Raw genomic sequence first — 136,691 nt, forward strand, 5'->3', positions numbered from 1 at the left:
TTGCTAAGCATGCTGGGAATTGTGGCTTTGTGAGGGGTAAAATACAGTCCCCCTGTTGTAAGGATTGCTGAGATAATGTAAGCAAAGCACCTGTAAACATTCGATTTTTATTTTGTTCTTTATTTATTTGCAATAGTTATATACTGAAGTCTAAGGAAAAAAATAGTAGATTATATTAAGAAACCTGTTAAAGAGGATGAAACTTGATATGAGGGAGTTTTAAAATGCAATCATATGTAATTACATTTATAAACATCGAGCATGGGTGAGCGGGAAGTTATTAATATTGTAGAATAGGATTATAATTATTGATTGTTAAAATGTAATTTTGAATCTTGAAACCACTGTCATCAGGATCGCTTCTTTGGACTTCTGAAGGGGCTTATATCAATTTAATTTTAGATGGAAGAACTGATAATTATTGCATTGTATCATGTATTCTCAATAACCTCTGAAGGCCAAAATTGGAAGCCTTCCTGTTCCATAAACTCAAAAAGCAGTGCAATGTAAGGCGCTCTTTCTCAGCTCTTTCGCAAACACAAAATATTGACCTACTTACTGTATAAGATTTATATTCTTTTCAGAATTACAGAGCTAACCAAACCTCTGTGTGGGAGATGCACAGGAGGAGTAAAAAGAAATGCTTCGCTCGTGGCTATCTTGCACTAAGCAGGGAGACAGTCTAGATGGCTTTCTAGGTCCCTGACAACTCAATTATTCTTTGTGAATGGTATTGGTTGCCCATGGAGTCTGTTAAGGGCTGTTAATGACACACCCTTAGCAGTAGTAATTTCCCAGCATTAAAAAAAAAATAATTCCCAGCATTTTTGAACTCGAGTGAACATGGAAATCTTTCAGCATAACATATAACAAAAGGGGTTTTGTTAATTGAGTGTGTGTGTGTGTGTGTGTGTGTGTGTGGAGTTGAATATACATTTTGAATTAACAAAAACACGCTCGTTTACGTATTTTTAACAGACTTTTTTTGAGTAATCAAAACAATTTACAACACAGCAAAACGAAGAACCAAGTGACGAATGGCCATTGTAAATCTGTAACGCATGGTTAGATATTTACATGTTGTATTAAGAGATTTCCATGTTCGCTCAAGCTCAAAAATGCTGAGAAATCACTACGGTCAAAGGTGCGTTTATGGGCCGCAACAATAAATGCTATTCTGAGTCTGATTCCATTGAATTGACACAGAGCTAGTTATATAAATTAAAAAAACCCCATTGCAGCCGCTTATTGAAGCCAACAGGAAGAAATAGATGGCGGACGACAAAAGGGTTTATTTTATTTTTATTTTTTGCAGCCTGATAACTATTTCATAAATATTTCTGGTAGTGTGAATCCTTTTGGAAGGATGTTGGCGCTTGTATGTTCTGCAAGATGCATCAAGTTTCTCAGCACGAGAGGAGAGAACGTGTCCCTGCACAGCTCAAGTGGCTACTCAATTAGTTTTAGAGCTCAGCCAGCTGTGAAGAAAAATCGCATTGGGAAATATATGACAGTTTGAAATAAAGCAAATTAACTTTGCCATAAGGCTGAAGGATATGGAGGACTGTGGCCTCTTCACATTATCAAAGTACCGAACTAATCAGGAGATAAAGCAAAGCGCAGCAGGCATTAGGAGCTACATTAAGCAGCCATTTTGGAACCGGGCCCTGACAACAGCTGACATTTTCTGCCCAGTTACAATCGACCAGGGATCAATTTCCTTGGGAACACAGAATGACCTGTAATATACTCTTTGCATTTTTAACTCTCTTATCTTCAGATGCACAGTTATTGGCGCAAGCTTTTAACTTTTTTTCCCTACCAGATTGACTTCCTTTATCAGCTTTTAGAAAGTTCCTTCCTCATGAATTAATCATACTGATGGAATACCATCACTGCAATGGATCCCTGTTGCCCCACTGAAGCTACTCCTGCTGGCATGCTGATTGCAATAGCTTGTGTTCTTTGTGTTTATATTGATTTAAAAACAACACCATGGTGTATTTGGGCTATGAATACAGAGGCATACAGGTTTTAAATGTTCTGTTATGAATTTTCATCCACGAATCCTCCATCTTGAACAGCCTGGCTTTCAGGCTATTGCCCCTGACTACATTTCTGCCCCTCTTATGACCCCTTTTTCAGACACTGATGAGAGTGATCTTCTTCGGGAGAAATCCAAACCTGATATCCACTGGGATGGGCAGAGTTTAGAATAGGTGGCATGCTGGTGAAGACCTAAATCCTGGCTTAGCTGGAGATACGCTGATCAAAATTCTCTACACCAGCTCAGCCAAAGGCAGCTGACCCAAGGCTGGGGTTAGTCTTAGAAGAGAGGTGTGGTGGTGGAAGGAGGAAAGGGAGACTTTCAAGTATTCCAAACTCCTTTCGACTCAGTTATGTGACCTACCAAGTCAGCACGAGCAAAAAGGGAGGGTGTAAGCCGAGAAGAGTTTGGATTTGGATTTGATATCCCGCTTTATCACTACCCAAAGGAGTCTCAAAGCGGCTAACATTCTCCTTTCCCTTCCTCCCCCACAACAAACACTCTGTGAGGTGAGTGGGGCTGAGAGACTTCAGAGAAGTGTGACTAGCACCAAGTCACCCAGCAAATCCATGTGGAGGAGCGGAGACGCGAACCCGGTTCCTCAGATTACAAGTCTACCGCTCTTAACCACTACACCACACTGGCTCTCTAGTCAGCACTATTTTAAAGGCTTGTATTCGCTCTTTGAGACTGGGCCAGATCTGCAACCAGACCCTGCAACTGATTTAGTACTTTTGTATAAAATTGTGCAGTGCGGGGAGAAAGTGGATAAGAGAGAACTTTTTCTCCCTCTCCCATAGTGAGCACTCACACGTTACACTGTGGGTGCACTTTGTGGGATTGCGCGCGACACTTCGGACCCTGGGGAACTTTCCAGTTTGTATGGGCTGGCCTGCCTCTCCATGTTATTCTGTGGAGACTCACGCCCAGCCTCAGGTTACACAGGTTACGCAGGTTATATGCTGGGAGGTGGGGCCAGTCATATAAATAGGGGGTGGAGCCAGCAGCAGCCAGGCAGTCGGCTCAGGAGCTTCACCCACCCATCCCTCCCTTTGTTTAATGTTTCTTGTTTACAGGTTAACCTTTTTCTTCCTGTTTAGCGGGCGCTGCTGCAGTCTTTTGTCTTGTTGCTGTTGAAGAGCCGGGAAGAAATTTTCCTGCACTGGCAGGCTTTGTCCTTCCCGTAGCAATTCATCACAACTTTGACGGTATAAGGCTTGGGCTTTAGTCTTTTCTTCTTCCTTTTCCAAATAATTTTTTATTATTTTCTTTACATTATCTTTTTTTCAACAATCCATACATCCATCAAAATATAAACCCTTTTGCTCTGCTGAGCTATGACTTCCCTCCATCCCTTCAGTTGCTATCCCTTATCACATTTTTTCGCATATTTTATTCTCACATCTTATCTATTTTACATTGTAGGAGTTACTTCAGTCCTGCTAGTGTTTTTAAATTTTTACAGCTGTCTTTTAAATACTCAATAAATTTACTCCAATTGTCCTGGAATCGCTGGTCGTCCTGGTCCCGGATCCTTCCTGTCAATTTGGCTAATTCCGCATAGTCTGTCATCTTCACCTGCCACTCTGCAATGGTAGGAACTTCTTGTGATTTCCAATTTTGGCCCAGCAATGTCCTTGCAAAAGCTGTGGCATACATGAATAGTTTCTGGTCCTTTATCTTAATTTCCTTTAGTCTTTTCTTCCCTAAAATGGGGCATGAAGTGGTGACTCACCCACCCCCCCGCGCCTGTGGCGGTGATTCCAGGGTCACCTCTTAAAGGGGTTGTAATATAGGTGTCACTGGCCATACACTGAAAGGTTGCCAGTGAACTACCTTGCATGCGGGGATATGAGGTGGGCTGCCTGCGTACACATACGTCTTGCAGAGCACCCCCATATCCCATTTACCCTTAGAAGCCCCAGTCCCCCCAGCTGGGGGGCTGGGAGGGATACACGCCAAATGCCTAAGCCAAGGTCTTCTACATTTTAAAGTTTAATAAAGTTGTGGCCAATTTTTAATCCATAACACGTGGTCATGTGTCATTATTACTTACTGGTGATCCCTGGGGGCCGAGGTGGTTGCCTTATCTTTGCCACAAAGTGTGAGGAACTTCTTGTTTTCATCACACTTTCTTCCGAAGGACCTCAAGGGAACACTGCTCTACGTACTGACCAGAGACAGATCTGTTTAGCTGTAGAAAATGAAGCTGTGTCAGGTGAGTTCAGATGAGTCACTGGAGCAGGACAGATGAACACCTCCTTTCCATTTTAGGCACATTGGGTTAATGCAAAGTGTCAGAGCTGCTGCCTTTGAAGGATGCTGTCTCTGTACAGAAATAGGTGCCCTTCAGACCTGTCCTTTCAAATATTTGCATGAAGCTTAGACTGGTACCCTATTTGGAAAGTTACATTGGTCCTCTGTAAGAAGCAGCTCAACTCCAAGGGCATTAGCATAATGTTAAAGCACTAATTATCAAATACAATGAGCTACATTCCCATTAATTTAAAACAAGACTTAATTCTCTACTAAGATCTTAAATTCAACCACACAATGGACAGAGGGCCAGAATCCAGCTAATAGGTAAGCATAGAGTAAGTTGGTTAGTAGAGTGTGGAACTCAGAGCTTAAGAGTGTGGTAGATTGGGAAGATCTTTTCAGCTATGAATCTTGCTTACTGACCTTGGGCCAACTGATTTATATCAGTCTTGCCCACCTTACAGACTTTTTTTGAAGGGCAAGACTGGAAAATTCCACATTTGAAATATAATATTCTGGGCTTCTTGGAGGAAGGACAAGTTATAAGTATAGTAATTATAATCACAGTTTAAAAAATAGATGATGTTGTATGTCCACTATCAGTTTATAAAGTGGGGAGAGGATTGTAGAGAACCAGCGGGATGGGAACAACTCCTCACTTTTCCCTATGCTTGTTATGGCCTATGATGTTTGACATTTAGACCATGGAAGCATGGGAACTGTGATCTGAAGGAACATGAGACATGCTGAAGTAAAGCAAGTCTCTGTCTGCTCAATGACTGAATGGGAACCCAGTTTATGCTGCCTCACATTTAATGGACGACAGACAGAATGCATAAAGTCAGGACTGCCCATCAGTCAACACTAGGAACTGTACGGTTGCCATGGACAATTCATTGCAGGAGAAAAGGAGGAGAACTTCTGCCTTTAATTTCCCTCACAGTTCATTGTCCAGGGTCCAGTTAGTAAAATTCATTATCAAAATGTGAACACCCTATAATCTAGTGGCAACTTGAATTACTCCCCTCTCCCTCAGTTTTCCCTAAGAGTTGCTACTGTATGCAGAGAGGTCTGACGAGGTAGCAAGGAAATGTGTTCTTCATTGTCTTGTCAGAGGACATTATATTCTGGCTGTCAGCACCACGGAGAACTCCTACAAGGGCATATCAAAATTGTTACCTTGCAAATAATTGATGACAGCTCTGTTTGCAGAAAACCCTTTCCCTCTCCTCTGCCAGACAAATTTTAGAAATTCTGGGATGAGCTTCCTAAGATTCACAGTGGTGTTGGGGGCAGACCTCCTCCTTAGTTCTGATACCATTCCTCCATTTAGAGTTTTATATCTTGTTCTATGCATCTTGCTGGCCATGTTGGATTCACACACCCCAGTCCACAAATAGGCCTTCTGTGTACAGTACAGAATGACTGCATTCATGATATAGAACAGTTGACCAGCAGAGGCTTTGGCAAAAGATGAGCCAAGCACAGACTAGGTGGTGATGTCTTATTGCACTGACTTGTCAGAGAATGTCTTGCAAGGTTCATTATCAGAGCAACAAAGAGAACAGGATATGTGTTTGAATAAGCAACCAAGTCTGGAGATAAAACCAAAATTTGCTCCCTGCTCTCAGACCCTGATAAAGAACATCCAGTCGTTTGAAGATGGATCCAGGGATATTCAGGGTCTGTCCCCCGCTCCACCCCAAAACACCACTGCCTTTTTGGAGTGTTAGAAGGGAGCCTACTAACTTAAAAAGTTCAACACAAAATTCAGTGTATGCAATGGAAGCTAACTCTCATATGTTGGGATTTTTATTTCTATTTCTGAACAATTGAGTTTCAGTAAGGAGATGAGGGTCAAACTAGGTGTCACATTATTCACATATTTATAAATTGGCATGAACTGGTGTTAATAGCAGACACAGCTCCCACTTCTCCTACCACCTGTGTCAGGAAGGCAATGGAAGATTTATTCTTCATGCAAATAGCAGGTGTGGGATGGACAAGTTCAGGACCAGAGCAGAGGGCAAAGAGCCTGACGGCCTGCCACAGTCCCTATCCCTGTCAGGATTGGATCTGGTCCTCCCACCTGCAATTTCACTGTAACAACAATGGCTGATAGTCAACTAAATTGGAGTACAGTGATACCTTGGTTCTCAAATTTAATCCGTTCCAAAAGTCTGTTCCAAAACCAAAGCGTTCCAAAACCAAGGTGTGCTTTCCTATAGAATGTAATGCAAAATGGATTAATCCATTCTAGACTTTAAAAAACCCCTAAAACAGCAATTGAACATGAATTTTACTATCTAACGAGACCATTGATCCATAAAATGAAAGCAATAAACAATGCACTGCAGTCACACAATCCATCAGTAGCTGAACTGGGTTCCACACAGTTACAAAAAACAAAACAAAAAAGAGCTGCAAAAACAAAAATGCCAAATAAATAGCAAAAACAGACAGACCTCAGTGTAATACTCAAAACAGAAGTGTAGCACTCAAATCGTCAGCATAACACTCAAATCGGAAGCGTTATACTCAAAACGGAAGTGTGGCACTCAAAACAGAAATGTAACGCTCAAAACGGAGCACGTTCGGCTTCTGAAAAAAGTTCGCAAACCAGAACACTTCCGGGTTTGCAGTGTTTGGGTTCCAAGTTGTTTGAGTACCAAGGCATTTGAGAACCAAGGAACCACTGTAGTCCTATTGTAATGAATGAGCCTGACCAAGTTAGGGCCATTACTTTTAGTAGGTCTAGAATCATAGAGTTGGAAGGGACGCAAGAGTCATCTAATCCAACCCCCTGAAAGCAGGAATACTTGGTTGAATGCCACTCTATAAATTCGGTGGCTAATTGTGCAAACGAATGGTGTAGCATCCTATTTGCTCCTGATTTTAGGTAATAGTGTAAGTGGGTGATGTCAGCTTAGGGTTGACATAATGAAATAATGATCAATATTACGAAGAAGAATCTTTATATTCTGATTTGGGGCAGAAAGAGGAGCAATGCGGCTATAACTTCCATAATATTATAAAATCCTGCAACCACTGGGTGTCAAACTGAGAGAACTGCCTGCTTCTCCACACTTGGCTGGGCTTTTGATACCCATCCCCAAAGCATTTTGAACTGTGTTTAAACTTCAGGAGGATTTCCAGCTCCCACACCCTCAGAAGAGTTTCAGTACAGTGGAACCTCAACTTATGTATGACTCTACTTACATACGATTCGAGTTACGACCTTCAGTAGGTGCTTCAACTTAGGAACTTTCCTCTAGATATGAACAGAGGCCTTGCTGACAGCCTGGAGCTCGCCCGGCCAGCTGCAGAGCAGCACTGAGGCCTCTGCTGCCAGGGAGAGGGCCCCCATCCCACCCCCGAAGCTGTGGAAGAGGTGTCGCCTGCAAGAGGCACAGCAGGGAGCACTGCAGCCCCATACCCCACTGAGGAACTAACCTGAGGAAGTCCAGAGAAGAACCTGGCCTGGAAAGAAAAAAAAGTGACCCTGGCTGAAGTGAATCAGCTCTTTACTGACCCTTGCCCCACCCCCAGCTTGAAGCCAGGTAAGCCCACCCACCCTCAGTGCATGTAAGAAAAAAAAATGTTGATTTTTTTCCATCTACAATACTGTCTTATTTATTTTATAGTACAGTACATTGATTATTGCCTTCATTTTATGGATCTATGGTCTCATTAGACAGTAAATTCTGTGTTAAATTTCTGTTTTAGGGGACGTTTTTCATCATCTAGAACGGATCAATTCACTTTTCCATTACTTTCTATGGAAAAGTGAGCCTCTACTTATGTGCGTTTCTAGTTATGACCAGACCTCCGGAACAGATTATGGTTGTAAGTAGAGGTTCCACTGTAGTAGGTTGTGATAGATGTGGGAGGGGGAGGGAAGAAGAGAGGAATATTGATGTTGAGATGCCAGGAGGAACAGATGTCCCATTGAGGGTATCGATCCTTGGCCAAGCCTCAAGTAGTTGACTGGATTGTGGCCTGGGACTCCTACGTTAAACTTCCATGTTCACAAGACTAGCCCACATCTCTTAAGAAGAATATAGAACAGGAGTTACAGATAGGTAGCCGTGTTGGTCTGCCATAGTCAAAACAAAAAAAATTCCTTCCAGTAGCACCTTAAAGACCAACTAAGTCAGTTCTTGGTATGAGCTTTCGTGTGCATGCACACTTCTTCAGATACACTGAAACAGAAGTTTCAGGAACAGGAGTGTGCAGCATATAATGAGACACTGTTCTCTCAGAAAATTAGCAGACCCTCTGTGAGAGTTAAGTGATGAAAGCTAATGAAGAAAGGAGGAAAAAGCAAAAATTATATAGATATACAACCTGGTACCACAGTGGCTACAAGGGTTGATGACTCAGGGGGCTGTTGGAATCTGATTTTTTGTATGTTTATATCATCATCATTTTTTAAGAAAGAAGAAGTTTGAACAGACCTGCGGTGGGGGAAATTAAGGGTCTCTTTGTGTTATGAGAACAGGAATTTTATATACCAGGCAGAAAAGAAAAATGTCGGGCCAAAAAAGTAACAAAACCTCCACTGAATGTTGCAGAATGTTAAGTGGACCTGAGAGTGATCTGAATTGTGTACCTCTGATAATTTTGAGAGGTTGATCTTTTTTTTTTATGCAGACATAATTTTTTATTGAACGCCATGAAGCCATACTGCGCATATTAATCACAACACAGCACATTATGCCTAGTTTGTCTCAGTTCAAACTACCATGGCTTCTTCTCCTGAAGAATTCTGGAAATTATAGTTTGGAGATGGTGTGGAAAATTCTCTACCTCCCAAAACACCCTTAAGCTCCCCCATTTCCCAGAAAGATGGTAAATGTTATGCATAGCAATACTTTATTTTTTATTTCCTTGGGATATTCGTGTGTGTGTGTGTTGTGGGGAAAAGATACACAAAACTTCCTTAAAATAGAACTTGCAAAAAAAGCTCAACAACCTTTTTTGAAATACGGACTTAAACTCTTATTGCCCCATCTGCAACAGGATGTAATAAGGAGAAATCAAACTGATTTTGCTCGGTTTTGCACATCAAAAGTTGTAAAATGGGTGCAACTGAAACTCTATCATGTGCTAAATTATTCCCTTGAATTAGAATTTGTGGATAAATACCCAACAGCGCCTGCTACTGTGTAAGGGGGGGGGGATGTGATTCATATTCTAGGTCTCCTGTAAAAGATGCAAACCATGGTCTAGTTTGCTGCGCAAAAGTAGCCCAAGTGAAGCTTTGAACTCATGCAATTCTTCTCTCTGTTCTGGCCTTTTGCAGACTTTAGTTTTATTTTAAGAGGATCTCTGCTTAGAGCTTGTCTACACCAGAGGTCAGAAACACGGGTGGCGCTGTGGGTTAAACCACAGAGCCTAGGGCTTGCCGATCAGACGGTTGGAGGTTCGAATCCCCACGACAGAGTGAGCTCCCGTTGCTCAGTCCCTGCTCCTGCCAACCTAGCAGTTCAAAAGCACGTCAAAGTGCAAGTAGATAAATAGGTACCGCTCCAGCGGGAAGAAGAAGAAGAAGAGTTTGGATTTGATATCCCGCTTTATCACTACCCTAAGGAGTCTCAAAGCGGCTAACATTCTCCTTTCCCTTCCTCCCCCACAACAAACACTCTGTGAGGTGAGTGGGGCTGAGAGACTTCAGAGAAGTGTGACTGGCCCAAGGTCACCCAGCAGCTGCATGTGGAGGAGCGGAGACGCGAACCCGGTTCACCAGATTACGAGACCACCGCTCTTAACCACTACACCACACTGGCCAGATAATGCTGGCCACATGACCCGGAAGCTGTACACCAGCTCCCTCGGCCAATAAAGCGAGATGAGCGCCGCAACCCCAGAGTCGGCCACGACTGGACCTAATGGTCAGGGGTCCCTTTACCTTTACCCCAGAGGTTACTGTGTGTTTGCAGCTATTTGCATTCCTATTTAATTTATATAGTCCACATGACCTTACCTTAGGCACTCCCAAACTTGGCCCTCCAGCTGTTTTGGGACTACAATTCCCATCATCCCTGACCACTGGTCCTGTTAGGTAGGGATGATGGGAGTTGTAGTCCCAAAACAGCTGGAGAGCCGAGTTTGGGGATGCCTGCCTTACCCTCAAACAACACCAGTCCCAATGGTTTCCCCCTGTAAATTTGCATTTACCTGATACAGAGATAATCCAGTAAACTGGGGAGAATTAGGCTCTAAACTGGTCCTCTTGAAGTCGCAGGTTATTTGTTTGATTTGTCTGTTTTGGGGTGAGTGGATTAATTGTCACTTTCCGCTACTCCACTTTCCATGCCCACTACTTCCCCAATGCTTTCTTTTCTTTTCTTGCATGCTCCTGAATGAAGGATTTTTTTCTCCATTTTGAACTTTCATATTTGCACAAAACCAGAAAACTGCACATGCACATCTACAACTTCCTGCTTGTGTGGTCTAGCACTCTTCTTGCCTGGGGATTTCTTTTTTTAATGATGCATGCACAGCTATCTGCACTATTATAGTCACTACTGAGTTAGTGTAACAGAATCAACAAATTAGGAGGCAGAGACAAATACAAAATGGGACACCTACTGGTATGAACGAGAAAGACCCAAGTTCCTCCTCATCTATATGTGCAGGTGTGGACTACTTTGGTATAATTCGAAAGGGGGGGGGGGCAACAACTAAATAATGATCAAATGTGGACAATCCCGTAATGTTACGTACAAACGAGGAATCCTGATTTATAAAAAGCAGTGGCTGGTTTCTAAACAAGGCAACTTCAAACCCAAACATTATGAAGCTGGCTTGTTTAACTAACCATTGTTTTGTACATTATACTTAGCGGGATGCGGGTGGTGCTGTGGTCTAAACCACAGCCTCTTGGGCTTGCCAGTCAGAAGGTCGGCGCTTCGAATCCCTGTGAAAGCGTGAGCTCCTGTTGTTCAGTCCCAGCTCCTGCCAGCCTAGCAGTTTGAAAGCACAACAGTGCGAGCAGATAAATAGGTACCCCTGTGGCAGGAAGGTAAACGGTGTTTCCGTACACTCTGGCTTCCGTCACGGTGTTCCGTCGCACCAGAAGCTGTTTAGTCATGCTGGCCACATGACCCGGAAAGCTGTCCGTGGACAAACGTCGGCTCCCTCGGCCTGAAAGTGAGATGAGCGCAGCAACCCCATAGTCGTCTTTGACTGGACTTAACTGTCCAGGGGTTCTTTACCTTTTTTTTTTTTACCTTAATACTTATGCAAAACTAAACTTAGGTAAATTACTTATCCAAGCCTTGTGGCAGAAGAGACTACATGAGCCCAGTGTTTATAGGCTCATGCAGGTCACCCACGTAACACTAAGCCATGGTTTAGTGGTCAGTTGATGGCTTCATTTGCACATAACAGAACTGTTTCACTTCCACGGCAAAGCTTCTCAAATCCACTAAGATGCCACTGTATTAAAACGCAGGCACAGGTACTCAATAACAATTTAATGATTAAAAACACAAAATGTTGACAATGTCGATATTTCAGACAAGCTAGTTTTTTTATTTTTAGCACACATGTTTAGACAGCATATTTTGAATGATGAAGCTGCTGTATGAAATATGTAAAGACTTTGCAAATCAGTACCTAGAAACCAAGGACACATATATACACACAAGCTTTGAGAACATAAAGCAGACAAACATAAACTGGTTCTGCCTCTCATTTCAAAAACAAGCAAAAAATAAAAAATAAAAATAATATGCGAGCCCATTAGGGAAAACACATTAGTTCCCCCAATATCAGCTGTGCAAAAACATGGTAAAACTGATATTTGTATAAATATCAAATTATAATTAATATATAAACTTGGGGGATGGAAGCAATAGGATGGCTTGAGACAAATGAATTTCAATGACCAACAAGTTAGTAGGCTAAAACTCCACCAAATTACATAGTATATCCATTAAAGGTGCCTGCTTTATGACATTGCAAGTGTGTGTGGGGGGGGCGGGGAAGTTTCCAACACACTTTATACAAGTTTCTTAATAAACTTTTAACAGGCTGAGGAAGTACAGGTGAAATACACAACACACACTAAGAAACAGACATTCATCACCAACCTATTTCCAAGGGTTTTTCGCAAGACAACAATAAAAGTCTGGCATGGCCCAATTTGCACACTTTCCAGCACACACACACACACACACACACACACACACCCCTTTGCTATAGGCACATTTTTTAAGTCAATGGTTTGGATCCAAAGGCTGACTCCATATGAGTGAAGAGTATCTCTGCTTGCTCTGAGGGAGCTCCCCATTTCCCCTCAGCTGTAGCCCCCCTTGCCACAAGCCAAACCCCATCTTCATCATTCTCAAGGATCCTCTGAACTCCGGGTCAGCTTTCTGAGAAAAAGGGAAGTGATGGAAACCCTGTTCTGCCAGTGGGATTCCACCTGTGGCTGTTGGAATCCGACTCAAAGCTTGCAAGCAAGCAAGAAAAACACCAGCTAAGAATTGCAAGCTGAGTTTTGTCAAACAATGGAGAATGTGGACATGTCACAACTTCTGCAACAGTCAGAAAACTGCTTTGCAGTTAAATTGCAGGTAGGTCAATGGTTGGCTGGCCAGGATGCAACCTGGAGATTCACTTTTACATCTTTTAAACTTTTAACGAACTGGGGGGATGAACCAGCTGTGGCTTCTACACAGTTCCTGGTCAGAAGGATAGGGAAGAAAAATGCCGCAGGTGGTTCATCTCACACTTCTGTGGCAATTTTAAAAGGGACAGGCTACAACTTGGGAATGTCGATTTTTAAAGGGAGTAAGATGTCTCCCCCCCCCCATTGCATTCTCTAATGCTGAAAGAAGGGAAGAGAGTCAGCATTCAGGTACGGATGCTGCTTAAGTGCCAATTAACTTCCCCATCACTTGTGCAAATTAAAACCTAGTTGACAAAATCAAACTGAACCACCAAACTGCTGCAGACTTGTGATAATGGAATTAAAAAGACAGTAAGCACAATCAAATGTCTTTCTCCTGCACAAGTCGTGACTGAAATGAAGAGTCCAGCTTTTCCAGTGAATCTTTCATTTCAAAAAGATCACGTGTGGGAGAATTACTCCAACTTCAGTGCAACACAGAGCAGACTTCTAGTTGACTCACAAAAGGAGCCCAACTCATCTAGGATGGCTTCTCAATAGTCCATTTTGTTCTTGGGACCCTCAAATACAGGGGCACACGCAGGCTGCATCATTGATCAAGAGTGCACATGAGCATGTGCAAGCTGTCTTATCCCAGCTGCCACCCAACAAGCATTTTGAAGGGGGAAAGCTATTATTTCTACACATGTGCACCGTTCACAACAGACACTATAGCATGTCTATTTGGTAACTGGGTCTCAGCCCCGTGAGAAGTCGCTCCCAGAGTCAAAACATTTCCATACATTTTCAAACCAGTATTAAGTTTTGGGCCCTGCTTTACTTCAAATTTAAGGCATGTGTGTTTTAAACTACTGGGGAAGGAAAAACACCTTAACACAGACAAAAAAACCTTTGTTGTACAAATCACAATCACATGCATTATCTACAGTTAAAAAATGTGAGTTTGGATTACAGTCTTGAAATTGTGAATCATAATTCAGCACCTATCATATTGACTAGTAAGGCAACTGCAGTGACGAATATATCTATGTATTTATATATAGATATATGCACACATACTACAATAATACTCCCTTCCACAGTTTACACTCGTGTCTGTGACCACCCAGTATGATCAACACCATCAACTTGAGCCTATGGATAGTTTCTAGGATGTTTTGCACTTGTTAAGTCCTACATAAATCAACACTATTCTAGGCAGGAATAGCTACAGTAGCTGTCAAGAATTATATCAGTGCACAACACATATTGTGCTTACAATCAGATGATTTTTGTTGTTGTTGTTGTTGCCCGGAATATCAAAATGGCTTCTCAGTTTGGTCTTCAATCCTTCCTTTGTTTTCTTTGCTTCACATTGTTCTCAAGGGAAGAAAAGCTATTTGTATACCCGTTCACAGCAGCCATGGAACCATTCTGATACTCTTTCCTTCTGGACGCTGCCTTTTTGTTGTAAGTCTAAAAAATAATAATCACATAGGTCAGTAGTGAGCTTTCGTCCCACACAGCAACAAAGCAGCAAACTTACCAATTTCATTTTGTTATTTAACAAGCATCTTGCCCCTTCATATGGACGTAAGACTAGGAAGCATACACCCTATTCAGATTCAATGACAAAACATAACATCCCTGTTTGATATCTTGGTATGGGAGCAAAGTATGGTTTGTACAAACCACAACTTCCCATATAAAATGGAACAGGAAACTACAGTTTGTTGGCAAACTAGTGGGAGGAAGAGTGGCCAAAGGAAAGGCAAGAATGAAACCAAGGCTCTTGCTTATGTGCCCCTAAACTATGGTTAATGTCAACTACAGTTTGTTGAAACAAGCCAGTTTCTTAACCTATAATTTGAAGTTGGCTTGGTTTCAAAGCTACCATAGTTAAGATTAACCAGTCTGCTGAGTTCAGACGACACAGAAAGCTGTGGTTAATCTAAAACTGAGGTGGAAGTTTCCCAGCTCCCCATGCTTGGGCAGTGCATGAGCTCATTTCTGCAACACTAAACTATGGTTTCATTTCATATGGCCAATGTCACGGATGAAGGCACTTGTAGTCCAGCAACATATGGAGAACATCAGTTTGGGGAAGGCTTGTTTAGCATTACAGCAAAACAAAACAAATATATATAGTATCTCTATCCACTACTTATAGCTACTCTTTTCCTATTAGAACAGAAGGCCATCGAATATGTCTTCAAGTTGTTTCTTCTCCAAAATAGCTCAGAAAAAAGTAGTTTCCTTCATTAAACAAGTTGCTTTAAGTTATACCTGACTTGATACCACAGCAGCTGGTCCCAATCCTGTTTAAGTCAGTTGTGCCTATGTTCCATTGAAATCATTGGGAAAAGTTAGTTGCAACTAACACCAATGGGATTTAAATGCAAATGGATTTCTCTAAACAGGGACCAGCTACTGCAAAGTAGCTGCAGCCACTAGGCCAAGCACATTTCCATGTCAGAAAAGTCCATTTCATTCATTTGAAATGCTTTTTGGACCAACACTGGGGGGGCTGGGGGGGTTAGTCAAGTCAATAGGAACTGACTGCCCCTTGTATCTGTTACATAAGATTCTAATGGCAGCAGAGAAGGCCAATCCTCTCACATAGCGGCAAGTGCATAAGAGAGAGTGCAAGTTCCCGTCTCCATTTGTTGCCTACGGTTGGCAGGGAATGCTTCCTGTTGCTGCGTTACGGCACCAAAGTAATTATAAAATTGACTATTGGTGGTCCTCCTGTTAACCAACAGTCCAGTAATTTTTAGAAGTGCATTCTGATACACAAACTTTCTAGTTGTTATTTTCTTTATCAACATTTGCAAAAAACAAAAAAAGGAATAAATCTTAATTTACCTGAATATAGAAATTTGTGAAAAGGATAATTAAGGAGATCATGTAGCCTATCTGGAAGTACAGCCATCCCAGGGGAAATGGACAAGGATAAACCACCCCACAGCTTGTCTGGAAGATTGTCAGGACAAATTGAGTCTGTTAAAGGTAAAAAAAAGAAAAGAAAAATGAAAGGATGAACAAGAAAACAGACAAACAAAGGAGTACATTGAAGCCATTTGCTATGTAGTAGTATAGCTGGGTATGAATGTGGAGATTTTAAATTGCCTTTTGTACCTGGCTGTAAGAGATTGGTGGTTGTGCCCCTTGGAAGACCCCATTGCTCTCCAAGTGGGAGATGGGTAGGTACCACACACCCTGTACAAGTTTAGCCCCTTAGCTGTGCCATTCAATTAAGCTCAGGTATTCGCAAGCAGCATGGCGATATTATGAAAGGGGGAGGAAAGACTACAAGTTTACTTATGTATCTCAAAATCTATCACCTTCCCAAGGCAGCTCACATTGAAAACAAAGGAAGCTACTGCAATCTCTACTGTAGGGTCACTGCTTAAAAATATATCATGTGGCTGGTCTTAGGTTCACAAGGGTTGAGTTAGACAGTGAAAAGAGCTGAGTATTGCTCCCATTCCTCCATGGTTAGCAAAGCATAGTAAAGCTCGACTTACAAGTGACTTGGTGTACAAGTGAGAGGTTTGTAAGCAGTAGCTAGGGCATAAACGGTTCTCCACTTCTGTTATATGCAGCTTTGTCATCTTAAAAAGATTCTGACCTCCAGTCTGAAGGGGGCATTATATAACTAAATGTCCCCCATTAGAGTAACACACTGTAACAGCCACCATAAGCACATGGGCATATGAGGGGAAAAGAATGTACAGAGGCACCATTTACTCACCAGCTGCCCCTGCGTGATATACTTCTTCCACCAGAGATATGGACGCATGGATGGAACAGCCGATAACCCATAATAGGAATACATGAGGACATGGATAAAGCTGTTAAGGGTGGCACCAAAATAGGCTGGAAACAATACAAAGAGATGCTAGTTGATTTTTCTTTATTTTTTGCAAAAAACACACACACAAAAAACATGCTTAAACTGTTGTTCTATGCAAGTTTAAACCACTAAACTGACCCGGTGAACTTTCCTTTTCTTTTTTTGCCAATTAATTTTTTAGTGAATTTAACTTCAAAATTAAAACAAATTTAATTAATTAATAAATAATAATAATAATAATAATAATAATAATAAGAAGTTGACTTCCCGTCCTCCCTCCCTGGTGTTTCCATTCTTGCCCTCTCCTTCTGTAATATATAACATACTTTTATCTATTACATATTCCCTTTATTACAGTTAATTATTCATTTATTTCCCGCCCCCCCATTTCAATTCCTATGACCTGCTGAACTTTTCAAAAACTAAATGCAAAATTGCAAATGCAATGATATAGAGAGAGAAAGAGAGAGAGAGAGAGAGACAATCACAGATGTCGAAAGCCAATCTGCCATGCACATTGGGTTTAACTGCCTTAAGAGCAATGTCTCTCCCCTCCTAAGACTGGCTTGAACTGTGTTTTTAAGAGGTGGGCTATGAATGGTAATCCCCTTCATGGATCACTGCCTTGTCATGGCGAAGGGGCTTGAATAATTCAGAGAAGCTATGAGCTATGCCGTGCAGGTCATAGCGGAGAGTTTAGACTAAATGTGATCCACCAGGAGAAGGAACTGGCAAACCACTCCAGTATTTTGCCAAGAAAACTCCATGGACATAAAAAAGGAGAAGCTTAAAGAAGAAAGTGAGAGTTTTCAAGGCATGCTCTGGTTCATGGGGTCACGGAGAGTCGAACACGACTAGGACGACTAAATAACAACATGAATGGTAATAAGATTGCCAGCTCCTTCACAGGCTCTGGTCCTGAATCCAGTTGCATGTGACAACAAGCTTTCAGCCTTTAGGTTAGGGACATTCACTCCATCTGCATAGTAAGGCAGAGATGGAAAAGGAAGCCCTATCTGTACCAGGTCGTATATGCAGAAGCTTTGCAGCTGAATGGGTACCCCAATGTGAATTCACACCCAGATGTGCATCATCAAAGAACTGATGCCACCAAGGGCATCAAAGTGCAGCAAGAAGCAAATGTTTCCTCATCCTTTCTTTCAGTGGGCTGGTACAGCAGCTACAAACACTGGATTGCCAGCTCTGAATATTCTCCGTACAGTTTGCAAGTGTCGTTGTTCATTCAAATTTGTTTTCTCCTGCCTTTCCTTTAAAAGAAATGCTCAAATGTGGCTTACAATTTAACCAGCACATTTTTTAAAAATGCAAAGATTAATTACAATAAAAAAGAGAGCAGGCTGAGTGTGCGTTTGTTAAAAAACCAGAAGCGTTCCTATTGGGTATACAATGGACCCTCTGGATACGAACTTAGTTCGTTCCGGGGGTCCATCCGCAACCTGAAAAGTCCATATCTGGAGGTGCTGCTTCTGCGCATACATTCATGGGGGTGAAACAACCTGCGTTCACAACCCGAAGTTTACGTATCCAGTGGGATACATAAGTAGAGGTCCGACTGTAGTAGGTGAAGAAATGCCAAAGAGAGATCAAAAACTGTTGATGTATGCAACTACAGCAGCAAGGACTCTTTTAGCCCCCAAATGGAAAGAGTGGCAGACGAAGATGATGGAATATGCAGAATTGGCGAAGCTGACCGGGAAAATTAGAAACAAGCATGATCAAGCTTTCCAAAAGGACTGGGGTAAATTTGTACAATGTTTGAAGGACAATTGCAAACAACACTAGCAGGATTGATCTAAAAGTCTTGTAACGATTATGATTCATAACTTCTTATATTTATTTAAAAATGTGCCAATTGAAATGATGAAAGATAAGTAGGAAAAAATACAAATATGGAAATATGGAAACCATGAGGTGGGTGGGAGGGAAGTTGAATAGCTCATAAGAGCAAAAAAATTACTGTGGAAAAATAAGGATGTATTTAAATGTTACAAAATGGAAAATTAATAAATATTATATTTAAGAGAGAGAGAGAGAGAGAGAGCGCGCGCGCGCAGGCTGGCAGCAGGTAAAACAGTTCTACTGAGGTTGGTTATGATCACGTAGAATCATGGCAGTTCACATGCACTGTTCTTTGAAGACTTTTGGAGTGCCAGTTTCCCACTGTACTTAAACAAATCCAGCTTGCCAGCCAACCACAGAGCAAGCTTGCAAGTAATATTTGACCAGGGAACAAATTAAAAGGCCATGTCAAAGACGAGGAGCTTCATGGATGAAAGCTTTGGCTTCAAGTTATTAGAAATTGTGTATGCAAAGTCGATGGCTTGCTAAGAAAACCCTAAGAGCAGTTGGATAAAAGTGGAAAGAACAGAGGGAGATGTACAGAACTGAAACAGCTTTGAGGAGGAGGTTGCTGTTAAGCCTTTCCTCCATACAGAGGGGAGGAGTTGTGAGCAGGAGCCGTTTCCTGCATTGGCAGGGGGTGTTTCAGCCCCTGCCTAGCTGGCCTGGTTGCCGCACCATGCACCCAGGTAGCCAACCAACCAGGTGGAGGCTTGAGGACAGGGTTTTGTCGCTCACATGTGGCCGCGGCAGCACTTCCCTTTCATTCCGCTGCTGGTTTTTGTCGGGATCACCCACCCTCCCTTTAGTTCACTGCTTGGTTCTTGACATTGCTATGGACCTGTGGTTGGTTGCCTTGGTTGTCCAAGGGGCCTGGTAAGAATTTTTATCCAACTGGCAAATTGGCACCAGCCACTTGGTTTTTTGCCTACCCTGTAGCAAATCGTCACAACTTTTAGGTATTGGCGGTTAGGCATTGGAATATGTTTGTGTATTGAAGGGCAGGGTGTGGCCATTGCCTACTCCTCCACTTTATGGGTATTCCGATAAAGGAATCCGGCGGTCGTGGATCCTGTCCGATGCCCTTGCTGGTGGCTAGGGCCATGGCACGACCCCCGGTAACATCAGGGGGAACTTTCAGTTGTATTTGCATCAACAGGCTCCTCCCACTGGTGGTTAACCCTTTTTAGACTCACCCCTCCCTGAGGGGGTGGAGTCATGCTCTGTTGTTTTAGCCAATGCTGTAATCAATAAAGTTGTGGCCTTTTTAAACCCATTAACCTAATATACTGTGTCCATGTGTCTTTCTTATCCCCAAGTGGGTGGCGGGTCCTTGAATCACAACAAGCTGCTGGCAAACAGCACAACCCTACCCATTTCCAACCAAGGAGACTTTTTCCCCAAAAAGTGAAGGTATGCATTAACACACCCTCTTCAAACAGAAGGAGTCTTTCAGGAAATGCACACACGCACAGGTCTCTAGTCACGAATTACAAGAATACTTACAGTGGCCACAAGGCACCCAGTTCATAACAAACCACCAGATGTTAAGCATTGTTGCATGGTGATAGACGTGAAGAACGGTGATCTGGTGGTTATTTTTCCGTAATATAAAGAAGAAAGTATCCATGAACTCGATGAGCTTTGAGAAGTAGTACCACCAAAGGACACGTATGATCTAAAAGGAGAGGGAAAGAGGTCAGGCATTTGTTCCACTGAGGCAAATGAAATAAGACAGCTCATGGCAAATTCTACTGACCCAGCAAATAATCTCTCCCCGCCCCTCAGATCCTGGTGATCAATAATCATTGCAATATAGGCCTAGTTCAAACAGAATGCTGTGTCATTCATTTGAATCCAGCCTAGCATACTAACCATGGTTATTTTGTAGCAACAAACCACTATTTAAAGCCATAGCTTGGCCGATGCATGTGAAACCATGGCTTGCATTAAGTGCAGTGGAACACGCCAAGCTACACAGGCATGAGGCAAGAGCAGGAGGTGGGAAACAAAGCTTTGTCTGGTCTCTGAGGTTCTTTTAACCATGGTTTGTTCAACAAGTCATGAGCAAACGATGGCTTAGTGTTACATAATATGCTTTGCCAATAACAGCACTATGGTTCAGAAATGATGATCTCAGGAAGCAAGCCAGCAAAATGGTTTAGCCATGTTTGGTTGATGGTCTTCAACAACCATGGGGGTAACTGAAAATTGGGTTATTGGGTGCTCAGCCATACAGTGTGATAGTCATGATCTATCACCTATCTATCACCTATCACCTATCATCTATCTCTCTCTATCTATCTATCTATCTATCATCTATCTATCTATCTATCTATCTATCTATCTATCTATCATCTAGCTAGCTAGCTATCTAGCTATCTATCTAGCTATCTATCATCTATATCTATCATCTATCTATCATAATCATCTATCAAAATGAATAAGCCACTTATTTATTTTTTAAAAAAAACCACCTCTAAGCAGTTCACATACAGTAGTCATAAGAAAATAGCAGTAAAGTCTACAGACTTTGAACCAAGAAGACATAATAAAACATAGATCAAAGAATTGTAGAGTCAAAAGGGACCATGGGAGGGGTCTAATCTAACCCCCTGCAATGAAGGGATCTTTTGCCCAAAGTGACCCTCAAAACCCACGACCCTGAGCTTAAGAGCCTCATGCTCAACAGACTGAGCTATCCCCAGGACCACTTTAAAAAACAGACTTAAAAGATACTTGAAGGCACAAATACTTAGTGGCAGCTCCAGCCCTGTGTACCAGCGCTGCCTTCTTTCTGACCTGATGCAACAAGTAGGCTATCATGCTGTTACAGGCAGATGAGGAAGGTGGGAGTTGCATGAGGCAATGCTGACTGAGTGGCAGAGGAGGCCTCTCCCTTCTTATCTCTAGGTACTGAACATGGCCCCTTAGATGCTGACTCATGTGCTAGTCATGTCTGAGAGAAGGCCTTGTCCACAAAGATGTACAGCACCTCCTGACTGGGGTACCCTGACCAGGGTTTAATGTGCCCACATCCAATGATGTGCTGGGCCATTGTACACAGCAGATGTATGGGTTGGTGAATGGGATTTGTGGCTTTCTGACACCCTTCCCGGAAGCCTCTTTGTGCATTAGTTACCAGAACAGGGTAACTTGCTCCATGTTCTCTGCAGGGCTTTGGTCTTGACCTGAGAGTTGTTGATTTTGCTAGGTCGAAAGCAGCTTGCTATGTTGTCCCAAAGACAGGGAAGTTTCAAAAACAGCCGGCAATGCATGTGTGCTGTTCAAAATAAAGTAAGGTGCTTTCTGGGAGGACCTAAGTCCCCGGGCATGCTCTGGATTGTAGTCATAAAACCAAAACAGTGAATAAAGCAAAAGAGGCAGTGATTTAGAAGCCTATTCAAGTGTACCTCAGGTGCACCAAGACACTCAGGGGAGAGGTTTTAATCTCTACACTGCTACTGTGATCTCCAAAGAACAATCTGAGCAACAAACAGAGGATTGTGCTACTGTATTCCCTAAAAGGAAATGGCTTTCCTCCAGGCTGGGGAGAATGAGGCGCAGAAGATTGGGCTGATGTGGAAGGAGAGAAAAACTGCTGCAAGCAAGCAACCGTAATGTGAAATCACGAAGAATTCTTGTTCCACAAACATGCCAAAACCTGTGTGAAGATGATGTTACAGGACACGGAACGGTTCAACCTCATGCCTGACACTGAGAACTTGAAAACCAAACTGGAGTTCAGAAAGGTGAGCAGACAGTTATCCACACTGTTATATGGAGAAGAGCCGATTTTGGAAAAATTAGGACTTTTATTTGTCGTGAAATCTTTCCCACATTTCTCTCTACAGGAAGTTTATTTTCAGTCCAATGCACATAAACCTGATGATGATAATGATGATACTGTCCCCCATTTTGTGGAATCCCTCTCAACGTATAACATCATCTCTTCCCTAACATATTAATCTTATTTCTATAATGTCAATGAAAAGAAGAAGAAAGAAGAGTGTGTAGACTCCAGCTAACCTGCTGGTTGGAAGATGAAGACAACAGCTAAGTCTACTTTCAATAAATTGAAAGAACACTACTGTCCATTTTAAGCCCATACACTTCACACACAAATCCAAGACACCTCATGCTTATTATTGTTTGGTGCTATGTCTCCTGGTTTGGTAAGAGCCTACCTATCTGGTTCTTTGGTAAGAGCCAATCACCCTTTCTGGTTTGGATGATACAGAGAACTCTGGTATAAAAAACCCAGACATCTGTTCTGAAGAGAATCACCCAAGCAGGTGAGAGAAAGTATACAGGGGATGGCTCCTTCCCATTTGAACAAGACATGGTTTATCAGGCCAAGATTGTGACATCTGAACTGGCCCCAAATTTCATAATAGAGAGATTCTGAAAATTAGAAAGGAAACTCATTGGCATGATTACATGGCCTGACCTTTCAGTGATGTTTCAAAAGCTCTAGGCATGAGAACCCAAAAGGCATGTCACGATGAACTTCTGGGACTGTACCAGTCCAAAAAGTCCTAAAGAAACTTGAAGGGCCACAATTGGCCCCTGGTCCTGCAGTCCCGTCCCCCCGGCCTACTGGGTTTTGGCACCACTGACTAAATTAGCCGTCCAAAATTTAGCTGAGTCGAGTTGGTGTCACCCATAACAGCGTCCTAAAGAAACCTGGGTTGATACTGCTCATGCTTTTAACATCTACACATCTGAAATATCTTTCATTCTTTTCTTTTTTTAAAAGGTAACTTGTAAAAGCATAAGCTTATCGATTTGCGTCAGCTAAAGCAAACTAACATGGAAAACAGAAGAAGACAGCTGATTTTCCCGGGATGCCGCAAAACAACACAGAAGTGGAATCGTCTTGTAGCCTTCATTAAAGAAGTTACTCGCTGCTTTTGAAATGTAGACACTTGTAACAGGGTCATTTCTTTTCATGTTTTAAAACACTGCTTCTGTCTGTGATCTAATTTTATCATTTTATATAATGAGTTGTGCACTACATCTGTCTCACAGTGTCCTCTCGAAGGATATGAGATACTTCATTCTTTGTCGCTAGTTATTACTGTTTCTCCATTCAAACTGTCACATGCAAATGTCAGAAAGTGTTTCCTTAGAAGTGTTCAGTACTATAAGAAACAAAGGAACTGAAAATGAGGGAATTAGGCAATTATGATTCTTATTTGTTCACTGGCTATAATGGGAGATGTAATTTTCAGGCACTATGTTCTGAGGGAGAGACAAGTTAAAAATAGTTTCATGGTTTTCCAGTTCTTTTGACTGCAGGCCAATTTCAGATTTGCTTTTATAAGAATATTTTGCTTGCTGGACACTGACAGGTAAAGAAATCTATCTGAGATATCCTGGCAGGATACAGAAATGTTCTAATAGGGTTAACACTAAGACTTCAACATCTAACACCCCAGGACAGAAAGAGTGTGGAGCTCTTCCAGGATTCTCAATTTAGCCATGAACTTCACTCACTAATCTTGGGAAAGCTATTACTTCTCAGCCTATCCTACACAACATGAGCTTTTTTTATTTGAATGGCGGCTAATGGATTGAAGTTGAATCCTGACAAGACAGAAGTACTGTTTTGGGGGGACAGGGAGCGGGCTGGTGTGGAGGACTCCCTGGTCCTGAATAGGGTAACTGTGCCCCTGAATGACCAGGTGCGCAGCCTGGGAGTCATTTTGGACTCACAGCTGTCCATGGAGGCGCAGGTCAGCTGTCCTGGGCATGTGTCCAGGGCAGCTGTCTACCAACTCCACCTGGTACGCAGGCTGAGACCCTACCTGCCCGCAGACTGTCTCACCAAAGTGGTGCATGCTCTGGTTATCTCCCGCTTGGACTACTGCAATGTGCTCTATGTGGGGCTACCTTTGAAGGTGACTCGGAAACTACAACTAATCCAGAATGCGGCAGCTAAACTAGGGATTGGGAGCAGCTGCCGGGACCACATAACACTGGTCTTGAAAGATCTACATTGGCTCGCAGTACATTTCTGAGCACAATTCAAAGTGTTGGTGCTGACATTTAAAGCCCTAAACGCCCTAGGCCCAGTATACCTGAAGGAGTGTCTCCACCCCCATCGTTCTGCCCGGACGCTGAGGTCCAGCTCTGAGGGCCTTCTGGCGGTTCGCTCATTGCGAGAAGCAAAGCTACAGGGAACCAGGCAGAGGGCCTTCTCGGTAGTGGCGCCCGCCCTGTGGAATGCCCTCCCATCAGATGTCAAACCGATAAATAATTACCTGACATTCAGAAGAATTCTTAAGGCAGCCCTGTTCAGGGAAGTTTTTTAATCTGTGATATTTTACTGTATTTTTGGTTTCTATGGAAGCCGCCCAGAGTGGCTGGGGAAACCCAGCCAGATGGGCGGGGTACAAATAAATTATTATTATTATTATTATTATTATTATTATTATTATTATTATTATTATCTTTTTATTTAAGAGCACCTCTAAACTGCTCAGTATTTAAAAACATCTAAGTGGTGTCCAATAATGCAACATAAAAACAATAAAACAGTATCCTAAAAACAGAGATACAAATATAGACAGTCATATAAAAACAAAAATTCAATAATGACAAGGTCTAACCTTATTGGTCCAGAAAAGTCTGCACAAATTTGTATGTATTTATAAGACACCAGAGGGAACCAATGGATGATGCTTCATATATTGAGGTTGAATCCTGACAAGACAGAAGTACTGTTTGGGGGGGACAGGGGGCGGATGGGTGTGGGGGGCACCCTGGTCCTGAAGGACCAGGTGCGCAGCCTGGGAATCATTTTGGTCAATTCTGTGTCCAGGGCAGCTGTCTACCAGCTTCATCTGGTACACCTACCTGCCCTCAGACTGTCTCATCAGAGTGGTGCATGCTCTATCTCCTGCTTGGACTACTGCAATGTGCTCTACGTGGGGCTACCTTTTAAGGTAACCCGGAAACTACAAATAATCCAGAATGCGGCAGCTAAACTAGTGATTGGGAGCAGCTGCCGGGACCACATAACACTGGTCTTGAAAGATCTACATTGGCTCGCAGTACATTTCTGAGCACAATTCAAAGTGTTGGTGCTGACATTTAAAGCCCTAAACGCCCTTGGCCCAGTATACCTGAAGGAGTGTCTCCACCCCCATCATTCAACCCAGACACTGAGGTCTAGCACTAAGGGCCTTCTGGCAGTTCCTTCACTGTGAGAAGCAAAGTTACAGGGAACTAGGCAGAGGGCCTTCTTGGTAGTGGCGCCCGCCCTGTGGAACGCCCTCCCATCAGATGTCAAAGAAATAAACAACTATCTGACGTTTAGATGACATCTGAAGGCAGCCCTGTTTAGGGAAGTTTTTAAGGACTGGTATTTTAATGTATAGTTAATCTTTTGTTGGAAGCCGCCCAGAGTGGCTGGGGAAACCCAGCCAGATGGGCGGGGTATAAATAATAAATAATAAATTATTATTATTATATTATATTGTAGAAAAAAGGGTGGGAAAAGTTCATAGTGATATTCCATAGGGTGCAGTGCTAGAAGCAACATTTCCTCTCGTATGTGCTCTACCCTGAGCTCCTTAGAGGAGAATTGTCCTAGGTAGATTAGAATTTCTATGGGCATAGTGGCTTCTATGCCACATTGCATTAACCACAAGCTTATGTTTCTAGCAACCATCTCCTAAGTTCCCATTCAGCTACTGCATAACGCAAACCAAGTCCCAGAAGTTCTCATGCTCAGCTGGAGAACAATGAACCCAGACTGCCTCTTGACCACACTACAATGCTAGGAGTGACAGCCTGCTGCTGGGAACAATGGTTACAGGAAACGGATCTCTTTCAGGAGGAACTGAGTCATTAAGAGAGCCAAGGATTGGATGAAGAACGACTCAACTCTCATACAGGGGGGTGGGTTGTGTTTTGAATGGTTGCCCTTTCTCTCCCCACTACCCATGACAATGCCATTTGGCTGATTTTACTAGTATAGCATCTCCTTCACCCTGTGGCAAAGTGGGGCAAGGGGAGGGGAAGTGATGGCCAATAGCTGTGTTGGTCCATAGTGGGTGTGGTTGGAAATCCAAAAACCTACATCAGGCAGTACCTTTATTAGGTCCAACCAATATCTTACAAAACAGTGAGCAAGTTTTGCAATTCAAGCTAGTGAAAAGCTTTCTTTCTTTCTTTCTTTCTTTCTTTCTTTCTTTCTTTCTTTCTTTCAATTGTCACTTCATTTGCAAAAGTTTCTATACCTCCAGTATCAAGAGCTCAAAATGGAAAACTGCAGAATGCCCAGAAATGTACACATTTCCTACAAAAGAGACACAAAACTTTTGATTCTTGAGTATTGTATGCTAAAGCTATCCAATGTTAGAAGCGGTGTCCCCAGTTTTAGCCTCGCAACAACCTTGTGCAGTAGGGCTAAGCCTATAGATAGTGACTAACCCAAAGCATTTAACCACCCTTCACTTGGCTCTATGCGCAAGACGGAGTTAAGCAAGAGATTCATGGCTGGCCAAGTTGGGACAGAGATTTCTATGTCTTGTCTAGCATCCTTTAATGCTAGAAATGAAAGCAGCTGACAGAACATGTTCAATTGCCTCCTGAATATTTATCTGCATGGCTCCTAATCCAATGAAAGCACTGCCGTCTTCATCTCCTTGTTAACGTCAGAAGGGATGTGCACCAGTTTTTAAGTGTACCAAATCACCCGTGGCACTGCCAAATGATGAATTCAACCAACTAAAGCACAATTTTATTCCAGGAAAGTATCTTTATTTAGTGCCAATAAGCCAAATTACATGTATTTCCCACACACCCTACAGAGTCAGGTTTCTCATAAAACGAGGGAGTTTCCAGCTAGGAATTTTAGAGAGGTCCACTGAAAACATATGTAAGTAGCAATACACAGAACAGTGGGCTGCACTTCTTACAAGCCTTGAGTTATCAACATTGGGTGCTTGCATTACTGCTTTATGTTCAGATATGTCTAGATCAGGGTTTCTCAAACTTGGGCCTTCAGCTGTGTTTGGACTACAACTCCCATCATCCCTAGCTAGCAGATCAGGGATGGATGCGGGTTGTAGTCCAAAACCAACTGGAGACCCAAGTTTGGGAAACTCTGGATGGACTAGATGGATTTAGTGATGATGCACTAACTTTCCTTTCAAGGCACTATCAAAGCATGCAAATTACAGCAAAGCCTTTCCTTTGGCAATAACAGAGAAGGGAACACGTCTTTCCCAAATATGTAAGAATTGTACTGACCTTCGCTCCAAATGCAAGAAGCAAAGCAAAAGAGTAGAGTCAGCTTATAATGTTACCTTCATATCAGCTTCACCTCCACTGTGCGTATCCTGACAGAAGAAATTGTATCCGCCTTCCCATACTCCTGTCACCAGCTAAATGAAGAAAGAAAAAGAAAGAAGGCCATTGACAACATTGCACATTTTTACTCTCTCTCTCTCTCTCTCTCTCTCTCTATATATATATATATATATATATATAAACTTAAAAGAATCAAAGTCATATTCACAAGACCTTAGGGTAAAAGTCCACCAAAAGCAGTTTCATTAGATGCTGGAGGCAAACGACAGCTTTTAAAAGAGTGGAGAGTGAGAGGGGGATTTTTCTATTCTGGCTTGGTCAGACCACGCCTGGAATATTGTGTCCAATTCTGGGTGCCACAATTTACCGTATTTTTCATCCTATAGGGCGCACCGGACCATAGGACGCACCTCGTTTTTTGGGGGGGGAATGAATAAAAAAAATTTATTCCCCCCCAGCCCCCGGAACAGGCTGCTATCTGAAAGCCTTGAGAGCCCGGCGGCAACTCCTGCTGGACGCGCAAGGCTTGCGGACACCTGCGTGAAGCTTCGGGCTGCAGGCTGCTGCCCGCAAGGCTTGCGAGCCCGGCGGCAACTCCCTCCGGGTTCGCAAGGCTTGTGGATAGCTTCCTGAAGCCTGGAGAGAGAGAGGGGTCGGTGCGCACCGACCCCTCTCGCTCTCCAGGCTTCAGCGAAAGCCTGCATTCGCCCCATAGGACGCACACACATTTCCCCTTCATTTTTGGAGGGGAAAAAGTGCGTCCTATATGGCAAAAAATACGGTAAGCAGGATGTTGACAAGCCAGATTGTGAGCAGAGGAGGGTGATCGAGTGTCTGGAAGTCAAGTGCTATGAGGGAATTTGGAATGTTTAGTTTGGTAAAGAGGAGACTGAGAGGAGATATGATAGCCAACTTCATATATCTAAAGGGCTGTGTGGTGTTTGCCCTCCTAGGTGTGTGACATCATACTGGGTTCATAAGGAAAGGGTTAACTAATTGTAAAATGACTAACCAATGGGAACCCAAAGGGAGAAGTCAGGAGTTAGAGTTGTTGAAGAGACAGTCTGGAGTTAGGAGAGACAGAGAAGATAAGTCTGTGGGTTGGGCTAGTCTGGTGTGAGAGAGGGAGAGAATTTGTTAAGAGGAGTCAGTCAAACAGTTGAGATAATCAGTCAGAAGGTATTAGGAAGGTATAGGCCGGTAAAGAAACTAAAGTTAAGATACTGACAGGAATATTATCTGAGAAACCATAAATTTGTTAATGCTTGTAAAATAAACTTGGTTTTTTTGGTTCACTTTTAACAACTGACTGGACTCAGTGTTTTACCCGAGAGTAACGGGTTGGTGGCAGTGGGGAAGCGAGCACAGTGGTGGCACAGGGATCAATAGACCGTTAAACGTCCGGGGACCCTGTGTGATCACCACAGGCTGCCACATGGAAGATAGAACGAGCTTGTTTTCTCCTGCTCCAGAGGGTAGGAGCTTCAAGTTACAAGAAAGTAGATTCCAACTAAACATCAGTAAGAGCTCTTCGACAGCAGAACAGATTCTCTCGGAAGGTGGTGGACTTGCCTTCCTTGGAGGTTTTTAAGCAGAGACTGGAAGGCCATATATCATGGATGCTTTAGTTGAGATTCCTGCATTGCAGTGGGGGTCATCTTGTCCAGCCTGCTGCAATGCAGGAATCTTTTGTCAAACCCATGGCCCTGAGATTAAGATTATGACCCTCCTGGTCCCTTACAACTCTATGATTCTAAGAGTTCACTGAAGGAGAGTGCAGAGTAGGGCTGCTGATGGGTATTGCCTCCCAAGGGCTGGACAGAGGAGCCTTTGGGATTGAGATTCCCTATCATGCACTACTCAGTCAGGTTTTGGAAATGTCTGCTATCCAATAGCCTAGAGGTAAAAGTGAGATACAGTGGTACCTGGGGTTACATACGCTTCAGGTTACAGACGCTTCAGGTTACAGACTCCGCTAACCCAGAAATATTACCTCAGGTTAAGAACTTTGCTTCAGGATGAGAACAGAAATTGTGCTCCGGCGGCGCAGCAGCAGGAGGCCTCATTAGCTAAAGTGGTGCTTCAGGTTAAGAACGGACCTCCGGAACGAATTAAGTACTTAACCCGAGGTACCACTGTATGTACACATCACAATGCTGAAATAGCCTGCAACTCTTGGGGGAGGGATTGATAATCTTTAAGAGGGGCTTCTATAAAAGCAGGATGAGAGTAGAGTCTGATTCCGAAACAGTCTTCTTTTACACTTTCCATCAGACTTCTATTTCAAGTCTTCTTGACTTGACCACAAGAAGCTTCCTTACAAGAAAACATGAAAATATAATTTTAGATTTGACAAAAATACTGGTCAAATCTCATGAGTATTGACTTGGCTGGGCCAGCAAGCAAAACAAAACAAAACTCAACTCAAGGCAAGAGGCCAGGATTTATAATTTAGATAACGTCTTCTGAAAAATGTTTATTTAGAACTTCATGTAATATATCTTCCTTGACCCCCCCCCCAAAAATAAAACCACACACAGCATTTTAAAATCAAAGGACTAACCTCAACATTTAGAGTGCGTATATAGTGAATGTCAACTGGTTTCCATAAACAGTTCTAAATGTGCAAGACTCATTGCTTTAGCATGCCTGAGATTTCTCCAGCTGAGATTTCTGCATTTTTATGAAATCAGATATAGCTTTTGTGGCTGATCCAGGACTTGGCCAGTTCATATACACAAAGCTTAGTTGGTGGCCTAGAGGCAGTCACTTTCTATTGGCCTGGACTACCTAACAGGGCTGTTGGGTGAATAAAACTGCGGGGGGGGGGGCGGGCAGGAAAGATAAAATTAAATATGCTTTCCAAACTGTTTGGATGAAGAGGGTGGAACAAAAATATAAATGCAATGTAATAAGCAGCTCTCTTTTGGCATTCCCCCCCCCCACCTAACCTCACTATAAAACTACTGCTTTATTTCCAGTACAAAAATAAAAACATGCATTTTGAAAACAAGGTACTCTAACTTTTTGTTGGGGGGTGGGGGTGGGAGTACTACCCAATGATAGCATAATCATTATCTGCAGAATTTCCATTCAAACTATCTCAAGAAACTCTGGCTTGGGAATACCACAAACAATATGTTCTCCATTTATAGTTTGCAAGTTCCCCATAGTAACCTGCTGCCCATTCCTGCTGCCACTGCATTCAGTCTCTGTAGTTATCTCATCTTACATATGAAATGACAAATAGGCTTGAGCACACATGGGAAGGAGGACTTGACCATTAATTGTTCCCTACAGGATTTCCCACAAGCTCTACAGCAGCAGCAATTTGGTGTATTTGTGCTTTGTCTTTGCTGTCAAACAAAACAAAAGAAAACCCTTCTATACATAATGCAGATTTGTGCCCACCATTTAGAAAGCCCCTTACTACTACAGCATCCTAAATTATTATCTGTTCACAGAAGTCAAGATTTCCCCACCTTTTCCATTCTTGCAGATCACTGGCATTATTAACTAGTCTACTATATTCTGTTGAGCCTTGGCTACTGATTGAAGGGTCTAACCACACATTAGGTTAACAATGTGATTAGCAATGACACAAGGGATTTTAAAAAATAAAATACCAGGTGGGTTAGTGTCACAGAGGGAGGAGCAGGTAACAGATTTTTATTTTTATTTTGCTTTCAAAAAACACACAAAAGGTACATTTTAAAATGTACCGTTTCTATTAAGGCAACATGACCCTGAAATCCAAACGCAGTATCTGAAGTTATTTGTTTGGCCAGATATTTCCCTTCAAATTAAAAATCAGAAGGGGGGAAAATGCATTCCTGTGAGGTTCTAAAGGAGAAAGGATTGCGTAGATGTGTTCATTGTGGGTAATCCTGGTGCCAAAATATTTGCTCCGGAACACATGCCACAGATGCCACTATCTCACTTGAACACCTACTTTGACACAGCAAGTATGTTCAAGTGGAAAAGGAAATGAAGACTAATGATCTCTAAACCAGTGTTTCCCAACCTTGTGCCTCCAGCTGTTTTTGGACTACAATTCCCATCATCCCTTGCCACTGGTCTTGCTAGTCAGGGATGATGGGAGTTGTAGTTCAAAAACAGCTGGAGGCACAAGGTTGGGAAACACTGCTCTAAACAAATAAACTGCTCCTGTCGTATCTGCAATAATTAGGTGTTTCCCAAGCAATATAAAAAGTTAGGTATCTAACTCTCCGAGAGAAGTTCTGTTTGTTGTGAGGTTTTTCTGCAGGGAAAAGGCGTGGGGACAAACTGTTTAAGACTGTCATGCCACTTTTGTAGAAGATTCTGAACTCCTATTCTAGCACATTTGCTCCTGTTCCCATTTTAGCCGGGATCTTTTAGAACACTTCGCATGAACATCCTACTCAGGTACCAACCAAAGCCAGAATAACTAGGCTACAGAGCCTCCAGACCTTTATAGAATGGGAAAACAAACCTTGTCTCCCCAGGTAAGGAAAGGCCATTCTGTGCAAACCAAGAACACGCCATGCCCCCCCCCCCAAGCAACTGATAAATGAGCTGGAAAAACAAAATATAGCAAGGGGAGGAATAATTGAATAACCTAGATTCAACAAGAAATATTGTATACACAACCGACAGATAGGTAGCTGGAGGTCCTTTTATCTATTTCTTTCTTCTTTTTCCTCTTTTTACTTTTATCTCCCTTGGTGGTTTATTCTTATTCTCATATTCTTACTGTACTTTGGTAAGAACTGTATCCCCTTCATGTATCACTGCCTTGTTGTGGTGAAGGGGCTTGAATAACTCAAGAGAAGCTGTGAGCTATGGCATGCAGGGCCACCCAAGACAGACAGGTCATAGCCGAGAGTTTAGACTAAATGTGATACACCTGCAGAAGGAACTGGCAAACCACTCCAGTATTTTGCCAAGAAAACTCCATGGACATAAAAAAAAGAAGAGAAGCTTTGAGAAGTGAGAGTTTCCAAGTCATGCTCTGGTTCATGGGGTCACGGAGAGTCGAACACGACTAAGACGACTAAACAACAACAAGAACAGTATACAGATAAGGGGAGGACAGTTTGAGAACCCTGTGTGAGAGGTGGGTTTGACATTACCATATGAGAGTGCTGGAGGTGAAATAGTTAAACAGGTTACCCTATCAGAACCTGGGGGAGGGGGGTGGAACCAGAGGGACTATAAAACCAGCTCTGGGAGGGGCAAAGGGAGGAGTTTGTTGGAAGTTGGGTGGTTGGTTGGAGTGAAAGTGAATTGGGATAAAGTCTGTGGGTAGGTTGAGTTAGTGTAGCGAAATAAGCTGAGTCAGGAACAGTTAGGGGCTAGGCAGACAAGTAAATATCTGAGAGGTGGTTTAGTGAGTGAGAGCAGGTAGTGGAAGTTATAGGTCTGGATAGGCACCCCACGAATGTAATTGACTGATACTGTTTATGAAACCACACGCTTGTTAAACTGCAATAAATAAACAGACATTTATGTCCCAATTTAACCCTGACTGGACTCAGTATTGTACCAGGTAGGGCCTGGGTGGTGGCAGCAAGAAATAAAGTGGTGGCACAGGGATCAATAGACGGGGAAACATTTGGGGACCTGTGTGATCGCCACAGTGGGTAAGGAGAGGTACCACAGTGACGAGAGGCTGTGGGAAGAGAGGGATGGGGCCAGGTGAGAGCTGGGAGGGCACACCTTCCTCTGTAGGGGATGAAAGTTACAATATAAGCAATGAGTAGTTTCTTTTTTCCTGTTCCTTCTTCCTTTAGTTTCTTTCTTTTTTGTATTTCCTGTAGATTAGTTTGCTCTTTTTACGGTACTGTGAAAATGTGAACAATTCCCCACCCCCCAACAACAACAACATGCGTTTCTAATATCATAGGGTTCTACGTAACTATTATTCAAAGGATGTGTTTGCTAGAGACTCATTTCATGCAGTTTTCTGGTCTTCCGAGCTGCTTGCCATGACATAGGAGCAGGTTATGGTCACTGTCACTTAACCACGCATCTCCCATAAAATGCGGCACGAGGGTTTTGTGCATTCAGCCATGTGTGGAACGGCCCTGCTTGTTCACTTATTTCAGGAATGTATGAGCCACTTTCTCTGCCAAACCACACTTGAGGTAAGTGCTACCGTCAAACATGCAAAGCTTTTGCAGGATGAGCTTAGAAGACTATGTTCCTCTGCCACCAGAAAGGTGTTGGTGGCCTGTAAATGTATGAACTGTGCAACTATAATGGTTAACTTTTTAGGAGTCACAATTGGTCAAAGTTTACCAAAGTTGGGGGTAGGGGGAGAGAGAAGGAAATATATTACAAGGATTGTGAAGTCCAAGCTTCCAGACAAATATATCCACCTTGATCACCGATGGGGCATTTGCTGGTGGTCCCACACACCCCTGAGGTTTGACTGGCCTTTTTGATTGATTGATTGATTGATTTGATATTGATTGATTGATTCTATTTCTATGCTGCTTTTTATTCAAATAAATCCCAAAGCAGCTTACAAACAAAAGATAAAAATAGCATAATGGAACATCACAAATACAGCATAAATCGTATAGAATAGCAACCAACCAAACAAACAAAGCTCTGTTGAATTTGTACACATATGCTCTCCCCTCCACCATGACTCATAAACTTTCATTCTGTTCATCAAAATACACCTGCACATAATGTTCCTGGCAGCAACCCCCTTCTGAAGGATCCTTGCGATGGAGGTGGTCAGCACAAAGACTCTCTCGCCTCACATCCTTTCTGCCACTTTACCAGGGACCGAGCCTTTAGTGTGGCAGGTTCTGCCCTGTGAAACTCCTTGCAAAAACAGAGATTTGGTGGGAGCCATTCCCAGTTGCTTTTAGAAGTTTTCTGAATCTGTATTATTTGGAGAGGCCTCCTGAACCCAATATTTTGTATGAAAGCATGGTACAAGTAATGTGAGAAAAATACACAGCCTCTTCATTTCTTACCTCATAAAACATATAGAGGGACAGAAGCGTAAGCCCAAGGTTATAGACCACTAGAATACCCCTGAAGGTGAACGGCTGCCTGTTCCGCATGTACTTTGGTCCTAACCATACGATTAATAAGTATAAGACGGTGAAGATGAAGGTAGGTGTGTAATTGGTCAGGAGAAACCATCCTTTTACTCTGGGATCTGAAATGGAACACAAAGGCAAAACTGTTATCTGGATTAAGGCAATTTCAAAGACTTCTGAGACTTAAGACTGGCGGAATATTCATTGTTAGGAAAGGGAAGGGTGCACATTTATGCATGTGGTGGAAGCAGATGCTCCAGAGCGCCTGACCAGATTCAATACCAACATTTCAGACCAAAGGAAGTTGGGAGGACAATCTGTGCTAGTGGTTTCTGGTGTGTGTGGAGATTTGGTTCCCCCTTTAGCAAGGCTTTCCTAAGAGAAGCCAAAGGAATAATAGCTGGGAGATACAGTGAGAAAAGCCCGTTGCTCTGAATTGCACACAAACCCCACACCCGTGGCGAGGTTTTATTTAATTGCTTTGTTGCTAAACAACTAATTATGCTCCCTTTACAAAAGTGCTGCTCCCTGAAGGAGCACCTGACACACTAGCCTTTCCTACTTCTCTCTCAAATCTTGATACCTGGTGCTTTTATATTCCAAGTTACTTTTCATTCTCTCCTTCCTGACATCTCCATTACTCCCATTATCTGAAATTAGATGGATTTTGTCAAAGCCAAGATGCTCGCCTCACCTTTCAAGTTGGCACTTCCTCAGTTCTATTGATTCCCACCCATCTGAACCACCAGGCTTTGCGGCAAAATAAGGAGAATGTAAATATTTTAAATAGTGCTTAAATATTATAAAGAGATCCGAGATCCCATGTTCACACAATTAAGTTTTGCTGTTGAATCTGAAAAATATATTCCGAGGAGTTGCACTTTCTTGGGGGGCGGCCTTTCATGTTTTGGAAACCTGGGGATGATCCAAGAAAATTGGAGCATCTTTCATTCCCATGGGTGTGTCATAGTAGAGTTAAGCAAAGTGATGATATGATGCTGCTTTATACCAGGGATGGGGAACCTGGTGCCCTCCAGATGTTATAGCACTCCTATCAGCCCCAGCCAGCATGGCCAATGGGCAGAGCTGATGAGAGCGGAAGCCCAGTCACATCTGGAGAGCCCAGTCTTACACCATCAGAACTTTGGTCCAGCTAGGTAATGCTATCTGTTCTAATGGACAGCAACATGCACAGGTCATAAGCAGAAGCCTCCTCAGATCTTCTAAGTGGAAACACCAGGAAGCAAACTTGGGTAGTGTTAGAAACTCAGATATATAAGCTAGGTGCCAAATGGCTCCTTAAACCAAGATTACAGTCATCAAAACAGAATGTCTAGATGCCATTTTTGAGCAAGATGGCGGCTCTAAAGCAGGGTTTCCCAAATGTGGGTCTCCATCTGGTGTTTTTGGACTACAATTCCCATCATCCTTGACCACTGGTCCTTCTAGCTAGGGATGGTGGGAAATGTAGTCCAAAAACAGGTGGAGACACAGGTTTGGGAAACCCTGCTCTAAAGTCTTATTTTTCAAAGGATGGAGATGACTGGGATTGATTCTCAGTTAAACATCTGGCTAGCTCAGATGACAACCTTGACCTAGGCTTAGAGCTTTGAGAACTTAAAGAAGAAAAGCCACTTGATTCAGGGACAGCCTACATATATATTGACCTATTCCAACCTCTTTTTCTTAATGGGGACACAGAACATTCATAATGTAGGGATATTCTTCACAACTGTGAGCAGGGCAGTGGGGTGGGCTAAGTGAAGACAATCTGCAACTATTAACTGTGATGTTGTTCACTGCTCCTGCTGCATAGAAAAAGCATTTTGGTTCCTGAAATTCATTCCGTTGCGCAGGTAAAATGTAACGGATAGAATTCTACAGCCAAGATCCAATGATCCCCAAGCATGCACCTCCAGATGGTGGAGATCTCAGTTGCCTTCCTGGTGCTCAGGGCATCTTCACTTGGTCACAAGCGGTCAAAAGTCAGGCGCAAAACATGCCGGGCGCCTGGCTAAATTTGAACACCGAACTTGGGTCTTTCTCCATACAGCATTGTGTGTTCTGTCATTTAAGCTACAATATGAACTTTTATCTTTCCCACAGATATCAATGGCATTTCAGCGGTTCAGTTTGGATAGATTGCTTCCACAATTGTTTAACACACGCCAAATGCAAGAGCAATTTCGTATTTTACGATAGCTGTAATGTTTATGAGTCTATTAACTGACAGGAGTTTTTGAACATGTGCTAACATAAATGGGCTGCCTCATTCATGTGTTTTCCACTCTGACGTCAGGATCGAATGTCACTACAGAATTCTCACCCTGCAGGATCATCGGAACATGCGGGCTCAATTTTTGTGCCAACTCAGCTGATGCAGAGGGTGAGATCAGCGAGGGTGCCTCAAATGCAATATGTCTAAGCAAACACATAAAAAGGGCAACTATTTCATTTTGTTCGTGACTGTGCTTTCCATGGGAACAGAACCACAGAGGCAGAGTCTTAAAACGGAGCTATTTTGTACACAGAAGAATTCAGCGCAGAAATATGCTATTCGCTCACTGACGCTGCTGCTGGGGAGTTTATTTATTAATGTAATTATAGGCCACCTCTCCAAAAGATCTAGCTACCTAAAGTGGCATAAATCAGAACAGCCCTTGTATTGAATTCCAACAACGATAAAAGTATACATCTAATAAAGCACTTGTATCCATTGCAAGCCAAAACAAAACAAAAAAAACCAACCATGCAGGGATTTCAGTCCTCATTCCAGTGACTACTACACAACATCTTAGTTAAGAGTTTTTTTAAATGTCACTGTATTCAGGAACATAAAAACCTTTGGTAAGTAATCAGAAACTAGGTAGTCCACCCTCTCCCAAATAAACCACCTACCTCTGGGTCCAAGCCAAACGTCCAGATAGCTATTGATTGTTTCATCCAGAGACGTCATTGTGCAACCTATATGGAAGATGGGGAGAAAACAGTTATTTTGCTCTTTTCTATGGAAAGGCTGCTATCAGGATACAGTTTAAACTAGCATGAGATACCTTTGTGGGTGTGGGAATCCATGGCTCCCTAGATGGTGCTAGACTGCAACACCCATCATCCCTAAGCATTGACTGCACTGGCTGTGGCTGATGGGAGTTGGAGTCCAGCAACAACCAAAAGGCCACAGGCTCCCCAAGTATTCCTCTGAAAACTTGGAAGATTTTTGCAGGAATATTTGGGGAATTACAGCCCATCTTTTGCACTGAAGGCTGCTCCACTGTCAGTATACCTCTGAATCACAGGTGGAAAGAGTGCTGTTGAACTCACATCACAGTATAAACATGACTTTCTGCATTTCCCAAGGCCAGGACACAAATAAGGAGCCTATACTACTTTAAATGTGCATTTATAAATGGTACTCTTCTACTTATCGCAAGGGAGGCTTAAAGGAGATTTAGGGAAATTCTGCAAAACGTTACGTTAGATACACATTTCCTTATGGAGTTTCAAATGCATAAAGTATGGCATAACTTTGTAAGGCTTCTTTTGCATTCAATAGTTAAGAGCTGCAGGAAGACCACAAATAATGGGAGAAGACACTGACGCTGAACAGAGCACACTATAAAGTTTACATCCCTAAAGACGTATTTAAAAACATCTCCTGCCATCTTGAAGGCAGCGTACAAGAAAAGAGACAAAATGGAAGCCATCTCTACTTTACTTGGATACTGAAAAACAATATTCACAAGTCAAAGCCTGAAACAGATGCAGCAGGAACTTGTTTTATAGCTTGTAGCTGCACAGGAAACACTTATAATTAAAAAGAGACTCTTCACCTGCCTTCCTCCTCTCCTACTTTATAAATAATCCTGAGTCACTTTTTGGCCTCTGTGTGTGTGTGTGTGTGTGTGTGTCTGTATCTGTATGCACAAAACAAAACAAGTCTATGTACAGCGAAACCATAGCAGCAGCTCATTTAACCAAAAGATGAGAGTTGCCAAATAAAGCTTACCCGCAGCCCTGATATTTCAGACCAAGTTTAAACACAGCAGAATAAACAGTGTCTTATAGTGACTTAATGCCACCTTCCAAATAAGCACAGCAGAACCAAGCTTGTCAAGTAAACCCTTCCTGGGACTTCACCTTTTGACAGTATGCATAGAGGAGGGTCGCACTATCAAAACCATGCAGCTCTGCAGCATCGGAAAATGAGGGTACTCTTTGCTGCCTGCTGCTGCACCAATGTCCAGAGGTGGGTGGATGTGTTTAAGGGGGGAAAGAGAGAGATCAGGTCTCCAGTTACCAGGTCAGAACCAACACTTGTGGTGCTGTGTTGACATCTTCTTAACCGGCAGAGACCAAAGCGCAGTCAAGAACCATTTTACTGCATTCAGAGACTCAATCTTTGGCATCCTCAGTTCAAAGGATCCCTGGCAACTGGGAAGACTTCTGCCTGGATGAAGCATTGCTAAGCAGAGTACATAATACCTTCCTTGGAGGTTTTTTAGCAGAGGTTGCATGGCATTTGCTATGGATGCCTTAGCTGAGTTTTCTGCATTCCTTGGGTTCTGTCAAAACTCCACAATTCTATTATTCTACTGGAATAGATGGACCAGTATAAGGCAGCTACACACATGCACACATAGTATCTACCACTAAATGGGATGCAGGCACAGAATAATAAAGCACAATCAACACAGAAGTTAATAAGAAAATACTCCTCTTTGTAAAGCGTTCCAGAACTACATTCTTTCCCTAAAGTAGTCACACTGTATCTCCCAGGTCCGTCCCATATATTGTGCAAGCTTGCAACTTTTGAGCTGTTCACACTGCTAGAGTTGCCATATTTGGAATAGCAAAAAAGAGGATACGTTTGCAGACTTTCTGCTTTTAACTACGGATCGCTATGACGACTCTCATTTTACAAACCCATGAAAAAGAGGGCATGTCCTGGAAAAAGAGGACATATGGCAACCCCATGTCACGGCCACCAATTCCCAGTTACTGACTCACAAGGGAGTCCTGCTGCTACCCCCCGCCAACCCTGAACTATGCAAAGAACTCACATTTCACGGAGCTGTAGAGTTATGTTACTGAGATCTCTCAGTAGCCAGCAATGCTACATTCAGACAAGACCAGGCAGGGCATTTCAAACAGGGTGTGTGTATCAGAAGAAATGGTAAGATTCGCAGCAACAAAATGTTTTACAGGCCCATGCTGAGATAAAATCAATATTAAATTGTTAAAAGGAAACAGCGTATTCCAAGGGCATTTGTTGCAGTTGTTTATTCACACATCACAATAACCTCAGCAATGTTGTTCAGCTGCTTCAAACTTTGACATGAACATTTCCATATACCCACCCCCAAGCGTCTCCTGTTTCCCCCCTCTTGGGTGGGAAAGCAATTATTCATCCCTTCTCACTGTATTTCTCTAAACAACAACAGCCACCACCCAATGCTGGATAATGCCACAGAACTACCATGCCCTTTCTGAGCTCTGCTCTGCTCATCCCAGGAATAGGAGTATGCAACTGGCTACGTTAACAAGATTGACATAATCCACACTATCAGCAATATGGCTATACTAAGGATGGTTTCCCCCTCAGATTTGCATTAGTAGGTTCCCCTCGCCCCATACACACACACACACTCAGGAGCGGGAATATCACTTCCCCCCCATGAAATAAAACTCAGGTAATGATGATGATGATGTTGATTTATTTATGCCCCACCCATCTGGCTGGGTTTCCCCAGCCACTCTGGGCAGCTTCTAGCAAAATATTAAAAACATGATAAAACATCAAACATTAAAAACTTCCGTAAATAGGGCTGCCTTCAGATGTCTTCTATAAGTCAGATAGTTGTTTATTTCTTTGACATCTGATGGGAGGGCATTTCACAGGGCTGGCTCCACTACTGAGAAGGCCCCTAATCTCACTTCTCGCAGTGAGGGAACTGACAGATGGCCCTCAGCACTAGATCTCAGTGTCTGGGCAGAACGATGGGGGTGGAGACGCTCCTTCAGGTATACAGGACCGAGATCATTTAGGGCTTTAAAGATCAACACCAACACTTTGAATTGTGCCCGGAAACGTACTGGGATCCAATGCAGGTCTTTCAGGACCGGAGATATGTGGTCTCAGTGGCCACTCCCAGTCTAGCTGCCACATTCTGGATTAGTTGTAGTTTCTGGGTCACCTTCAAAGGTAGCCCCACATAGAGGGCATTGCAGTAGTCCAAGCAGAAGATAACCAGAGCGTGCACCACTCTGTCAAGACAGTCTACGGGCAAGTAGGGTCTCAGGGTCTGGTAGACAGCTGCTCGGGACACAGAATTGACCTGCACCTCCATGGTCAGCTGTGAGTCCAAAATGACTCCCAGGCTGCGCACCTGGTCCTTCAGGGGCACAGTTACCCCATGTCAGGATCATGACACTTCTAGATGGTCACTAATTTCAGGTAGTATCAAATCACATGCTGGTAAATTAAGCTTGGATGATTAAAGGTGATTTGAAGGTCTTGCACAGCTAACCAATTTTTCCTCTCTCCTGAACCCCCCCCCCAACTTTTAGCTGTAAGGAAAGTGACAGGAAAATGAAGTGGGCAGTGTGGGACAACAACTGCTTTGATGGAACACTGTCTTAGCCTCCCCACAAACAAATCAGAATGAATGCTCAATAAACAGGTCTTCTGGAAGTACTCTTATGGCTCAGTTGGTAAAGCATGAGAATCTTTACCTCAGGGTTGTGGGTTCGAGACCCACGCTGGGCAAAAGATTCCTGCATTGCAGGGGGTTAGACTAGAAGACCCTCAGGATCCCTTCCAACTCTACAATTCTATGGTTTTTACAAAGAGCATGAACTTTGCTGATACGTTTTGATTTTGGGGGGCACACTCCTGTCCAGCCACAGATAACATGGAAATCCTCCCTGAAATTTTTAACAGGCTTCAACAACATTAGCTAGAAAGTTTAGATCTGCTACGCAATTGAACTAAAGTACACAGACTTCTAGAATAATGGAAAATGGGACTTTAATTTTCCTCCCTCAGTATAATGGACTGGAAGAATAACTCAAAACAATTAGAGGCATGGAACGTGCAAATTAGAAGATTGTGTGAAACATAAGGTATTTGCTCATCTCTCTGTAGGTATGTCACAAAATGGCCCACACCCACAAAAGTTAACAATTGGAATGGGATCCCCCAAGGTGCTTCCGGGGGCAGGGAAGCAGAAGGGGCATTATTCCAAAACTAAGCAGTCAAAATGCAGAGCATCACATTTCCTTTGCCATTGAGACAAGCACTCCAGCACAACACAAGACCCAATCACACATGAGCTGTGAGGTGTCCACTGTCTCACCAGATCACTGGATCATGGGGGAGGAAGTTGTTTTCTAACAGCAGTGTGTGTCCATGCTTGTGCAATACAGTGGTACCTCGGGTTAAGTACTTAATTTGTTCCTGAGGTCTGTTCTTAACCTGAAACTGTTCTTAACCTGAAGCACCACTTTAGCTAATGTGGCCTCTTGCTGCTGCCGCACCGCCGGAGCAAAATTTCCGTACTCATCCTGAAGCAAAGTTCTTAACCCGAGGTACTATTTCTGGGTTAGCGGAGTTTGTAACCTGAAGCATATGTAACCTGAGGCATATGTAACCCAAGGTACCACTGTATAAACTGAGTTTACTAGTGTAAACAAGTATAGCATGGCATGGTAAAGGCTGCATACAAAAATATATATTATTTGCAAAACAAACTGAGATAGGAAAGTCCTCTTTCCCCTTGTAATTAGAAACTTGGGGAGGAGAACATTTACAGGTGAGTCATCCACTTGCCACCTGAATCTCCATGTGGTCATCTCACTTGGCTGAATTGACAATGATTGATTTGGTTACATAATACCATTATGGAATAAGCCAGAATGGTTTTGTGCTTGTGTAAATTTATTTGTATATGTATTAAGAGATGCAAGGTCTCTAAAGCCATTCAGTGGGTGGGGTGGGGAGAACATGGAGAAAATGTATACAGTGTAATGTATCAAATACACCATTATATACATTTTTTAAAAACTTGGCATATAAAATTCTTCATACTACACACCCTGAATGAATAAAATATTGTCTTTCAAAGCATTTCACTCATCCCAAAAGAGAAACTACTTTGTTGGAAGTTTTTCCTCAGTGTGCCCCCCAAATGTTTTTCTTTTAGAGTTTTACCCCCCCCCCATAAACACAATGTTAGAAATATTTAGAAAGATCATTTTTTTGAGGATGGGGAATGGTACATAGCATCTGTGTTCCTCTCCAAATATGTCTAGGCTTTAACATCTAAATAAAAGCAAAACCACTGATTAAACTGAATTCAGTTTTTTAAAAAGAAATAAAACACTGCTTTCACAAAAAAAGAGCCTGGGGTGGGGAGTCTAAAAATATGAACTGTCTGGGAGGCTTTGGTCCCCTGCTTGCCCAAATGACCCTGTTTTTCAATCTCAGTTGACTATCCCTCCTTCCTGCATTATAACTGGGTGGGGCTGGCTCATGTTTTAAAAGTGCTACCACCATCATATACTGCAGAGGCCTTAGCTGTGCTGTTACAAAAGTGTTTTTTGTATGTTTTTCCCCTCTCTCTCTCAACTTGTGCCAACTCCTGACATCTGCTGCAGTGTTCTGAATGGAGAGCGAGAGACTGTGACTGTGTATGTGTTACGTATATCCCCAAATATGTAGACATAATGTTTGGGATCTGAATTAACAAATAAACCATTAAAAAAATAATCCACCGGCTCAAGTGGCAGCCGTCCCTCCTTTTTCTCTTTTCTTTTCCCTTTCCAAGAAACTGCAGGGATTTCTGGAAATACAACTCTCATTCTCTTTTGTAACGGGGAGAAAAATGATATTTTGCCATTTCCTCTGACTCTGAGGAAACAAAAGCTGACTGTCATGACAGAAATTGCAGAGAAAAACAGGAACGTTGCAACAGTGATGGTTCTTTTTATTACCTTTCTTTTTCCAGCTATAGTGTGTGATATTTGCAACAAGGATTGTATTACGTGAAGGCCTACCCTTCTTAAGGAGGCCTCAATGGGAAGCGATTGTCTTCTGACATTCTGTGGCTGAGTAGGACGAACCCAATTATATGTACATGGGGGGTGGGACTTGGAGAGACGCTCAAGCACCTCCTACCTCCACACTCCTTTGGCCCTTTAAGATTTGTGGTGGAGTCCCTCTGAACCACAGGGTGGTCTGACATGTTGTTTCGCATATACCACATCCACTTTTGCAGGGCTTGATGTTATATCAGGCATGGTAAAGTTCAAACCACAGCTAAAAGGCCCTAAACAGCCTCGGCCCAGTATACCTGAAGGAGCGTCTCCACCCCCATCGTTCTGCCTGGACACTGAGGTCCAGGGCAGGGGGCCTTCAGGCAGTTCCCTCACTGTGAAAAGCGAAGTTACAGGGAACCAGGCAGAGGGACTTCTCGTTACTGGTGCCTGCCCTGTGGAATGCTCTCCTGTCAGATAACTATCTGACTTTTAGAAGACATCTGAAGGCAGCCCAGTTTAGGGATGCTTTTAATATTTGATGAATTATTGTATTTTAATATTTTGTTGGAAGCCGCCCAGAGTGGCTGGGGAAACCCACCCAGATGGGCAGGGTATTATTGTTGTTGTTGTTGTTGTTATTCTTAAATTATTAATAAGAAGTATTAATAATAAACAATAATAATAATTTATTATTATTATTATTATTATTATTATTATTATTATTATTATTATTATTATTATTATATAAAAGGAGGAAGAATTGGGAGTGCACTCAAAGTCTACTCCCAATTCTTCCTTTGCTGCAAAGAAAGTGTTGCTTTGATTTCCTGGCTAGAATTTTTGTTTAAAGACCACCTTGCATTTAAAGACATGAATATGCCACTCTCATGTGCCATTTGGGCATTATTTTTAAATATATATATAGTAGTAAGAACTGGGACAGGCAGTGTCTGCTTAGAGGTGACAAAAGTCTCACAAGGATCTAAAAGTAACTTCCAGTACATAAGGCTCCGTCGCTTATTGGCAATGAGCAAAAAAAGGCATGGGATGCAATCTCTTCCTTCATATTGGTTGGAAGGTATTATAAAAGGAGCTTGTCTTCCCCTGGAAACCCTTCGTGCCTTTGCAGGAGATCTGCCTCACATGGAGAATGAAAGCCGTAAGTGATTCTGACAAAGTTAGAGCCTGCTAGCCAAAGCACTTCCCAGAGAATTAAGAGGTAATCTGCAGAATGCAGTCCAGATGAACCCAACCAAAAAAACACACCACATCTCTTCCCATTAAGATGACTTTCACAATCCTCCAAGCCAAACAACATCTCCTCTGCCAGAGTTCAAAAGTATAACTATTACACTGGGAAATTCAGCACGGTACAATTAGTCACAGTACAGAAATGGCAGGCTAGCCTTGCGGAAGAGTTTTGAAAAGATGTCAGAAGCCACATGATCAAAGGATAAATTCCGGCTAGTTCAAACTCGTGTTTGTGGCTCAGACGCCAGTCCAGAACAGACCCACATCCAGGCATGAATGGCTTTAATCTATGCTTGCTGTCTTGTTAGGATTCTTTTCTCCTAGTTTCAAGGCAGTGTGCTGGAGATTTTGACACACCAGATCTTCAGCACAGCTCCCCTGAAGCATTTCCCTCGCCCCAACCTCACGTCTCCAGCTGTCTCTCCAATATTTCTGCTTGGACGCTTCATTGTTGTCTCAGTCTCAATCTTCTCAAGACTGTACTTCTCATCTTTCCTCCCAAGCCTCCTTTCTTTGTTCCTGCTTCACCCTGCACACTTTCTTTGTTCGTCGACAATGTTGCCATCTACCGTGTTGAACAGGCGTGTAACCTTGGTTTTTCTACCCCTCCTTTGTTCCTCATACAGAGTCCACAGCTACATTGTGTTGCTTTGCAAAAAAACGCGGCCCTTCCCACCGCAGGAACTCAAGTCTACGCCATGGTAATCTCTCATCTAGACTACAGTCTCCTCCTCCTCTTTGGTCTTCTGCTGTCTCACCTGGGTCCCCTCACATCTGTCAAGCACTCTGCCACTGTAATAACATGCCTCTGTCACCACTCTGATCATACAACACCACTCATTGAAATCTCCACCCAGGAAAGGAATTGGTTTTAGAAATGATCATTACTGATCTATTGTGGATTTGACACTTTGTGGAGTAACCTCTCTTGTAGAAATTGCAAATGTTGAAATATTGCACATGCAGGAACAGGCAAGTGGATAGCCGATGGTTAGGGATAAAGTAGTTTAATGGAACGTGTATTAGAAAATAAAGCAGCAACAGGAGGAAACTGGACACATCAAGAATAGAGGGCGGGAAACCAATTTTTGGGGGAAACTGTATTAAATTTGTTTTAATTTGTGGCTGATTAGGTACGATCTGGAAAAAGCAATAAAAATGATTTGGCAAATTTTATCTCTCTACTTCTTTCTGTCTGTTTCCACATTCAGCGCAAGGTCCTTCAACCTCCTCCATAGCCTTGCCCCCGCCACCGCCATCTCCTGATACAATCCTGCCAATGACCTTTGCTCATCTAGTTCCACCACTTGTAGCTGCTGAAAGGTTTCCTGCATCCTCTACCAGTTCCATCACTTCTCCCTCGCTGCCCTGTGCCTGGGACTGCTTCCCAGAACATCTGTCCAAAAACCAGCTAATGCCCTAATAGAACTCTGAGCATGCACAACTGAAACCACACAGCCACGTTTGCACGTCACAATAAACAGGGCATCTAGCCAGTGAAGCAGAGAGGGGAAAATCCCTGTGTGAATTTTATATTTCTTAAAATTCATTAGCAACAATGAACGGATGCACTAGCTGAAAATGCAGCAGTAGGCAAGCTTGGCAAGTTTACAGTTTTGTTTACTAAATAAAAGGAAACTGAATGTGCTAAATCCAATCCCTCTGCAGGGAATTGGAAATTTTCTGATGAAGACTGAAAACACTAATTTGCGCAGGATTTTTTTTTTTACAAAAAAGGATGATTTCCCATTCAAAATGTTTTGTAAAAATCCCCATTGCTGTCACTGGGAAAACATGTCTGAACCAGAATATTGGCCAGTTGTTCACCAACAAGCTAGGATATGCAAGCCAACAAACCATGGCTTAAAAAAAAAAAAAAAACCCAGGATTCAATGCTTGGCCACCACAGTAAGCAGAGCTCCTGGTTTGTTTCTCCCACCTGTTCCTGACCTAAAATGTATTTGTGAGCTCCTCTTGTACTCTGTAAAATGCCACATAACCACTGGTGTCCTCATATAAACAGAAAGCACGCTTACTGTAGAAGATTCCTATTGGTACAGTCTACCTTTCAGGTAGCTTGCCTGACACTTTATTCATTCTCTTCCACATTCTTTCCACGGATATTTCTTCTAGATCCTAACTGCTACTAGGAATCGTTAAGAAGCTCACTGGGGTAGTTTTTTTTTTTTTTTAAAGGTAGAAAGGTCACTCCCTGCCTCTTTAAAATATGCTCCTCTGCCTTCGCAGCGGACAAACTATCTCTTTTACCTCTATGGTCACAGAAAACATCCCTGGTTTTATGTAATAGCAACAGCCTCCAAAGAAACACTACTGATAATTATCAAAATGAGAGATGCTGAAGCTATACTCACTGGTAACTCAAGAAAGATGCAATATAAGAGGAGGCTTGCAAGCTAGAGATGTCTCCAAAGTCATAATTACCTGGTTTGGAATATGGATTTGCCCTGCTTGTAACGCTGGCAGTATTATGAATCAAGTGTCACTCCCTGGCACAAGGTCTTCTTTGGCTCAGGAGGTAAAATGAGATTCTCATTGTGCAGAGTCAGCATTCAGGCTGACCCAGCGACTTTTGAAGGGGCAAGCACAAAGTCCTTTGTGTGTTAACTCCTTGCTGTCAACAAAGCTCAGCTAATATCACTGTGAAATATGTGACCCGACAACCGATCAAAATGCAAGGCTGCTTGAGGAGTATCATCTGTTTGAGTCCATTAAAAGAGGCTAATCCCGGAGCAGCCAGTTTGCTGCCAACATTTCACATGGCTGTTCTCCTCCATCCACAGGAACATTGAAAGCTGCCCTCCACTGAGTTCATCCAGTTTACTACTGTCTACCAGTGCTAGAAACTCAGATATATAAGCTAGGTGCCAAATGGCTTCTTAAACCAAGATTACACCAAAACGGAATGTCTACTTGCCCTTTGGGGGCAGGACAGCTCTAAAGTTCTTCAAATGACAGACTGACTGTGATTGTTAAGCATCTGGTTAGTTCAGATGACAACCCTGAGCTAGGTTAAGAGCTTTGAGAACTTAAAGAAGAAAAGTCACTTGCTCCAGAGACAGCCCACATATATATTGGCCTGCCACTACCTCTTTTTCCTTAATGGTGACACAGACAATTCATAATGTAGGGATATTCTTCACGACTGTGAGCAGGACAATGAGGTGGGCCAAGTGAAGACAAGCTACAACAATTCACTGTAACGTTGTTCACTGCTCCTGCTCAGACGGCAAAGAAAAAAGCATTTTGGTTCCTGAAATTCATTCCAGTTGCGCAAGTAAAATGTAACGGATAGAATTCTACAGGATGTGGTATTAGTGTATGAAAACAATCCAGACCCAAGGAACCCCCTTCATGCAATTCCAGATGGTAGAGATGTCAGGCACCTTCCTGGTGCCCAGGCATCTTCACCTGGTCAAAAGTGGCCGAAAGCTAGGTGCAAAATGCACCTGGCTAATTTTGAACTCTGCTGTATGGAAATGAGAGCTGGACCATAAAGAAGGCTGATCGCCGAAGAAGTGATGCTTTTGAATTACGATGATGGAGGAGACTCTTGAGAGTCCCATGGACTGCAAGAAGATCAAACCTATCCATTCTTAAGGAAATCAGCCCTGAGTGCTCACTGGAAGGACAGATCCTGAAGCTGAGGCTCCAATACTTTGGCCACTTCATGAGAAGAGAAGACTCCCTGGAAAAGACCCTGATGTTGGGAAAGATGGAGGGCACAAGGAGAAGGGGACGACAGAGGACAAGATGGTTGGACAGTGTTCTCGAAGCTACCAGCATGAGTTTGACCAAACTGTGGGAGGCAGTGGAAGACAGGAGTGCCTAGCGTGCTCTGGTCCATGGGGTCACAAAGAGTCAGACACAACTAAACGACTAAACAACAAGTGTCTATGGGACTGGCAGCAACTCTCCAGAATTTCAAGCAGCAGGCATACCCAAGCCCTACCTGGAGATGCCAGGATTGGATCTGGGGTCTTCAGCATGCAAGACAGAGAGACTCTACCACTGAGCTACATCTCAGTATAAAACTCTCAGCTTCAACATACATATGCTACCATAAGACACCGGTTGGAAAACATACAAGCTTCCTGCTCAACGCCCTGTCCCAAGAGGCTCGCATAAGCAAAGCTAAATAAAAACTGACCTGACCAGCATTTTTGCCTTCTGGCCCTCATAAGCTGACACACAGAGCGTGCCTTCCTAACAGGACTGTCAGATGACAGCCCAAAAGTCTATCCGCCTTCCTGGCAATTCTTTCATCTGCTCCCTTTGCTGTCACCACCTCCTCTTCCAGCAGCGAGAGTTAGCAGATTGTTCTGCTAGAGGTGGGAGCAGAGTGTGCCACTTTCACTGAGAGGTCTGGCTGCAAAGCACTTTGTAAAAAAAAGTTTCCCCAGCCAGTGGAAAAGGTGGTGGTGGCCTGCAAATAGAGAAGGGTAAGAAAAGGCTAGTTTCTCTTTAAGGTCAAGTTGTAGGCACATGAAAATGTAGAGATCAGATCTTTAACTTGATAATGGCAGGGAGAGGAGAGCTCTTTAGCCCAAGGTCACCATTTCATCACTTCATCTAGCATTAATTGTTCCGAATGATAAAATATGTCTGAAAGGTTTCACTTCCATTCCCAGGTTGGTTCTGGACCTTGATTTGGGTAAACAAGGGCTGGTAAAAATACAGCTTTTCATAGTAGGTAATTCAGCAAGCAGCATCCATTTAACCATTTCTTACAGAGTGAGGGACTCCTGTCTGCTCTTCCCCCATTCTTAGTGCACTTTCAGACTGTCACTATTTTGGGGCGAGAGTCAATCACAGACCGGCACACCCAAGTTGCACATTTAGAGCTGATTTGGAGCTCTTGGACAACCAACCCCAAACCACCTTTTTTCAACAAGGAAACAACAGGAACATGAACTGAAACATATGATGGGAGAGCAATTGCTTGATGCAACTTTGTCCTTGCGAAAAAATCAGAATGACTACTATCTACACTTACAAGCATATACAGAGCAAAGCAGTAGGGGGTGGTTAATTTTAATTGGAACAGTGGGGATGAGAGGGGATGGAGCATTAAACCCTTGCTACACATGCTGCTTTTCTGATCACATGACCAAACTAGTGCTGTTTTTCTAGAAAAAGAGGTGCCAGAGTTCACCACGAACCTCTCCCTTGTTCTCTTAGAATGGCAATGGTGTCCTCCAGAGCTGAGCTCCGGCTGAAAAAAAGCCCTCCCCCCAAACTATCATATGTCCTCCTGAAGGAAAGATGATGAGAAGAAGAAGAAGAAGAAGAAGAAGAAGGAGGAGGAGGAGGAGGAGGAGGAGGAGGAGGAGGAGGAGAAGACGGCCGCAGATTTAGAGCAGCAAGTAGAAAAAGCTACACATTCGGTAGCACTGCTATGTCAATTGAAATTAACAAAGGGGTGCAGGTGCTTGAAAGTGGGGAGCAGGACTTTCCTGTTATGTCACCTTTAGCTCTTAAGACCCCCACTCCACATAAAATATATTTTAAAAGCGTTTTAAGCTTTCAAGCAGGGATAGCTAACATGAATACGTCCAGATGTTGCTGTTCTCCAACTCTTATCCATCCCAGCCAGCATGGCCAATGATCTGGAATGAACGGAGCCCTAGTCTGTCAACATCTGGAATGTTCTATGCTGGCTACCCTGGGCTTAAGGAGGTATACTCGAAAATAAAACTGAATTGCTTGATTTAGATCCCTTGTCATCCTCCTCCATCTCACATACCCCTACCTGAAACTCTTCCAGTTGTTGCAGGTTCTGCCCAAAGGAGAATGTGCAGTTGCACCTCAGCTGGTCTGGCAAGAGGAAAACAGGTGAGCAAACCAGCCAAGGAAACTTTCAAGCCTTCCGTACAGCCCTTCTCCTTGGCCGCTTTTACTTCCACCTCGGCCGCTTTTACTTCCACCCTCAGCAAGGAGGAAACCAAGGAGATGGGTTGTGCAAAGGCTCCTCCTTCCCTGCTGTTGCTTTTGTGGCATGGCCTTCAGACCCTTCCTTGTGCTAAAACACAACTGGGCATAAAACTTGTGCATAAACCTTGTGCACAACTTGTGCATAAAACAACTGGGCACCGAGTGAGCACTGGGAAGCTTTGGATTTGAAGAGAGACCACACAAAGGAGCTCAGGAATAGGTGGCTGCAAACAATGGATAATTAAAATGCCCCCACCCCCGAGAGCAGCAGGCACTCAGGGAAAGCACTGCAATTGCCCACAGGCTGAATGTTGTGCAGGCCTGGATTAAGGAAACAAAACCCTCTATAACAGCATTAACTGTGCACTTCTGCTGTTTCAAAAAAAAGTAAAAAAAAAAAGTGCAGTAAATAATTTCCAGTAGAGTCAGGTGAAGAGTTTTGATTTCTTCCATCTTAGGGGTTTGTGTGTGTGTAATTTTCCTTTTTTTAATGGTTGTAATTTCAAACTGAGAATATTATAAGCAGAAAAGCATTGTGGGAGTTTGGATCTACATTTCTAAATGAGCAATAATTTGACCCCAAGAGTTCAAGAGGGGGTGAAGTGTACCTGCAAGTTTTTCTCTTCATACTGTTGGCTGGCTGCAAATCACTCCCAAAAGCACTTTTCTTTCTCTCCTTGCAATCCCAGAATATTTATTTCCATGTGCTAGCAATCTAACTTACCTTCCAAATAATAAAGGTTATTTGATGGAATGAGAAATCAGCAAAGTTTCAGGGGGGGGGAATAAGAAGTTTCTCTCCTTCCCTTGACCCCCAACCTCCCATTCCCCCGCCCCTTAAAAAAGCTCACCCAACCAACAAAGACAACTGAGTATTATTTGTCATCCAGCTCCTGACATTATCTTACATTTCAGCCTCTTGGTAAGGACAATGCATTCTATGTGATAGATATCGATGGCTTGAAGGAGAGACTAAGGGTAGTTGCCAAATACAAAGAACGCTTAGTACCCACGGTAATAGAAATACATCAACCAGAACACGGAAACAAGGTGGCAAAAGTAGGACAATGCACAAGCCCTTGAAGGCAGAGACAGAGAGAAAGATGTCAAAGTCCAGTTCGAAGAACATTGTTCTCATTTGGTATCAAAGTAAACGTCGTTTCAGACCAGTATATTTAGGATTGCTTTTGTAAGAATTATTGAGAGGACTGGAAGCATGACTGGTTTCAAGGATTCCAGGGATGCAGATTTTGGCATTCTGTTCTACCTCTACAACATGGATAGGCAACCTAAGGCCCAGGGGCCGGATGTGGCCCAATCGCCTTCTCAGTCTGGCTCACAGACAGTCCGGGAATCAGCGTGTTTTTACATAAGTAGAATGTGTCCTTTTATTTAAAATGCATCTCTGGGTTATTTGTGGGGCCTGCCTGGATTTTTAACATGAGTAGAATGTGTGCTTTTATTTAAAATGCATCTCTGGGTTATTTGTGGGGTGTAGGAATTTGTTCATCCCCCCCCCAAAAAAAATATAGTCTGGCCCCCCACAAGGTCTGAGGGACACTGGACAGGCCCACTGCTGAAAAAGTTTGCTCTACAATTAACAAGTTACAAGAGCATCCTAGCATGGCATCCATTTCGAATATTGGGTTGTTTTCCCAGGCATCAAGGCTTCTTTTTTACATGGAACTTCAGGCTCTCCCTAATTTAGACCCCCTCACAAGGCATTCTTAAACCCTCTGTGCAAAGGGGGCATATGCACCAGCCCTGCCCACTCCACACTGACCTTCCTGCGTTGTAAACAGAAGGTGCTTACAAACCCCCTCAAAACTTTTCTGTTAAATGTGGGGAAGGCTGAATTGGTGGGTGGACAGAGTGGAGCTAATGAGCACTGACCCTCTGTGGACTGTTTAAGAATGCCTGGGAATGGCGTTAAGAAGAAGCTCCTGACCTGAATTTTCAGGATGTGGCAATTGGCTGTTTTAGCACACGAATTCACTTTTGCAAGACTATGTATAGGCGTGAAACGTAACATGGAGCAAGTCTGGAGTCTCAAGAAATGAGAATGAAGTAGTAGATGGCACAGATGCAAATGTGGAAAGAATGAAAAACTGGGGAAGGAATCTCATGCTTTCTACAAAAGGAGCAATGGAGCCCAGGAGAGAATAGTTACACTTCGAAACCACGGGTTGCAAAACTAGAGTTGCTTCAAGGTTGATTTATCTGTGGCAGAGCAGGTTCCTAATGCTAATATTTATATCTCAGTTAGATTACAATGTTTTTCAGAATATTACAAAGGGGAAAAAACTTGGAGCCCATTTTGAAATACCTTTATACGCCATTGTCTTTTTTTATTCTTACAATTAAACCAGGGATTACTGTGGAAACCAAATGAAATAGCGGACAAATTGACATATTAAAAGAGGTCTGAGGGCCACTCATGCACCACAGCAAAAGGGTTAATACAAACACCAAACAAGGACAAGATTTCTGTGAAATGTTAGTATGTTAATTGTACATATACAATTTTCAAAAGTACTTATTGTGATGTACAGTGGTAGCTCGGGTTACATATGCTTCAGGTTACATACGCTTCAGGTTACAGACTCCGCTAACCCAGAAATATTACCTCGGGTTAAGAACTTTGCTTCAGGATGAGAACAGAAATTGTGCAGTGGCAGCGCAGCGGCAGCAGGAGGCCCCATTAGCTAAAGTGGTGCTTCAGGTTAAGAACAGTTTCAGGTTAAGATCAGACCTGCAGAATGAATTAAGTTCTTTACCCGAGGTACCACTGTAAATAGAAATGTTTACCTCACCATAGTGGGGAAAGCTGTGACCAGGTGAGCTATGGGCCCTCTATATGAGCTGCTGCCCAAATATTAACCCCAGTCGGTGGAGCATGAGACTCTTAATCTCGGGGTTGTGGGTTCGAGCCCCACGTTGGGCAAAGGATTCCTGCACTGCATGGGGGTTAGACTGGATGACCCTTTGGGTCCCTTCCAACTTTATGATTCTATGAACTCCAGGGTCTCTGCTCTCCCTACTTAGGATTCTTTATCTTGAAAGCGGAGTGGACAGCCCTTCATACAGAAGACTGTATCCAAAGCAATAGAGGTTGATCCATTGGGGTGAATGGAGCAGTGCTTCACCAATCTTGGACTCAACCACATTCCTACTTCCAACCAGGAAGTAGTAGGTGGCACTTCCTGTCTTTTGAGTCCTCCTTAGTCTCAATGTTGCCCTTCTAGGACTTAGTAGGCAGAAGGATGGGGACAAAACTAGAATTCTAGATGGCTCTGCCTGCCATTGGCTCTGATTCCACCTACCACTGGGCTCCCTGACTTCCACCCCAGCAGTTCCAAGAAGTATCCACCATCGCTGCTCTAAATGCATGCTAAAAAAAAGGGCTCAAAGCCCTTTGGCATGCTCACACTTTAAAAAAGGAATTGCCAGCCACTGACATTTTGCAAACGCGATCGTTTAAAACTGACCTTCAGTGGTTCTGTTGGGTGGCGATATTAATGTGCACGGCATGTACATAAGGAAGTTATATTGCCAAGAGGAAGTTGTCTGGATGAAGGCTTCAGAGAACAGGCTTACACAACTTATCTGATAAGTATCTGAGCCAAACAGGTGTTTTGATATAGCTGTCTCAGATGACTCGCTTATGTTTTTATTTCATTTGACGTACTAGGGAAAGCCACAGAAAGCCACACGTATTTTTTATTTGGGATTTATTGTTCTCTTAAGGACCATGGGCCATTTATGCTGTCAGTTCTGAGTACAGATTAGCAGAAATGAATGACAGTTGGTGTCAGGAGACTGCTAAATATTGCAATAAACCAGGGGATATACACAATCTATGCAGTACCAGGGGGTGGTTTTGTTTTTCCTGATCCACTGCAAAAAGAGCGATACCATTTCAAAATTCTGAACATTGCATTACAGTTCTATGAGCTCATATGTAGTGTTCCTATCACCCATTCACAAATGGCCTTAGAAATAAATCCCATTGGGGCAGAAGAAGGGCTCAATGGGAATGTGCTGCTGGGCCTGTTTCCAATTTCACTGGTCATGTCCCCAAGATGCCTGCATAGTGTTGGCTCAGATGTCTGTATAAGACACATCCACTGTTGCTCATGCATAGGCTTTCTGCTATGCATGCATATTCGCATGGGAAACCACTGCCTTGCAGAATGATGCAGTGGACCAGCAGCATGCTTCCACTAGCCTCTTCCCCATGCATAGCTTCCATCCACAGTAGGGCTGAGCGATGTCTGGTTTTCACCATTGTGATATATCACCAGCTAGACATCGCGATATACTGATATATCATGATGTCTGAAATAAGGATTGAACTATGTAGAAGCGAACTGGCAACTGCTACTACTTAGGGGTCTAAAGCTGAGACATTTTTACTTACCATTCAACATACTGTTACAACTACGGTGGTACCTCTGTTTTCGAACGTCTCCACTGACGAACATTTCGGTTTTCGAACTCTATAAACCCAGATGTAAATGCTTTGGTTTTCAAATGCGCCTCGGGAGTCAAACATGCCATGTGACTTCCGTATTGAGTTTTCCGTATTGAGGCTTCCATATTGAGTTTTTTTGTTTTCTAACATTTCCGAACGAGAATGGTCTTCTGGAATGGATTACGTTCAAAAACCAAGGTACCACTGTATTATTTTATAGTACTGAGCAACGAGGGTGGCAGGAATAATGAGACAAGTGACGACTGGCTTCACAGTTGTTCCCACATCTTGATTTTTTTACATAGCACACACTTACACATGATGATTCGCAATATATCACTAAATATTATGAAAGCATTACCACAATGTGGACTTTGGACTGGTTTTGGATGACGTATCAATAAGCTGCCCAGCTCTAATCCACAGGGAATGTCTGCATGAGGCTACCATGGCCCAATTAAGCCCTTCCTTCCATGGAATGGAGCTGCTTCCTTAAGGTTTAGTCCAATGCCACTGCAAGGAAATGTGTGTGTCCATTGACAGAGCTGCAAGAGAAACAGCTCTCCCAACCTTCTGCCCTCCAAATCCCATCAGGGATGGCCTGGGATGATGACAACCCTAGTCCAACAACATCTGCGGAGCACCAGGTTGGGGAAAGGGCAAGGAGAAAACCACAGAAATCAGAAGGTTAGGTCTTCACAAAACTGGGATTGCGTGTGTATGTTTTACAGTGGTACCTTGGTTCTCAAACTTAATCCATTCCAGAAGTCTGTTCCAAAACCAATGTTTCAAAACCAAGGTGCGCTTTCCCATAGAAAGTAATGCAAAATGGATTAATCCTTTCCAGACTTTTAAAAACAACCCTAAAACAGCAATTGAACATGAATTCTACTACCTAACGAGACCACTGATCCATAAAATGAAAGCAAGAAACAATGTAGTGCAGTCACACAATCAATCCATCAGTAGCTGAACTGGGTTCCACACAGTCACAAAAACAAAAAAAGAGCCACAAAAAAATGCAAAATAAAATAGCAAAAACAGACACCTCAGTGTAACACTCAAAAGAAACTTCCAAAACTCTTCTTCTTCTTCAAAACAGAAGTGTGGCGCTCAAATCGGAAGCGTTAACACTCAAAACGGAAGCGTGGCACTCAAAACAGAAAATGTTCAGCTTCTGAAAAAAGTTCGCAAACCGGAACACTTACTTCTAGGTTTGCAGCGTTTGGGTTCCAAGTTGTTTGAGTACCAAGGCGTTTGAGAACCAAGGTACCACTGTACTACGATTTGGACTTTGATTGTCATCTTAAGTGTTGTCGCAAGTAGGTTCAAGTATAAGACACTGTCCTGCCTGTATGGTAGATTGATCTCTCATATGTTAAAGTTTTCCCATTCCTGTCAAAAAAATAGGGAAGACGACAATGCTACCCATTCCATTACTACCCTTGCTCAAGGTCAGCAGACAAGGTGGTTTATCAACCACCCCCAAAGCGCTTCTTCTGAAAACAGCGGCAGTGCAGGATGAAGCCCACATTTGTGTGGAACTATGCTTGAAAGCATCATGGCACAAAAAATAACTATTAACAGGAAAACTAAGATTGCTTGCCCAAGGGTACAATTTTCTTAAATTTCCAGGCTTTAAACTCATTTTTAAGGAGGAGGAAGAAGAGGCGACAACATTGAAGTAGCGTCTGTCATAAGAAATAAACGTTTCATCATGCCTACAGAAATGAAGCCTGGTTAGAGGGAAGCACAGCAGGAGAAACACACTTGACAGGCGCGATCAAAAGAGGCCACTGCGTCTGAGCAAGAGGAAATGCAGAGTTCCCGTAAGCAAAAGGAAAGAAGAACTGTGCCCCCCAGTTCTCCCTTCCCTGAATAATTCAAGGCAAAATCAGCTCTGCTTAATTTCACCAAATTTGTCCTTCGTGTTAACACTTGGGCTTGGGGTGTTACTTGTTCTTCAGTGAGTAACTGTCCCAAAAGGACCCTCGTACCTACAGGACCGCCTCTCCTGGTATGCCCCGCGGAGGACCTTAAGGTCCATAAATAGCAACACTCTAAAGGTCCCGGGTCCTAAGGAAGTCAGATTAGCCTCAACCAGGGCCAGGGCCTTCTCAACACTGGCTCCGGCCTGGTAGAATGCTCTGTCTCATGAGACCAGGGCCCGGCAGGATCTGATTTCTTTCCGCAGGGCCTGCAAGGCAGAGTTGTTCCCCCTGGCCTTTGGCTTGGAACCAGCCTGATCCCCTCCCCCTCTTTCCTTTTCCTTCTGTGATGGAACCCCTATTTGGGGACTTCCCTGGCTTTTTTCTGGCCCATGTAGGACCAGTCTAGATAGTTGGCCTTGGTGAAGATTTGACGTTTTCTCCCCCCAAACAGTTTTTGATCTGGGTTTCCACTGAAATGAGGCTACATTTTAAGTTGTACATGCCCAAAAGACATTCCTGTGGAAAGAATCACAGCATTTTATGTCATCAGGAAGGAAGATGACTCTGTTATTGTCCTGACTACATGGATTATTTTGGATTAAACCCTTAAAGGGCTCATCTCATGAAAGGGCTGATTAAGCCCTTTAATTCTGTTTTTAAGTTGTATTTTAATCAATTTTTTATATACCTGATGTTAACCTCCCTGAGCCCGGTCTTGGTCGGGGAGGGTGGGGTATAAATTTTTTATTTTATTTATTATTATTATTATTATTATTATTATTATTATTATTATTATTAGAAAAGAGAGATGGTTCCATTTCTCCAGCTAGGCCAGCACAGGTATAGCTAGTAGCTGTGACTGGGATGGCAGCTGGAAAACCCAAGCTTAATTTGCTTGGCTGCTGGGAAGAAGCATGAGTCTCTTAATCTCAGAGTCGTGGGTTCAAGCCCCACGTTGGGCAAAAGATTCCTGCATCACAGGGGTTTGGATGAGACAACCCTTGTGGTCCCTTCCAAGCCTACAAATCTATGATTCTATTACAATGAATACAATAGTCATGGGCTAGATCCAGAGAACAGCTGGTACAACTCGGCTCATGCAGAAGGGTTTTCCTGGTTCTCTACCGGCAACACTATAGTCTCCTATGCCCCCCACCAAAGCCACTACAGAGACTTGAGGACCCTCTGGAACAGGGTGGGTTGGGGCAAAGGGAGTTGCAACTGGGAAGGGAAATGGGAAGAATTTGAGGAGGCTTCCTTGCAGAAGTGCCTTTCCACTCACACAGGACACCTCTGGAACTTCTGTTGAGAGAACCTGGGAATGCCAATAAATAATAAAAACAGATACCCAATTTCAATCTGTAATAAGTGCAAAACCCAAGCCTGAATTCTATCATGAAAAGGTGTTTGAGAGCCTCCATCTAATGGGCATGGGGCGGTTTTAATGAAGAGAAGTGGCATGTTCAAAAGCAAGTACCGTATTTTTTGCTCCATAAGACTCACTTTTTCCCTCCTAAAAAGTAAGGGGAAATGTGTGTGCATCTTATGGTGCGAATGCAGGCTGCACAGCCATCCCTGAAGCCAGAACAGCAAGAGGGATTGCTGCTTTCACTGCACAGCGATCCCTCTTGCTGTTCTGGCTTCTGAGATTCAGAATATTTTTTTTCTTGTTTTCCTCCTCCAAAAACTAGGTGCGTCTTGAGGTCTGGTGCGTCTTATAGAGCAAAAAATATGGTAATTAAAGGCAATGAGCTCAGGGCCAGTCCACGTTAACTGAATTATCAATAATATGCTTTTCCTCTGAGGAAAAAGAACGTGTGCTTCAGCTGACCATACAGCCAACTTGATTGGAGTGTCATGTGTTACAGCGCCACCCAGAATGCTCTGCAGTTCATGCAAAGCTCAAATATATTACTTATTACATAATCACCATTTGATGTGCTTTGAGAATCCCAGAACTACCCAGTGGAACAGCCAACTGCTGGATTTATATCAACAACATTTACAGGTAAGGCACTACAGTGGACGCTCGGGTTGTGAACGTGATCCGTGCGAGATGCACGTTCGCAATCCACAGCATTTGCAACCTGCAGGGGCGATACTCTGAAGTAAAATGTATAGTGAAAACTGAGTAAGAGAACTGCATAACTGCAAAGCAGGAAGGGATATATTTGTGCTATGAACATGAGCAATATTGCACCCTTGTTTAAAATCACTACACATCTAAAAACTGTGAGCAGACACATATGCGGCTGTTAAAACTTCACAGTAGCATATGCCAAGAAGTATCCCAAGTGGCACTGAAGTAAAAATGTGGAACAAAACAATCCACAGGTGCACACCAGTTTTTAGCATACTGCAAAGCGGTCTACTCAGGCCTGCCTTTGGAGACTGCAATATACATTGCAGATGTGTTTTGAACTAACTTGGAACAGCTGATATGAACACCATTCTCCAGTCCTAAATAAACATCCCCAGACGACCAATTCCCACCCCAAGTCAAAAGTGCTGATGTGTACCTTTAAAGACCTTTTACAACTTGGGACTTGGATATTTGAAGGATTGCAGTCTGTCACCCAAACCAAACTGGCCATGTGCCAGGATTAACTTTGGAGGCCATTGCCCCAGTGCCCTCTCCTCAGAGGTTAGGCAGAGGACCTCCCAGGTAGAGGTCTTTTAGTTGCCTTTCGTATTCCTTCCCCAGGAACGCTCCTCTGAAGCCAACTCACATTTTTCTGACACCATGCTAAACCCATGATTGTTAGTCAGGTCTCTTCAATCCTGTTCAAAGTTAAATTCTGCTGCTTTGCTTTTCCTCTTTTACCACTCTGAATCTTTGTTTTTTATCTTTGTTTTTTTACTTCATTAGTATTTTTATCTTTTGCAAACCTCCGTGAGGATTTATCAAAATTTGGTAAGTGGCACAAATATTTAATACTGGGCCAAAGGAATGAGGCCACTCATACCAGACATGGAAGTGAAAATTCAAGGGTTCCCAAGTCTGCTGCACATATTAAGTAAATTGAGTGCAAAGGTCAACAGAGGGTCTCTGCTCTAGTAAACAAGATTAAACATAAATGAACAATCTAAGATTAATGTGGGTGGCCAGTTACTGTAATCCGATTAAAAAAAGGGGGGGGAAAGGAGAGAGGGAGGGGAACAGCTATCAAAAACCTTTGGCTGAAAGTTCGCTCACAGGAAGTACTCTTGTTTGCAGAGCTGCCCAGTCAGCAAAATCTGCTATGGAGGAAGAAAGGAAGGCAAACTTTGGTCCAGGACAGGACTGGATTGCTTGACTTAGGCCAGACTCTTCTCCCCAAAATGGTATCTAGCAGTACTAGACTTCCCTGGGCCTTTCTCCAAGGGCTAAACTTGACAAATGCATGTGTACAGAAAGCCACACTAGTCATAGCTCCCTTCACACAATTAGCAAATGTGTAAATCCTCCTTTTATAGAGAAAATAGCAGTTGATGGAGAAGCTATTGGATCAGGACCATGCTGATAGATTTTTTTTTGGGGGGGGTGTCTTTAAACCTTTGATTCCTGCTCTGACCCTGATCCAGATAGGTGACCCTTATCTGCTATTTTCTATTTTTAAAAACCCCAATCCACTGGCACACTTGTTGGTTGCATGAATTGTGACAAGTCTAGCTTTGCCCATACAGAACAGGAAATGGGGAAATGGGGGGCTAAGTGAAGGCCATTCCAGCGAACAAATAGCTAACAAACTGCTAGAAGAGGACAGCTTTGTCCATTGTTACAATCTTTCTGTGCAATATGAAGGAAGGGAAGAGAACATTGGATACATTTTCTATTTGGGCAGCAGGAGAGCAAGACCCAATTGCAGTTGTTTCTAGACTGCATTCAGGAGAAATCTGGGGTTCTCTGCAAGTTTGGCCATGAGATCAGCAATGACAGACAAGCTTTTCTCCACGGAAGCTTTTCAACATGTTTTGTCTTCCCCTGCAATGTGTGGGCATATGAAAGTGTTGAGTGTGTTCTAAACTGCCTCACCCCAATTGGATTGTGTGCCCTACAATATGCACCAGAATTATCTGCAATGCAGTGGCGGACATTATTTGTTTCCATAGCTCCGCCAGTGGGCTTTCAATAGAACACAACCTGGAGTTTATTGGCGGATGACTTAATGAGTCAGTTTGGACAATTATGTCTTGACATAACAAGGCAAGATACGAAGGGCTCATTCCCCAACACATGAAGCCCTTTGTTCTTGCCTTCACACAATTAAAGCAGGAAGCCACCAATTAACTGCAGTTTCCCATTTCATGTGAAATCAGGAAACTATGGTTACCAGCTTCATAACAAGCCAGACTATTAAACAAACTTCAAACCAGGGATAAATACCCTGGCTTGTTCCAAAACTGGCAACCATAGCTCCCTAGTTCAGATGAACTAGGAAACTAAGACGAATCCTAGTTTAACTGCAACTCACATGGATGGCAGAACAAAGGGGCTGTGTATGTGTGTGAGCAAAAGGCTTGTTCATCTCTTCGCTTATTAAGCAGAGAGACAATTGTGCAAACGTGGTTCAGGTAAAAGGAGCTCCCCCCCCAAAGAAAGCATGAAAACCACTGCTCTATAGTGTCTCAAAATCCTTTGCATCATACAGCTACTTCAGCCAGGATATAAGGGTTCCACAGATAAGTGGGGGAATGAGGTAAGAAAATCTCAAGATTGCTCATGCTCAGCACCATCAACTTGGTATCATTTGCCTGGAAAGTTCACATCCATATTTATTCTGAAGTAAAAACAGCTAGAATATCGCCAGCCTGTGCACCCATGTTGTATTTCAATCTGTTATTGCAGGAGACTCTAGGATTTGGTGGGCAAAGCAGCAATGCCTTAGATAATAAATAAATGTTTCACGTTCATCCCTCACTTCTAATGAGAAATATTTTTACATGCACTGTTGATGCCGATATTTATAAAGACAGCAAGATCATTAAAACGATTAAGGGAGTAAGAAGACTACATTCCAACATGGATTTTCCCATTATCCTCTTGACTAAGTGAGGCACCTAACCATAAGCCTGCATTTTTATCAAAGCTTCTATATATTTCAATCAAGGCTTGTATTTAAAAATGAGCTTAAAAAAAGGATTTTCAAATGTTTCATGCCAGGCAGAGAAAACCTTGGCCATTCTCCTAAGACAAGAGGGCCCCATTGATTTATAGTAGAAAAACAATTCTCAAAGTCATAAAAAGGGAGAATTACATATGCTGCCCCAAGGCTGAAAAAACACTGGGTAAGATAATACTAATGTGCCTCCCAGTAAAATGAGCCAGATCTTCTTTCTAAGGTTGAAAGGCCAGGAGCAAATGGAAAAAAAAACATTTAGCTAGAAGAAAGAGAGCATTTTTGGGGAAGTCTTTTTCTAAAGCCATTCTTTCTTAAACTGAAGAGGCTTCTTTTAAAAGCTGTTTTACTGAGTTTCTTCCTTTTTACTTTGAAAAGCTTTATTCTTTTAAGAGGCTACCTATGATAAATGTATGAAATATATTAGCTTAAATATATTGGCTTAAATGTAATTATGCAAAGGATTTAAGGAATGCTAGATTCTTATTTCATAGAGTCATATTGCAATAGGAGACCAGAGGGGCAAATGAGCCTAGCCCCCCCCCCCCTGCCAGACAGAAGACGCCATCCAAGCAGTCTTGATATATAGTTGTCAGGCATTTGTTTAGAAACATTAAATGAAGGAAATCTTTCAATGTTGATGTGAAACTCAAGATCCTTGACATCTGTTGAACATAAAAATGTAAGATTAAACATTTGTTTTAGAAGGCAATAGGGCAAGAAGGGCAAGAGGTGAGCTGGTAATTAAGATTCCATGTAAGATATATTATTACTTATATGTCATATATATAGCTCTTTGTCTCCCTTATAAGGGCAAGGAAATGGGTGTATCTTTTGTGGGTGTATCTTTTGTGATTGGTTCTACCAAACAGCCAATAGGAATTTCAACCAGGCTGATTGGACAGAGGCAGCCACAGGAGGAGCAAAGGGGGCTGGATTAAGGGAATATAAGTGCTGGCCAGAATGGCAGGAGGCCAGGCCAGAGCTTGGTAACCATGTACCACTGTGCCTCTTATTTATTTGTCTGACAAATAAATTACTATTTTAATTTCTCTATTGCTGCGTTGAATATTTCATTCCAGCTAAGCGTTAACCACAAGCAGGGTGCTACATTTTATGGTGCCCTGTGACTCGGATAAGTGGTCTGCTGGAACGCAGCCCCTTCGCCCTACTGGGCAGGGTACAAGAGAGAGGACAACTGCTTACCCAAAGCGCGCACTGGTAAATTTTTCCAGGGGAACGCAGAAGACTCGTCTGTCTGATACCCTGCTCACTGGCGGCGACGGACCGGGGGAAACAGGGAACCAACCAAGGGTAAGTGCACAAAGGGATTTTTGGCCCTCCAATTAATTAGGAGGAAGAGAAGTCTTGATCAAACTTCTGCGTCTCAGTAAGGGGAAACTGAGTACGCTAGGTGGTTGGGTACATCAGATGGTGATCTGGTGTAGGGAAAGGGAAAAATTGGGAAGTAGAGTGTGGTGAAGTATCCAGCGCATTGTATGTGTGAGAAAGTACAGAGCAATCTGTAGCTGACCTGAGTGTGGAGTGGGCAGTACTTCGGTTCCTAGTAAGGCGACTTCACTAGGCAAGGAAACCCACGAAGCGCGTCTGTGAGTGACTGAGTGGATACTTCACAGGGCCATACAATGGGAGTTGGGGGTTCAAAGGGGGAAAATACACCTCTTGAGTGTATGTTAAATAATTTTAAGAAAGCCTTCTCAGGGGCATATGGAGTCAAAATGACGCCAGAGCGCTTGAGAACGTTATGTGAACTAGAATGGCCAAAACAAAATACTGGATGGCCATCTCAGGGAACTTTTGATATAAATTTAGTAAGCAAACTTTGGACTGATATCGCCAAAGAAACTGGAGGGTGCCCAGAACAATTTCCATATATAGATTCCTGGCTGAGCACATTAAATAAAAATCCTCCATGGATAAGGGAATGCAAAGTCAAATGATGCAAATTATTGGCTGTAAAAGCCGAAGCTAGGAAAGGAATCTTGCCAAATAAACTCAAACCCATTTTTGAGGGGCCAGAGGAAGAGGTGCTTCCACCTCCACCCTATGCTCCACATCGAAGGGAGCTTAATCCAAACACTCCACCAGTTGTAACCCCAAGGCAAGAAACTGGAATGAATAATGGGAGTGGAGTCACAGAGTTTGATTCCTTGATAGATTATGATAAATATCTTCAGGAGGCATTGGAGTCCTATAATAAAGCCCAAGCAGAAGTGGTTATTCCACCTGTGACTCCTAATAGACCTCCATCTACAGTCTCCTTTAGTGGAACAACTGATTGCCCACCCCAAACCCCTGTACATCCAAGTCCCAGAGAAATATTACAGAAGTTACAGGGAGACCTTGCTCGGTCAGCAAGCAATACAGCCAGGCGTATAAAGCTGCTAAAAGAACGCCTTGCGACAGATACCATCCCCTATGATTTGAGGCCCCTAGAGCAAAGTGAAGAGAAAGGTCACGTAGTAGCCCCTCTTAGAAGAGTATTTGATGCACTTGAGGAGCCTGCGCTGGTTAATGGGCAACCCGGACCACGGCCACCTCGAACTTCGACCCTGCAATATATTCCATTCACAACTACAGATCTGATGAATTGGAAAACACACACCCCATCTTTTGCAGAAAAACCTCAGGCTATGATGGACTTGGTGACTTCAATAGTAAATACTCATAGTCCTACTTGGACAGATTGCCGCCAGCTCCTGAATACTCTGTTCACCACTGAGGAAAGGAGAGACATAATTGAAAAGGCACAGATATATTTGCGTGAGCAGGCCAGAGTGGGAAATATTTATAATATTGACCGTCATCTCCAAGATAACTTTCCCTTGGAAGATCCTAATTGGGATCCAAACAATGCAATTCACCTGGCCAGACTTACCACCTACCGCCAGACACTTGTGCAAGGTATCCGCAGGGCATGCCAGAAGCCCACTAATATGTCTAAAGTCTCAGAAGTAGAACAGAAACCAAATGAGAGTCCGGGAGACTTTTTAGAGAGGCTGCAAGAAGCCTATCGTATATGGACTCCTTTTGACCCTGAAGCCCCTGAAAACAGTAGAATGATTACTGCTACATTTGTGGCCCAGTGCGCTTCTGACATTCGTAAGAAAATTCAGAAATCAGAAGGATGGGAAGGGATGCTGATGAGCCAAATTATGGCCATTGCACGCCGAGTTTATCGGAATAGGGATGAGGCTGAGAAGCAAGAGAAGAAGAAGTGGCAGAAGGAAAAGATGGTAATGCTAGCCACAGCAGTGAAGCAAGACCACCGCCCCTTAAATGGAGGGCGAGGGCGAGGAAGGAATCCACCACTGGGAAGGAATCAATGTGCAAATTGCAAGAAGGAGGGTCATTGGAAGCGGGAGTGTCCTGAACCCCTGAGGTTGGAAGAAGTACGCCCAGGCCCAGGCCCAGGCCCAGGCTCCGGCCCAAGAAACCAGGGACGGGGACGGGGAATGATCCGAGATGGAAGATATCAGAGACCAGGACAGGGACGGAGTAGAGACAATTTCATTGGACTGGCAGAAGAGGATTTTACTCAAGACTAGGAACGACCGGACTCCATAAAGTTAGGCTTCCAGGAGCCCACGGTCACGATTCAATTAGGAAGCCATTTAATAGACTTTATGATTGATACTGGGGCTGAATACTCAGTACTCCCAGAACTATTGCAGAAAAAGGCATCCAAAAGTGTAATCATTAAAAGTGCCACTGGACAGTCAGCTAAGAGGTCTTTCCTCCAACCTTTGGAATGCCAGATTGGGGGACATCGTTTAACCCATCAGTTTTTGTATATACCTGAGTGTCCAATACCTCTCTTAGGCAGAGATATGCTGTCCAAATTGCAGGCCCAAATCACTTTCACTCCTCGAGGTCCAGAAATGAAACTGCCATCAAAAGCAGCAGGAATAATTACCCTCTCAGTACCTAAGGAACAATCATGGCGCCTAATGTCAGCCTTGCAAGTCCAACCCACATTGGATACAGAATTAAACAAGCTCCTCCGAACTCTACAGGTGCCACCAGGAGTATGGGCCGAAAATAGCCCACCAGGAATGGCTAAGAATATAGCTCCAATTGTAGTAACCCTAAAACCTATGGCTACCCCTGTATCTGTAAAGCAATATCCCTTACCCCGGCGAGCAGCGGAGGGCATCCAGAAACATTTGGACCGCCTATTAAAATATGGTCTGCTTAAACCTTGCCAATCAGAATGGAACACACCCCTTTTGCCTGTTCGAAAACCTGGGACAGATGAATACAGGCCAGTGCAGGACTTGAGGCTCGTAAACCAGGCTATCGAGACCTTGCACCCAAATGTACCAAACCCATATACCTTGCTGAGTTTGATCCCACCAGAAGCAACATTTTTTACTGTATTGGACTTGAAAGATGCATTCTTCTGTTGCCGGCTGGCACCACAGAGCCAACCTATATTTGCCTTCCAGTGGGAAGACCCTTTGACAGGAACAAAAGGCCAGCTAACCTGGACAAGATTGCCCCAAGGATTCAAAAATTCCCCAACTTTATTTGGCACTGCCTTGGCGAGGGATCTAACAAGTTACCCCTCAACACCGGGAGAAAAGGTGGTTCTGCAATATGTGGATGATCTTATACTAGCTGCAAAGGATTTTGATACCTGTAAAGAAGGGACAGAGGAACTGCTCCACTTGCTCTGGGAAGCTGGCTACCGAGTTTCCCAGAAAAAGGCACAGTTATGTTTAGAAAAGGTCAAATATTTGGGCTTTGACATCTCACACCAACAACGAGCATTGAGACCAGAGAGGAAAGAAGCTATTTGCCTTATCAAGGAACCTACCACAAGAAAACAACTTAGGGGATTCCTGGGAACAGCAGGGTTTTGTAGACTATGGATACCTGATTTCAGCAGTCTGGCCAAGCCCTTACATGAAAGCACTCGAGGTGCAGAAAAGGACCCATTCGTATGGGGACCTGAGCAGAAACAAGCCTTTTTAGTTATCAAACAGCGACTTATGGAGGCACCAGCCCTTGGATTGCCTAATTCGGAAAAACCCTTTCAGCTGTATGTACATGAACAGAATGGGATTGCAGCGGCAGTCCTGACCCAGAGATTAGGAAGTTGGAACCGTCCAGTAGCTTATTTGTCTAAACAATTGGACTCAGTAGCAAAAGGATGGCCTCCATGCCTAAGGGCAGTAGCGGCCACTGCGAGCCTTGTCAAAGAAGCTGATAAATTTACCTTTGGCCAGACGATGTATGTGAATGTACCTCATGCTGTTCTGACACTCATGGAATATAAGGGTAGTTATTGGCTAACGAACCCAAGGATGGCTAGATACCAAGGCCTATTGTGTGAAAATCCCAGGATTCATCTACGAGTAGTGAATATGCTCAATCCAGCGACTTTGCTGCCCCTACCAGAGGTAGATGATGAGGAATCACATGATTGTCTCCAAGTAATGGATGAAGTTTATTCCAGTAGACCTGATCTGAAAGATGAGCCATTAAAAAATCCAGATGTTGTATATTATACTGATGGTAGCAGTTACCTGCATGAAGGTGCCAGACGGGCAGGATATGCTGTGGTCACCAATGAGGAAGTTGTGGAAGCTGAGGCTTTGCCTGCTGGCACCTCAGCACAAAAGGCTGAACTTATAGGTTTAACTAGAGCTCTGCAATTGGCAGCCGGATGTAAGGCAAACATCTATACTGATTCAAAATATGCCTTCTTAACCCTGCATGCACATGGAGCTCTATGGAAAGAAAGAGGTCTAATCGGAGCCCACGGGAAGGCCTTGAAATATGGACCTGAAGTAGAAATCCTGTTAGAAGCAGTATGGGCTCCAGAACAGATTGCTGTAATGCACTGCAAAGGTCATGGACGAGGAAGGGATCCAATAACCAGAGGAAATCATGCTGCTGACAAAGCAGCCCGAGAGGCAGCCCAAAAGCCTGTGGGAGGATTTATAGCAACCCTCATACCAGAGGTAGTTCCAGAAGATGTTAAACCTCACTATACCCCAGAAGAGAGGAAGTGGGCTGAACAGGAAGGAGCAGTTGTGAAGGACGGTTGGATGATCCTGCCGGACAATAGGATTTATGTACCTCATCATCTAGCAGGCACAATTGTAAGAAATTATCATGAATCTACTCACCTTGGCGGTACTGCAACTAGAGAGAGTCTCAGTCGGAAGTTGTATATTATTAATCTATCACAATTAGCAACTTGCATTTCACAGAAATGTGTTCTTTGTGCTAAAAACAATCCCAGGCAGGGACCGGTACAACCTCCTGGAATTCAGCATGTGGGATACGTCCCCATGGAAAGCCTAATTGTGGACTTCACAGAGCTGGTCCCTTCTAAGGGATTCAAGTATCTCCTTGTGTTTGTAGATACTCTTACCGGATGGGTTGAAGCTTTTCCCACCCGAACTGAAAAGGCACGAGAGGTAACTAAAAGACTCCTCACTGAATTGATCCCAAGGTTTGGATTACCTAGATGCATTGGAAGTGATAATGGGCCAGCGTTCATTGATCAAGTAGTACAAGAAGTATGTCGAGTCCTACAAGTAAAATGGAGACTGCATACAGCATATAGGCCTCAGAGTTCAGGGAAAACTGAAAGAATGAATCGGACTCTGAAAACCCAATTGGCAAAATTAACCCAGGAAACGGGATTGGGATGGGTAGATGTGTTACCCATAACACTGTTTCGTGTTCGGTGTGCACCCACAAAAAGACTTAAGTTGTCACCTTTTGAGCTCCTGTATGGGAGACCGCCCTCCTTTGTTCAGGATATTCCAGCTGACCTTAAACAAATAGGAGATCATGTGACACAGGGACAAGTGCAATCTCTCTCCCGTGTTTTTGTTTCTCTTAACAGGTGGGCCCTCGAGCGCACGCCGTGCAGCATTGCCGAGCCGATTCATCAGTTCCAGGCTGGCGATAGCGTATGGGTGAAAGAGTGGAAACGCGATCCACTTGCACCTAAGTGGCGTGGACCTTACACCGTCTTGCTCTCTACTCCAACAGCGGTGAAGGTAGCTGAGGTGACCCCCTGGATTCATCACTCTCGTTTGAAGAAGTCTGAAGGCAGTTGGACGTGCAAAGGTGACCCCTCTAATCCTTTAAAACTAATTCTCTCCAAAAACCCCTGTATCTAGCCCTACCGGGAACGGGCTAGGTCACGGGCAACATTTGACGACCGGCCTGCTGCAGCCACAACCTGGAAGCTGGCTGACCTGCGCACGCCTGAAGCTTGAGGAGCGTCTGAACCAGCGACTGTGAACGGAAAGATTCTCTAATACAATTGATTGACTGCCCCCCTTGTGGAACAATTATCAGAGATATTACTCATTGGGGATCCTCGGGATATATGTTTTGGTCTTGGTGGTTCCCCATTTCTGTCACTGGGGGAATTATATTGGGGCTAATAATTATTTGCTATCACAATAAGGTAATCTTTTGTGGAAGGAATGCATATACTAGACATCAACATGATTTTATTATTAATCCTGATCCCTTGGGAAGGGGAAGGGTCCTTGAATCTGACCAAATTGGCTAAATATGGATTCAGCCATGACCACAATATGTGGGTAGGTTTAGCTGAAATGGTAGCTAATGTTGCAAATAGGACCAATTGCCTTGTTTGCTCTCTTGGGCCAGATGATTCAGAGGGAGGTATGCCCTTATTACCGATACCATTAGATGCTATTGGTATGGTAAGCGAAATGCCACACCAAACTGAAATACAGAATTTCCCCGGATGGAACTCAACTAAACCATTACGAGTTATACCTGTACAAGGGGAATTCTGTGTACATAAATCATCAGATGCAGCTGATTCTCCCATGATAGGCTCTTCTCATTGTCACTATACTTGGGATTATAAGAAGAATAGTCATACCTGGGCACACGGTACTACCTATCGAACTCGGAATGCCTTGCCCTGTGCAACTCCTTTTATTCATGCATGGAAAGTGGTGTGGAACATAACTGTGACAGAGAAAGGCAATCTAACATACTGCACTGTAAACTCTCTACCCCTTTTGGTATTTCGCCTTCTGTATTCCCCGTACCAAAAACCTCAGACCCGATGGTTGTGGTGGATATGTGGAGAATGGGCGTACAAGAAACTCCCTTCCAAATGGAGTGGGACTTGTTTCTTGGGTTGGGTATTACCACCAATGTGGATTATGCCCACTAGTTCGGCCAGGCGAACACGAAGGAATGCTGATATTTCTCATATAGCAGGAGGAAGTACCCAAAGTTGGAGCGGTACTGATGATTGGCCGCCAGAGTGCATTATAGCCTATTATGATCCTGCCTCCTGGAATCCTGGTGAGCTCATACAAGGGGCACGGGATCCTATTTATAATCTAAACAGAATAATTCGATTGCAAGCAGTAGTGGAACTTGTAACCAATGCAACGGCCCAGAGTTTGAGACTTATTGCACAACAGTTGGATGAAAGTAGAGCCGCCATTTTGCAGCTGAAAATGGGAATGGATTATGTACTTGCCAGGCAAGGAGGCCTATGTGGAGTCTTGAACTTGACAGGGAATGCCTGTTGCTTTAACATTTCTGATAATGGTGAGGCAATCCGTGTGTTGGCCACAAAGATGGAGAATATAGCACATGTCCCAGTACAAACATGGGAAGGATGGGATATGGGATGGCTCACCAATTGGTTACCTAATGTCACAGGACTCAAAGGGATACTATTGTCTTGCTTGTTTTTCTTGACAGTAGTAGTATTGGTTTTATGTATGATGCCATGTATCATTTCATGTTTTAGAAGTACAATTAGCAAGATGGTTTCAAATGAAACTCTACCTCATATCATGGCCCTATACAGAGCTTTACCTCAGGAATATGATGAAGGTCAAGCTATCAAGGACACTTGGGATGAAGGTCCTTGAGCTTGAAAGGGGGGAATGAGGCACCTAACCATAAGCCTGCATTTTTATCAAAGCTTCTATATATTTCAATCAAGGCTTGTATTTAAAAATGAGCTTAAAAAAAGGATTTTCAAATGTTTCATGCCAGGCAGAGAAAACCTTGGCCATTCTCCTAAGACAAGAGGGCCCCATTGATTTATAGTAGAAAAACAATTCTCAAAGTCATAAAAAGGGAGAATTACATATGCTGCCCCAAGGCTGAAAAAACACTGGGTAAGATAATACTAATGTGCCTCCCAGTAAAATGAGCCAGATCTTCTTTCTAAGGTTGAAAGGCCAGGAGCAAATGGAAAAAAAAACATTTAGCTAGAAGAAAGAGAGCATTTTTGGGGAAGTCTTTTTCTAAAGCCATTCTTTCTTAAACTGAAGAGGCTTCTTTTAAAAGCTGTTTTACTGAGTTTCTTCCTTTTTACTTTGAAAAGCTTTATTCTTTTAAGAGGCTACCTATGATAAATGTATGAAATATATTAGCTTAAATATATTGGCTTAAATGTAATTATGCAAAGGATTTAAGGAATGCTAGATTCTTATTTCATAGAGTCATATTGCAATAGGAGACCAGAGGGGCAAATGAGCCTAGCCCCCCCCCCCCCTGCCAGACAGAAGACGCCATCCAAGCAGTCTTGATATATAGTTGTCAGGCATTTGTTTAGAAACATTAAATGAAGGAAATCTTTCAATGTTGATGTGAAACTCAAGATCCTTGACATCTGTTGAACATAAAAATGTAAGATTAAACATTTGTTTTAGAAGGCAATAGGGCAAGAAGGGCAAGAGGTGAGCTGGTAATTAAGATTCCATGTAAGATATATTATTACTTATATGTCATATATATAGCTCTTTGTCTCCCTTATAAGGGCAAGGAAATGGGTGTATCTTTTGTGGGTGTATCTTTTGTGATTGGTTCTACCAAACAGCCAATAGGAATTTCAACCAGGCTGATTGGACAGAGGCAGCCACAGGAGGAGCAAAGGGGGCTGGATTAAGGGAATATAAGTGCTGGCCAGAATGGCAGGAGGCCAGGCCAGAGCTTGGTAACCATGTACCACTGTGCCTCTTATTTATTTGTCTGACAAATAAATTACTATTTTAATTTCTCTATTGCTGCGTTGAATATTTCATTCCAGCTAAGCGTTAACCACAAGCAGGGTGCTACATAAGCAGTCCACTCACAGGTCAATTTATAGAGAGTCTATATACCCACAGTCTTTAAAACAATATAAATCAGGGCTAATTTATCTTGAAAATGTGTGCCAGGTATACTTCAGTTACTCAGCTACTTATTGAGGAAGCTCACGTTCTAAACATGCCAAGTTTGGAAAGTCAGGATTCAGCCTAGGAGTGAGGGCTGGTCGAAGCAGAAGAACTATCAGCGTTTAACTACAATGACAAAGCGACTCACCGGCCATTAAAGAAGAAGCAAGACTACGGTCATTCTGAGAGGGGGAAGTTAAATACAGAGGCTAGACAAATTCTGAGTTTCTGGGGGAAAGGTAACTATGGGTTGATACAACCACAGATAGGATATGGATTTTACTATAGCCAGGAGAGAATGGTGACCATGATGTGGGTGAGGAGATTCCTCCCTCTCACATTTGAAAAATAAAGCAAACCCTCCCTCACAATGTAGGCTGGGTTTAGTGCCAGGAAGCACAAACTGCTGAGCAGGGCTGTATCTGTGTAGTGTGGGCAGAGCTGATGCTAACCAGCTGATGGAGGACATTTCCCTGGTAGAAGGGGCACAAAGAGGCAGTTCTTTATGAACTGAGAAACAACCAGTCCACGAGTTTTCCAGTTTTAATGCTTCATCCGTCCTATCTGGGTACCAAAACTTTTGCTCTGCCTGCACAACTTTTCTGATGACTGGTTGGGGTTTTCCTTTCTGAACAAATGGCGGCTTGTGCCCAAATTGAGAAAAGTTCCATGCCCCTTAAATATCTTTGTGTTCCTCCAGCAAGTAAATATCAGAGTTATTCACATGCACTGGAGGAAACAGAATTTTTTTTGGGGGGGAGGTGGGGGTGTTTAATGCCTAATATACCAAAATACTAATACTGTCAGAGAACAGGAGATTAGAAGAGGAATTGTGTATCTGCCTGAGCTCTGGGAAAACCTGGTTACTGTGATTAAATTTTGCCTGCAGCTAATGACTGCTGTCACTGGCACCATCGCCTCTACCTGCCATCTCTCTCTTCCGAACTGAGCTCACAAACTGACAGCTTGCATCTGTCCAAAGGAAGTGGTGCAAAACAGATGCCTCAAACCACATGCGCCAACCCCACCCTCCCTCCACACAGAGACCAGGATGGTGCTTGTACACAGGCCACGCAAATGGAAACATTGTGGGTCCATTCCGGATCTTTCACAAATGTCAAGTTGTTCACGGTAGAAGGGAGGGGAAAGCCCGAGTACATTATTGTGGAATTTTAGCTAAATAATGAAGATGCCGTGTGTCAGAATGCCCCCTCCCCATCCAACACCCCCACCCAGCAACTATACCACTTTACATAGTTATGTGAGGAAGGGCCTCAAGTCACACTTCTCCAAAACAAAACAAGAACTGAAACACAGTCATCCTTTAAAATTCGCTCATCTCTGAATTTTGCTGGGTAGTTCTCCAATCAATTGATGTGGACAAAAACAAACATACTAGAGTAAAATGCATATATTCAAGAAATCAACATAGAAAAATGCACTATGTTGGAGGAAATTGCTTTGCAAAAATGGGGTTAATTAGGCCAAATTGCACACACACATGTGTATATAAGAATAAATTCGCTTATGTCAGATCACTGCTTTACAGAGTAACTCTGGGACTAAAGTATAGATTTTGCAGATAATTATAGAAGAGACTATTTTGATGTACCCCTGCACTTAACGCAGCACACCAGTAACGGGAAGCAGAGAAATCAATAGGAACCAGATTAAAAAGGCAAAGTTTTATTTCCATTATTCACAGCACTGCTAGCTAAGACTGTAGATTAACTCTGTCTGTTGGACTGGATTTCAAGACACTATCTTTTATTCTTACAAAGGTAATGGAGAACAAAGGAGAGGTAAAGTTTTAAGAAGCAGTGTTGCAAGAGACTCATTGGTATGAACACTCACAACAAATCACCCACCATACTGGCAGTTCTTCGTGGATTGAGCTGGATATGGGCATGGGCCACAGAAAATGTATGGCAAAGATTTCTAAACAAATATGGCTACAAGCCACAAATTTAGCTTGCAGTGAGGGTAGCTATCACGGTGCCCTAACCATTGGGATGCTGTTAACAGAAAGGTCCACAATTTGTCCTGACCTTTAGCACACAAAGCATTTCACTGCCTCTACTTCCCGAGGGAGGTCAAGACTGCATTTCATAGAATCATAGAGTTGGAAGAGACCACAAGGGCCATCGAGTCCTCCTTTTACAGAGGAGGAAAACAATCTGAGTTGTAGAACAAGGATTATATAGGGTTAGTAAAATAAATACATAGTCACTCCAGATTGAGTCCCTTCTCCAAAACAGTGACCACCGCATACCATAAATTCGTATTTGTGCAATTAAAGTGGACTGAAGCGCTTTGTTGCAGCAAATCCACTTTTTGGTATAACTTTTTGTGGTTAAGAGAAATTGCAGGGAAACGCACTAAAAAGTGTGGGACAATGACTTCTTGATAGGAAGTATAGCTGCTGCAAAAAGTAATCAGGACAAATGCTATATACAACCTCCCAGCTAACAACTCCTAAGGCATGCTTGACGATATCCTCATATAAGATCGGGGTAAGCTTTATGCCAGTGAATCAGGATAAACGCTCAGTAAAAAGGTAATCTGAAGAAGACACAAGAGTCTGAAGTCTAGCCATTTCTGTGGATTGATGATAGAAGTGAAATATCTCTGGCCAAAGTGCATCTTCCTGCTGGCCCAAGCAACCCAGTGGACCACAGCAGACAGGAGAAGCATGTGATCAGCAATGTCAAGTGATACCTCTGGTATTGGACGGCACCACGGAAATTTGTCAGTCCAAAGATTTAAGGGTTGCAATGCTCCCTTGTGCCAGGGGTGGAGGAAGGGGGTGCGGTGGGTGCGGACCACCCTGGGTCTCACCACTGAGGGGGGTGACAAAATGTTGGGTGGCACTCACTGCGGGGCCTGCAGTGCGCCCGAGCCACACATCTTTCCTGGGAGTGACGCAGTGCCTTGGGCTCCACGCTGCCCCAAAGGGTCCACCCGCCATCTCTCCCTCAGTTGTAGGGTGGCTGAGTGGGAGGAAGCAGGGAGACTCCGGAGGCCCCATGGTGTGCAATGCCCCTATGGGCGGCTTGCCCTGCCCCTCGGCATGCTGCCCCAGGCACCCAAGCGGCTTCCTCCGCCACTGCCTTGTGCCAAAACCAAACAAATGGAAAATTAGCATGTCAGAGAAGGCTACACTAGAACTCTCTCAGCCCACATTTTAATTGTTGGCAAAAAGGAGCCATTCTCATTTTCGACCCCAACCTACTGCAGTCTCAAGGGGCAAAGTCCGTCCAGCAGCAGGTGAGGCTCTTAATTGCTTGGCTGAGTTATAATAAAGGACAGCCAAGGTTTCTCACAGACACAAGTAAGAATGAAGATGGATGCAAAAGTAAATCTAGCCTTATTTATTTGCTCCAGAGCACAGAGTTAAGAAAAGACGGTGTCCAAGGTCCATTCCAAAATTCTCTAGTTATTCTAGTCTTATTTTAATCTCCAAAAACAGGGGGGAAAGGTTAAGAAAACCCTGCTTGCATTCCAACAAATAGAATTAATTACGGTTAGGGGTTTGTCTTACAGTGTTACTCCACAACAGGCATGGAGCAGAGTGGGCTTATTATTTTTCGGCCGTAGCTATTATTCTGGTTTAGATGAGGTATGCAAATTCCCAGGCCTACAGTACTTGCAACTGGGTGGCTTTTAAAAAGAATAAAAACATGGAAACACAAACGCAAGGCTTGCATTACAGAGGCACAATTAAGGAGGGAAAACATCCACAGCTTATTTTTAAGCAGATGATTGGGCGGGGTGCGGGGAGGGATGGAGGCAAGAAAGTAATGCAGGGCGGCTGCTTTGTGGTCTACACAGTGGTTTCCTGTCAAGAAAAAGGCAACCATCTTGTGTGATGTCATCAGAACACTTCTCCCTGATCAACTTACACCTATCCTTTCCTGTAACAGCTGCTTGACAGCTTACCAGAAAACCAAAAGTTGTTCTGCATGAGAGCTCCCTCCCACCAGTAGCACAAGCTGGATCAAAGAGGGGAATGCTAACGGAAAGACTAGTGTAAAGAAACCACACCACGGGCAGCTGCAAGGAAGGGCAAAAGCGAGAGAGAGAGAGAGAGAGAGAGAGAGAAGGTTGAGCCTCCTTTTTAACAGGCTTAGCAATACTAGCAGCATCGTTGCAATAAACTTTCCCCAAGCTGAAAGACCAGTTCCGAGGAAAGGCTTACATTTCCCTGCCTAAATTAACTGATCAAATAAAAATTCATGGAATCATCCTCTCTTGCTCCTAATGAACTTTGTAATTACTTGGTTCACAGTACAAGTTTGTCCAGCACATAATGGTTGGATGTCTTCTAAAGAGAGTATAATCCCCACCAACGTTCTTTTCTGGCTGACAACATAATGATTCTTCATGCTTCAAAACTGGTTAGGAGGAGCAAGAATTCTATCATATGAATCCTTTACTCTGGGGTCAAACATTACTCGAAGCCACAACCAGGATGCTTGTCTCCTGTTGTTTGGAGAGCATCTTGAATTGAATCAATTAGTGCAATTGCTTCTTGCCCTGCCCCATCAAGACCTAAAACCCTTTCGTGCTCTCGGGAGCCTTGTGTGCTTGGCAAAGGTGTTTTGTGTTTGAAAAACACTACAATTCCAAGGGAGAAATCTGTTACGGCATTTGCACACAACACCATCAGCATGTATGCACCAACATTATAAAATTAGGAGAGAGAAGCTTCCCAACTTCCACCAAGAGCTCTTGGCAAAAAGATCCCAAGCATCCAACAGATTCCAGCGAGGAAAGGTAGGTTTTTAGCTCTTTGTTCACCCAATATTCCCAAGCAAAGGGAAGATCACCCATCACTGTCCTCAAGGAAGAAGAGTCTCTCCACTTTAAGCAAAAGCCCCGGGGACCTTCTCTCTATCTACCCTTTCATTTCCGAACCACATCCTACAAAATGATTTAACATGGTGCTGACAAAATAATGCTAAGGTTGCAGGTTCGATCCCCGTAAGGGACAGCTGTGTATTCCTGAATCGCAGAGGGTTGGAATGATCCACCGGGACCCTCCCAAGTCTATGATTCTAGGACCGGAAACTATGAAAACAAATTCAAATCCAAATCGGGTAGAGACTGGGATAAAAAAACATTCCCTCAAAAGGTGTTCGGTAGGCACCAGAAACAAACAATGGAGATGGTGCCTACTAGATATGTAACAGCAGGGAGTTCTGCGGTGAAGGGGCCACCACACCAAAGGCCCGATTGCCTACGTCACAGGGCCTCCTGCAAATCTAGTGGTGCGGACTCTGCAGGATGCTGCAAAGCAAAGTGATCCATTGGGTATACAAGGAGTGAGACAACCTTTCAGGTATCTGGTGCCACTGCCTTTGCCTGGCAGCTTATTGGCAAGCACTGCAATTCTTTCATAAGTGGTGTAACATGACGGCACTCGTCTGCCCTACTGAGCCACTTGAGCTGCTGCCTTTATACCAGAAGCAGCTTCCAAGGAAGGCAGCCCATCTGAAGAAGATTACCCTGTGGGGTTCCATGTAAAAAGGCAGCAAAATGGCCATTATATTTTTACTAATATGCAAAAGAAAAGCATTTGGATTTCCTGCCTCAGGCATCAAGTTCTCCAAGAACCTCCTGAAAAGGTAGTAAACGTAAGCCTGCTATAAAAAACAAAAATAACCCCACTTAAGTCTGTTGCTTCTCTGGCAACCATTTAACACCAATTAAGGTCTCCACTTCCTTTCCTCCCTCCCATTTCCTGCCTTTATTATCCATCTTTGCTTCTGCTTCCCTCTCGCACTTTCAGAACTATGAAACACAATTCTGTTGCTGATGTAGATTTTAAAACATATTTGCGTCTTGCCCTCAGCACTAGACCATTTTTAAGTATTGCTTTTTTAAAAAAAAAAAAAAAGCAAAACAAAAACACATTAAAAGCAATATCAGCTACCTGAGGCATTATTGCTATTGCCAGCTTCCTGCATCCCTAGCAGCTGGAAGGGAGAGGAGGTTAGTTCTCCCTTCGCTCAGTATCCCTCCTGCAGTGATTCTAAGGGCCATTTCCAAAATGGTGCCTGGAACCTTAACATGCGAGGCTTTGGGGTGTGTAATGGGAACTTAAAAGCCCACATTGGCCAGAATGCCCATTTGTAGTACAATTGCCTCTTGTTTACTTCCTGTTCTGCTTGAGGATCAATAAGGGCTTAAATTGCCTCTTCTAAAGTTCTGTTCTTTTTGTGCTGAAGTTTCTAGGTGCCTGTAATGCACACAAACGCTTTGGAGATTATAGGTGTTAGATTCATGTTTTTAAAAAATCAACAACAAAAATAGCCACTTGAAGATTTCTGTGTAGAAGCACTCCAAGGAGTGGGGGGGGTACCTCAGGCCTGGGGGCAGAATACAGACCTTCAGCTGGCCCTTGGCCACAATAAGATTAATAAGCAACAAAAAATTGCACATAAAAGTGCACAGTAAGAGTCTAGCTAGCAATATTGCGTGTGTAAAGTTAAGGTAAAAGTTAAAGAACCCCTGGACAGCTAAGTCCAGTCAAAGGCGACTATGAGGTTGCCGCGCTCATCTCGCTCTGCAGGCTGAGGGAGCCAGAGTTTGTCCACAGAAAGCTTTCCGGGTTATGTGGCCAGCATGACTAAACCAGGGCACACCAGAACCCTGTGATGGAAGCCAGAGCACACAGAAACACCATTTACCTTCCCACCACAGCAGTACCTATTTATCTACAGTGGTACCTTGGTTTGCAACCACTTTGGATTACAGCCGTTTTGGATTACAACCACGTCAAACCTGGAAGTATGTGTCCCTTTTTTTTATTACACCCCCCCCCTTTTTGGGATTACAACCAATTTTGGGAGGGAGGCCCCATTGGCAAAAGCGCACCTTGGGTTACAACCTGTTTTGGTTTACAACTGGACCTCCAGAATGGATTATGGTTGTAAACCAAGGTACCACTGTACTTGCACTGGTATGCTTTCAAACTGCTAGGTTGGCAGAAGCTGGGACAGAGCAACTGGAGCTCACTGTCGCACGGATTCGAACTGCTGACCTTCCGATTGGCAAGCCCAAGAGGCTCAGTAATTTAGACCACAGTGCCACCCACATCCCTATAAACACACACACACCCCTGTATATATGTCACACACATACATATACTCTCCATGCAAACATACCAGGATGAACGCTCTATGAACAGCTAGTTTGAAAACTCCCTCCAATTTTTTATTTAAGCCATTTTGGAGGGCAAGGTTTTTGAATGTTGTAGTGTGGGATGGTCCTTCTCCTCCCATGAGAAATTCAAAACATGGCAAAGCTGCTTTGTGAATCTTAGTGAGGAGCTACTGGCAGGTGTGAGGGCCAATCAGGGTGGAGAAATCCCTTCACCCTTGGTTATGCTGCCTGGAAGTTGCAGCCCCTGATAGCAGCCATGATAAGGCTCACCGACTTTGCCGCAGTCACTGCCTCTCAGTTTAACCAACCTCAAAGGGTTGTTGTGCAGATGGCGGGAGAGCACGTTTGCCTCCTTGAGCTCCTTGGAAGAGAGGTGGGATAGAAATTCGAACAAACTCTGTGCCCTTCACAATAACTCAAAGCTCCCATGGGAGGCTCACTGCGAGCAGCAGCGACAGCAACACAGCACTGTAGAAGATACATTGACAACAGTTAAGCAGCCTCTGATTGAAAAGCCCTGGGAATAAGACTAAGGAAGGCTGGGAACCAGCACACATCACAAGAGGAATATTTATTTGCAACAGTAATGCAAATATGGCAACTATTCCTGCAGCATGCACAGGAAGGCCAGGTTTGTTGTGTGCACTGGCAGAAAAGTGCAGGCATGTTTTTAACACTTAATAGGGATACCCCCCCAACACCAAAGACAGAAGGAAAAGCAAAACAAATCACTCAGATTAGTGCACACACTTGTCCAATGCTGTGTCTCGAAAAGGGTCGTCTTCACTCCAAAGCGTTGCAATGTTCTAAGAAGCATCTGTAATTCACCCAGTCCTTCCAGTCCAGTCCAAAACAGCCTTGGCCATATTAACCAGAGATACCCCCCCACCCCGTTCCAGATGAGCATAGCAGATGCGCAGAATAAATATTGTAGGCACTGACATGGTAGCAAACATGCCGTTGCCAGCCTTACAGGACTGTCTCACCTATAGCTAATGTCTACTGATGCTACTCTTATCTCCCCATCCCTGCCCACAGACAAACAGGCATCCCATTCTTTCATGCAGGCAAACATGTCTCTCCTCTAACTCCTTGTAGTGCCATGCAAAGCTCAAGTTTCTGCAGTACAGCGACTGCTACCAGTGAGAAACCAGATACAACTGCCCACTTCTTCCTGAGCTCCTGTACCTTCCCAAAAAGGAATAACAGAGAAAGGTGACAGATTCCTCTTAGAAGGAAGGTGCTATAGCAGAAGTTCTCCAACTGTGGTCCATTGCCTACTGAGAGTTCATTCCTTCCATGTGGGGGGCCTGGGGAAAGATTGCAAGGCGGTTGAGAATATCTGTACCCTGCGTTTGACTTTTCTGCCCCGACCCCACTGACAATGGAGATGGAGGCTGTTTAAGCCAGGGCCAGATTATCAAAACAGGCTAGCCAGACCCCTAACCTAGGGCCAATCATTTTCATAATACAGTGCCTCTAGAAAAAATGTACCAGTTAAAGGCAAGGCTACAGTTATTAAGATATAAATAGATATTGTTACAGAGATTATGGGGCAGGTGGAGGTCAACTTGGGAAGGTAGCCCATCTAGGAGAAGGAAAACTGGTCCTAAACCTCTGCTGCTTTGAGGGATATCTTCAGGAGAAGAAAAGGATAAGGAGTAAACCCTACACACAAATCCAGACTCGAGTCCCTAAGACGGTTGGATGGTACCTTGTATGTTTCCTTCCGACAACTCCTGCAGCCAAGCCAGTGCCAAACCTGTTGCTCTACTTTCCTTTGGACCATGTCAGCAGGGCCAAGAGGGGAGTCTTGCTGGACCTTCATACACACTGCCCAGGCTTGCACCCTGGAGAGGTCACTTCAGGGCTGTTAATGCAGAGGTTTGATTTCACCCCGCCCTGCCCCCCCAGAGGCACACTCCATTGTCTCTTGGGACAGACAGGTGACAACAACAACAGGAGTTAGTAACGTAAGAGTTATGTGTATGCTTTGATTTGTAGGACAAAAATAAAAGCGTATTAAAGTACTCCACAGCAAGATCGCAGAAGTTTTCAACTGATCCACAAGGATCGGGTGACCTCATCACAGAGTTCATGCCACCCCAATGTCTTTCAATCAAGTCGCCCATGTGCAAGATCATTGATTGATGGGTGGCTTCAGAACTGTCAGCCACTGTGATGTGTCTGTTGCTACTGCTACCTTGGCTCACTGCTATGGCTATTCTTGCACTTTCTGCCAGCAGCAACAAGGTTACATTGATGTTAGGCCTTGTGTAGCAGGACCATAGGATCAGCCTGCCAGGCAAGACCTTGCCGTTTCTCTTCTTCCGGGTGCGGTTTAGCGCTTTGTAGTCAGCATATTTTTGCCCTGGGAAGGCAGGATTTTGTCTCAAGATCAAACCTCCTTGCTGACTAAGCAATGGTGTTGCCTTTCCACGTCAACAAAAAGGTGATCTCTGCAATACAGAATCTTTTTGTTTTCAAGAGCATACTTTCAACTCAGTTCCATCCACTTTCTCGGCTAACACAGGAACATGCCGCATTTTGATAGGCACTGCTGGGGATTTTTAAATATCTTAATATATGTACATGATTAGGCACTAAGGAAAGGCAGTTGATGAATGTTTATAAATCCGACATCTAATCAAACTCTCAAGTTAGAAGTGCACGTTCCCTCCCACCCCCTGCCAAAAAAAAATAAAAAATTTAAAAAATCACTGCCTTAGGGATGCTTCATCACCAACACATTTGTCTAGTCAAAGATTCCAAGCTGCTTTGCATAATTCCCCAGAGTAAAAAAAGAAAAAAAGAAAAAGCAACTCCTATTTCAGCTGCTCTGGAGTTTCCCCTGCCTTTTCCAAGGCACAGAACCACAATCAAGTGGGATTGAAGAGTCCCATGAAAACAACCCCATCCATTTGCTTTTGTGGGGACAGATAAACTTTGCTTCCAAACTCTACATCTAATCAAGTCACCCTTGTTTGAGATAAGAAGGGATTCTCTTTGATTGAAAGCCATTGGCGATGATGTTATGTGACTTGGGAGGGTTGTTTTTATTTTATTTTTACACCTTCCTCTGAAGCAGAGTACAGGCTTGCCCAACCCTTCAGTGCATACCAACAAGTCCCTTTGGAGTTCAAATGGAGTCACTCAAAGATAAGCAGGCGTAAGATAAGCAGCCTCAGTTTATATTATTTAGGTGTAGTGCACCTGAACACTGGGCCAAAAACAAGTGAAGCATTTTTTAGCAGCCTGTTGCCCAAAGAACATTGCTTCCCATCTAGCTCAACAAAAACTGAACACAGAAAGTTCTCCAACTGAACTTAAAAAGTTCTCCAGTTTCTAACAATGTACAAAATGTAGCATCAAGGCAGAAGGCTGCCCTTCATACAGTTTAACAAAGCAACTCTATGCATGTTTACATGGAACCAAATCTCACTGTGTTCAGAAGGGAGGAGTGCATGGGACTGCACTATATCCAGATGGGATTCAATCACATACAGTACCAGCAAATTCAAGTTGCATAATTAAAGTGGATTTGCATAGCAAAATCAACTTCCTAAAAAAGAAAAGGTGGGGGGAGGTCAGTTTTGTGATAAGAGTGATGGGAAGATGCACTGGTTTGTGATTGCTCAGTGGAATTTTTATACTCGCAAACAAATGGGAAGGAATGCTGAATAAATTGCCAACATTGTTTCACCTCCCTGCAACTTTGTGCAAACAAATAAGAATCAATGCTCAATAAACAGGTCATATGGATGGGATCCAAATCTCCCCTAGGAACAGGGATGGTTGCCAGGGAAAATTAATAAAAATAAAAATTATTATTTATTGGACTTACTAGTCATGGGGGGTGCTTTAGAAGGAAGAGCTCAATGAAATGCTTAAGGGCAGGAAGAATGTTCTTCTCTGGGAGTTTCAGTGCTGGTCTCTCCTTCCTGAGGAAGGACACACTGTTTTCCTGTAAGGAAGTGGGCCTTTGGGAATGCACTGGTTGCTGTTGGCAGGAGACATCAGCCACTTGGCTACATAACTAGGCTACACAGCCTCCCAAGTGTCGAAGGGGAATCCTGAGCAGAAAGCCAAACTGGAGCAAACTTTCCATTGCAACCCTTCCGTTCTAGCCAAGATTGCTTATCACAGAAGGGCACCAGCATCACTTTGCTCAGCGCAGTGCAAGGCAGGGGGATTGCAACACACCGGCAGCCAAGTTCAGCTGGATCGAACAAGCTAGCTGGGTGTATTGGGACACTTTACACAGCACAAACAGACCACAGATTCGCTGGAAGCATTTCGTTTCTGTGCAATTAGACCCTCGCAAGGCAGAGTGTGCACGTCTATTTCGACATGGGTACATGTGGCCGGAAACGGCTTCCCAAGGCGGCGAGATGAGCGCTCATCACACGTGAACAACGACCTGCGTCCACAAGAGTTTTTTCTGCACGGGGTGGGGGAGAGACCTGCTTGCTCCCGCGCCCCGTCCGTCATTCTCCGACGACGCGGGACCGGGGCTGCAAAGTGACAGCCGGCACACACCAGCACCTCCTTCCCCCGCCAGAAGCGGCGGAGGATGTTTGTACAAACGCGGAGCTTTTCTCAGCACTTGTTGCCGATCTCTCTCTCTCTCTCTCTTTGCCCCTGCTGGGCAGAAACCGGCTAGCAGCGAGTTGGCTCTGCGAGCCCCAAACATTCTCAAACTCGAGACGGGAGCCGCCTCTTCCGCTGATCGCCCGCAGCAATAACGGGGAAGCGAAAGGCGAGGATGCACGTGGAGCCGCCATCGGGGGGCCCGCCCTAAACCGGTTCTCCCCCCCCCCCCCGTGTTTGTGTGTGTGTGTGTGTGTTGTATGGACGGCGGGGACATAATAGCAACAGCCCCACATCCCCCCGCGCACTGCCATTTGCATGAACACTGCCTAGAATCACCAGCCAGCTCCCTCCATCCTCCCCAGCCGACAGCACGTCGGAGTCGCGCTCCCGGCAAGCCCAGGGCGTCCGCCAGCTGCTTCCAGCCAGCCACCGGTCGCTGCTTGCCTGGGCTGAGGGCGGGCGAGATCCCGGTCCCCGATCCTGCCCCGCGAGCAGAGGATCGGCCGCGCGGGAAAGGAAAGGGAGCCCGCGCCCTCTCTCTCTCCTTCTCTTTCCCCTTACAAGGGCAATGGGAGTGTGGGGAGCATCCGCCCTAGAAAAGCAACAGCTTCCCCACCCACCTCGCAGCCGGCGGAGGCCCAGGCTGGCCAAGCGCGGATCCCTTACCCTTTTGCGCGCACTCAGCAGCAGGCAGTTTTAAGGTGGCGATAGATCCCGAGGCAGCATTAAAACCCAAAAATAAATAATAAAAAAGAAGGGAGGCGGAGAGATAGCGGTAAGCAGCAGCCAGCCGGCTCAGTCACGCTGCAGAGGCGGGGAGGGGAAAGGGGCGGGTTCGAGTCTCGGCGCTCAGGCACCGCCAAGGAGGGAAAGAAGGAAGGGGGCGCGATCTCCGGCTAAATTGTGGGCTGACTGTGACGTAACAATCGCGGCGGGAGACAAATGGGAAGAGCTCTGGCGAGAAGGGGCGTTGTGACGCCACGGGGGCTGGGAGAGGGTTAGGGAGGGACAATGGAACGCTCGGCCGGGGGAGGGAAGGCGTGAATAGGGAAGGTTAGAGCCGCCGGGCAGCGCCAGTGCCTGACCTTGAGGCTAGGCTCCTGCGCATATCTGCATGCGCGCAGTTGGCAACAACAAGCCCGCGTTTGTGCATAGTTCTGTGCAGGCGAGTATCCGCCCATAGGGCTTCCTCGCAAGTAAGGCTGATGTGCTTCCCATGCAGAGCTAGGCGCGTTTAACAGCGCGGGTTTCGGTGGGTTTAGGCGCGCCTAACTCCGGATTAGGCTCCGTTTAGGATTGAGACCGCCGTCGCGGGTCTCCTGATTTCCAAGCAAACGCGCACGGAATCCCTTGCTCGGCTTTTCCTCTCCCCTCCTTTAAGAGAAATTCTAAGGCTGCGAGCCGCTGGGACATCCAGGGGAAACCCCGAGTTAATTGTGTGGAGGCAGAGTTCTGAATAAACGCCCGAGACTGCGCTCTAAACCTCCCGCGGCATCTGGCGACAGCTCCAGGGGCTCGGGCAGTGAGGAGCCTAAAAGTTTCCAACTTTTGGAGGGGGGTTAGCAGCTCATAATAACTACGAAAGGGCAGAGGAAAGGAAAAGCAAAGCGACACCCTCTTGAAGCGCCCGCGGATCCTAACTAACTAAACAAGCTTACTTGGCAGCGCTGAAGGGCGATTTTTTAATTTTATTTTTTGCACCGTCCTGCTTCGCCTAGGATCAGACGCGCGGCATAGGCTGAGCGGAGCGCTAGCAGGGGAGACAACCGGGTTGAGCGGTCCTGTAGAAGTCAGAGGCCGGCCGGCGGGGTAGGCGGACCCACACGACAAGTGGGGAAAGAGGAGGGCGGACAGCTGAGGAAGGAGAGAGGGAGTTGGAGGCCAGATTCCACCACTGGAGTGCGGAGCTATTCCGAAGCAGCTGGGCCGATGGAGCAAGGGGATGCTGGTCGCCTGGAAGGCGCGCAGGTTGCGTAAAGCCTTGCTCTTCACATACCCCCTTCCACCCGGTCCCTTCCACGCTGGCTGCAGCCTTGCCCTTCGGCCCCGTGGAGATGGGGGGGGGGGCGCTGTCGCCCTTGAGTTCCCAGTTGGGACAGATACCTGCGGGGAGGGGGCAGGGTGGAAGAGCGAGACTTGGCTCCCCTTCCTCCCCACCCCGCCTGCCGCCGCCGCCGCCGCACCTCCTCCAGAGCGGAGGGCGGGCCCGGGCTGACTTCGCTTGTTTCTCCAATGCGCTGCACACCCCAGCCCGCCGCTCACCCCATTTACCCGGCGGCGGAGGTGTCCAATCGGAGCGGCGAGGGGGAGGCGCCTCGGGATTTCGGGGGGGGGGGGATTCGAGCGCGCTCACCCGGCACCCGGTTCAGCGGCTCTGGGGCGGGGCGGGGCAATGTTGTGGATTTTGGCTAAGGGCGTTTGTGATGCCTGAGAATGAAATAGCTTTAAAGCAACAAAACTGCAACCCCCACACACCTTTTTTTTTTTTTTTTTTTTTTTGCATTTCCTGCTTTTGCAAAGCCGGTGTATAAAAGCCCCAGAGGGCACCGATCCGTTTCAAACATTCTGTGCAACGTTCACAGATGTCACAAAAGTTGGAAGCGTTCACACGTGCAGTGAAAAAGTCGTTGCCTCTTCTGTGCCCCCAACGACGCATCTCTTTTCAGTTGCGCTGTTCAGGAGAGATAAGGAGGAGGGCTCTTGCGTACTTTTACCACCACAACCAAGAGCCGAATGAGGACATGGAACAGAATATCCTCAGAGTCAACTAAGCCCCAAGGCCTGACATGGCAACACTCACTGCACAATTCAGACGAGAATCCTTCAAGCAAGAGAACAGAGCGGCTTGGAAGCTTCTTTTCTATCCTAGGACTCAGGGCGGGTTATACAGTGGCAGGGTTTGCCAACTTTTTCTGGGCCCATGGGCACATTTGCAAGCTACAGAAACTGTTGTGGGAGTTGCCTGCATGCTGCAAGTGTCCCCTCCCATCTGCAAGTCTCTCCCCCCCCCCCAAAAAAAAGTTATTGGCTCCTATTGGCTATAGCTCAGTGGTAGAACATCTGCTTTGTCCCAAAATCAGTCCTCAGCATTTCTGGGTACAGCTGGGAGAGACTCCTACCAGAAAGCCTGGAGAAGCGCTGCCTGTTATTGTAGATAATACAGTGGTACCTTGGGCTGCATACGCTTCAGGTTACAGACTCCGCTAACTCAGAAATAGTACCTCGGGTTAAGAACTTTGCTTCAGGATGAGAACAGAAATCGTGCTCCGGCGGCGCAGTGGGAAGCCCCATTAGCTAAAGTGGTGCTTCAGGTTAAGAACAGTTTCAGGTTAAGAAGAGACCTCCAGAACAAATTAAGTACTTAACCCAAGGTACCACTGTATTGATGTCATGGTGTGGCTGGATGCAGAGGAGTGGTAGGAGGCCCCTAGCTGGGAAACCACCAAGGGAAGAAGGCTCAGAGCCCAGGGAGTGGTGGGGGGGGGGGCGACAGGCAAGTGGCAAGAGGCAGCAGACTGGAAGGAGGAAGTGTCGGAAGTAGAAAAGGTGACAGGGTTTAGTGAACAGGAAGAGGCTGTGACAGTTCAGATTCTGACTCTGAGTTTCAAGCAGAGGCCAAGAGGCAGAGTGGAGACAGGCTGCAGAAGAATCCAGGGAGTCTCTCCTCCTGCTGCAACCAGCTGCCTTACCTTCTGGTCCCCTCGAACTCACAGAGAAAGGAAGCAGACAGGGCAGAGGGTGGTTGAGCACAGACACAGCCTGTGACTTCGTGGGAAAGGCCCTGGGGAGGAGGAGTCCTAGGGGGTCACTGGGAAGATGGGGACCTTCAGTCCTTGCAACTGCTTCATCAGGACAAGACCTCCAGCGTGGTGTAGTGGTTAAGAGCGATAGACTCGTAATCTGGTGAACCGGGTTCGCTTCCCCGCTCCTCCACATGCAGCTGCTGGGTGACCTTGGGCCAGTCACACTTCTCTGAAGTCTCTCAGCCCCACTCACCTCACAGAGTGTTTGTTGTGGGGGAGGAAGAGAAAGGAAAATGTTAGCAGCTTTGAGACTCCTTCAGATAGGGATAAAGTGCAGTGGCGTAGCGTGGGGGGTGCAGGAGGGGCCGGCCACACCGGGCGCAACATCTGGGGGTTAGGGTTAGGGATAGGGTTAGGGGGCGCAAATCCAGGGTTAGGGGGCGCAAATTACTTGTCTTGCCCCAGGTGCTGACAACCCACGCTACGCCACTGATAAAGCGGGATATCAAATCCAAACTCTTCTTCTTCTCCTAGAAAGAGGCCACTAAGCCAGAACTGTGGTTGTTTCCTTGAATAAAGAGTTAACTTCACTGGCCTGGGGTGAGTTACTGCTTTGCTGGTGGCCTGCACCTGACTCCAGCCCTGACAATGGAGTCAGATGGGCCAAAGCCGCTTCTTCTGTTCTTATGCAGGTGCCAGGGATAGCCTCTGAGGGTGTATGAGCAGGCACCATACTGGAGACCTATGCAATATGCATAGACCCATCATTACCTTCACAACCTTTATCTGTGGCTCGGTCAACATCACCCAGGCCACTTGAGGGTAAAGATTTTAATCTTGTGCAAACACAGCCATCTCCAAAACTATCTCTCTGTTAGAAAGCTTTGCTGACTCCTAGGAAATCAAAGGGCCAAAGTCTCCAGCCTGCCCTGCAAGGAAAGGGCAGGGGACCAAAGGGGATATGTGGCACTTACATAATGTCATGCTTTTAAACCTCACTTTTAAACCCTCCAAAGTTTGGCTGGCCATAAGCACTGATTAAGCACAGAAAGACCTTTTAGGAAGGAGGAGAGGGAGGGGGGAACCTCCACTGGAGTTCCATAACAAGTGGAGCCATTGAGGATAATGCTGTTCAATATGCCCTTTTCATCCACAATTCGTGCCGAGATGAAATGGACTTGTTAGAAGTCTCAGCTTCGTGGATCTTAAAACTACTGATGGAAGGAGCCCTGCTAGATTTGATCAAAGGCCCATCTAGTCCAGCTTTGCATCTCCCACAGTGGTCAGCCTCATGGCTATAGGAAGTCCACAAGTATAGGAGCCAACTCATAGGGGCTGAGGTCCCTTCAGCCCCCCCCCAATAAAATATTTGAGGGGCCGGGGCTCCCCAAAGGTGATGGGCATTGCCATTCAAATGGTGTGCATGTGCCGTGTCTTGTGATCAGTTGTGCAGGGTGGGGCTTATCTGGGCCCTCCCCAGAATTTTTTTCAAGTTTCCACCCCCGCCCACAAGCAGGAGCTGAACACAATAGCACACTACGTATTGTGATCACCAGCAGTGGCAGACTTTGGGCTCTTATATTTCAGCAGTGCCCTGTGTGATGCTGAAATTCAGTGCCCCTTGCCTCTCATGCTCTACTCTACATCACTGCTGTGGCTCCTCCTGCAGCACAGCACCCAGTCACACTACCCTAAAACCACTATCACTAGCAACTGGTTGTGACATGGAGGTAATACAATCATACCTCGTGTTGTGTTTGCTTCAGGTTGAGCATTTTCAGGTTGCATCCTGCGGCAACCCGGAAGTACCGGAAAGGGTTACTTCCGGGTTTCGCCGTTCACGCATGCGCAGCCACTCAAAATGATGTCACGCGCATGTGCAGAAGCAGCGAATCACAACCTGCACACTTGCAGACGCGGGTTGCGTTCTGCTCATGTTGCGAATGGGGCTCCGGAATGGATCCTGTTCACAACCAGGGGTACCACTGTACAGTATATAGCCATCAGTCTAGTATCCTCCCTGAATTTGCCCTGTACTAAATTACTTTTGGTGCCTGGTATTGTCACCTGTTGACAAACCTAGACAGCATCTTAAAAAGCAGAGGCATCACCTTGCCAACAAAGGTCCGTATAGTTAAAGCTATGGTTTTCCCAGTAGTGATGTATGGAAGTGAGAGCTGGACCATAAAGAAGGCTGATCGCCAAAGAATTGATGCTTTTGAATTATGGTGCTGGAGGAGACTCTTGAGAGTCCCATGGACTGCAAGAACATCAAACCTATCCATTCTGAAGGAAATCAGCCCTGAGTGCTCACTGGAAGGACAGATCCTGAAGCTGAGGCTCCAATACTTTGGCCACCTCATGAGAAGAGAAGACTCCCTGGAAAAGACCCTGATGGAGAAAGATGGGGGGCACAAGGAGAAGGGGAGAAGGGGACGACAGAGGACGAGACGGTTGGATAGTGTTCTTGAAGCTACCAGCATGAGTTTGACCAAACTGCGGGAGGCAGTGGAAGACAGGGGTGCCTGGCGTGCTCTGGTTCATGGGGTCACGAAGAGTCGGACACAACTAAACAACAAAATTGTCACTTGCGGTTATTCTGTGCAGGACTCCTGCCCCTTCTGAGATTTCTTGTTTGATGCTTTGCTGTCTTTGATTTACAGCACAACACCGTCCCCAGAATGTCCTCCCCTGTCCTTCTAGAGGAAATAGTAGTCTCTTCTACATATTATGGCATGCGTTTTTTAGGTAGAATTTATATGTAAAAATCAAGACCTTCAATTATGCCAGAAAGGGGACAGAGAGTCAGCACAGATGTGGAGCTTCTGCCTCTGCACTTCAGCTGTGGCTTCTGGTTAGCCATCAGGGAAGCTTCATAGACAGCATGTGGCAGTCGAAGAACAAATGGGGGCTTGGGACTTGCTGGTAAACAGAGATTGCAGCCTTCAAGGGTAGCCAGTGCGGTACTCTCCAGATGTTGGACTACAACTCTTATCATCCCTGACCATCTTGTCTAGGGCTGATGGGAGTTGTAGTCAACAACACCTGGAGGCTACCTCTTTCTCAAACCATTGGCCCATCCAGCTCAGCATTGTCTATGATGAATAGCGATGACTCTCCAGGGTTTCAGACACTGAGACACTTCCAGCCCTATCTGAAGATATTGGAGACTGAGCCAGAGACATTATACATGCCAAAGCAGAGGTTCTACCACTGAGCTGCGGCCATTCTGTTGAGAGGTGATTGCTACATCTTGGCTATAAAAAATGGCATCAATGTGACACTGGCTACACTTTGCAGCTGGGAATTTGATCTCTGAAAGAACTGTGGCCAGTCCAGATCATACCATCTGTAAATTGGCTATCTACAAATTATGTCGAAGCAGGATTTGCACAGATGCTGTGAGTGATAGCAGCAGCTGCCCTTTTCTCCCACATTGCGAGTAATTTAAGAGGATTTAAAACAGTGTGACCTTCAGAACTGATATTTGCCACGAAGTCATTTCACTTATTTTGGAGACTCTCTAGATATGTGAAATAAATTAGTACTGATGGAGTATTTCCATTAGCACTGCAATTATGAAGTGCCCTTCAGAGTCGGTTCTTAGGCACACTCTCTCAATCATGTCTCCCGGCTTGATGAAGTTAAATTACATGTTGGTGGGAGTCCAGGTTTTATCTGCCAGATTCTATATTGGATTGGAACGATCATTAGAGAGCTCTTCATTAAATAACCAGACTTTGCTACGGAAGATTTTCGGCAGAGGCTGTGATCTTGTGACCCTTGAAACCCAAAAAATAAACACTGTTGTGGTTTAACTTGCCTTTCACTGGAAAATGCCATTGATTCAGGTTACCCTTGATTCACGGCTCTGTATACGCACCAACACATACTTGGGACTTTCTAATTAATTTCAGTGGACTGGGCAGCACTGTGTAAAAGACAGGCTCATGCAAAAATGCCCCATCCACTGAAGAAGATCTATCAGCTGCTGATGGGCACACTGGAGAAGAATGGTCAAAAGAAATCATAGGACCTGGATGAGAAATGGGGTTTCCTGAGATGACAGACTGGGTGCATAAGTGATTGCGCAAGTTTTCTTTGTGTGTCTCTTTCTTCTCTTTCTAACGCAGGGGCCGCAAGTGCTGTATAGTGGTACCTCTGCTTAAGTACTTAATTCGTTCTGGAGGTCCGTTCTTAACCTGAAACTGTTCTTAACCTGAGGTACCACTTTAGCTAATGGGGCCTCCCGCTGCCGCCACACGATTTCTGTTCTCATCCTGAAGCAAAGTTCTTAACCCGAGGTACTATTTCTGGGTTAGCGGAGTCTGTAACCTGAAGCGTATGTAACCTGAAGTGTATGTAACCCGAGGTACCACTGTACTTGTGGGTCTCATGGTGCCATGGTGCCACCCCCCCCTAACTAATCTCTTGGTTATGAGCATGGGTTTCTGTTTCCCTTGAAAAGTATGCACAGAGGAAGTGAGACACACTCTCTCATTTCCTCTTCCCAGTTCTAGGTGGTTTTCAAAGCTCAGGTTAATTCTCCCTGATCTGAATTTTACACAGATCTCCTGGGAAAGAGAATTCTCTGTGTGTATGCGCACACACATTCCCCCACCCTCTCAAGAGGACTGATCCATGGAAGGGGGGGAGAAGGGAGCCCCTTGGTGCCCACACAAAAATTCAAATGTTCCCACAGGCCTAAAAAGGCGAAGCTGGAACCGGAAGTTCACCACCCTCTCAGTCATAGCCTATCTTTCTGAATGCATAGCCATTGATGGGCATTCCACTTGTTGAGACTGTTTTCCCATCCGGCAAGAGCATTAAGATCAGCTAATGGAACTCGGTCGGTTTTGCCATGACCTGAGGATGATCAGTTTGTGGTAACATCAGGATGGGTTGTTTTCCCCCCAGTGATGGCACCAGTGTTGTGGAATGCTCTCCCTGCAGAAATACCTGCCTATTGCTGGCTGGCGTTCCACAAATCTCTTTCTTTCAACCATCAATCAAGTGCCTGGTTTAAAACAGGAATGTTTTGAAATTCATCCTGGAAGGAGAAAGGAGAAGGAGGCACCTCGCCAGGGAGTGCATGCCACAAACAGGGGACCACCACCAAAGAGGCCCTGTCCCACCCAGATCCAAACCAACTGGGCAGCACCCAGCAGCTGCCAGGGCCTCCCTTCCTGTGATCCTGGAGAAGGTGCTCCTTGGGTCCCAAGCAATTTGAGGCCTTTGTATGCTAGCCGAGTGGTTCCTGCTCCACCCACAAAACAAGGGAATGCCATACTGGTTCCCATTATCCATGAGAAAGGTTCTGAAATCTGCTGGTTCACCCAGCAGACACAAAGGAGACCAGCCTGTGTGCATTCCACACAAGTGTTTTGTGACGACCACACAGTCGGGTCAAGAGGAACCGGCAGGTGAAAAGGCGAATCCAGGTCTTAATTTCTGTTCTGAATGTGTGACGTCTTCCTCGGTGCCACACAAAGGAAATAAAGTAAAATAAATGCTTCTCTTTGTCCTGTTTTGACTAGCAGCCTAATCGTTCTCCTTGATGTGGAGAAAAGGGATTTTTGAGCAAGATTTTTCTTGATTCTTTGTTCCTTGCTTGGCAGTTATTATACAGAGGAGAGAGCTGAAACCATGGCTTCTATTATGAGATCATAGAACAAGACCAGCTGAGAACAGACTGTCCTTTTGGTTTGTAGAAACCGCCGCTTAATTCGATTGCTTTTCCCCTGTTCCTGAAGCACCTTGTTATTATTATTAATGACAGGAGTTTTGAAAGAAAGTGCCGGACAAACAGCTGAACCCACACCCTCTCCCTTATTTCTTCCTCAGAGAAATAAGATGGAGAAGAAAAATCCCAATCCCTTGGTCTATTCTGGTTCACCCCTGCTCCATGATGGAGAAGATAATCTTCATTACTTCTTTAGATTTCTTATCTGCCTTTTACCATAAGGTCCCAGAATGAATGGAAAAACAGAGAAGTGCCAAAGAAAAGTAGGTTTGGATACAGGCTGTTAGATCCCCCTCCCCAAAATGTGAAAATATAATCATAATTCACTGGTTTCAGTGGGAACTCAGTCAGGGACGGAGGAAGGGGGGTGCGGTGGATATGGTTCACCCCGGGTGTCCCCACTGAGGGGGGGTGACAAAATGCTGGGCGGCACTCACCACGGGGCCTGAAGCGTGCCCGAGCCACATGTCTCTCCTGGGAGAGACATGATGGCTTGAGCACACACAGACTCTGTGCTGCCCAAACAGTCCACCCACTGCCTCCCCCCCCCCCCCCCCGCAGCTGAAGGGCAGCTGAGTGGGAGAAGGCAGGCAGAGTGTGGAGTGCCCTACCTTCACGCGCCCCTATGGGCAGCTTGCCCCGCTCTTGCCTCTGCCTCTGAACACAGTGTGGTTTACCCATCTAGATTCAATTCAGTGTTCATCGTAGGCCAAAATACACACATGCACCTTCCCACTGTTTTTTTTCTAGAATAATGGGTGCTGGTACTCACCATGAAGTTTTTACAGTAAGTGCCAGACTTTTTAACATCCAAAAAAAGAGAGGTGCCGGTACTGCGTATCCTTGAGTACTCCCGGGGGGGGGGGGAGCACTACGCAGCCCACCTCTGAAATGCAAAGAGACAAGGGTCCCATGCAGATTGCTGTTTCCAGCACATCTGCAGGGAATGTACCTTCAAACCACCTGCAATTAGCTTCCTTATAGGGGTTCAGTGGATGGGACGCGGGTAGCGCTGTGGGTTAAACCACAGAGCCTAGGACTTGCCGATCAGAAGGTCGGTGGTTTGAATCTCCGCGATGTGGTGAGCTCCCATTGCTCGGTCCTTGCTCATGCCAACCTAGCAGTTCGAAAGCACGTCAAAGTGCAAGTAGATAAATAGGTACCGCTTTGGCGGGAAGGTAAACGGCATTTCTGTGAGCTGTTCTGGTTCACCAGAAGTGGCTTAGTCATGCTGGCCACATGACCTGGAAGCTGTACGTTGGTTCCCTCAGCCTATAAAGCGAGATGAACACCGCAAACCCAGAGTCGGCCATGACTGGACCTAATGGTCAGGGGTCCCTTTACCTTTAGGGGTTCAGTAGCTAGAATTTGATTCTTGCACCATTATAACATCATTCAGAGTCAAGAAACAACTTTTGATTTGCTTTCTTTTATTTTTTCTTTTATATTTTTTTTAAACACGCAAGCTAAAGAGAGCTGCTAAAGTAGGTGGCAGAATATGGTTAAAGCTCAGTCCACACCTTATGGCTTTCCTGGCTCAAAAATTCTGATTCATCCAGGCCCTGGAATAATCAGCTTAAAGAACAAAGTGAAGCTTGCGTAGAAAGGCTCAGGTTGTAAATGCTCAGAAGTTGGGGCTGAGTAAAATTCTAAAACAGGATAGTTCTGATTTGGGTTTTTTTAGTCCTTGAGATTGCAATCCTACGCTCTTGATGCTTGGAGTAACACTCAGTGGGATTTAGGTAAAGGTAAAGGTACCCCTGCCCGTACGGGCCAGTCTTGACAGACTCTGGGGTTGGTGTGCCCATCTCACTCAAGAGGCCGGGGGCCAGCGCTGTCCGGAGACACTTCCGGGTCACGTGGCCAGCGTGACAAAGCTGCATCTGGCGAGCCAGCACAGCACACGGAAACGCCGTTTACCTTCCCGCCAGTAAGCGGTCCCTATTTATCTACTTGCACCAGGGGGTGCTTTCGAACTGCTAGGTTGGCAGGCGCTGGGACTGAGCAGCGGGAGCGCACCCCGCCGCGGGGATTCGAACCGCTGACCTTTCGATCGGCAAGCCCTAGGCGCTGAGGCTTTTATCCACAGCGCCACCTGCATCAGTGGGATTTAGTTCTGAGTAAATAGGTATAGGATTTCACCGTGAATATTTGTTACAATGAGTCATTGCATTAGAATCATGGTGTCAGCTCTCTCCCCAACCCCACCACTGATGCCATTGTATGAAAAAGTAAGTCATTTTTAAAAGACTGAGACTGCATTTTTTAAACAAAGTATCTGGGCCTTTGAAGGCAGGAGCAATTATTCTCCCTGTGCCAATGTCCTCCATAACTGAAGGCACAGTGAAAGAACACAAAATGCCTGGACACAATGAATTTATAACTAGCAAAGGACTCACAAGTACTATGTTTTTTCTCCTTAAAAATCTCAGCCTTTTACCTTTTTGCCTGCAGCTGTGCTTGGTATCATTGGCTGATCTGCTCTGATGCCACACAGTAAATTTTTATGGATACCACACCACCATAAGCTATGCTGCTGTGATGTCACAGAAGCTCTCTAAGACTTTACTTGGCTGTCACCAATAGCAAGGCTGCTGTGTCCTTGCTATCCCTCCACTGCTCTTTTCTGCAGAAAGGAATACAAGACATGCAAGTATTACAAAAGAAAGAAATGCAATGCCATTTCTCAAGTTACAGCAATCTAAAATGTTCCCTTTGGAGGAAAACACACACCAAAAATGGGAGAAATGCAAGTCTTCTGGCCCTAGTCTGAGAACACACCGTATTCGTAGAATCTTTCTTATAAGTAACTTTTCTGTTCTTGAAGCCTCTCTTCCAGGCTCAGCAATCTGTATCACTTTGAGAACTGCCTTGTGCTCAAGGAGGCCTTTGTTTCTCAAAGCCGTTCTGCCAAGCTCAGCAAACTTCTGTCTATGCTGTGAGATACACCTAATCTGAAGGCCCTCCTGGTTCCATCTGTTTTTTACAGGCTTCCCTTGCCAAGCTTGGGCAGGGAAGGGTTTGGTCTTTCGAGTTTCAGCAGCATCCTGTGCAAGGCCAACATTCGTCACCCTCCTGCCTCTCGCCTTCCGTTCTGCTCAATTCAGTACATCCAAGTTGGGATGCCCTGCGACAGCTCCTAGGCCTGGTTTTGAGTCTGGAGGAACTGGTCACGCTCTGCCTTGGGACATCTGCTGAAGGAAGTTTAGAGCTTTTAAATTTCCTTCTCTCGGCGGGAGATATGTGACATCGCACTTTGGATGGTGTCTCGGGGACACACGCTAGGGACTCTTAAGGTTTTTTTACAGATCTAATGCATTTATAATCTGCACTTCTGCACAAAATTTAGCAAGACAGAGTACGTGGAAGGATAAAATCAACAAACAATACATAAAGCATAACTAAAAATACCAACGAAACATCAATCAATATCAATCAATATTATATCTATAGATATAGTATTTTTTTTTATATATTATGTTTTTATGTGTGTTGGAAGTTGTCCAGAGTGGCTGAGGCAACCCAGCCAGATGGGTGGGGTATAAATAATAAAATTATTATTACTATTATTACTATTATTACTATTATTACTATTATTACTATTATTATTATTTTATTAGATATAGATAGTATAGTATGGTTCTCCCTCTACAGGTTCTCTGCAGGTTGCAACAAGACATTTCCATACATTCCTTTAGTACAGTGGTACCTTGTGTTACAGACGCTTCAGGTTACATATGCTTCAGGTTACATAGTCCGCTAACCCAGAAATAGTACCTCAGGTTAAGAACTTTGCTTGAGGATGAGAACAGAAATCGTGCTCCAGCAGTGCGGCAGCTGCAGGAGGCCCCATTAGCTAAAGTGGTACCTCAGGTTAAGAACAGTTTCAGGTTAAGAACAGACCTCCAGAACAAATTAAGTTCTTAACCTGAGGTACCACTGTATACACAACCAGTACACACACAGGCAACAATGTGTATTCCCATAGAATACAGAAGCCGTTCAGGGTAGTAAAGCACTGTTCCTCCACAGTGACTAAGGTACAGCCTTGTTTGGCACATGATAACTCAGTGTTGTATAAAGCCAAGTTCTGTTTATAAATCCCCAGAGGCAGAGGGTCAGGTGCAGAAAGCCGCGTGACTCACCAGGCAAGTCCTAGATCCAAGCACCACAGCAGCACTACTGGCAAACCCTCAGACGAAGGTGTTAATTGGCCAACGGTCCCTCGGAGCTCTGAGCCAGAGCCAAGTTCTCAAAAGGGGGATCAATGGAACAATGAGGACTGTTGATCAGCCTCTGATCCTCCAAAATCGTCTTCTGCTCTCAGCTCTGTAAGACTGGATGCCCGGCTATGGTTTTAGAAGCACAGAACTGCTCCTTTATTTGCTCAGTCACAAAGATTATTTATTTACTTTTGGCAAGCCGCAATCAATTGTCCTAACGTGCATAATGAACTGGGTGACTCTAGAGCTCAACGAAAAACAACCTTATACTGTAAGAAGGATTTTCCTCCCCCAATTTGCAACTGTGCATCTGCAGAACATCCATCCATCACTCTTGACCAGCGTGACAACAGTGTGTCTCCACAGCAGTCTGGGGATAGATGTGTCTGCGGTCATCCTTCTGCATCCTTGTACGCAGTGGCAGGAGGTTTGTGATGGGGTGGGTGGTCTGATGCAGTTCCGCAGCCAACAAACAATGGAAGCTGGTGGTCTTCTGCACCTGGAAGCACCCACTTTCTTCCTTACTTTCAGAATAGTTTCAGATCTTCTTCTTTAGGGAGTCTCTTGAAGTATCTGAAAGCAGTTCTAAAATGCCTTCAAAAAAATATTACAGTGGTACCTTGGTACTCAAATGGCTTGCCTCCTGAACAAATCGGCTCCTGAACGCCGCAAACCCGGAAGTAAGTGTTCTGGTTTGCGAATGCTTTCGGAAGCCGAACTTCCAACTTCTTCAGTGCAAGAAGCTCCTGCAGCCGTTCGGAAGCCATGCCTTGGTTTTTTAACGGTTTTGGGAGTCGAATGGACTCCTGGAACAGATTAAGTTTGAGAACCAAGGTACCACTGTACTTGTTCCAAACCATGTCCAGGAACTGTCATAGTTTCATGGTTCTTGAAAAACAAGGAGCGATAATACAATCTGCTCTACTCCAAACATGGTAGGTACTAGTAATAATAATAATAATAATAATAATAATAATAATAATAATAAGCCACCCATATATGCCACTCTGGGCAACTCCCAACAGAATATTAAAAACACAATAAAACATCAAACATTAAAAACTTCCCTATACAGGGCTGCCTTCAGATGTCTTCTAAAAGTAGATAGTTATCTGATGGAAGGGCGTTTCACAGTGAGTGAACTGCCAGAAGGCCCTTAGAGCTGGACCTCAGTACCCGGGCTGAACAACAGGGGTGGAGATACTCCTTCAGGTATACAGGGCCAAGGCCCTTTAAAGGTCAGCACCAACACTTTTAATTGTGCTCAGAAAAATACTGGGAGCCAATGTAGGTCTTTCAGGATCAGTATTATAAGGCCATGGCTACCACTCCCAGTCTCCAGTCTAGCTGCTGTATTCTGGATTAGTTGTAGTTTCCGAGTCACCTTCAAAGGTTGCTCCGTGACTCAGCAGACAAACCCTAGATCTAAGCACTACAGCAGCTGGCTAAGGCCAGCAGGTTAGTAGGAAGTTTCCTGAGCACTATTCCCACTTTGGAGGGTATTATCGCTATTCTTTACTTGCACACCCACAGAATATGGTTCATCATCATGGGTCCATGCAATGGACAGATGTCCAAAATCTAGCACTAAATCTTGCAATGGTGAACTTAAACCACTGTCCCAGGAACACAAGATGCCCCCTTTGTACACATTCTTTAAGTAAACATTGCAAATGTAGGGCCCATTTATCTGGGGTTTTTTTTGGGGGGGGGGCTACAGCTTTGTGAACAGACCTGCTCATTGAGCTCAGTGGAGCCAACAATTTGTCACACACATATGTCGCCTCACACATCGAGCTCATCACCACTCTGTTGAACCTGGGACTAGATTCTACAAGCAAAGTAGATGTTCTACCACCAAACAACAGTTCTTCCCTACATGCTCCTTTGCCCCAAAGGAAAAATTAGGGCAGACTTCCTCAACCTTGGCCCTCCAGATGTTTTGAGACTACAATTCCCATCACCCCTGACCACTGGTCCTGCTAGCTAGGGATCATGGGAGTTGCAGGCCAAAAACATCTGGTGGGCTGAGGTTGAGGAAACCTGCATTAGGGGTTCTTTGAGAGCCATGCACCTGATCTTCAGACACCAAGCGCTCACTTTCTGTTCAATGCCAGCTGTACCTCTTTAGCTGAAAATCCATGGCCCAGAGCCTTTTCCTTCCTTGTAACTGCTGCTAGTCCAACCACACTGTTTGTTCCAAGCAACAGGATTACACCAGCCAGTGATTCATGCCAACAAAATCTGGGCAAGTCAGAAGGAAAATGTTCTTATAAGTGATGGCATGGTTTGTTTATTTTTTACTAAACAAAAAACAAAAAAAAACCTGGCCTGTTCATAATTCCAGCGAGCAGGGGGGTGGGGGTGGCAGTGGGATGACAACCACACAGATAAAAAGATAAAAGCCAAGAGGTATGCTTTGTGTTTTAAATCCCCACTGTCTGCCTTGAGCAGTGAAGAATGTCCCCCCCCCTTCAATACTTTAATCCTCGCTGCATCTTGTGAGGAGGTTTACTTCCTTCATAGAATCATAGAATCATAGAATCATAGAGTTGGAAGAGACCACAAGGGCCATCGAGTCCAACCCCCTGCCAAGCAGGAAACACCATCAGAGCACTCCTGACATATGGATGTCAAGCCTCTGCTTAAAGACCTCCAAAGAAGGAGACTCCACCACACTCCTTGGCAGCAAATTCCACTGTCGAACAGCTCTTACTGTCAGGAAGTTCTTCCTAATGTTTAGCTGGAATCTTCTTTCTTGTAGTTTGGATCCATTGCTCCGTGTCCGCTTCTCTGGAGCAGCAGAAAACAACCTTTCTCCCTCCTCTATATGACATCCTTTTATATATTTGAACATGGCTATCATATCACCCCTTAACCTCCTCTTCTCCAGGCTAAACATGCCCAGCTCCCTTAGCCGTTCCTCATAAGGCATCGTTTCCAGGCCTTTGACCATTTTGGTTGCCCTCCTCTGGACACGTTTCAGTTTGTCAGTGTCCTTCTTGAACTGTGGTGCCCAGAACTGGACACAGTACTCCAGGTGAGGTCTGAACAGAGCAGAATACAGTGGCACTATTACTTCCCTTGATCTAGATGCTATACTCCTATTGATGCAGCCCAGAATTGCATTGGCTTTTTTAGCTGCCGCATCACACTGTTGGCTCATGTCAAGTTTGTGGTCAACCAAGACTCCTAGATCCTTTTCACATGTACTGCTCTCAAGCCAGGTGTCACCCATCTTGTATTTGTGCCCCTCATTTTTTTTGCCCAAGTGCAATACATTACATTTCTCCCTGTTAAAATTCATCTTGTTTGTTTTGGCCCAGTTCTCTAATCTGTCAAGGTCGTTTTGAAGTGTGATCCTGTCCTCTGGGGTGTTAGCCACCCCTCCCAGTTTGGTGTCATCTGCAAATTTGATCAGGATGCCCTTGAGTCCATCCATCCAAGATGATGAATAAGACCGGGCCCAAGACAGAACCCTGTGGCACCCCACTAGTCACTCTTCTCCAGGATGAAGAGGAACCATTGATGAGCACCCTTTGGGTTCGGTCAGTCAGCCAGTTACAAATCCACTGAGTGGTAGCATAGTCAAGACCACATTTTACCAGCTTCTTTACAAGGGGCACCTTGTCGAATGCCTTGCTGAAATCAAGGTAGGCTGCATCCACTGCGTTCCCTTCATCTACCAGGCTTGTAATTCTGTCAAAAAAACGAGATCAGGTTAGTCTGACATGACTTATTTTTCAGAAATCCATGCTGACTAATGGTGATCACAGCATTCCTTTCTAAGTGCTCACAGACTGTTTGCTTAATGATCTGCTCCAGAATCTTCCCTGGTATTGATGTCAGACTGACTGGGCGGTAATTATTTGGGTCCTCTCTTTTCCCCTTTTTGAAAATAGGGACAACATTTGTCCTCCTCCAGTCTGCCGGGACTTCGCCTGTTCTCCAGGAATTCTCAAAGATGACTGCCAGTGGTTCTGAGATCACATCTGCCAGTTCTTTTAATACTCTTGGATGCAGTTCATCTGGCCCTGGAGACTTAAATACATCTAACCTAGCCAAGTATTCTTGTACTATCTCCTTAGTTATTCTGGGCTGTGTTTCCTCTGCTGAATCATTTGCTCCAAATTCTTCAGGTCGGGCATTGTTTTCTTTATCGGAGAAGACTGAGGCAAAGAAGGCATTGAGGAGTTCAGCCCTTTCTGTGTCCCCTGTTTGCATTTCACCATCTTTTCCTCTGAGTGACCCCACTGTTTCTTTGTTCTTCCTTTTGCTACGAACATACCCATAAAAGCCTTTTTTGTTGCTTTTAACCTCTCTAGCAAGCCTGAGTTCATTCTGTGCTTTAGCTTTTCTGACTTTGTGTCTACATGTGCTGGCTATTTGTTTGAATTCCTCTTTGGTCGTTTCCCCCCTTTTCCATTTTTTGTACACATCCTTTTTTAATCTTAACTCAGTTAAAAGTTCTTTAGATAGCCACCCTGGCTTCTTTAGGCACCTTCCATGTTTCCGTCTCATTGGTATTGCCTGAAGTTGTGCTTTTACTATCTCCCTCTTAACAAACTCCCAGCCATCAGTGTTATGTAGTGAAGTTTCACCCTGGGCCAGCAGGGGGATACTGTAGATAGTTTCACTCAGGTCTGTAGATAGTTTTCACTCAGGTCCACGTCAGTTATTTTAGGCGGGAAAATTCTGGGTTGTTGTTGCTACAATGTTGACAGCCGGCTGCCTATAAAAGCAGGCCGGCTGAGCTGTTTGCAGTCAGTTCTATTCCAGCTTACAAAATAAAGAGCTACTTGGAGAAATCGCTGTGTCGTCTGCTATGTCAACCCACAACTTAACACTGGCGATGAAGGTGGGATGGATGGACATCAGAGCACAGCCAGATGCGGCCAGCCTCTGAACTGAGCTGAATCACAGAGCGAAATCACTGAGCGAAATCACTGGACAGAACCAATTCAGAGCTGACTGTTCTGGCTAGAGCACGGTGTTCCATCCATCGCCCTTCACGCCGGCATCGGAATCATGGCTTCACTTGTGCCTCTACCGCCGTTTGCGCCAGCCTCTGAATCATGGGACTCCTACCTCGCTCGGTTCGACTGCTACCTCCAAGCCAATGAGCTGACAGCAGTATCAAAGGATCGGAAGCGGGGCCTATTCCTCAGCCTCTGTGGGCCTGAGGTGTTTGAGACGGCCCGAGTATTGGTTGCGCCTGAAGCAGTCCAGGCAACACCATGGACACGATCCAAGAGAAGCTCCGCAACCACTACGCACCAAAGCCATCCAAGATTGCTGCCCGCCATGCGTTCTACCACCGGAACCAGGCAGAGGGGGAGTCAATCAACAACTACACCACCGCCCTGCGACAGGCTGCAATGCACTGTGAGTTCCGAGACTTAGACGATGCCCTGATGGATCGAATCGTCTGCGGGGTCCGGGACATCCATCTGCAACGGCGTCTCCTCGCCAAGCCAGACCTCACGCTACAGAAAGCCATTGAGGAGGCTGTGGCCTCAGAAGCTGCTGAACGCTCCGCCCAGGAGATCCGCAAGTCCAGCAGCCCGCGTCTTGCTAGGGAGCCAGTTCCGGTGCATCATGAAGAGGCCAGCAGTGATGAGGCATCCTCCAGTGAAGACAATGACGTGCACCAGACAAAGCGGGAGCTCAGGAAGTTCCAACAGAAGTCCAAGGGCCAACCGGAATGTGCCGGCTGCGGAGGCAACCATTCCCATGCCAAGTGTCGATTCAGAGACGCCATCTGTAGGAAGTGTTCCAAAAGGGGCCACATCGCTAAGGTCTGCCGATCGGCTCCGTCTGACACCCCCCCTTCATCGACTCGCAAGTCCAAGTCTTCACTCCAGTCTGCCAAGGAAAGTTGTTTCGCTCTCACCAACTGCCGCTGCCCGTCTGGAACCACGATTGGCCAAACCGACTCGCCTACGCGACGCAAGCTGAACGTCACGGTGCTCATTGAAGGAGCTCCATGTGACATGGAGATCGACACCGGGTCTGCCCTGTCCATCGTGTCATGGAGCACCATCAAAAGACTGGTACCCAGAGTGTCCAAAAGGCAACTCGACTCTCACCGCGTACACCTGAGAGACTACCAGGGAAACAACATTCCCGTGGTAGGCGTTGGCCGGTTCCGGATCGCCTTCAAGGATTTTTCGGGCCTGCTCTGGTTGGTGGTGGTCAAAGGTCAGCGGCCAAGCCTCCTAGGGCTAGACTGGTTTGATGCCCTCGGCCTGGAAGTCACCGGCATCAACTGCATCTCTAACGCAGAGACTGAGGGTCTGGTCAAAGACTTTGCCGAGGTTTTTGACGGCACCTTGGGGCAATATACAGGTACGCCCATCTCCTTTAGCCTTGATCCATAAGTCGCCCCCATCAAGCTAAAGCCACGCCGGGTTCCCTTTGCTCTCAAGGCTAAGGTGGACGAACAACTGGACAAACTGATCGCCCAAGGAGTTTTGGAGCCGGTTGACCACGCCAAGTGGGAAACCCCCATCGTCACGCCTGTCAAGCCAGATGGGTCGGTGAGAATCTGCGCTGACTACAAGTGCACAATCAACAAGGCACTTCAGCAGCACGCTTATCCGGTTCCTGTTGTCCAACACCTGCTGCATTCCCTGGGTGAGGGTAAGGTCTTCGCTAAGCTGGACCTTGCCCAAGCCTATCAACAACTGCCAGTCGATGATGCCACTGCTGAAGCCCAGACGATCGTCACCCACCGGGGGGCATTCCGTTGCCGCCGGTTGCAGTTCGGGGTGAGTGTGGCTCCTGGCATCTTCCAAAGCCTTATGGAGCGTCTCCTACAAGGGCTTCCGGGCGTGGTACCATATTTTGATGACGTCTTGGTGTCTGCAGACTCACACCAGCAGCTGTTCGAGCTGACCAGGTTCCAAGAGGCCGGGCTCAAGGTAAAGAGGGAGAAGTGCCAGATCGCCGTTCCACAGGTAGAGTTCCTGGGCTATCTTATCGATGCCTCCGGCCTTCACCCGACCACATCCAAGATCCACGCTATCCAGCAGGCCCCCCCCCAAAGAACAAGACGGAGTTGCAGGCGTTCCTGGGGCTGCTGAACTTTTATAACATGTTCCTGCCCCACAAAGCCACAGTGGCTGAGCCTCTTCACCGACTCCTTAGCACTAAGACGCCTTGGGCCTGGGGTCATCGGGAGATGGCGGCCTTCAACGTGGTCAAGGCTCTCCTTTCATCAGACAGTGTGCTGGTACAGTACAGTGAATCCAGGCCGCTGGTCCTTGCCTGCGACGCCTCACGTTTTGGCATCGGTGCTGTCCTTAGTCACCGTTTTCCAGACGGAAGAGAAGCACCGCTCGCCTACTTTTCCAGGACGCTATCTCCGACGGAACGGAATTACAGCCAGCTCGACAAGGAGGCACTGGCACTTGTGGCTGGAGTGAAGAGGTTCCATGAATACCTCTATGGCAGGACTTTTGACCTCATCACTGACCACAAGCCACTCCTGGGCCTCCTCGCCGGTGATCGTCCAACTCCACCGGTCCTCTCACCACGCATGCTGCGATGGACTGTTTTCCTGGCTGCCTACCACTACCGGCTCATCCATCACCCAGGGAAATTGATGGGCCATGCCGACGCCCTCAGCCGTTGCCCTCTTCCAGCATTTGTGGAAGACCCGGCTCCAGCTTCATCGCTCCTTCTGATTGAGGATCTTCCGGCAGCGCCTGTATCGGCTGCCACTGTGGCCTCCGCATCTGCCCAGGATCGCACCATCAGCCAGGTGCTCAACTGGGTGTGGAGGGGGTGGCCACAAGGGCCTTTTGCATCAGAGTTCCAGCCCTTCGCAACCAGACAACATGAACTCTCAGCTCATCGCGACTGTCTGCTGTGGGGAGACCGCGTCGTGATTCCCCAGGGACTCCGTCAGCGCGTCCTGGAGGCTCTGCACGTTGGCCACCCGGGAATTGTCAAAATGAAGGCGTTGGCTCGGTGTTACGTCTGATGGCCTAATATGGACGATGCTATCACTGCCTGGGTGTCCGCCTGTCAAGCGTGCCAAGAGTCGAGACCTGCACCACCGGCAGCTAAGGGACACACCTGGGAGACGCCAAAGACACCCTGGTCGAGGGTGCACATCGATCTGGCTGGCCCCTTTCATGGCCGGACCTTTATGGTAGTGGTGGATGCCTATTCCAAATGGCTGGAGGTCACCCTGATGCCCTCCACCACTACCGAAGCTGTCATCCGGGTGCTGCGAGGCCTGTTTGCAACGCATGGGTGTCCTGATGTCCTTGTCTCTGACAATGGACCGCAGTTCACGTCAGGCACGTTTGAGCGGTATCTTTTGGGACTGGGCATCCGCCATGCCCTAATGGCACCCTTTCATCCATCCAGCAACGGGCAAGCGGAAAGAATGGTGCGCTCGGCAAAAGAGGCACTGGCGCGCCTGGACCGGGGAGACTGGCAAGAGCGGGTCGCCGAATACTTGTTCGTGCAACACATCACCCCTCATGCGGCCACAGGGCGGAGTCCTGCTGAACTGCTTATGGGCCGCCACCTCAGGTCACCGCTCGACCGGCTACACCCGGACTTTGCCATGGCTGAACCCCCAGGCTGTGCCAACGCGCCACGGTCATTTGTCCCAGGAAACCAGGTCTTTGCCCGGAACTATGTGGGGGACATTCCTTGGGTGCCAGCCACAGTAGTGGGAGTCACTGGACCTCGCTCGTACCAGGTGGCACTCGAAGATGGACGCTTGTGGCGCCGGCACATAGACCAGCTTAGGAGCAGGGTTGGGGACTTGGACACTACCGAGGTGCCCCCAACTGCGCTTGCGGCTCCAGAAGAGACACGTACAGATGGCGAGGCCCCACCTACACCTCCCTCGCAAACTGCCAGTGTGGAGCCGAACCAAGCCGCTTCAGAGGGTCTGCCAGACTTACCACAGACTCAGACCACTCCACTTGCGGAGGCTCCACCCACAGCAGCGGATCCAGGGGAGTTGGTTCCAACGCCACCTAGGGTCTCACCACAGCCTCAGCAAGAACTGTGTGGCCCTCCGGACTTGGCTTCCAGTCCCCGGCGGTCTGGCAGAGTTTCCAAGTGTCCAACTTATTTAAAGGACTATGTTGTTGGACATGTATCACTGTTGGTCTAAGTATGGGAAATGTAACCGATATGCTTTTGTGCCTAATTGAACCATTACGCGTAGTGCTGTATATAAGGAAACCATTACGATTGTAACTAACGCCTTATCTCGGTGGGGAGGGGTGTTATGTAGTGAAGTTTCACCCTGGGCCAGCAGGGGGATACTGTATATAGTTTCACTCAGGTCTGTAGATAGTTTTCACTCAGGTCCACGTCAGTTATTTTAGGCGGGAAAACTCTGGGTTGTTGTTGCTACAATGTTGACAGCCGGCTGCCTATAAAAGCAGGCCGGCTGAGCTGTTTGCAGTCAGTTCTATTCCAGCTTACAAAATAAAGAGCTACTTGGAGAAATTGCTGTGTCGTCTGCTATGTCAACCCACAACTTAACAATCATGAACTCCCTTTCCTTTTAGTATTACTGTCCATGGGATCTCACTCAGCACTTCCCTAAGTTTTATGAAGTCGGCTTTCTTAAAGTCAAGAAATTGAGTCCTAGTATGCTTGGCTGCTCCTTTCCGCTGTATAGTAAACTTCAGAAGAGCATGATCACTCGCGCCTAATGATCCTTCCACTTCTACCCCACTAACCAGGTCATCAACATTGGTTAGGACCAGATCTAAAATGGCTGTTCCTCTTGTTGCTTCTCCCACTTTCTGGACAACGAAGTTGTCTGCAAGGCCAGTGAGGAATCTGTTTGACCTTATGCTCTTGGCTGAGTTTGACATCCAACAAATATCCGGGTAATTGAAGTCCCCCATTACTACTATCTCCCTTCCTTTTGCATGCTTGGCCATCTGTTCCAGGATGGCATCATCTATGTCCTCCATTTGGCTTGGAGATCTATAGTAAACTCCCACAATGAGGTCTCTGTTATTCTTCTCTCTCTTAATTTGACCCAAATGCTCTCACTTTGGCTTTGAGGTTCTAAATTTTGGATCTCTTCACAGGCATACACATCCCTGACATATAACGCCACTCCTCCTCCTTTCTTGTCTAGTCTGTTTCTCTGAAATAGATTGTATCCCTCCATTATTACATTCCAATCGTGGGACTTATCCCACTTGGTTTCAGTGATGCCTATTATGTCATATTTAGTATGCTGTACCAAGAGCTCAAGCTCATCTTGTTTATTTCCCATGCTTTGCGCATTAGTGTACAGACATTGAAGTCCATTAATCATTCCCCCGTGTCTCTTATTTAAGGATTTTTTCCTCCCACCACTAGGTCTGCGTGCTGTTTGCTCCATTTGGTCTATGACATTTGGATGATTATCTTCATCAATTGATAGACTCCTACCTTCAGGAGCACTGTCTCCCCCCCCCCATTAGTCAGTTTAAACCCCTCCTGATGAGGTTTTTGAGATTTTTGGCAAAAACATTCCTCCCAACCGTTGTGAGGTGCAGCCCATCGCTTGCCAGAAGTCCATCTTCAAGAAACTGCAGTCCGTGATCTAAGAAGCCAAACCGTTCCTGTTTACACCATTTGCGAAGCCAGCTGTTCACTTCCACTATTTTTCCCTCTCTCCCTGGGCCATGTCGTTCAACTGGGAGGACAGATGAGATGACAATTTGTGCATTTAATTTAATTCCTTGTCTGTCATGCAGGTAGAACAGCAGCTCAAACTCCCTCATGGAGTTGGTGTAGGTATTGGTTTCACTTCTTTGTTCTTCTTAGGGAAAACTCCCCCAAAATTATGCATTATGGGGAATCACCACCGGCACCTTAGAAATGTGGTCAGGCTTCAAAATTCACCCTTCTCAATCATTACCTCATAAAAAATATTTTTTTGGGGGTGGTGTCCTTTCTTTCTTCCATTTCATTTTTCTTTCTTGTTTCTTCGTTGTTATTCTTTCTTTTCATTGTTATTTTAATGCTCTCAGGTGCCGAAGAAAAATAACTAGGGGAGAATCTTTATGCTATTTGGTTTAAATTCCTGATATACGTTGCTACAACGGAGATGGAACATAGACCCCCCCCCTCCCCATCGTTCAGTTACGTTTGTGGAGAGGGTATATTTTAGAAGGTTAGAATAAAAGTGATTTCTCAATGTATTGAATTTGATTATAAAAGATGCATCCAGGGCTCCCCCCCCCCCAGCTCACTGGAACTCGTTTCTGGCACCTCTCAAGTGAATGCCATTGCTAGTCTGAAAGAACAAGGGAGAAGTTCATGGTGACTCTGGCACCTTTTTTTCTTAAAAAAAAATGCATTGGATGCATCACGTGAATTAATATGGGGTATTATCTTTCCTCCTCCTCCCTTCTATCCATTCCAGTTTTTTCATTCCCCCCCCTTTTGTGTCAGAGTGCTTGGCTTTGTTTGTATTTTGTCTTTATTTTTTAAAAATTATAAAAGTTTATTTTTAAATAAAAAAAATAAAGTATTGGGTTGTTGTTGTTTTAATTTAAAAAGCCACCCTTCTCTGAATTTTTCAGGGTACAACACTGCATATCTTTTAAAAAGTGTGCATCTAAATGCATAAATTGGTGAAAGTCAACATACAAAATGCATTAGATTGGGGGATGTCGCTTGCAGAAATGTGTACATAAGGATAAACGTGCAGTGAGATGCTATTTTTAAAAAAAGGACATTAAAGGGGGGGGGGGAATCACAAACTAATATGGAGAATGGAATTTAAGATCAGGAAATTGAGAAACCAAAGCTGACAGATCCATTCATTCATCCCTACAGCACATATAAAGTTCCACCTGAGTTTTCCATCATAAAAAGGCTTTTTTCAGCCGGAACTCGCCGGAACTCAGTTCTGGCACCTCTCAGGTGGGCACCATTGCCATGGTGAGTTCGGGCACCTCTTTTTCTTTCTTTTTAAATAATATTTTAATTAAAGTTTTCTTGGTTTACAAAGGTATGTGCAATGTCTCTTTTTTCAAGTTACATTTTCCAGAGGTCAGTTTCATTTATTGAAACATTAGGGTTACATTAGGAAGAAGAAAGGGGAGAAGAGGTGGAGGGGGCCATGGTGAGTGGGGGTGGGGTCGGGAGGCGATATTTCTATTTTGCTTAATGCATGTGTGGGTTTTTGTGTCAGCATCGTTTGTGCAGGTTCTCTTTGCTATTCGCTTGTGTTCCTTTGGTGGTGAGAGAAATTGTGGTTGGCCTAGGGTGCGGTTGCTTGTTTGTGATTGGCTGTGTTGAACTTTGTTTTCGTGTGTGAGTGGGGTGTGTGTGTGTGTTTGAGTCAGGTTAGCCATATTGATTCATATGCTGTTGGTGGATTCTTGTCGTCTTGTTGGGCTGTGTATGTGATGAAGGGGAGCCATACCAGGGTGAAGGTATCATCTTCTATTTGTCCCCATGTCAGTTTCAGTTTATTGGTTGGCAGCTCTTTTTCTAAAAAAATTAGCACTGATCATAAATGAGCATTTTCCACACAGTGCCCAGCCACCTGCAATCTTACTAGGGTTCACAAATAACAGCTCGTGGGGGTCCAGACCTCTGCAGCACAAGGCCAAATGCTCATTTTTACCACACGTTCAAAATACCTAGGAATTCAGGAGGTGTGTGGGAAATGACATCACCACATAGCTGCTCTCCATCTGTGCCACACACACATGCTCCCAACCCCACTCCTTTCCCCAACCCTCTTCCTCCTTTTTTTCCTCAGCAGAGCGGAAACACAGTGAGCTGGTGAGGTAGGAAACACTGCAAGCTGGCAAGTGACGGTGAGGCACACTGCATTTCCTTGCTATGTGCTGAGAAAGAGGCTCTCTGCAGAAAGGAACCCCCTGAAGGAAATCTAGGTGTGGTCTAGGAGGACTGCCAGATCTGGAGTCACATCTGGACTGCCAGATAAGGCCCATGAGCTGAGGCTTCTCGGTGCCTGACACAGCCGAACATATTGGTTGACTAGCTCCACACACTCAGGCCTCATGGTGCGACGGAAGGGAGCCTGCCAACTGGTCATCATTAGCTGGCCACACCCAGGGAAGTTCTCTCAAAAGTGGGTTAAATCAGACTTTCCTTGAGCTTTCCATGAGTCAGAGCATATTTTTTAAAAGCTTTCACTACTGACACATCCATCCATCTGCTCAAGTATCTGTGAAGGCTCTCTGCCAGCTTAAACCGGAACAAGCATGTCCAGTCACCAATGTTTCTCAGAAAACAAGATGACTGTGGAAATTGTCCCAAGCTGGTCTGGGTACACAGTGGGCATTGCATACTCTCCAACATTTCTCTGATGAAAATGGGGGTGTCCTATTCCATTATTATTATTATTATTATTATTACCCCAGCTACTCTGGGTTAGGGTTGCCATACGTCCAGAATTTCCTGGAAATATCCAGAATAGTGCAGTCGGCAGCAGTGTCTGGGTTGCAATCAGAAGAAATATGTGGGGAAATCTGGATGTACAGCAGTCCATGTCGGCAGTGCAGTTTTTGCCAATTTCCCATAAAAATAGCTCAAAAACTTTTCTGTCCAGATTTTCACTGTTTGAAATATGGCAACCCTACTCTGGGTGGCTTCCAACATATGTAAAAACATAATAAAACATTAAACATTTAAAAAAATCTTCCCTCTACAGGGCTGCCTTCAAATTTCTTCTAAATGTTTTATAGTTACTTATCTCCTTGGTGCCTTGGTGGGTAAGGCATGCAGAGAAGATGCTATGGTGCAGGTTGACATAGGATGCTGGACTAAAAATGTAACATATCCAAAACATAGGGTTCCACCCAGGCTAAGTCAGTTGAACGCAAGTCCCACTGCTTCTGATGGGATCAAATTTAAGCAACGACTCCCTTGTCCCACTGATTTCAATGGGCTCCATTTCAGGTAACTATCACAGATGTGCACAAACTCTCCTGGTGCCACCCAGTTACCTCAGACAGTGCAGCATTACCTTGATGTTATAATTAAAGCAAGCTGAGAGTTGCAGAACCTCCACTTTATTGTTTTAATGGAGCATATTCCAGACCCAATCATTGCTGACTCAACAGAAGGATGAAACTCTCTGTTCTGCTTTATGCTGTATGCTCAGCCATATTGCACCCACCTTTCTCTCAAATACAGATAGGTGTGCTTTTAGAAACAGCTTCTGTTTCTTGTGATTTATTGCACAGCCAGAAATACAATGCAGATTGTACTGACTATGTACCTCTCACTAATTAACGGAACCCAGCCTTTTCAGGACTATGCATGTCTCGAACGTCATAAGGATATATGAACCTAGCAAAAATACCCACCAATATGGTGGGAGCATGTAAGGTGGTGTTGTGGTGGTTGGTCTTACTCCTCCCTACCTTCTTTCTTTGCCCTTTCCTTCCAGGTTTGTTAACCATGGGATTCTTTGACCATTTTCTTTTGTGTGATGTGTGTTGGTTGCTTGATAAGCAAATAGGTCTGAGATGAGAGCAGGGATTGGTGTAATCACTGCACAAGCAAATGTGGCATCAAGAGCTCGCTAATGTAGGGAGAAGAAGGGCATTTCTATATGAACTTCCTGGAGTGGAAAGGACTCTCTCTCTCTCTCTCTCTCTCTCTCTCTCTCTCTCTCTCTCTCTCTCCCCCTCTCCCTCTCCCTCTCCGTCTCCATGTTCCTCATTCTGCTAATTCCTCCAAGGTAAGGTTCTTATGGGAACTCTTCTGAAGCTGGAATCCCCTCATTATATTAATAATGGGTACAAGGATGGCTTCAATTTAGGTTCCTCTAACAGGATTTAGGTTTCACTCACAGGGTTATTTAGGACAGAGAAAGATCAATTAGCATTTGACAGGCAATTAAAAAATGTAGCACCTCCAGGAAAGAATCGAAAATTAACTCCACATTTTCTTAGTTTTTTTAAAATTTATTTTTATTAAAGATTTTCTTGGTTTACAAAAGTATGCCCAATGTCTCTTTTTCCAAGTTACACTTTCTACATATCAGTTTCATTTGTTGAGACATTAGTGTTACATTAGGAAAAAAAGGGGGAAAGAGGTGGAGGGGGGAAATGGTGAGTGGGGGTGGGGGTGGGGGTGGGGGTGGGGTCAGGTGGCGATGTTTCTATTCTACTTAATGTATGTGTGGGGTTTTGTGTCAGCGTCACTTGTACAGGGTCTCTTTGCTATTCGCTTGTGTTCCTTTGGTAGTGAGAGAGGCTAGCAAGGTATATTTACACATCAAAGACACCACATATATGATCTGGTCAGCTTGCCCTTTCAGACTTCAGGGATCCAAGTAGGATTTACGTCCATTTTATGGTATCAAAAATGTGCTGAGAAAGGGATTCCCCATGCCTACTAAGTTCGTATGCTCAGAATTGTCACCCTAATGTTGTTTGGACTCACCTCTCTAAAGAAAATGCTCCGAAAACAAGGCAGGGACGTTTCTTCTTTGTGCTAACGTTATAAATACCTATCCAAAGGCAAATTCAAGTATTTTGCACGGAAAGAATCATAGAGTTGGAATAGACCACAAGGGCCATCGAGTCCAACCCCCTGCCAAGCAGGAAACACCATCAGAGCACTCCTGACATATGGTTGTCAAGCCTCTGCTTAAAGACCTCCAAAGAAGGAGACTCCACCACACTCCTTGGCAGCAAATTCCACTGTCGAACAGCTCTTACTGTCAGGAAGTTCTTCCTAATGTTTAGGTGGAATCTTCTTTCTTGTAGTTTGGATCCATTGCTCCGTGTCCGCTTCTCTGGAGCAGCAGAAAACAACCTTTCTCCCTCCTCTATATGACATCCTTTTATATATTTGAACATGGCTATCATATCATCGCTTAACCTCCTCTTCTCCAGGCTAAACATGCCCAGCTCCCTTAGCCGTTCCTCATAAGGCATCGTTTCCAGGCCTTTGACCATTTTGGTTGCCCTCCTCTGGACACGTTTCAGTTTGTCAGTGTCCTTCTTGAACTGTGGTGCCCAGAACTGGACACAGTACTCCAGGTGAGGTCTGACCAGAGCAGAATACAGTGGCACTATTACTTCCCTTGATCTAGATGCTATACTCCTATTGATGCAGCCCAGAATTGCATTGGCTTTTTTAGCTGCCGCGTCACACTGTTGGCTCATGTCAAGTTTGTGGTCAACCAAGACTCCTAGATCCTTTTCACATGTACTGCTCTCAAGCCAGGTGTCACCCATCTTGTATTTGTGCCTCTTATTTTTTTTGCCCAAGTGCAATACTTTACATTTCTCCCTGTTAAAGTTCATCTTGTTTGTTTTGGCCCAGTTCTCTAATCTGTCAAGGTCGTTTTGAAGTGTCATCCTGTCCTCTGGGGTGTTAGCCACCCCTCCCAGTTTGGTGTTGACAGAGCTGCCCGAAGTCCCAGCTCACAGAGGACCAACGCCAGGTCGTTGTTATATACAAAAGTCTTTATTGAAGTTCAGTCTCTATTTCAAAACCGTGGCGCGCAGCTCTACGTCTTAAACCCTAGACCGCCGAAGCTCCGTCTGAATCTCCTCCCCTCTGACACCAGTTTAAGACTCTAGACCTGCTCCACCTCTTCCTCTGCTCTCTCCTCCTCTGGGTCCTCCTGTCCGCTGGGGCATTCCCCTTTCTGGACTCTTCTGACGCTGAGTCCCCTGACTCCTCCCCCTGCCTCCAGCGGGCTTTAGGACCTGGTTCCCAATCCAGGTTCTCTGCTGTCCCACGCGCCTGTACATTTGAACTTGGCTCTCGCGCCAACCCAGTGACCTTCCTCCTGACCGTTACACTGCTTCTGTCACTACTTCCCTCTTCCGGGAGGCTAGCTGGACCTGGCCTCCCCTCCGTTCCCTGACTCTCCGATGGAGGTGTGGTCAGCCCTGACTCATCTGCTCTCCCTGCTGGGGGAGACGCTGGCCCCGAGCTCTGGGACTCTTCCCTCCCACTACGCTCTGGTGGGGAAGTTGGTCCTGATCTCCAACTGCTGCTCTGGGAGTCCCCGCTGGCCCCTTGCTTCTGGAGTGTCCCCTTTTGGACCCCCCTTGCCCTGGCCACCGGCGCCCCCTTCTGTGAATCTTCTGATTCGCTGGAGAGGCTCATGGAATCTCTCGGGCCACTGTCATCTTCTCCTACGCTGCCCTCAGATTCTTCCCCTTCGCTCTCCATTTCCTCTCTTCCCTGTGCCTCTGCTCCTGAGCCCCTGACATCCACCCCCCCTCGAAGCCCCCCTTCCCCCCTCCCCCTCTTCTGGTGTGGGTTCCGGGTGCTCCAGTGCTGTGGGGGTGAGTGCAGGATACAGTTCTTCCCCCCTGGTGTGCAGCCAGCCGGCTGGATCCGGCCAGTCCTCAATGGGCTCATCGATGTCGATCTCCTCTGCTTCCATCTCTCTGCAGGTGTGCTCGAACCCCGGATCCTCCCCCAACACGTCCATGTCCCCCTCTCCCCCTGTTGCCTCGGGTGACGCTGCGTGCGAGGGCCCGCTCGGCAGTTCCCTGCTCCACCCCACCTCCGGTTGATCTTCCCACCAATAAGAGCGGTCCGTGCCAAACCCTGAGACTGACCCCTCTGGGGAGCTAGTCTCTGGCGCCGTTTCCTCAGCTGATGAGAACCCCTGGAACGTGCTGGCTGAAAGTGTGGGTGTGAAAAGATATTCATCGAAAAACTCTGCCGGCATGGGTCTGTGTGGGAATAGCGCATGAAACTCGTCTTTGAGGTAGTGCTCCTCCACCGCATAGTAAGGCACCCACCTGTTGGCGCTGGCCGGGGTACCTTCCCTGGCTAGGAGATATTCTACCCCCTCTTCCCCCCATCTTGAGTCTAAAATCTCTGTGGCCTCGTTGAGTGGCGCCGCCCTCGGTGACCCCCTCTTCGTGGGCGCCTCGCTGAGCGGGTCTGGTGCGGTCCCTGGCGCCTGAAACCTGTGGGGTTCCTTGTAGGGTGTGAGCACTGATCTATGAAAGACCGGGTGCATTCTGGAACCCTCCGGGAGTGTCAACCAGAAGGCCACTGGATTGATCTGTGCCTCGACTTGGTAAGGACCTAGCTGCTTGTGTCCGAGCTTTTTCTTAGCTAACGATCTGGCCGGCACTGCCTGGGCTGCTAACCAGACCCAGTCCCCCACCTGGATGTCTTCCCCAACTCTCCTGTGTCTGTCTGCCTGCATTTTGTAGGTGTGTTTTGCTAGCTCCAACTGCCGTCGGAGTTGCTCGTGGACCTCCTGTAACTCCACTGCCAAGGCCTCTTCTCCCTGTGGCTCCCCCTCCCCCACTCTCTCTAATCCCGGGAAGGTTTTGGGATGCCGCCCATTGTTGGCGAAGAACGGTGTCACCCCCGTGGACACGTGCTTCGTGTTGTTGTAGGCAAACTCGGCCAGAGGTAGGTAGTCCACCCAGGTCGCGGGCTGTTGGTTCGCGTAGCATCTCAGGTACTGCTGCATGATGGCGTTGACCCTCTCCGCTTGTCCGTTGGTCTGCAGGTGTCGTGCCGACGCTAAGTTGATCTTGACGTTCAGGATGCCCAGCAGCTTCTGCCAGAAGCTCGAGATGAACTGGCGACCCCGGTCTGACAGGATGGACCGCGGTAAGCCGTGCACTTTGAACACGTGGTCTATGAACAGTTTGGCGGTCTGTTCCGCCGTGGCCACCTTCGCGCAAGGAATGAAGTGCGCCATCTTGGTGAACATGTCTACGACCACGAGTACCGCTGTCTTGCCCCGCGAGCTGGGTAGATCTGTGACAAAGTCCAGGGCCACCCTCTCCCACGGTTCGAGCGGCGTCTGTAGCGGTTCCAGCAGTCCCGCCGGCGGCCTGTGTACTGGCTTGGCCCTTTGGCATGTGTCACACCTAGTGACGTAATCTGCGACTTCTCCCCTCATCTTGGGCCACCAAAAGTCTCTGGCTACTAATTCCACCGTCTTGTCCTTGCCGAAGTGCCCGGCGCTGGGCGCGTCGTTTAACTGTTGCAGTACTTTAGCGCGGAGGTCGTCTCCCGGCACGTAGAGGGCCCCCTTGCGGATGAGCAGTCCGTCGCGTATCTGGAACTCGTCGTCCTTCGCTGTGCCTCTTTGCACCTCCTCCATCTTGGATTGTGCGAAGGAATCCGTCTGCAGCGCGCGACGTACCGCGTCCAGGTCCACGGTGGCTGAAGCGCATGCCCACGCTTTCGGTGCGAAAATGTGTTTGGCCGCCGCCGGTGCCGCTTCCTCGAGGTACTGCGGCTTCCTGGATAGCGCATCCGCCATGACGTTGTTGTCTCCCGGGATGTATTCTATCCTGAAGTCGAAATCCGCAAAGAACTCCGCCCAGCGGATGTGTCTCTGGTTCAGGAACCGCGCTGTGCACCAGTACTCCAGGTTCTTATGGTCCGTGCGGACCTGCACTGTGTGTTTGGCTCCGATGAGGAAGTGCCGCCACGCCTTGAAGGCTGCATGAATGGCCAGCAACTCCCTGTCCCAGATGGTGTAGTTCTGCTCCGACTTGCTGAGTTTCCTGGAGTAGAAAGCACACAGCCTCCAGTCCCCTTGCGGATCTTGCTGCAACAGGACCGCCCCCACGGCTCTGTCTGAGGCGTCCGTCTCAACCCTCATTGGTTTGCTGGGGTCGACGTGTAGCAGTTGCTCTTCGGACGCGAAGAGACGCTTGAGTTTCTGAAAGGACCGCTCCGCCTGGTCCGTCCAGGTGAACTTCTTCTTCTTGGAGCTGAGGGTGTCCGTGATGGCCGCCGTCTGCATAGCGAATCCCTTGATAAACTTGCGATAGAAGTTGGCGGAGCCGATGAACTTCTGGACCTCCTTCCGATTGCGCGGGCTCTTCCAGTCCAACACCGAACGGACCTTGGCGCTGTCCATGGCGAGTCCCTTGTCGGACAGCTTGTAGCCCAGGAAATCCACCTCCGTCATGTCGAACTGGCACTTCTCCAATTTGGCTTAAAGTCTGTGCTCCCGTAGTCTCTGAAGGACCTCCTTGACGTCTCTGTCGTGAGCCTCCTGCGATTCCGAGAAAATCAGGATGTCGTCCAGGAAGCATACGCACTTCTTGTAGAGGAGTCCCGCTAACACGTGGTGCATGAAGGCTTGGAAACAATGGGAGCCATTTTGCAATCCAAACGTCATAACTCTGTATTCATAGGTGCCTAAAGGCGTAAACATGGCCGTCTTCCACTCGTCGCCCTCCCGCATGCGTATAAGGTTGTACGCCCCTCGCAGATCCAACTTGGTGAAGATGCGTCCCTTCCTCACCGTCGCAAGCAGGTCGTCGATCTTGGGCATGGGGAATGACGTGGGCTTCGTCCTCGAATTTATGACCCGGTAATCAACTACAAGCCTCTTTTGGGGCGTGTCTTTTTTCTTCACAAAAAACACGGGACTGCCCCCCACTGCTTTGGATTCTTGGATGAATCCCCGCTTCAAGTTGTGATCTATGAACTCCCTGAGCTCTTGCAGTTCGTCTTCAGACATGGAATACAGTTTTCCAGTCGGCAGCGTCGCCCCCGGCAGGAGGTCAATCTTGCAGTCGTAGGGCCTGTGGGGAGGCAGCTTGTCCGCTTCCTTCTCGCAGAAGACCTCCAAAAACGCCTTGTACTTGTCGGGCACCGCTTGCAGCATGCCCAAGTGTAGCTGTGGTTCATCCTATCGCCCCTCATCTTCCTGGCTAGTCAGGATGCAGTGTTCTGCGCAGTAGGAGGAGGAGAAGGTCAATTGACGCTGGTACCATGCTAATGCCGGGCTGTGCCTGTCCAGCCAACTCATGCCCAATACTATGGGTGTGTCCGACATTGAAGCTGATGACTTCGCGGTGATTTCCAATTTGCATCACCATTGGCGGTGTTTGCTGTACCACCTGTCCTCCCAGTAGCTCTCTGCCATCGACCGTGACGACGTTCAGGGGCATTGTGGCTGGTAAGAGCGCTATGCGATGTTGCTTGATGAAATCCACTCCTATAAAGTCTGCATTACTACCACAGTCAATGGTAATAGGGACTTCCATGGTGTGTCCATTGGGGAGCTGGAGCGATGCGGTGAGTTGCACCACTGGTTTGGGCGGGAGGGGGTCTGTGGGCTGTAAAATCCCTGGGGACTGCTTCACTGACTTGCCTGGCTGGGCCCCAGTGCCTCTGCCTCCAACCAGGCTTCGTCGTTTCCCTGCAGCTGTTCCTCCTGCTGAACTGCTCCTTTTACTGTTGCTGAGGCTGCAGTGTGCTTTTGGAGCCTCTGGGGGCACTCCTTGGCCATGTGCTGTGCACTGTCGCAGATGTAACACTTCCTGCTCCCTCTAGGAGGCTTCGCCTTGACTGCTCCTGGTGTTTGGGCTCTGGTTGCTGTCTGAGCCCTGGCACCACCTATCTCCATGGGCTCTTCTCCCCCTCCCAGTGGAGGCATGGACTGGGCGCGCGCTGTCTCTCTGGGTAGGAAAGGGGTTGATCTGGCTGGTGTGCATCCCAAACGTCCTTCATCCTTGCTCCAAGGGCATTCTTCCAGACGCACCCCTATCGCCAGCGCCCTTTGGACTACTTCCGTGGTGCTGTTGGGTCTCTCCCCCCTCGCAATTTCATCTTTCACAGCCCCATTCAGCCCCTCCCAGAACAGGTCTCGAACGGCAGCTGAGTCCTTCTCCCAGCCCAGCGCATTTACCAACGCAAAAAAGCGGGAGTGATATTGTCTCACAGTGGCTCTCCCCTGCTTCAAACCATGCATTTCCCTTCTGGCCACATCTACATCAACCGTTGATTTAAAACAAGCGTCCATAGCCTTGATGAAAGCTGTTGAGGGCGGGGTCATTTTCGTGCCATAAGTTGCGCAGCCACGATTTAGCTTCCCCATGCAGATGAGTTATTATGAACCCCACTTTCTCCTCCTCATCTCTAAAGTCTTTCCGAAGCAAATTGAGCGCGAAAACTACGTCTGCCCTGAAGTTAGGATACTGCTGCAGGTTCCCGTCGAAATGGGATACGATGCTGCCTCCCCTCTTTCCGAGGCCAACTCCCTCCGGCTTGGGTCCTGGCAGCCCCTCCTTGTTCAAACGTTCTAACCTGGCTTGCAGATCCTGGCAGAACGCTACTGCTTCCTCCTCTCTCTTTCTGGATGCTGTTACTTCCAAGGAAAGCCTCGAGACTGCGTCTTGCAGGGCTGTCACTTTCTCATCGGTAGTCATCCTTGCCGATCTTCGTGAGCTCGCAAAACACCAAGTTTTGCCCCTCGCTGCGCCAACTCACGCTGCGAGGGTTTAGTGTGGAGACGGAGCTTACTGTCAGAGCTGCCCGAAGTCCCAGCTCACAGAGGACCAACGCCAGGTCGTTGTTATATACAAAAGTCTTTATTGAAGTTCAGTCTCTATTTCAAAACCGTGGCGCACAGCTCTACGTCTTAAACCCTAGACCGCCGAAGCTCCGTCTGAATCTCCTCCCCTCTGACACCAGTTTAAGACTCTAGACCTGCTCCACCTCTTCCTCTGCTCTCTCCTCCTCTGGGTCCTCCTGTCCGCTGGGGCATTCCCCTTTCTGGACTCTTCTGACGCTGAGTCCCCTGACTCCTCCCCCTGCCTCCAGCGGGCTTTAGGACCTGGTTCCCAATCCAGGTTCTCTGCTGTCCCACGCGCCTGTACATTTGAACTTGGCTCTCGCGCCAACCCAGTGACCTTCCTCCTGACCGTTACACTGCTTCTGTCACTACTTCCCTCTTCCGGGAGGCTAGCTGGACCTGGCCTCCCCTCCGTTCCCTGACTCTCCGATGGAGGCGTGGTCAGCCCTGACTCATCTGCTCTCCCTGCTGGGGGAGACGCTGGCCCCGAGCTCTGGGACTCTTCCCTCCCACTACGCTCTGGTGGGGAAGTTGGTCCTGATCTCCAACTGCTGCTCTGGGAGTCCCCGCTGGCCCCTTGCTTCTGGAGTGTCCCCTTTTGGACCCCCCTTGCCCTGGCCACCGGCGCCCCCTTCTGTGAATCTTCTGATTCGCTGGAGAGGCTCATGGAATCTCTCGGGCCACTGTCATCTTCTCCTACGCTGCCCTCAGATTCCTCCCCTTCGCTCTCCATTTCCTCTCTTCCCTGTGCCTCTGCTCCTGAGCCCCTGACAGGTGTCATCTGCAAATTTGATCAGGATGCCATTGAGTCCATCATCCAAGTCGTTGATAAAGATGTTGAATAATACCGGGCCCAAGACAGAACTCTGTGGCACCCCACTAGTCACTCTTCTCCAGGATGAAGAGGAACCATTGATGAGCACCCTTTGGGTTCGGTCAGTCAGCCAGTTACAAATCCACTGAGTGGTAGCATAGTCAAGACCGCATTTTACCAGCTTCTTTACAAGAATATCATGGGGCACCTTGTCGAATGCCTTGCTGAAATCAAGGTAGGCTACATCCACTGTGTTCCCTTCATCTACCAGGCTTGTAATTCTGTCAAAAAACGAGATCAGGTTAGTCTGACATGACTTATTTTTCATAAATCCACGCTGACTAAAATTTCCAGTTTCCTGTGTGTTGCAAACCTGCCTTGTAGTTCTCAGCAATTTACTAGAGTTTAGAGGAGACACTCTGTAGCTATTTTTCTCAGTATTGATCTAGAGTTTATAAAACAAGATTCATAAATCCTATTTAATCTTCTGAGGCAGTGTGCTTGAATGGGAACTACTGCCTATGACTGGGATAGAGGACTGAGTGTCTCCACCCCCATCGTTCAGCCCGGACACTGAGATCCAGCGCCGAGGGCCTTCTGGTGGTTCCCTCATTGCGAGAAGTGAGCTTACAGGGAACCAGACAGAGGGCCTTCTCGGTAGTGGCGCCCACCCTGTGGAATGCCCTCCCTTCAGATGTGAAGGAAATAAGTAGCTATCTTATCTTTAAAAGACATCTGAAGGCAGCCCTGTTTTGGGAAGTTTTTAATATTTAATGCTGTATTGTTTTTAACATTCGATTGGAAGTCACCCAGAGTGGCTGGGGAAACTCAGCCAGATGGGCAGGGTATAAATTGTTGTTGTTGTTGTTGTTGTTGTTGTTGTTGTTGTTGTTGTTGTTATGCTCCTGTGCGACATGGGTGAGGGAGAGTGTGTGACCCTCTGCTCTGGGCAATAATTGTTGCTTGCACAGGTGAGGGAATTAATTAAACTGGTTCAGCCATCTAAAGAACTTAAAGAAGCTCCCCTCCACTATCATTTTGTAAAGGCAAGGCTCAATTAAATGGAATCTAATTAATACCTCACATGCTGGACCATGTCCAGAGCTCTATGGTGACTTTTGCTGTGGATTTCCACGCCAGCAGAGTTCCCCAATCAGTTCAATGGAAGGGACAGTGCCAAAGGATGCCTACAGAGAGATGTTACTTCCTTTGTGCATTGAGGAACTCAGAGCTGTATCCAATTCTTCTGGCAGTTCCCTCACTGAGAGAAGTGAGGTTACAGGGAATTAGGCAGATGGCCTTCTTGGTGGTGGCACCCGCCCTGTGGAACACCCTCCCATCAGATGTCAAGGAAAGAAACAGCTATCTGAATTTTAGAAGACATCTGAAAGCAGCCCTGTTTAGGGAAGTTTTTAATGTTTGATGTTTTATCGTGTTTTTAAAATTCTGTTGGGAGCCACCCAGAGTGCCTGGGGAAACCCAGGCAGATGGGTGGGGTATGTATGTATGTATGTATGTATGTATGTATGTATGATGTATGTATGTATGTATGTATAATAAAGTTCCATTCAGAGTAGATTCATTGAAACTACTGGATATGAACAACTTAGATCCATTAATTTTAATAGGTCTTTTTTGAGCTGAACTCAGTTGGCTACCACCCTTGACATGCAGAAAGGGGCTGCTGGATCAGGTCGGTTTTCTTGTCTGCTATGGAGATTTAATAGTGATATTGAATATCACTTACTTTATGAATCATTTTCTATTATGCTTCAGGTGTCTGTTGTGGTCTAAACCACTGAGCCTCTTCAGCTTGCCGATTGAAAGGTCGGCGGTTTGAGTCCCCGCAACGGAGTGAGCTCCCATTGCTGTCGCAGCTCCTGCCAACCTAGCAGTTTGAAAGCACACCAGTGCAAGTAGATAAATAGGTATTGCTGCAACAGGAAGGTAAACAGGATTTCCATGCGCTCTGATTTCCGTCACGGTGTCCCGTTGTGCCAGAAGCGGTTTAGTCATGCTGGCCACATGACCCAGAAAGTTGTCTGTGGACAAACACCGCCTCCCTCAGCCTGAAAGCGAGATGAACACTGCAACCCCATAGTCGCCTTTGACTGGACTTAACCGTCCAGGGGTCCTTTACCTTTACCTTTTTACCTGAGAAGCTGCCACATGTGGCCAGAATGAAACAGAAACATTACATTGTATATAGTGGGGTTTTAAGGCCATTGTTTATGATACGTTTTCAGCATGACACTCGCTACCTACAGTTGTCACCCAAATAAAACCATATGCTTTGATGTTAAGATGATACTGTTGCACAACTTAATTAACTAAAACATCTTGTACTGTGCCAACAGGCTGCCAGCTAGCATCCGGTAACAATGATTCGTTATTTTATTAGCTGCTTACTCATATCTGAAAACTCAGAAACCAAATGACAATATGGCATTCCTCCCCTCTCTGCCCGGCACTGATGCAAATTTTAACTGCGTATTTTACAAGCACGCTTTTGGTGATGAGTTGTTGACAAGCTAACAAGAGCCTGACAGCCACCTACATGAGCCTGGGAAATGCTCTGCCCCAATATTGCCTATACCGTACGGATTTTAAAATGGCTTCGGTTCAGTTCACTTTGCAGTCCAAGTGAAGAGGTTGCAGGAGACCTGTGGGGAGGGGGGGAGTCACCTAAGGTGTTAAAATGGGAGGTGATGTCACAAATCATATGCATAACATACAGCTTTGGGCAACTCAAGCCAATCAATATGACCCCCTAATAATAATAATAATAATAATAATAATAATAATAATAATAATAATAACAGAAATAATCAAGTCGTTGAAGTCTGGATCTAATAAACCTAGCTAATGAATGAATATCATCACCTGTTTCCACAAGAGAAAACCCCATCAGAGTGGGGAACTATGTGAATGTAAGCTACTGGATGCAGCACAGCCTGGATAGCTCAGTTGGCTAGAGCGTGGTGCTGACAACACCAAGCTTGCAGATTCGATCCCTGTATGGGACAGCTGCATTGCCGGGGGTTGGACTAGATGATCCTCAGGGTCCCTTCCAACTCTACAATTATATGATTCTATGGATAAATCTGACAAATTGCCACTGTCTAAAGACCCTAATTCACAAAACTGTGAAACCCAGGTCTACTGAGCAGGCTCCCTAACGCAGCGGAATGACTTTCAATGGCATCTCAAAATATGCAAATAGGCCAAGGAAAAGCCCTTGCTGCAAAAAATCCTTGAGCAACGATGCCTGTGTGGTGCTCCTGTGGCAAGGAGGAGCCTGTGTTTCTGTCTCTCTTTGACTGTGTCCTGAAGCCACAATGGACTGGTTCACAGCACCAGCTAAGGCAAAGCGTGGCATGGTGAGACCATGCAAACAAGGAGCTTGCAGATGCCTGGCTTCTCTATGGTCCTTTCTGCAGCTGTGCAGAACAGTTGCAGCTTAGTGTGTTGTTTGGCTAAGCTCTCCCCTCACTAACCAGAAGCTGGGGCTCAGCAAGAGAAGAGAACTTAACAAGAAGTCCAGGTTCAGATGTCACACTAAGCCAAACTCTGGGAAAAGCAAAGTACCGTATTTTTCGCTCCATAAGACGCACCTGACCATAAGACACACCTAGTTTTTAGAGGAGGAAAACAAGAAAAAAATATTCTGAATGAAACAGTGGATGTATGATTTTTGTGGTTCATGCTGTGGCCACAGACATGTGATCTGATGGTGAATTTGGGGTGACCCAATGCAAAAATCCTGAGGATCAATGTGGATCCATGCTTTGTAACCACGTTTTTGTGCCATTGTGGCCCCCACACAACAGTGGGTGCGTGATTTTTTTTCGGTGCAGGCTGTAGTCATGGACATGCTATGTGATCTGATGGTGAATTTGGGGTGACCCAATGGGCAATTCGGCTCCAGGGACCACGCATTCGCTCCATAAGACGTACAGACATTTCCCCTCACTTTTTAGGAGGAAAAAGGTGCGTCTTATGGAGCGAAAAATTCGGTAACTACAAACTCCTCTCTGGGAGTCATAGAATCACAGAATTGTAGAGATGGAATGGACCACAAGTGTCATCTCGTCCAACGCTGTGCAATGCAGGAAACTTTTGCCCAACCTGGGGCTCGAACCCACGAGCCTGAGCTTAAGAGTCTCCTGCTCTACCAACTGAGCTATTCCCCTGTCTGTGTAATCTCACTAAGTGAAGCTCTGTCTGTAGAAATGATAGCATGACAAAGCACTTCCTTTTCAAAAGAAGCTGTAGCACAGGCCCACATGACCGAGTTTGCAAAAAATACTCTCATGGGCCGATCGATGGCTATGGGCATGAATTTGTACTGTATTTGACTTTAATGGTTCTCACATGGCAGGAAACTGACATTGCAAACAATCACCTTATCCATTCTGGGCTGTCCTGTGATTCTGAGTCTGTTTTGAGTCAAGGGTTTCTGGGCATTGTTCAAGCAGAATCTCTCCCACGTCACCCCATGACCCATGCCTGTCCTGTCATTTCTTATAGCATACTGCATTTCGATGCCTTTCCCTGCAAAATCAGTGACCATCTGAACTGAGCAACCTAGCTGATGCATAAGGTACCTAAATAACAAATTAAAGGAGCAGCTGGGGTCTGCAGAGCAGGTTTAGACTCAGTCCCAGTTGCGCTCTTCTTCTGAGTACATTCCTTTTGCATGAATGGAAGTCTGCAGCTCATCCCTTTTGGGGGGCGGGGGCGGTGAGGAGAGTAAAAATGTGTGTTTGAGGTCATCACTGTGAGAAGCACTAAGTATGCCATCCCTGACAGTGGGTGACCTGCACCCCGCTTGACACACCTTTGGCATAATACCGTATTTTTCGCTCTATAAGATGCACCAGACCACAAGACGCACCTAATTTTTGGAGAAGGAAAACAAGAAAAAAAAATCTGAATCTCAGAAGCCAGAACAGCAAGAGGGATCGCTGCACAGTGAAAGCAGCAATCCCTCTTGCTGTTCTGGCTTCTAGGATAGCTGCGCAGCCTGCATTCACTCCATAAAATGCACACACATTTCCCCTTGCTTTATAGGAGGGGAAAAGTGGGTCTTATAGAGCAAAAAATACAGTAATTAGCCTTTTGGATGCTTTGATTCAATGCTGGGAGAAATTCTGATTTTATTCACCTTGGTAGCATTTTGTTTTCTGTCAACGCAGGGGTACAAAGGCATTCATTTAGCCATTAGAAAAGTGAACGTTTTCTGCTGAACATTTAGAAATTTAATATTTTTAATCACTGTTAAAGCCAAGTGATCCTGCTACTGCTGTTGCCTCCACTCCCCCTTTCCAGCGCAGTTCAAGTTGTGTTCATCGCAACTTGAGAGCAGAGCCCGAGGGGGTCAAAGCCAGTGAGAAAATGCTTATGGATTGGTCCAATCCTGTGGAAGCCAATCAGAGTTCTCATGTGCTCCCGTGGTTTAATTGGTTCATCCTCTTTAACAGAGGATCCATTCAGGGCCTGGCATTGTAAGGCTGTTTTTCAGCTCCAGTTGAACAGCCTTGTTATTGACTACATGCAAATTCATCCGAAACAAAAAGCCGCTCATACAGAAGATGTATTCCAGCTCTTTTGGAGCACATCCATTCTTTTAAAGTGTGCTGGATGGCTGTTCCTGTGAGACCCATAACAATTAATGGAGGAAACTGATCCAGCAGGCACAGATAATATCCTTAAAATAATAGGTTCAATTGGTCCTTTTAGGGCTGTTACTGGGAAGCCAGGAAGCATCTTAGCAGGTCTTTGCAGATCACATTAGATCAGATCTCCCCATTTATAATAACAACAACGAGAGAGAGAGAGAGAGGGAGAGAGAGAGAGAGAATGAGAATGATGTCTCAGCAGTCTGTTAACAGTCATTTAGTGAGGCTAAGGTCATCTGAGAAAGAAAGAAAGAAAGAAAGAAAGAAAGAAAGAAAGAAAGAAAGAAAGAAAGAAAGAGAGTGCTATACCAAAAACCTGTCCTCCAATTTCTTAAAAGTGTTCTTCCCTTCCAAAAGAAGTATCTCTTTTATTTGCTCATCTGCTCCAACACCAGTCCACAGAAACAGAATAACAGAAAGCCAACTAGATATGGTACAGTGAGGCTCAAAGCAGGTGTGTTGTGAGGCCTCCGCAACGGGAATACCCTTGTTTTTTAAATTAATTAGAAGCAGCAGTGCCCGTCTCCACAATTTCGATCACAGTCCTGCTGTGGGTCTAACTCCTTGCCCCCATGCTATAGACCTCCCAATTCAAATCCCACCCACCCCCAATAGCTACAGAAGGCTCCAGCCCAAATCTCTGCTGAAGATATCATTATTAGTAGTGGAGGGGGAAATTCCTCTCAATGACTTAACTGCTTGGGGAGGGGTGGGATGTGGATCAGGGCTGCGACACAGAGGAATTAGGTTAGAATCTCCCTCCTTTTCTGGCATTTTGGAACAGAAAAATGGTACTGGGAATTCCCATCACAGAATGATGATTATGTCTCGTTTGTCCCTGCATGTCTGAAATCTGATAACCACGAAGATTTACAAGGGAAAATAGTCGATCCCAGACAAATTTGGGACATGCCTCAAAACTCACTGGGAAAGTGCTTCCACTCACCTAAACAATGCATCTCTGAAACGCAGGGAAATAGAGATCTATTGTCAAGCCAGTTGCCTTTTGACTACAAGAAGCAGCCAAAAATTCCACTTTACCAGCTCCTTAGATCCCAGCCACCATCTTTTCCCCTGTAGCTAAAACTCCTTCGTCTGAATCGTCATATTCTTCAGCATGTATCCAAGCTCTGAGAAATAAAGTCAGAGAAATTAAGATAAGACTGATGAGCTTTGGCACATTGAACCGAAGAAAGTCTTTATCTCTCCGCTGAAAAGCACAGTAGATGCCATTTTGTTCCAGAGTACAGTGAGTGCTTTCAAAGAAGACAAAGAAAAGCAGAGGAATGCAACATTGTTCTTAGAAACACAAAGGTTTCAAACTGCAATTTATTTATTTTCTGAAAAAAGCAAATCTCCCAAGCATAATGTCATGAATTGTTTTCTTGTTGTCGTTGAAGTCATTTGCATCTTATAAATGGCCGTAATCTCTCCCCACAGAAGGGTAAGTTATCGGTAGCACCCAGGAAAAAGGAAATCTCATTCCCAACTCCTTGTTTTATCATCTGTATTTTTTCTGACCTTGTCCAAGATACAGTGTACTGGAAACCGAATGCCTGCAGCATCAACACTTTCTCATGCATTGAATAAAAGCATTTTCCCTACCAAGGAGACAAGGAGAAAAATGTGTCTTCTGTCCGTGTAACGTTTGTTGAGCTCCTTGGGGTTTGGGCACAATTCAGCAAAAGCTCAGATCCAATTCTTCTTTGCCTCATTTTTTGGGAGCAAGCCCATGGAGTAAACATGCACATGTTTAGATTGAAAACTTCAAGTCCCCTGGAAAGGCATGCAACGGCACATCCTAAGTTTTCTTGGTTGTCCTTCTGTTTTACATGGTAGCCTGTGGTACAGAGCTGTAGCTGTTGAATTCACTTCAAAGCCTACGTCTACTCTAGGCCCTGACTGACAGTAGGTCAAAAAAGACTCAGAACCTTAATAATTTGTAAGGTGAACCACATACTTTATATCCCTGCCCAATCTCTGAGATTTTCAGGGAAGTCAGTGTTAGGGGTCCTCTGTGGATCAGACGTATTGCATCTGTATCCACTAGGAGCCCTGTATTCAGTACTGCGGGTCCAACTCTGTAGCTGTTCCTCCTGGTTCAGTACAGACAGATCCCCTTCTTTTTGAACTTCCAGTGTCTAGTGAATGAATAGCTTTTTATTTCAGTAGGCATTTTAAGTGAGTCCCCCCCACCAATCAGATTTTGAAGGAATGATCGCCGGGTTTGGAGCACACTTCCCCCCCACAGACAAAGCCACAGCTGACTGAACATCATGCCCTCTATCTAACCTTTGCTCTCTTAATGGTCTGCTGTGCCCTGTCTGTGACCTTTGTCTCCTTCATCATACATTGTTCAAGGGGACAATGACGCGGTGGAAACAGGTGCCCAAATAACTTTGTACCACATCACAATCTCGGGACTGGAAGATGTATAAAGGTCACAGTCCAAAGTGTATCTGACTGGTTTTGCATATTGTGCTAATAAAAAGAGCTTCCGCAAAGCTAGCTGGCAGCTTCCTTGCTTGCTTGCCTGTGCACAGCTCACCTGCATTCAACCTCCTGTCATCCTCCGTTATTCCTACAGATTTGATTAAAGCTTTTTCATAATACAAGAAAAGAAACTAATCAAAATAAAAAGAGAAAGAGAAAAGAAAAGGCAGAGTCCTCTCTCAAATGTAGCTCCAAAGCGTTGTCTCCCACAGAAAGAGGTGAACCCTCTCAGCTCCATTTTGGATATTGCCTTTCTTCTCCCAGCCTCTCAACCTCAGAGATATTCCCATTCCTGTCTCTCCTTCAGGGTCTTTCACCAACCATGCATCACCTTCAAGTGTGTCAAAACAAAATAAAAAGATTCCTTCCAGTAGCTAAGTTAGTTCTAGGTATGAGAAGTATCTGAAGAAGTGTGCATGCACACGAAAGCTCATACCTAGAACTAACTTAGTTGGTCTTTAAGGTGCTACTGGAAGGAATCTTTTTATTTTGTTTTGACTATGGCAGACCAACACGGCTACCTATCTGTAACTTCAATTGTGTGTAATCCTTGGACCCCAATAATCACCCAGAGCAGAGGACACCAAGGAAAACAAGGGGGGGGGGAAGAGAAAATAGAAGAAGACGAAGAAAAAGAAAGAAATGAAAGATAAAAAGGACTTCCGATTTCCCACCCATCAGTTACATAAAAGGAATGATTGAAAACATTCACTCTAGGATGACGTCCAACTATTCTACTTTCTGTTGAGATGTTTAAAAGGGTTACTTATAACGGATTTCATGATATACGCTATATCTCTGCTGTATACTGCTTGGAAACGATGATATTAGTTTATTGCATCAAAGTATACAATAGTATAATAAAATGAGATAGATAAAGTGCACCACAGTCTGCCTTTAGAATAAAAGTGCAAAAGACATCCGTCATGCAGAGTGAATGATACCCAAATATGGGGGGGGGGGGGTTAATGTATGAGGCCTTGAAGCAAAAGCAAAAATAAGCACCAGGACAGCCCAAAGAAATTATCTTTGCACAAACTGTCATAAACTTGCTGTTGTTATAAACATGCCAGTTTATCATATCAACTTCCAGTTACACGCAAAAGGTACACATACATTCAGCAGCAAATCTTAACCCAGTAGCAATTAAGATATTTGTTGAGGTCACTCACATATTAGCAACTTGATAAACACCAGTAAGTCTATGTGATATCAATGATCAAAGAATCACTTAAGTGTTAGGAATAGAAATCCCTGAGTCAACAGGATGAAACAGACAAACACACACACACAAACACACACACACCTGTTGCGTGTCCATTTTAGGAGTGTTGGGTTCATTTCTTCTTGCCTTCCCCAAACAGGTGATCTGAGCTACACAAAGCAAACCACATGCAGTCCCATATCTGGCCTCAGCCTTTTGCAGTAATGAGAAATACGGATTTCACATCAATTTGAATGCATGGATCAGAGCTAATCTCTCAAAAATTGCTGTCTCTGTCTTTGAAGCATTTCCTTTTTTTTAAATTTGACAAGTTACAACAGGACATTATTAGGCATCGCACAAGGGGCTGTATAGTTTGAACGGTTCATGCCTCACTTACTTTAAAAGAATCCTCTTAGGGATTAACTTCTCCTCAACCCATAATACTGGAGGCTGGTGGTTTTTGAAACATTCCTAACTGAACTTTTCTTCTTCTTCTTCCTAATTCCACCATTGTAATAATCTTTTGCCTATCTTTCTAAGACACTAAATAATAGAGAATGGGAATAGATGGCTATTCCCATGTAGGTTCTGTCAGTTTCTCATTTTTCCAATCTTAAATTCAGTTCTCCACAGTTCTGCAGCAATTTGCTAATTGTTTTATTTTAAAAATTCTCACAAAATCGCTCAACATTTCAGTACAATTTTCTCCTAATATATTCATTTTTGTCTGCAGTTTTGACTAATGTACACATGCCCATTCACCATACATATAGTCTCACAGAACTATCTCCCTCTCATGCAGCCAGACTGGGAATGTTTCCTGTCCAACACCCTAGAAAGCTGCAGCCAGTCAGTAATGGTCCATAGGGTCACGAAGAGTCAGACATGACTAAATGACTAAACAACAACAAGTAGTAGCCAACGTGGTGGCATCTATACATTGTGTACTGCATGGTGTACATGGTGGATAAGTAATTTTCCTAAGTTTAGTTTTGCATAAGTATTAAGGTAAAAAAAAAAAAGGAAAGGACCCCTGGACAGTTAAGTCCAGTCAAAGGCGACTATGAGGTTACGGAGCTCATCTCGCTTTGCAGGCCAAGGGAACCGGTATTTGTCCATAGACAGCTTTTCCGGGTCATGTGGCCAGCATGACTAAACCACTTCTGGTGCAACAGAACACTGTGACGGAAATCAGGGTGCATGGAAACGCCGTTTACCTTCCCACCGCAGCAGTACCTATTTATCTACTTGCACTTTGATGTGCTTTCAAACTGATAAGTTGGCAGGAGCTGGGACAGAGCGACAGAAGCTCACCCCATCGCAGGGATTCGAACCACCAAACTTCTGATCGGCAAGCCCAAGAGGCTCAGTGGTTTAGACCACATATTTTGCCCCCATACTGGGTGCAGTTGTGTGCCAAAACATGTGCCAAAACAATCATTTCCCCACTTAACGACCAATGGATATGAATTCAAATAGGGAAACTTAAATTACGTGCACACTGTTAAGCCAATACTTGCCCTAACACATTTCACTGTAATAGAGGGCCCACCCCATTAATCTTTTCCATTCATAGCTAAGCTCTGTGTACACTTAGAAAACAAGACTCTTTCTAAGCATGGTTGAAATAAGGAACAGTTGCGCTGCTTTTGGCTGACACCTCAAGGGTGTGAAATTCTGAAGGCTTGTGTTCATAGTTTTAAAGTCTGCAGTGTAGGGGTTGTCCCCTTCCCCTGCTCCAAAAAAACCCAAGAAACTCTTGGTTGGCTGCTTTTCACACAAAAGATGTACAGTGGTACCTCGGGTTACAGACGCTTCAGGTTACAGACTCTGCTAACCCAGAAATAGTACCTCTGGTTAAGAACTTTGCTTCAGGATGAGAACAGAAATTGTGCAGCAGCGGCGGGAGGCCCCATTAGCTAAAGTTGTGCTTCAGGTTAAGAACAGTTTCAGGTTAAGAACGGACCTCCAGAACAAATTAAGTTCTTAACACAAGTACCACTGTACAAACATTTCTGCACTTGGTTTCACAGCTCCCTAAAGTAATGAAGCTGAGGCTCCAATACTTTGGCCACCTCATGAGAAGAGAAGACTCCTTGGAAAAGACCCTGATGTTGGGAAAGATGGAGGACACAAGGAGAAGGGGACGACAGAGGACTAGATGGTTGGACAGTGTTCTCGAAGCTACTAACATGAGTTTGACCAAACTACGGGAGTCAGTGGAAGACAGGAGTGCCTGGCGTGCTCTGGTCCATGGGGTCACGAAGAGTCAGACACAACTAAACAGCTAAACAACAACAAAATATTGGACAATCAGAAAGGAGAAGCAAAACACTACAAGGCCTTAGTCCATTCTAGTTCCAATTGTGATACAATGCAAGGCTCTTGCGTGGCAATCTTAAATACATTTTAGCCAAGCGCTTAGTTTCTAAAATGAGGTGCTTGGGAGTTCCTGCCTTCATGGAAGTCCTTGATGGTGGGTCGTCACCACCTCGTTTGGGTGTTCAACCCTTTGATCCCACATGTGTGAAGGGAAGAGGAGGGTTGGGCTTCCTGACCCTGCCAAACTGTGGAGGCTCCAGTGCAGTGTGGGAGGGGTGAGGCGTAAAAGCAGGAAGCAAGACAAGTCTCCTGTGCATTTTGGAATCCTGCGAGTTTAGGATTCTGAATTGCATGGATTTTTTTACAAGTACAGCCTTGCTCCCCGCCCCCCATGCATTTGGAACAGTGTGAAGATCAAATGCTTGCACAGGGCTTTGAGGTTGCTGCTTTTCTTTATTTTATCAGGTTTTATAGATCATTTAATCACCAAACCTCAATAAATTATAATTTGCTGATAAAACCAGATGTTTTAAACAAGTTAAAAGTTTTGCAAAGCTCAGAAAAGGCAGCACCTATTCAGTAAAAGCTCCCTTTACACATTGTCCAATGACCAAACATTCATTTGATACTACATTTCTAAAGAATGGAAGCTGACCCGGCAGACGTCCCCACCAGAGCACAAAAACATGTCCTGAGGTTACATACACACACTATAACTTTCCGAGTACATTTCTGCCCCCCTCCTCAAAGAATCCTGGGAACTGTAGTTTGTTAAGGGTAGCTAGGAATAGTAACTCTATGACGGATAAACAACAGTGCCCATAATTCCTTGAGGGGAAGCATTGTGCTTTAAAGGTATTTTTTATGTTCCTTCACTCTGGAATCACCAGATATTAGGCTTTTGGAACAAAATCATCGTGATTTTGGGTGGTGTAATAAACCTTCAGGCTTTAATTTTAAAATGTTTCGCATCGGAAAGTTTGGGGGGAAATGAACTCACTGTGAAAATTAAGAGTCAATGGCAGGTGTGAATAATTTCCACAGGAACCTTTGCGCGCACACACAAAATTACAACTGTTGCCCTTGGTCATTGTTTTGAAAATAAGGTTCTGCATCCGCCCATCACCTTCACAGGATAGAGGGTATACCACTGCATTATGTTAAGAAAAGCACTGCTGCCACCAGCTGGATATTCTAGGTATCATAAGGTCAAGCTGTGAATTGGGGGGGGGGGGTTGAGCAGCAGCAGCAGCAGCAGCAAGCCCAAATAAAATAATAAAGAGAATTTGATACTCGAGTCGTTGAAATGAATTGATTTCAAGAGTTTGTCCCATTAAGTGCCCTTTGGGTTTAATCTCATGGCTCATCGCAATGGCACATAGGAGGAGAGATCAGTGTTCAAGGAATTCTGTGCCACCGTATGCCTGACAACAAATAGTACTGTAGGTGCTCTACTCAGTTGGCTCAAGCCATTATACAGCAGGGGTGGAGAACCCCTTTTGGGGGACCTCTGCATCCAGGCCAGGGGACTCTGTCCAGTCCACAAGCCACATCTCTCACCGGCCCAGCTTTGCATCCTCCCCGAGGACTTTTGCTTGGTTGGATTGTGTCTCTGAACTGTGATGATGGCCCTTGCTTGGCTGGATGGAAAGATGTGCGAGGCCTTGTGTGCATAGAAATCTCTTGACTTCAGCATGGCCGGAATGTAGCCCACTGAACAAAAGGGAAGGGTCAGACTCCCCCTGGTAGCTTGTCATCATTTCTTCTGGCTCACCGTATCTGCACAGGAAATTAAACTATTTTCATTCCTAGCACAGTATTTCGGCTGACCGCTACACACCCCTGGGTGTAGGGGAGTAGGAGCAGTACAGTTGCCTATGTGCTGAAGGACCTCTCTTGCTTTAAAGCAGTGTTTCCCAAACGTGGGTCTCCAGCACTATTTGGACTACAAGTCCCATCATTCCTAGCTGGCGGGAATGATGGGAATTGTAGTCCAAAAACAGCTGGAGACCCACGTTTGGGAAAGACTGGTTTACAGAACTGGATTTCAACTGGTGCATTGGGACCCACTACCAGGTCATGGCCTGATCTAAGATGGTAACTTTGAAGACTACTGCCTGAAAGAAATCAGAAAAGTCCATCCCACTTTTAACACTGAGAGACTACATGCTGCTTCCAAGGGGTGGCAATTATTTGCTACCAGTAGAATTAACCATATACAGTGGTACCTCTGGTTACGTACTTAATTTGTTCCGGAGGTCCGTTCTTAACCCGAAACTGTTCTTAACCAGAAGCACCACTTTAGCTAATGGGGCCTCCTACCGCCGCCGCCACAGGATTTCTGTTCTCATCCTGAAGCAAAGTTCTTAACCTGAAGCAATATTTCTGGGTTAGCGGAGTCTGTAACCTGAAGCGTATGTAACCCGAGGTACCACTGTATTGCTATTTCTCTATCACCATTCCCTCTTTTAGCGAGACATGTACCTTCTGAACCTTCTCTGCTAGTCGAGAGCCTCAGCAATCCACACCTAGATGCCAGCCGATTTGATGCACCTCAAGGCAGTTGCTATCTGCTAAAATCTTCAGTGTGTGTTTAAATCAAGCAGTCTTGCCCTTCCCCTTCAGGCAATCAAACAAGCAGCCATGCTGATGTCAAGTGCCTCAACATTTGTACTAGGGCAAGTTTAGGAATGTTTGAAACATGCCATGCTGTTATACCCTGAGCCCTTCACAAATCAGGTGAAAGGTATGTTGGAATCATGACAAAACATGGATGAGATGTTGAAACATTTCAGAGCGCTTGCCCTTTATCTCACATCAAATGCAACACTGAACAGCTCTCCTCTGGATTCTCTATTATATATCCTCCCCTGCCCCAGCTCTCTAGCTCACAATTGCCCAAGTAATTTCTCCCACAGCCATTCACCCTACTACAGTACTGCTTCCTCATTCCTGCCATATATATATTCATTTCATTTTGATACTGCCTTTATCTTCCAAAGATCTCAAGGTGCTGTGGGTTGTCCTCCTCCTCCCCACCACATCCTCACAACAACCCTGTCAGCTAAGTTAGGTCCCAGAGATGGCGATTGGCCCAAAGTCACTCATGTGAGCTTCGTGGCTCTATGGGGATTCAAACCCTGCCCTCCCAGGTCCTAGTCCAACACTGTAACTGTTATGCCACAGTGCAATCCTCCTATCCCTAGAGGATGACTGGGAGTGGTCGCCGAAACCACATGACACCGGTCCTGAAAGACCTACATTGGCTCCCAGTACGTTTCCGAGCACAATTCAAAGTGTTGATGCTGACCTTTAAACCTCAGTCCAGTATACCTGAAGGAGTGTCTCCATCTCCATCATTCTGCCCAGACACTGAGGTCCAGGGCCAAGGGCTTTCTGGTGGTTCCCTTCCTGCGAGGAGTGAGGTTGCAAGGAACCAAGC

The 136,691-nt window shown here is 45.4% G+C and overlaps 1 protein-coding gene across 2 annotated transcripts; it reads right to left on the reverse strand.

Annotated features, from left to right (window-relative positions):
• Positions 1–11,824: 11,824 nt before the first annotated feature.
• On the reverse strand, positions 11,825–86,529 carry ELOVL5 (ELOVL fatty acid elongase 5). 2 transcript variants are annotated; one of them, XM_081857414.1, is made up of 8 exons: positions 86,388–86,529; positions 37,908–37,973; positions 34,941–35,128; positions 27,963–28,040; positions 20,149–20,320; positions 16,681–16,805; positions 15,792–15,926; positions 11,825–14,402 (listed from the first exon to the last, which is right to left on the reverse strand). In XM_081857414.1, exons 2-8 carry the CDS (start codon positions 37,963–37,965, stop codon positions 14,271–14,273), a joined length of 888 nt encoding a protein of 295 aa, XP_081713540.1. In that variant the 5' UTR covers positions 37,966–37,973; positions 86,388–86,529; the 3' UTR covers positions 11,825–14,270. The 2 variants fall into 2 exon arrangements, with proteins under 2 accessions (XP_081713540.1, XP_081713539.1); XM_081857413.1 differs by lacking the exon at positions 86,388–86,529 and adding an exon at positions 85,396–85,552.
• Between the last annotated feature and the right edge of the window lie 50,162 nt (positions 86,530–136,691).

This window comes from Podarcis erhardii (genome assembly GCF_964252035.2).
Source record: "Podarcis erhardii genome assembly, chromosome: 3".
Lineage (NCBI taxonomy): Eukaryota > Metazoa > Chordata > Lepidosauria > Squamata > Lacertidae > Podarcis > Podarcis erhardii.

Coding starts and splice junctions, on each gene's coding strand:
- ELOVL5 (XM_081857414.1), bottom strand. CDS start 37,965: ATGACGTCTCTGGATGAAACAATCAATAGCTATCTGGACGTTTGGCTT. Junction 28,041..34,940: donor CCCTCTATATGTTTTATGAG/GTAAGAAATGAA, acceptor TTCTTCATTTAG/CTGGTGACAGGAGTATGGGA. Junction 15,927..16,680: donor ATATCACGCAGGGGCAGCTG/GTGAGTAAATGG, acceptor TACCTTTAACAG/ACTCAATTTGTCCTGACAAT.